General features: G+C 43.5%; 1 non-coding gene across 1 annotated transcript; it reads right to left on the bottom strand.

The window, feature by feature from the left end:
- Nucleotides 1-131,699: 131,699 nt before the first annotated feature.
- On the bottom strand, nucleotides 131,700-131,850 carry LOC147679711 (small nucleolar RNA SNORA31). Its single transcript, XR_015302008.1, has one exon. It is a non-coding gene; the product is annotated as a small nucleolar RNA SNORA31 (small nucleolar RNA).
- Nucleotides 131,851-144,179: the final 12,329 nt, after the last annotated feature.

Here is a 144,179-nt window from a genome sequence, read left to right as displayed (position 1 = left end):
GTACCACTCCTACTACCACCACAACAATGTAATTTCTGTCCTGGATGGATTTCATGGGCAACCGTAATCACCATTTGCCATGCAGCCAGTGCTGTGCCTAGCTCTATTCTCAAACACGAATCACAGGTAAGATAAGCATTTTGGGGAGGTAGAATAATGGGCTAGGACTCGGAGGAGAGGATAGACTGACAGTAGTACTAGTAAATTACTAGTAGGGCAATTGAATTCACTAACTCTGTTAGTGGCACTTTTGTAAATTTTTGGATGTTTTAGATAATTTATGCTGGTAAGTTTGAGGAAAGCAAACGTACAGTAACCCCCGCCCACCACCCCACAAAATAATATGAACGCATACACTATATTGAAGTATGTAAAACAAATAATTATATTTCCCCTAACAAAAATAAACTATTTAAAAGACCCAAACCACCCCCCTCCCTAACGCCAACCAATGTCCATAGTAATGTCCCTCAAAAAGTCCCTCTGAATCCCCAACGCCCAATTCCCACCCCCCCAACAGTCTTTAAAAAAGGGGCAAGGGACAGTCACTTCTGGGGGTGTCCTGTGGACAGGTGGTCCCGCATCTCGTTATGGAGGTCCTGGAGCTGGCGCTTCAGCTTCTCAACGACGTGCTCCAGGTAGGCCACTCTCCGGCAGAGACAGCGCTGATGTGCCATCCAGGCTCCAGGGGGGGCAGCTGCTGTGTTTTTTGCTACTCCACAGCAGCGGCGGGAGGCTGTCGGACCACGGCGCTGTAGGCTGCTGGCTGGTGGACCCAGGGGCACTGGAGGAGGATGCAGCTGTTGCTGCCTCCTCCTCCTGCTCCCGAGCCAGCAACCGCAAATATTCGGCACAAATGGCCTCCAGCTTCTGGGTCCTGGCCCAGACATCCATCTCCTTTCGGGTGAGTTTTTGTGGAGCATATATATGAAGAAAGAAAGAAAAATACTGTAACCAATACTCTTTAACATTAACAAAAAATAATTCAACAGAAAGTTGTCTCACAGTAACACTAGCAACTTGCAAGCACAGTATAACATTTTGGCAAGTATCTTTCCGCTGTCTTTGTAGGCATGTAACATTAGTGGGAGTTTCAGGAATTCTACTAGCATCACTATGGACTCACTACACAGTCAGAGAGTCAGAGAGTACACCAGTCTTCTATTTTTCTCTTGTTTTGCGAAATAAATTACTTGTACATGAACTTGTGGTAGCCGGCATAATGCCAGCTCAGTCAGCTTGCACCCAAGAAAAACGGACACAAGCCATGATGACGCAGTCTCGCATTACTTTAAGCAGTACATGCAGGTGGGGATAGGGAAGCTCTTACTTTTCTATAGGGGTGGCACTGGCCATACTCGGTTACATAAAAGGCTACTGCTCAATGTAATTTATATTTCACATTGCCCCCCCGGGCCTTGACTACTACAAAAGGAAAATGAAGATTATTCAGTACTAAGATAATTATTAACATAGGGAGTGAGTGTGGTACCCATAATTGCAGGAGGAAGGGACTTGACTTGATATAATGTGAACTATTCAATACATACACAATATATGCTGTGCTTGCAAAGTAACCTACTGTACTGTTAGTCAAGAGAGTATTTCTGAACAATCACAACTTCTATTATTTGGATTTCCTCTGCTTTGCTACTCTGGCACGGACGTGCTGTTCAAAGTAACACTCTTCATCCACTGAGCATCTGCTCTACATACACCTCTGCTATCTATGAGGAAGAAGATACCATCCAGGCTTCAAAAGTAAACGTCTATCATTCTTCTTAATGTCTCAACAGGACCAACTTTACTTTTTCTCAACAACCAACTAACACCCTTTTTAATTTATTTGGTAAACCAACATCTTGACTTGCGTTTGAGTTTCACCGAAATGATATATTGCAATGCACACCACACATGCATTTTCTGATTCACCCACACAGGCAGTCATCTTTTCTTTCTCCTCCAACCATCCTTGCTTCAAGCAGCTATGCATCTGATTCCTTCCTATCAGCCACCTCTGCATGCATTTAAAAACATGTATCATTCTACAGTCATAAATGTTACGACTCACTCGTCCTTCCTTACACCCTTCATCTGATCTGACTTGGCTCCACGATAAAAGTTTCACAGCTGAGTTGAAGTCAAATAGAGGGGGCCATTTCTTACTCGAGAACTACCGCCGCTAATGCTATTGCTAAGTCAAGGGTGACTGTCTTCTCTGTGATTGGCAAAACTGTAGTTCTAAATTAGTAACTGTTCTTAACAGTACGGTCGACTTGTACTGATGTACTGTCTACTGTACAGTACATCATACACCCCTTTGCGGACCTACTCTAAAATGTCAATAAGTAAGGAGTATAATAACTTACCACCCTCTGCCGCTGCTGAGCCATCCCCCACAGCAGCTCCTCCTGGTGGCACTTGTGGCGCCGCCGCATCAGCCCCTGGAGTGGATGCCTCCATGCTGCTGGCCCCGGCACTAGTGGTGGTAGGTGCTGCATCCGATGTTGTGACGCCTTCTAAAAACATGTCATATTTTTAGATGCCATACACCACCCCCTATTTCGTCTCGTAATGGAAAAAAATGTTAATAAATAAACAATTTTTAATTATTGGGACTGAAAAAAGTGAAGGTTTTGGGGAAGATGTTAACTTTTTATATGCTTAGCCATAACATGCAACACTTTTTGGCACAACTGATGAATGCTTGCTTTTTAACGTGCACCATTTTTCTAATTACAGACAGAAGATTCCATTGCCCTTCTGCCAACAAGAGCTTTTTAATTTTCACGACCTACTCCTCATCACCACCAGTACTCAAATTAAAACAAGGTGAGGGCTCCCGCGCAAATAATATAATAATTAGGGGCCCGATGTAGGTACCAAATACCGGTCGGAAACGGCCGATTTCGGCCGTTTCTGACCGGTATTTGGCCTACTGAGATGTAGGGGACCTTTTTTTGTCCGATTCAGTATTTTACCGATTCGGTAAAATTACCGAATCGCAAAAATACCGAATCGGTAATTTTACCGATTTTTTAAATTTGGGATGTAGGTGGGACTACTTTCAGTCCCACAGGCCCTTCAGATTCAGTATTTTAACACCCAATCCAATTGGGTGTTAAAATACCGAATCCAGGTGTTCATGCACATGTGTGCATGCACACCTATGCCATGTGACAGACAGACATGCCCTTAGGGCATGTCTGTGTGCCACATGGCTCACATGCCTTTTTTTGGGGTGCTGGAGGGTGTCAAAGTGACACCCCCTGCACCCTTGCACAAATCGGTAATTACCGAATCGGTAATTACCGATTCGGTAATGCCCATTGATTCCTATGGGCTTCAAGGCCCATAGGAAGCAATGGGGGATACCGAATCGGTATTTACAGAATCGGTAAATACCGAATATTACAGATTCGGTATTTACCGAATCTGAAATACCTACATCTCCCCCCCTCTAATTTACCACTTCATAAATACCGATTCGGTATGATTCGGTATTTATGAAGTGGTAAATGTAGATTTACCTACATCGGGCCCTAGATGTGTTAAGTTGAAGTATATTCTAGTGAAGGATGTTTACACTTTAATGTCATCTATCACCACTGCTCGCTGGGAATACTGCGCTATTAAAAATAAAGAAATAGTTTTTTATTTGTTATTTGAAAATAAAACTTTAAAACTAAAAAACACAGTGTGGTTTTTGTTCACAAGTGAGTGAGCGGAAGAGTTTGCAGTTGCACTACTGCACTTTGCAAGCATGCTTCTGTGACTCTGATAGGTCAGGACCCGCTAAACTTCTTTTGTTCTTCTGGGTCGTATAATCATTGGTCAGACACACTAGATAGTCGGTCAGGGGATTGGGGGTTCAACTTCTGTTCTGACTGAGGTATGTGGAAAGTCGAACTGCACCTTTCATCAACAATGTCCTCTTTCTATTGTCCATACTTCTGTATGTGCAGAATAGTCCCAGAAACACTAGAGGTATGGTATGTGCTCCTATCAAATCAAAAAGCCAACTACTAGCTTATTCTTGGTGGACATTGACATTTTGTGGTTGGGAATTGTCAAAGCACTAACATTAAGAAGACTGGAATAGACAGCAAGGGAAACCCAGAGGACTGCACTCAGTGCCTAGAGCTATTGCTTGATCAGAGTTTTGTTTAACACAGTTTGCCGACTGGGCAAGCTTAGCTACCTACACAGACCGACTCATAATAATAGTAAATAGTTGTAGCACAGAGAGTGATAGTAGAGGCAGGATAAGAATGTATAAACAGTCTACAAGAAGATCAAAGACTATTTTGTAAAAAATAGAATTAGGAGACTGTTTCGAATGAATAGGTGCTGTAAAAGTTAGGGAAGTATAATTATTAATATTAACAACAGAACAACTTACTGGGGCCAGCATAAGAGTCCTCTGAGGACCGATTCAGCCCACCTTGTTCCGCCGGGGTCTCTGTCGTCGTCTTGCCCCTGGGAGGTGCTGCTGATGATCATGAAATAAACACAAACATGGATGATTGTTTTTTTGAAATATTTGATTTCTTTGACCACAATCTAAAATTATCACGGGGAAACAAATAACCAACAATTTCACTACATGTACTGACCTATCTGATCTGGTCAACTAGGAGGATAGTACAGTATTGCGGGATTCGCAGACCGTCTACTTGGAAAGTTATGTGAATCACTAAATAAACCAACAACAAAAAGGTTCTACTACGACTGCCAGCACTCAGCAGCACGCTACGTGACAGACACAGTCCTTCATCATGATTGCAGGCCACTAAAAAATGTCCTACTACTAAATAACAAGTCATAATATACTCAACCAATCAATGCACCAGTATCTCTTCTTAGTGGCAGCAGGAGTACAAAGGAAGGACTAGACTTGAGTCTCTAGTCTCTCTAGCATTACGCAGTTCGGTAAAGTACTCGCTCATACATAATCGCTCAGGCCAAATGAGCACAAAACTGAAAACAAGTAAGCATAGTAGCACCGCCAGTGAGCAGGCGAGCACCTGCAATCACAGAAACATTTTAAACATAATTTACCTGCAATGTAATCGGCAGCATTCTTGCTCTTCGGAAAAAACAAATTGCAATATCATAACACAGAGCAGGAGAAAACAAAGTAGTGATTAAATACTAGCTACTACTACTCACCAAGGCCCGGGATCTCGACTCGAAGTAGCTCAAGCAGGTCTTGCTCACGGTCCAGGAGGTCGTACCACTGGTGCGTTGCCTGGTTGTAGATGCGCCGATCCCAGACTCCTGATACTTGGCCCGGCACACCATCTCCCATAGCTGGCAATGCTCCTGGAGCCCGTACCCGGCACTGGGCCTGCTGCCTGCCGCAACTGTCTTGGGGAGGTGGCACTGGACGTAGAAAATGAGTGCGGCCACCTCCACCACGCTGAAGATCTCCCAGGCTACTACTGCCTCCCCCCTTAAGCGCCCGCAAGGGAGCCGGGTACGGGGTGCGGGACCCTTCCCCTTGATATTCTTCCCGACTTCCTTTGCCATGGTCCTGAACAGGAAAGGAAAATAAAATAGGAAAGAAAGAATAGGGAAAAGGTAAATAAAGGAAAAGAGTTTAAAAAAAAGTAGTTTTAAGTAACCAAAAGTAGAAAAAAACAAAATATAGATGTAGAAAAATAAAGAGATAGATAATGGGTAAAAAAAAATTAAAACAAAGTTCAAAGAAACAAAGGATTGCAGAGAATAAAAGAGGATGGAAAAGTAGCACCCGGAAACGGAAATACGCAACAAGAACAAGATGGCTGCGCCTTTGTACGACCGCATAGGTAACTTCGCTGTCGGCGCGCTGAAAAAAAAACCACGAACACGCAAAGCGCCCCGTGAACATGCAAAAATAAAAAAAATCACTAATTCGAGGTTTTTGCGTACGCGAATTCGCTTTCGAACTAATTTGCGTACCGCGAATTCGTAAATTTTTCCCATACTCAGTCAGAGCAACTGTGATAGAGTGAAAAAGTTATTTTCTCCAAGTAAGTTGTGAAGAGTTCCATTTGCAGTCAAGGGTGAAAGGAGCAGAGAGAGCAACTTGGATGGCCATCACTGTAGCACGAAGAGCAGCCTGCATATCGCTGGCTGTCATCGCTGTAGTGCGAAAAGCCAGTCAGGTTATCATGGACAGATGTTGGTGAAGCTTTGTGCTGGTGGTCACCTAAGGATTTTGCTGCTGTAGCACAGAATGCAGATCTTGTGTTGCCAGTTGCTGCTGGCGGTCGCTGTAGCTCAAAGAGCAGGTTTCACCATAGCTGGCAGTCATAATGGGCTGCAGAATCTTCTCATGAAAGTGCCCTATCACGATTGCAAAAAAAACAAACATACATTCAACTCTTTTTTAGGGGAGCTCAGACTGATGGCAGCCATAGGATCGGGACCTGGAGGGCAGCTTTTGGGGATCATGAACTCAGTTCAGCAGTGGCTAGTAGGGCTCAGGCAGGTCCAGTTATAGGTCCAGTCAGATCCAATGCAGCAGGTAAGCTAGGCAGTTGCAGGGATACCACTGCAGCTTGCATGTCCCTATAGTTCACACAGAAGGTTACCCAACAGGCATTTGGAGTCACTCAGGGTAGCCTGGGATGAAGGTAAGAAGGTCTAGTCTTCCTTCTGAGACAGCAAAGAAGTCCTCAGCAGCAGGGAAGTGCTTCATCGGTAATGTACACAAGTTCAGGAGTGGCTGTGGATGGTCAATATTTATACGTGGTTGTGGTAATAATCCAGTATATTTCAAATCAGGAGTTTATTCTTGGAAATGAGCCCATGACCAGGCAGCTTCTGACAGCTCCAAATAATTAGCCACAACTCACTATCTAGAACTAAAGACACCACTCTGGAAGTGGAACGTAAATCAAATACACACAACAGTGGGATTAAATCAAATACACACAACAGTGGGATGTGGAACACAAACAATGCATGAGACCATACATCATAACATAATGAAGAAGCATGGAACATCATCCCCCTTTTCAAAACAAAACAATGAATCATTTTCCTATATGAAATAAAAAATTAATATGCTGGCAAAAATAAAAACCCAAACTTCAGTACAACACTAACCTCACCCCCCCTCCAAAACAAGAAAATTAAATCTAAATAATAGAGGTACAAACAGTTCAATATATAATCATATTGAGCAAGTTGTGCAGGTAATTAATGGATACGGGTGCCAAGGTCGCCTTGATCCTTTTGGATTTATCTACAGCGTTTGACACCGTGAATCATGACATTCTAATCGGAGGGCTCCAAAAAGTAGGTGTCAAGAATACTGCTCTTAACTTGATCAATTCTTATCTGAACAAGAGGTGTCAATATGTTCAGATTGGTGACTCCTGCTCTGAGCGGTTTTCGGTTCTTTGTGGAGTGCCACAGGGCTCAGCATTGAGCCCTACATTGTTCAATCTATATGTTGCCCCCCTAGCGGACATTATCAGGCAGTTTGGCTTTTCTTTAGTTTCCTACGCGGACGACACTCAAATAGTGGTGTCCATCAGAAACAACTCATAGGAAACTGTGGAACGTTTCAGTCAATCTATGTCCCAAATCGACCAGTGGATGACAGCAAACTGTCTAAAGCTCAATGGGAGCAAAACAGAGGTGCTCCTGTTAGGATCTGACACTTCCTTCTGGACACAGAACTGGTGGCCTTCAAATATGGGGTCACTCCTGGCCCCAGTCTGTAAGGTCAGGAACCTGGCTTCATCCTCGTTGATAGACTCACATTTCAACATGAGGTCAACAAGGTTTCCTCCTCGGTCTTTCTGATACTAAAAGCAATTAGAAAAGTGTGTAAATGTATTCCCTGTGAAGCAGTAAAAACCCTGGTAACAGCTATTAGCCCTGGCCAGACTTGATTATTGTAATACTTTGTATATTGGCCTTCAGAAGCAATACATTATCAAACTCCTACTGGTACAGAAATCAGCTGCCAGATTGCTGTTGGGCATTGCCAAATTCCATACTATTACCCATGGCTTAAAGAAACTTCACTGGCTTCCCATAATAAAGTGTCACCTGGCACTACAACCACCATCAGTCTCAGCGGCAGGAAGCCGCCCCCACCCATTGCGCGCCCGGAGGCGCTTTAAAATCGAAGGTGAACATCAGAGGAGCGGGTTGCTTTATAGAACACTGGGAGCACTTTCCCTGCATTATCGGACGCCGTACCTGATTCAGCCCTGCAGCTGGGACATTCCTGCCTGTTTCTTTTTGCCGGTCTCCTCCCGCTGCTGCGTGCCTTCTGTCACCTGGCACTACAACCACCATCAGTCTCAGCGGCAGGAAGCCGCCCCCACCCATTGCGCGCCCGGAGGCGCTTTAAAATCGAAGGTGAACTTCGCGTCGCGGGACGCGAGCGGGACGCCCGGGGCTAAGCCCGGGCAAAGGGCGGGCCCTCTGTGGCCCTCAGGGGACCTAAGGTGACGGGACGGGCCACCCCTCTTACGTGTTCCAAATAAAATTCATTATTCATTCATTATTCATTACCGTCAGGATCCGTGTTTACTTGCTGCCCTCATCGCAGTCGGCTCTGATCCGGGACTGTTTGGGAATTCAAGCAGGAAGGTAACAAGACTTCTTTGGTAACCTTGATTGACTATATTGACTCTAGAGGGGTAAAGATTGTAAGCTATTACCACTAGCATCAAAATGTCGAAGGCAAAAAAAAAAAAAAAAAAAAAAACCTAACGTTCCGGGGAATACCATGGATAATTATTTAGTACAAGTGGTGGAAAAAATTAATCTTGAAAGGAGGGCTTCGTTGGGTCTGAGCTCCCCACTAGCGTTGCCCCAAAATGAGATCTCTGATACAGATTTAATTGCTCTGGGCACCCCGATTATTTCATCTCCAGCCTCCCATGACCTGGACATGGGGCTACCACAAAATGTATCAGCCATAGAGCACTTAGCTACCACTATTGAAACACCAGCTGGAGATTTTGAGCTAGACATAGAACCCCCCCTGCATGAACAAGATCTAGATTTGGAGATAGTAGATTCCTCCCCCCCCCCACCGGATGTTCCTGTTCCAGCTCCAAGAGTAACAAAAGCTATTGCCAAGATCCTGACAAAAAGAGAAGGGCTAAGGTCTAGCAGGAGAAAGCCAGCTACTCCGCCTAACAGGAAAAATGTAGATGGGAATGCGAATAGAGGAGATATGAATCAAGGATGGGATGAAGAGGGTATATTAAAAAAACTCATGGGTATGCTGGATATTAAGTTAAACCAGCTAGTAAAACCCTTAATCTCAAAAATAGATCAGCTAACTGCTAAAATAAATAAATTGGAAGACCATGTAATAGCAACTAACAATAAAATGGGGGAATTGCCAACCATGTTGGTAGAAAAGCTGGCTGAAAAAACTCAATTAGAAGTTCTACCCCAAGGTGAAATAGAGCTACTTCAGAACGAGCAAGCTCGACCCGAGCGTGGCCCACAACAAGCTAACCTTGCTACCATTCCATCAATCGAGCCTGAAGGCAATTGCTTACTGCAGGGCCCCTACATAGAAAACAGCCCTATGGAGCTAATTGTTGAAGCTTCACCCCTTATCCTGGTTCTTGCCAATGTTCCCCCCTTAAATATAGGTCAACAAGAACATCCAGAATCTCTATTAAACAAGGCATTTAACTGGTTAAGTAATAACATGCATATGTGTCCCGGGGGCGACCATAAACTGGCAGAAGATTTATTAACCGCAAGACGGGTAAAATGGATAGGGAGTAGCACTAAGAAATTTTCTGGGGACTGTGTGATCCTGAGTCTTAAAGGCCCTGAAGTCTTACCTGAAATCTTGAATAACCTTTTTCCACCTCAACGCAGAACAGCGGAGTTAATCCCACTAACCCTGGACTTTTTTTATAATAGGAAAGGCCTAGCATCAAACCCGAGCATCCTGAGAACTAAATGGTCAACAGTGACCAGTAGATGTGCGAAGGGGGGCCTAGCCAATGTCTGGGGATTAAACTTAGATAACAGATATACAGCATTGTCTAATCTAAATGAGTGTGACTGACTCGTAATGGATAAAGGACTATTAGTGAAAAATGAGGTACGACATCCTACAAGCCAACTAGACAATCCTATGGTCCAAAATAATAAAAACATGGATCCCGGCCACATGGTCCCCAAAAGTCCAAATAGCAACATATTTATATTAGGGCCAGAGGATCTTATCAACACTAGTCCAGTAGCTGGGGTTAATACAGGACCTGAGCAGGGGGGCCCATCAAGAAGGGTTGTCAGTATAAATACGGAGTTGGCATGTACACTAACTTTTATATCCTGGAACATAGCAGGTATAGCTAGCAAAATAGATAACCCTGATTGGCTTGATTATATAGACATGCACGACATAGTTATGTTACAAGAAACCTGGTCAGTCGACCCAGTTTTTCGAGTGGGGTATTTAAATTTTTTTAAACCTGCACTTAAAGGTGGAAAGGGACGTCCCTCTGGAGGATTGTCGATATGGGTTCGTCAAGCATTGTCCTGTACCATATCACAAAGGCAAATAACATCAAATGATATTCTAGCACTAAATATCAAATGGCCTAATGGACAAGAAACAGCCTTGTATAATATCTATGCCAGGGGGGTTAGTGCAGGTATTCCTTCTGATGTCTTTTCCACTCTAGAACAAGACATTGAAACCCTCTGTTCTAATCCACACATTATAGTGGGTGGTGATTTTAACTCAACCTTTGAGCCCCTAGGTGAAGAGGATGGGAGCCTAACGGAGGAGGAGGATAGTAGATGGGGAATACCACAATTGGAGCTCCCTCCTATAAAAAGGTGGAGTGCCACGGCCATTAGAATTAAGAGCCTCTGCCTTTCTAGAGGCTTGAGAGCTGTGAATGGGAGAACACAATCCGACCAAAAAGGGAACTCCACTTTTGACAATGGTCGTGCCACAAGTAGGATTGATTATCTCTTAATTGATGTAAGAGCATGGCCCCAACTACTAGACATGGAAGTCGTCCTACGATTAGAGAGTGATCACCACCCCCTCTATATGACTTTCCATCCTTATCAAGAGTCTAGAGTACCCACTAATAAAAAGCTGATGGTAACACGAGATCTTGTCTGCTCAAATAATCAAAGACACCTGAAATGGGGAATGTTGTTAAGAGATGAAAGGAACCTAGAAAATATGAAAAGCCAAGTAAGAGAGGAAGTGAGTAACATCATAGTGCAATCTGGGACTCGTAATTTCCAGGAATACATGATGGAGGCTCATAAAAACCTATTCTATAAATTGCAAAGCTTTTTTATTAAAACAGTAGATCATACCCCAGCCAAAAAATCCATAGCCGTTAAAGGCTGGTACGATAAAAGCTGTAGAATGGCAAGGCAAAACTTAAGTCAAAAACTAAAAATAGGAAACCCAACAGCTGTTAAAAGGGCAAGGGATATCTATAGGCAGACACAAAAACAAGCAAAGAGGAGATGGGATGAAGAGGGATGGAGCGAATTAAAACAGGCATGTACTAACAAAGATTCCAAGCGGTTTTGGGCCCTAATTAAATGGAATAGGGGTGGGACAGCAGATCAACCACAAAATCATGTGCCAATAGATGGCTGGAATGATTTTTTTAAACCTCAGTACGCAAGAGCCTCGACATATGCATCCATATCTCCCCCCCAAGCTATATTTTTCAGCGATTATATATTCACTGAAAAGGATGTTAACTTGGCACTAGATTGTGTATCGGGTGGAAAGGCGCCAGGCATGGATGGCATCCCAGCTGACGTCTTTCTATCTGACCGTGCCTCTTGGTGCACATATTTCAAAATGCTGTCAAATGCTATCGCTATGGGTGGAGAAGTCCCAGCCTCATGGAAAGGGGCAGAAATCATCCCTATCTATAAAAAGGGGGACAAAACCCAGGCAAAAAATTATAGACCCATTAGTCTGATTGATACAGCGCAGAAAATAATGGGTCGACTAGTCCAGAATAAACTGCAACAATGGATTGAAGACCAAAATATACTGTCACCTTATCAAGCGGGTTTTCGCCCCTTGACTAGTAGTGTTGACCAAGTCTTTTATTTTCTAGCCGTGTATTGGAGAAATGTCACGTTGCGAAAGGGAACATTGTATGCAGTTTTTGTGGACCTAAAAGCGGCGTTTGACCTGGTGCCGAGAGAGAAATTGTGGGAAACCCTGGATGAGGTGGGAATAAGTCCTGAGCTCCTCACTTTGCTGGTGCGCCTTCACGAAAATAATTATGCGAAAATAAGGTGGGGCAAACAGGGGGAAGTGACATCCCCCTTCCCAGTAGAACGAGGGGTGAGGCAAGGGTGCGTTCTGGCCCCAACGCTTTTTTCAATCTACATAAATGGAATTGTGGAGCATTTAAATAAATCTCCAACTGATGCTCCAACCATGGCAGGTGTACACGTCCCCGTACTTATGTTCGCGGACGATACGCTTTTATTATCACGTACGCCTAGTGGATTGCAGAAAGCGGTTGATGCCTTTGGGGTTTTTTGCGATAGTCGAGGCCTGGAATTAAATACCAGCAAAACTAAATTTATGTGCCTGAACTCCCAAACAGGTTTTAAGGGGACGATAAAATACAAGGGTGAACCACTGGAAAAAGTAGATGCCTTTGCTTATTTAGGAATCACCCTCCAAAATGACATGAAATGGAATTCACACATCAACATGGCATCTTTAAAATTTAGCCAGCTAGCAGGTGCAGTTACAGTCAAACATAATACTTCTTTGACAAGACCTATAAATTGTGCACTTGAAGTTTATAATATGAAAGTAGTAAGTGCATGCCTGTATGGGTCTGAGCTCTGGGGTTTTTCAAATCTAGGTGACCTAGGGCGGGCGGAAAATAGATTCTTACGAGGGCTTGTTAGGGCCCCACAAAGTACACCTATTATCCCACTTAAGATGGATCTAGGTAGGAAAAATATTGAAGACATTGCCCGCCTACGTCCCTTGCTATACTGGAGGCGGTTAATGGTAACCCCAGAGTTAAGTCACTATGCATCTGCTTTTTTTGATGTTGTGAAGTTTGATTGCTTTCATTCCATTGTATGGCTAAATGAACTGCGGAGCACGCTGGTGAAATTGGGTCTGGACCATTTGTGGGGTAATAAGGATGTTGCCCTATTTCCTTCAAAAAAACAACTCAAGGATATTTACTGGGAGTCAGTATATGCAACACTGTACTGCAAAGGTTTGCAATCTTCCCTGACCTTACGCTTTTTGGATACAAAACAAATTCCATCATACGAAAAATACTGGGATGTAGTTGAACGTCCATTGGATAGGAAACTATATTTCCAATTTCGGGTGGGAACTCTCCCAGTGAACGCTTTTACACAAAAATGGTCTCCACTAAAGGACGCTTATTGCAATCATTGTAAAAATGAAATAGAGGACATTGCACACTTGTTTTTCATCTGCCCCCTCTATGTGACCCCGCGCCAAAAGTGGTTAAAACCAACCTGTAGGAATTTGGGTACTCGTTCTTGCTTACAGGCCCTAAGAATTTTAATGTCTGACACCTCAATACCACTGGTAATAGGCGTAGCAAAATTCCTTGCATGGGCGTGGGTAATAAGATCTCGTGCTTCACGGCCTATTGAATAATATGATTTATTAACTGCTGGTATAACCTTCCTTGTCCATTTTTAACATTTCTATATGGAATTTTATAAAACTGTATGTATACATTTTATAGTATTACTAGCTTTTCGATTTTTGCTGTTTAATATGTTTTTTTAATGTAGTATTTTAAGTATTTATTGTATGATGTTTAGGAGGTTGCTTTTATGACTAAAAGTCGAATAAAGCTTTGAAACGAAACGAAAACGCAATACATTATCAAACTCCTACTGGTACAGAAATCAGCTGCCAGATTGCTGTTGGGCATTGCCAAATTCCATACTATTACCCATGGCTTAAAGAAACTTCACTGGCTTCCCATAATAAAGAGGTCAGAATCCACATCCCTCTGTCTCGTTTGCAAGGCTCAGCTGGTAAACGTGAACCAAGGTTTCTGAGACAACACTTTTCTTGGTACCATCCTGCTAGAAACTTACGTTCATCTCAGTGCAAACTTCTTCAGACACCCAAATATAAGAAAACACGTTGGGGAGGAATAACTTTCATTCTGGGTACAGTGAAACAGTGAAATTTACTCCTGATAGAGATTAAGAACAGCCCAACATTACTACTTTCAGGAAATCACTAAAAACCTGGTTATTTGCCAGCTAAATTCCACTTTCATTATCCAGATGCCGGTTGACTATCCGCTGAGCGCCTAGACGCCCCGGGCAATCGTGCGTATATAAATTCTACAATCAAATTAAATCAAAGACATCACATCACTCCCCTCTTGAAGCGACTCCATTGGCTTCTGGTTGCTCAGCGATGTGCCTTTAGGATTGGATGTCTTATTTTTAAGTCACTCAACGGAAAGAGTCCAACATTTGTCTACACCATGATTAATAAATATTCTCCCACATGTAACCTTCGCTAAGCACATAAAAATCTACTTCTCATCCCCCTTTTTAGACTGACGTGTACCGGTGGTGCCAGGTTTTCCACTTTGGCCCCCGCTTTCAGGAATTCCCTCCCCTCTGTAATCCGAATCTGCACCAATCTTCTCGGTTTCACAAAACTTTTTAAAACTTGGCTCTTCCGACAGGCTTTCTAAAACCTCTCTCTGGGACTTGGACTTCAACCGAACTAGCACCATGGAACATCCCGGGTGTATGCGTGCGCTACAAATTGATATTGACATGACATATTGACAGGAATGTTCCAATTCAGTGACTGCACATCCAGACAATTATTCTCATGTTTAGACCCTAGCCAATTGGATACACTGGTATTTCTTGCCCTGAAAACCCTAAATGGAGACACCCCAGTGGTAGAAAGGGGTGTAGTGAGATAGGACCAAACTTTTTGCTTAATGTATTTGTCAACGCATAAACCTCCAGACATGCCGGTTTGTACAGGCGTGGCCGGCACAGGTAATAGCGGTGGGAAGTTTAAATACAATGGGATAGGTAAAATTAAATAACAAAATTAATTAAATCACTTGCCTTGCACTCACAGACTCTGCAATGCGGCAAATGCAAGGTAAGTGGTTTTATTTATTTTATTTTACCTATCCTGTCGTCTGTCAACTTCCGCCCACCCCGCCCCACCCTACCACCCCACCGTTCTTACATGTGCTGGTCCTGCCTGGGTTTGTATACCTTCTTTCAACAATTGGTTGGCCCATCCTCAATTCCATTTGAAGAAGGCCTAGAAAGTGTTACTTGCATGTGGTTAATATGATGCAAAAGTAAAAATGTATGCATTTTTCATAATGGAAAATGGATACCATTATCTGTAAAAATATACTTAGGAGGACCTTCAAAGAAAAACACACTTTACAGCATTTCTTGTAGATGCAGCATCCACAAAAGAGTAGTGTATATAATTGGAGTAATAGTCCACCAGAACTATCAAAAAATTCATCTCACTAGGTAAGATGTTGAAAGGACCTGAAAAATGAAGAGCTACTTTCTCCCAAGGTTTATTAGGAAAAGTTTGTACTCATAAGTTTCTATCCTGCAGTCTACAATGTTTGTCTGAAAAAAGACATTGAGGACAGGCATCGACCATATTGCAAACGTCATTATCTATCCCTGGACACCAATAAAATTGATGTCGCTTTTTTCAAGTAGAAAAAAATGCCACGATGACCACTAGGAGCATTCTTCAAAAGATCCACTCTCAAACTCAGGGGTCCATTAGGATCCGTCCTCCATCCTGTCGGGGGCCGGTACCGTCCACCACAAGGGCGGAGGAACCGTCCCCCAAATTAGGATGTACCCGTCACAGTGGTGGATGCATCCTGCAATTTTAACATTGCGGCGGACGGTGCTTAAAGCACCGGTCGCCGCAATGTGAAAAATGCTTGTTTTGTGTTTCACTTTTTAAATGTAAGGAGTTAGGTCCTGGGACGTGCAGTTGGATGGACCATCATTAAATACTTATTCAAAAAATTACCAGCTGCACATTTCTTTCATATCTCACATTTGAGAACTACAAACCTATATCAATTCGAGTTTGTAAGGTATACTTTGTTCATACTTGTTTTATTTCATTATTTTTTAAACATTTCTGTATTATTTCATCAAAGAAAAAACACTATACATACATATTTACAATTTATACAAGACAACATTTATACTTTAGAACATTTCAACAATATATAGAGAATAGAAACAGACTTGATTTTCGACTTGGGAAAGTGCTTCACTCATATATTTGTCCCTCGGCCAGAGCACTACTGCACCGCCTTTGTCGGCCTGTTAAACCACAATTGTGGAATCTTCTTTATCGATTTGTTTAATGATGACAACATTATTTGTTCAAAGGCGTGTACCTGTTTGGGAATGCCCTGGTTAGGAACAAAGTTAGACCTATTGCGTAAACCCGTTGTTTCATTGTCTATACTAGGTGGTTGATTTGAAAAAAAGACCTTGAGTCTTAATGTTGTCATCATTAAACAAATTGGAAAAAAGTAAAAAATATGTACAACAAAACATTAGTAGCAGACAAAAAGCAGCGCTTGAAAATCTTAAAGAAGATTCCACAATTGTGGTTAAACAGGCCGACAAAGGCGGTGCGGTAGTGCTGTGGCCGAGGGACAAGGAAGAAAAATAACCCTAGAAAAAGAAAATAGAAGGTGCAAGCATGCGCAATAAGAGGACTGCTTGTGGTAGAGACGCTGATTGGCAAGTACGTCCAAGAAAATGCTTAGGCTTCTGTGACACTTAGCTGCTAGCCCCTACATAGAGTGATAAAACTTCACACTTTCATTGTAGGTAGCAGAATAGAAGGACATCCTTCCCTCGTATAAAAGGAAGTGAATCTGTGGACCGATTGCTGCTGGAAAACAGGTACAACCATAATGAGTTAAGCACAGATATGGGAAACTATTAGGAAGAGTAGTCAATTAAAACAATGTCGTTTTTATATACATCCCACAGACAAGTTAAGAACAGAGCCCTGATGAGAACCTGAAAATTGACGTGAGAGGGTTCGAAACGCGTCGGCATATTGAGAAGCAATTGACTTGGAAGTCCTTTAGACTAATTAATTAATGTGTGGTCTTTTTGGAATGATTTGTTGCTTAGAGTATTTCTTACTTTTTTCCTTGCATTAAGTTGTAATGGACAGGAAATGAACTCGGTGTCAAGATAGGGCACTCCACAATAATTGATGTCTGTTGATGAAATTGTTTCTATGTGATGCATTCTATTCTCTATATATTGTTGAAATGTTCTAAAATATATATGTTGTCTTGTATAAATTGTAAATATGTATGTATAGTGTTTTTTATTTGATGAAATAATACAGAAACATTTAAAAAATAATGAAATCTAACAGGTATGAACAAAGTATACCTTACAAACTCGAATTGATATAGGTTTGTAGTTCTCAAATGTGAGATATGAAAGAAATGTGCAGCTGGTAATTTTTTGTATAAGTGTTTTGTGTTTCACAGCACAACATGACAGGCACCGCGCGGTGTCTGCCATGTTGTGCTGTAAAACGCAGGGGGGTACCATAGGTACTCCCATGTCATCCCCCACCCCTCCTTCACCCTGAGGGCCCGCAACGGGCTCCCAAAGCAGGAACCATATGCCTTTTCGTGGTGGCATTGCCGCCATGGAAAGGCATACCTCCCAGGCCACCCTAATATGGCTGGCAGTGTTTGATGGACATCGCCACCATATCAGGCCTTTTCCGTCGCAGTCGCACTGCGACTGCAGCGGTAAAGCGGCGGGCGGTCTTCCCCTCCTCCATGGTCCCCCTCCGCCACGGTCCTCCCCGCCATTGTATTATGGCGGGGGGAACAAAGGTGGCGGACGGGCAAGGATGGCGGACGGATCACCACCCCCTGCATGGTGGTGGCGATTCGTCCGCCATCCTAATGGACCCCCTTGTGGTGGGACAAAACAATCTTTTCTCAATAAAATGCCCTTTTCACTAGAAAGTTCAGGATCTAATGTGCATATGCACGAAGATCAGCTGTAAGACAGCCATCCCTCGGCCAACCTTCACACACTTGCCTCTTCACCCGCTTAAGCACATAGTACATGTCAGCCGCTTTACCCACTCAGATTCAGAAATTGTCACATTAGAGACACTGACCACATCTAGAGGTCCCACCACACATTCTTGCTTAATATCATCTAAGTAATCACAACAGCTTTTTTTAAAGTGACATTCTAAACAGGCAGGCAGCTCTGAAAATTCTACCACCTTTGCACAAACTACTGTAATATAGGAGAATGGAAAACATGTACCAGTCTATGTGTGTGGGATTCCCTCTCTTAACCCCACCTTTAATGCTGAAAAGTTCTGGACCCTAGATCCTAATCACAAAATGACGTGTATGCACTCCTAATATTTTCAATTTGTTTACTATATTTCTGTTCATGATCTAACTCTCTCCCGAGTACATTTTCCCATTCTACTAAGCTTCTTTACCTTCACTGGCTACTGTGCTACATGGCTAACTATTACATCAAGCTTTAGCTTCAAATGTGTCTATTTGCCAGCCACCTGCGTTTGTTCCACGTACCTATATCTTTAGGAAAATGCAATCCTTTGTGATTATCTGCACAGACGGGAAGGGTGGTACATGGTTCATTCTGAACGCAGTATTGTTACTCACCACTGTATTGTCGTGGGCAGTCTTGCATTGCTCGTTCTTCTGGATGATATTAGAGCTCACTTCCATTATACCCCTAATGAATTTCTCATGGCCAAGTGATGCTTTCCTCTCTGTATATTTGTGAGAGAGCTCCTGCTAACGTACCACTCAGCTGCCTCTGCAAGCAAAGATCTGTGATCCGGAGGTCACCCAAATACTAACATAAGTGTGGAAAGCAGTTATTTTGGAGCTGCTCACATCCACGTTGATGGTGTAATGCCTACAAATAAAATTAAAATATTCCCCCAAACCCTCCCATTTAAACAATCAATGACCTTTTATGACTCCTGTATCTGTCCCATCGTTGTGAATGGTTCCCTGAAGCAATTCTCATGTGTTTCAGAAGTTGGCAAACCCACTCAAAATAACTTGGTACATGTATTCATGTGCCTCTCTCGATTGAACGCATTGCTTCGTTTTAAATGTACGAGACTAAACTAAGTATATAATTGATACAAAAGGAACACATATTATCAAGGGGGTTTATCTCCGCTTTTTTGGCTTTAAAAGCCAAGAAAGCGGAGATAAAATTATCTCCCTATTACCAAGCTGTCGCTAACACCAGTTAGCGACAGCTAGTAGGAGATAGCGACCATCTTGGGCCCCACTTTGCATGTCAGTGATATTTATCACTAATGAGATGCAAAGTGGGCGTGCCAAGATGTTAGAGACTGAAAACAGTCGCTAACATCGCTATCTCCTATTACCAACTTTTGGAGATATTCACGCTAAGCAGGAATATCTCCAAAAGCTAACACCTGCCCTGAGCAGTTCTTAGCCATGTTATCCAATGGGAGGTGGATAACATGGCTAAGAGCATTTGCTCGATAATGCATGAATATCGCTGACTTTTCAGCGATATTCATGCATTTCGGCCGTTTTTTATCGCATTTGCGATAAACCTTGTTAATAGCAAGGTTCATCTGCGATAAAAATCGCCGATGTGCGGCGATAATTTTTGTCTCTAAACAAGTTAGAGACAAAAATTATCGCTAGTTGTTGGTAATATGCCCCTTAATCCATCCAATAAATGCATCAGCAAATAATTAAATGGACACAAGACAGAGGGTACAGTTCATTTCAAATAAAAGTGTAGGGTTAAGCAGCAAATGTGACATAGATGCGCTACCACTATTAAATATGTTTCAGATCTCACAGCAACAGCTTCGGTCTGAATGAAAAAGCTGGAAGGGAATAGTTGACGACAAGTGGCCACTCTAACACAATTAAGGAGCACGTCCAAATATTTTATCAGGAGAATAAGGAAAGGAGAAAGGAATTGGAGAACGAGTAGAAATGCTCTTTTATACGGAGGATGATATCAAAACAGGTCTGTACAAACACCTAACTTTTCATGCTGATTATAGAAAGGTATGTATTTCAGTTATTTTTTCGTTCAGTGGCAAAACATCTTATCTGTCCCGCGTTTCACGCAGGAGTTAATAATATCAACATTTCACAAGGTTTTTTTTTTAACGCTGACAGCTTTCTACACACTCTCAGGGGTAAACAGTGAGCACAGCCAAGCTGAGCAACGTGTTAGATTTTATGTTAAAAGGAAATGAGGTCACTTCAATTTTGAGCAATATATTTTGAAGTCAGACCATTTAAATTCTGCTCAGTTAACATGATTTTTATGCATGGCAACCACTTTGGCATTGAAAGCTAAATGAGGTTTTGTTACGTCGACTTCACAAATTGCGCAATAGACTCTTTTATTAATATTTGTTTTATTAAGCACGGGAGCCTGCAATCAGTCTCTATAAAACCCCACCTCTAATTTCCTCTTTAAAGGCAACTTGTGAGTATCTATCTCGTTGCCTGTAAGAAAGAAATGACATAGCAGCTCAGCATTAATATCTTATTACTTTTGGGTTCTGACATCACAATGTTTATTGCCAGAGCCAGCAGCCAGTGAAAATGCAAGTCATAAAGCATATTGAAAGCTGCACTGTGAAAATGCAAATGAAGTGTGTTTTTTCCTTCTTCTTCTCTGCGCTTTTCCAGATAAACAGTGATAAGGAAAAGGAGATATTCATGGCAACATGTTTATTTTTTCCCTACCTTTAGGTAAATATAGGAAAGATCGAATCTCTCTGCATTTTTCTATATGTTCTGACTACAGCGTTTTTTAATCAAATCTGATGTACTAAACTGATTCTAATAATATTTTTTTCAATATCGAACTGCTTTTTAGAGTGTGTAATGTGGCACTAGAAGATTCAAATGTTATTATTCATATTTACCAACATCCTATCCCTTCCCTAAGAAAGGTCACACATCAAGGATTTTAGTTGTTTGGGGGAAGAATTATGGTGTGACCATGTATTATAAGTAATAAAGTACAATCTGCCATACATTATGAGGATCTTGCAAGTAACCACAGAGTTCCATGACCTTATAAAGGCTCCTCAGTGATTTGCATTATTCTTATAATATATGGCAGAGAGAACTTTTATCCCATATATCATGAGTAACACTTTTTAATACAGTTACCAACTCTAAGTGTGAAACTGTTTCAAATTGCTAATAATATTTATTATAATACTACTATTACACTGTGCCTTTTAGCCTATTCTCTCCCTTTGCTGTTCAATCTGTTTTATTAGCTCGCACTTCTGGGTCACTCCTCACAACATTACCTCCGTGGAAAGTCAGTTATTTTTTTTTCTCAATAATTTCTGTATTTAAACTCGTGTTTTACTGCCAATAATGAACAATTATTTACTTATTAATTGATACCTCAATTCTGATTCAGTTACCAGAGAACAATTAATGGCCCTAAATAATCAATATCCAATGCATTACTATCTAGAATCGTATACTCATGCTCCAGAAATTGAGATGAGATATATTAGAGATACAGGACCCACATTTTAGTGACCATTAACTGCACCTTCAATAATGCTAGATAAGCACTCCACTGCATATTTTGGATCATAACATTTATATTTCTATCCTCTCCAAACATGGTTTACGAAAGTTTAATATTACATTGTTGATACTCTGCTGTCACCTTGGATCACGGACATTATATTGAAAACAAAATCATGATACAAAAATATTGTGTTAAAAATATCGATAACAAAATATTGTGTCCCTATAATCATGAATACAAAATATCCCACAAATATTGTTTCAGACTAAAATTGTTACAAAACATAAAAAATATTGTTATCAACATACATAGTTCAAATTAGCAAATCTTAAATATTTTATTATATAAAATAAAAAGTAATGTAAATTAAATAACTAAATAATATTTAATACTATATGAATATATACTTATATCAACACACACATTTATTTATGTATGTGTGTATGGTTTTTTAAAATATTTTTATATAATGAAACACTATTATTAAAAGTATATATTTTATATGATATTAACTATGATGGGTTATTTTGTTCACTTACTACTATAAAATGCATATATATATATATATATATATATATATATATATATATATATATATATATATATATATATATATATATATATATATATATATATATATATATATATATATACATACACACACAAAATATTAACAATGCAATTGCAAAACATGAAATAAATGCCCAAATCTATAAACTTCCCAAAAACACATTTGCTTAAAAACCTTACAAAAATTAAATAAATAAGACATAAGCAAATATAATAAAAATCAATAAAAAATGTAATCGATACATTTAAACAATATTAACAAAAGTATTGAAGTTTGGGAATTATATATTTTATATATATATATATATATATATATATATATATATATATATATATATATATATATATATTCACTGAAAAAACATAGGTTTGACACCAGTTATAGTTAGCTGGAAATTTTACTGACATAAAACCATTGAAATTCCCACGTTATAGTTAGTTGGACTCACTATAACTTGTGCGTGTAATGCACTGCTGATGACATCACATATTACATCACTCATGACATGGTCAGTGACATCACTCATGACATCACTGATGACACAATCCAGTGAATGTGTGTCTTTCTGAAAAATAAATATGTTTTATATATGTATATGTAAAGGTCGATGGAAGAATAAATGTTTAAATAAGTGTCTTAATGGATGTTTTTTAAAAAAAAATTGATTGGTTAACTGGCTTATTAAGTGTATTTTAGTGAATACATATATTAGCGAGTATTGTTTAAATATTTAAATGTTTGTATCAGTGTTTCACTTTGTGTATAAGTTGCTGCATGGGTTGGTGAGTAGCTACATGTGTGTGTATATGGGTTATTAGATTTTTTTTAGTATCCGCATGAGTGTATGTATGGTTTGGTGGGGGTATTACTTAGTACATAGATGCATCAATGACTGACTCACTGTTTGTATGTGTTTGGAAGACGGCATATGTGCAGGACTGTATGGATGGATGAGTGTGTATATGTGTGTGTTAGTAAGTGAATGACTGTCTCACTAGTGTCTTTATCAGTAACTATATATGTTTTAATCTAGCATATGTGAGTATTGATGTATAAAGTGAGTATATGTGAGAGTGAGAGATTGAAATAGGTCTTGTTTAAATAAGTATGTGTTTCTATAAGTGATTGTTTAAGAGAGTAAGTATGTATAAGTTTCCTTAGAAGTAAGGTGGTAGTGTGTGTATAGATGTATATGCAAATAAATGGATGTTCAATAGTTTATTTGCATGTGTGAGTATGTGTGTGAGCAACTTTTGGAAGACTGTCGGTGTGTTACAGGATGTATAGGTGTATCACTACATATGATGAGTGAGTATATGTATGAGTGACTATATAGAACTGTTGGTGAATGAGTGGATGTGTATATAAATGGTGGAATTACTGAATTGGTTGTTGTAACTGGTATGGGTTATTACATCAAAGTAACTATTATTTTGTTGCTTTGGGCCAACTACCAAGTGAACGTAGTATGTTTTCTATGTCCATTCCAAAGAATGCACAGGTGATGTCTATTATTTCTAACACTTGCACTTTAAAAGGGCTGTCCTTTCAAAATAACATTGTCATGTGAACAAGGCTCTGTTGAGCCGAAACGTCTTTGGCAACTCTCTGCAAATAAAGAAATTTCAGCGCCTAATTGGTCCGTGTCTGTGTATCCTTGCCAGCTGGCGAGATTCCAGAAAGCGTTTGGAAGCGGAATGCCTGATATATAGCCTGGTTGACTCCGAACCGGCTTAACACGGGACCCTTCTTACTAAAGGTCGGCGTTCCAATCGGATGGTTTTCTTGGATTTGTCCTGGAAATTTTTGTGACTCCGGAAGGAGTAGAGCACCTGACCCCCACTCACCGGAAGAGACGGATTGAAAGACGGAGAAAGCTGGTCGGAGCGGAGGCTGCTCGGCGTGAGCAACCAGCCGGCTGATTAAAGAACCGGAGAAAACTGCACGACTGACCAAGTAAGCTTCCAAAATCCACTCAGTGGGAGAGAAGTACGGTGACCAGGTTGTTTTTCAACATCGAACATTGTTTGCGACAATTGGTAAACACCTGGCTAATTATTCATTAACTGCAGAGAGATGTCGAGTGACAATGTTCGGGACCGGGAAACTCTGGCAGCTACATTGTTTTCCGACAGCGCCCCCCTCCCGCCAGACATTCGCCGGAGGCCAAACAATGACTCTAGTTGTAGCGGCACTTCGGCTACTAAGGAACTGTTTAAAACACTGGACAAAAAATCTCGCCAAGAGCAAGCAAAATGGTGGGAATCCAAATCGTTGCAAAGGTACATTGAAGTTAACCGTATACCTCGGGGGCTAATAATCCTCACTGCGCCCACATACGAGGATCCTAACCCTGAACTTATGAAGGAGTGGGCGGAGAGCAACCTCGAGGCATCGCGCCGACAAGTGCAAATATTGATTAAATATGCTGACATAGACCGGGCTAGGTTGTTGGCAGAAATAGCAGCCATTTATGAAGAGCTGGAGGCCTTAGGGGAGGAAGAAGAAAGGACTAAACTAACTAAAATGATGAATGATCGCCTCAAGAAAGAGGAAACTAAAATCGTTGACAGAAAGGCCTATAAATTTCAAAGGGACCGCAACGATTACGAATTGGGACAAATATTCACCTTTTCACGGAAATATGATGCTCTCCACAAAGGCCAATCGAAACCTCTACCAAAAGCCAAGAATACACGTCAGCAGCAAGGGAAAAATACACAGAGTGACTCATCCAATATTACTCTAAGCTCCGATCCAGAATCAGAATCGGATTCTGACCGCGGTAAACGGGAACAGGCGGAAGGTGCCCCGAAACATCCCCTGGCCAGGAAATTACTTTTTTATGTCAGGAAAGACTCAAAACGTTAAGATCCCACACACGGAAAGAACAAGAAAACAGCGGGCTAACTTCCGAAGACGCCAGAGGTGGGGGGCGGCAAAGAGGAGGATACCAAAAGAGGAAAAGAGGCGGAAGGGGATGGGGATCTGTCACCCAACAGGAATAGCAAACGCCACTAGTCGAACAATTGTCAATTTTACATCTTTAAAATTGACAACGAAAGAAGAAGAAATCCTCAAATTGGGACTCACTTATGCGGCACCTTGCAATTTTAATTATCCAGCAACAAGATACGATATTTACAAGGCAGTAAGGAAACTCAAACTTCGAAAATTTTACACTTTGAAGGAAAACTCTGGAGATACACAAAACAGTGCACCAACTAGTATTAATAGCAACACCAATGCATCACAAGGCACACGCATTATAACAGAACTGTGGGAAACTGATGGAAAAGGATATGAGAACACAGGTGGCACAAACGTGAATACAAATGAGATTGATCAATGGGGGAACAGAACCTCATTAAACACCCAATATAGACCACCCTCAACCTTCTACCCTCTTCTACCGCGTGATAACCTTGATATTTTCCATGAGAATGTGGTTGCAGATTTAAAAGAACTTCAAATGTGTATGGGCAAAACTAAAAGACAATTTGACAGTCAATCCCAGCAATATACAGCACTCACCAATAGATTGAGAAAGGAAAAAGATCTAGTGGTGAGGAACAGTGATAAAGGTGGGAATGTAGTCCTAATGACCAGAACTGACTATGACAAGGAAGCATACATTCAGTTGAATGACCGAACTTGTTATGAGCGCATCCATACTCGTGTATTGATGACCATCAAAGAGGAATACCATCGTAAACTATCAAAGTGGAGAGCCTCTAAATTAATCACAGAAGCTGAATTTAAATACCTCAGAAATGACAACCCCATCACACCAATACTGTACTTTATACCTAAAGTACATAAGGACCCCCTGCACCCACCGGGTAGACCTATCATCTCTGCCAGAGGCAGTCTCCTGGAACATACTTCTGTGTATATAGATCATTTTTTACAGGGGTATGTGCAACAACTTGGGTCATATGTTCAAGACACAGGGGACTTTTTACTGAAAATCAAGGATGTTGAATGGGCTACTGGGGATTGGCTAATAGCTCTTGATGTGTCATCACTTTACACAAGAATAGCTCACAGGGATGGCTTAAATGCGGTTCAACATTATCTTTCTAGAAGGGGCCCTGAATGCAATGAACATAATGCAATGCTTCTTGAAATGTTAGAATTTTGTTTGGTCAATAATGTTTTCCTGTTCAACCAGCAACTATACCGCCAACTACAGGAAGTAGCTATGGGGGCCAGCTTCTCCCCAAGCTTCGCATGTTTACACATGGGGGCTTGGGAGGAGCTGGTCCTTGGCCTTGAATACCAACATATCATACGTAACAACTTGGTGGCATGGTTTCGGTTCATTGATGACCTGTTGGTTATCTGGAGAGGTAGCCATGATGACGCACTCAGGTTCATCCATGACATCAATGAAAACGAATTAAACCTAAAGTTTACAGCTACCCTTAGTCAGGAGAAGGTAACATTCCTAGACACTGAACTGTATATTAACAATGGACACTTAGAATCCAGAATCTTTCGTAAGGCAACTGCTGGTAATAGCATTCTTCATGCTGCTAGTGCACATCCGGCACATTTGGTTTCCAGCATCCCTTATGGGGAAATGCTACGACTACGATGAGTCTGTAGCAATTCTGTAGATCTAGAGAAGGCCCCGGGAGAAAGCGAGTTGCGCTTTCTTGAGCGAGGATATTTGAGCCAACTAATAGAAAGAGCCAAACAGAAATCCATGGTACTAACTAGGGAAGAACTCCTGGTGAAAAAATCTGATCGACAGACGATGTCCACTAGTGATACACAAAATGTGGGGGAGAAGGGAGCTGGTTGTTTCCGAATAATAACAGGATACAATAAACAACATCGGCAAGTGCGTAGGATCATTGATAGACACTGGCCAATGGTGATGAAGGATAATAATATTGGTAAAGATCTTCCAAAAAGAGTATCCCTCACCTTTAGCAAAGCCCCGTCCTTACGAGATCACATAGTGGTAACAAACCCCGAACCATTTGTTAAATCCTCATGGTGGCAGGAAAACAAAGGCTTTTACAAATGTAAGACCTGCAAGGCCTGCTAACATGGAGTAAATACCAAAACTTACAAGGATGGGTTTTCAGATACGCAACTTCAGATCACCCAGGTCCTTACCTGCAAAACGGAATTTGCAGTTTACATTCTACAGTGCCCCTGCCAGCTTAGATATGTGGGCAGCACCAAACATGCTGTCCAGAAACGCATCCTCCAACATCTGCGTGCAATCACGAATGGTGACAATACCTATCCTGTGGCACACCATTTTAGGCAATGTCACCAGAGCAATAATACCAGCCTAAGATATTGGGTGATTGACGCAGTCATGAACAGTAGAAGAGGAGGGGACAGGGACATGAAACTTAGAAGGCTTGAAACCAAATATATCCTCTTGCTTAATACAAAGACCCCTGCAGGCCTTAATATTACAGAAGATCTTTATACATGCTTGCCTTAAAGTTGCATAAATATAAGACCTTTTATGTCAGAGGTCTCCTCCCTGTGGATGGTACATACAGGAATCACCCGGCTGGATGACCATATGTGTGTGCACCATGGGGAGGCTGCGACCTGACATATATAAGAATAATAACTGATTTAAGCTGCTACTTAAATGGAAATGACATTGATTTTAAATTCACCATTTTGAGCACTTTATACAGATAGGGACTGTGCGGACCCTGATTTCCAATCAGTTCACTGTGATGTATTGTTTTTGGGATTTATTTTATATCGTATCACAAAACATGGACTAGAAATAATGTATTTTGATTATGTTGAAATAGTGAAATTCGCGGTTTGTTGAAATACACAAATGATAGAGAATTGACAGGTTTTTACATTTTGATACTAATTTGATATATGTTTTTATCTGACAATACCAGGCGTATATTTTATTCTGCACTTACTGGTTATGAGAATAAAGTCATGAAAGTGGACTTAGATCTAGGGGTGGAGACAACAGCATATTTTGCACATATTGAGAGTGTACAGTTTGCTTAAATTACCATATTTTGCACATTTTGCGATATTTGCACATGATTAAGCACTGTTAGCAATATTTGTACATTTCTTAACTTGGAATTGCATTTGCACTTTATTACTGGTCTCTTTCTCTTAATCAAAAGTCCAGGCATTCTATTTATTCATGCAATATTTTGAAATGTCAGATAATCATAGTCTTTTTAACACTTTGTATAAAATGTAAATACCGGGAACTTGGTATACTAGATAAAAACAAGTATTTTACTGTGATTTCTTTTTCTAGCAAACCCCGTATTTTTAAAGTTTGTATGATATTATATCAAGTACAGATATTAAGGTATTTTACTGTTATTACATCAAAGTAACTATTATTTTGTTGCTTTGGGCCAACTACCAAGTGAACGTAGTATATTTTCTATGTCCATTCCAAAGAATGCACAGGTTATGTCTATTATTTCTAACACTTGCACTTTAAAAGGGCTGTCCTTTCAAAATAACATTGTCATGTGAACAAGGCTCCGTTGAGCCGAAACGTCTTTGACAACTCTCTGCAAATTAAGAAATTTCAGCGCCTAATCGGTCTGTGTCCGTGTATCCTTGCCGGCTGGCGAGATTCCAGGAAGCGTTTGGAAGCGGAATGCCTGATATATATATATATATATATATATATATATATATATATATATATATATATATATATATATATATACACAAAATATTAACAATGCAATTGCAAAACATGAAATAAATGCCCAAACTATAAACTTCCCAAAAAGACATTTGCTTAAAAACCTTACAAAAATTAAATAAATAAGACATAAGCAAATATAATAAAAAGCAATAAAAAATGTAATCGATATATTTAAACAATATTAACAAAAGTATTGAAGTTTGGGAATTATATATTTTATATATATATATATATATTCACTGAAAAAAACATAAGTTTGACACCAGTTATAGTTAGCTGGAAATTTTACTGACATAAAACCATTGAAATTCCCACGTTATAGTTAGTTGGACTCACTATAACTTGTGCGTGTAATGCACTGCTGATGACATCACATATTACATCACTCATGACATGGTCACTGACATCACTAATGACATCACTGATGACACCATCCTTGTGACAGAGTGACAGACCTCCTTTCATAGTTTATTTGCATGTGTGAGTATGTGTGTGAGCAACTTTTGGAAGACTGTCGGTGTGTTACAGGATGTATAGGTGTATCACTACATATGATGAGTGAGTATATGTATGAGTGACTATATAGAACTGTTGGTAAATGAGTGGATGTGTATATAAATGGTGGAATTACTGAATTGGTTGTTGTAACTGGTATGGGTATCTCCACTTTTTTGAAAATGTTAGTTTCTATTTTTGAATATGTGTTTCAAGGGTTAATTTACAGTGAAAGGAGGTCTGTCACTCTGTCACAAGGATGGTGTCATCAGTGATGTCATGAGTGATGTCACTGACCATGTCATGAGTGAAGTAATATGTGATGTCATCAACAGTGCATTACACGCGCAAGTTATAGTGAGTCCTACTAATTATACCGTGGGAATTTCAATGGTTTTATGTCAGTAAAATTTCCAGCTAACTATAACAGGTGTCAAACCTATGTTTTTTCAGTGAATTTAATAGGTTTTTTAAATGCTAATTCCTAACTATAACTGGTGTGAAACCTGTGGTTTTATGAGTGAATTTCAATGGTTTTTTAATAGCATTTCTCTATAGGTATAAAAAGTAAAAATTTGTATAACAAATTTTATATTGTATAATTATGTAATATTTTTTTATTTTTTTTTCCCCGGAGCGCTCTCGGGGCGCGTACCGGTGAACGCACGGGTAAGCGCAGTGCTTTGGCGCGCCCCGGGGCGCGTATCGGTGAGCGTCCTGTTAGCGCTATTCTCGCATACGAAAACAACATCGTGACATTTCGCGTAACCACATAATGCATCATATGACGCACTGCGTAAGCGCACCTGGGACCACGCAAGCGCATACGATCGAGCAACGTCCTGACGCGCTCATGCTACGTGCCCCCGGGCGCGCTCCGGGGCGCGACTACGGGCGGCCCGGGCACGTAGCGTAAGCGCGTCGGGTCATGTGACCTGAAAATAAAACTTTTTATTGGTTCATTACACTTTTGGTTTCCTAATGATGTAAGGCCAGGTCATGTGACCTAAAAATAACACTTTTCATTGGTTCAGAACAGTTTTCTTTTCCAAATGATGAAAGACCCCACCTTTTTTCCTCATTCTACCTTTGTGCTTTGAGAGAGGTAGACCTGCAGTTATTTCAGAAGAAAATGGATACATTAGCTGCAGCTGCTGGATCTTCTGGACCACCACCACCACCACAAGGACCATCACAACTTCACAGTGGTGGAGATCAAGAAGAGGAGGAGGATGAGGAGGAGGAGGAGAGGAGATTCGTCCGAGAGGACAATATTACCTACAAACCTAAAGAGCACATCATCTGGCAGTTTTTTCAATCCCCAACAACAAAAAAAAAGTAAATGCGCCTAAGGCAACCTACTTAATATGTCATCAGGAGCTGTCAAGGGGGAATCCCAACAAAAAATACTCCTTTGGCAACCACACCATGATCAGACATAAGCAACAGAAGCATCCAAATAACTATGCTAGGGCAGAGGTCAGGGAACTGGCCAAAAACCCTGTCCAATCTTCTGCCAGCACCTCCCAAACTAATGTTTCCACCCCATCAGGACCGGAAGTTAGGGAGATGTGCTCCACCATACAAACAAAGTTTTCCAATTTTAAAATGGTTTGTATTTTTTGTGGACAAACAATATGCTATGGAGAGAAATGCATCACACTTATTAACCGTGCTTGGGATAACCACAAGTGCCCAAGGATACATTAATTTTTTCCGCTTTTTTTTTGCTCCTGTTGAGCCCTTTAGAATTCCCTGTTTTTTGTTTCTCCCCTTAAAAAATACCAAAAAAAAGTTCAGAAAAGTCAAAAAAAGTAAAAAATGTTAAAAAAAAACAATAAAAAAAATATAAAACAACAAAAAGAATAAAAACAACAGTTATTTTTAGAACTACCTCTAATGTATAAAAAAAAAGCAACTTTTTTGGGAAACTCTGTCATGCCGGGGCACGTACCGGTCGCTCTCCCCGCGAAAATCATTTTTTTTTTGTTTTCAGCGCCGGGGCCCTTTTATGTCCCCCACATCAAACCTAGGGGGTCAGGGGGGTCTACCCTGCCCCCTTTTGGTTATTTCCCCCTTTGTTTTTGGCCCCTCTTGTGTCTCTATCCTACCGAGACACAAGATGGCGGCCGCTCCGGACTGTTTCGAATGTTTACAGACACCCGAGAGCCAATCTGCTTTCCGTGCGCAGATCAAGTGGCGCGCCTGGGGCGTGGCCATAGATATATATATTTTTTTGAACCTAAATTACTCAAAATTAACTGGAGCACATATCTTGAGACATAGCAAAGGCACATCGGGCTACCAGTCCCTACAATTTTGCCAAGTTTGGTGGAAATCCATTCAGCCGTTCGGGCTAAAAGTGAGGTCGACCGCCCTATGGAAATTAACATGGGGAAAACACGTTTTGGGACCCCCCTTTTATCTCGGCCCCCGCTTGATAAATCCTCCCCAAACCTTCAGGGAAGGACCGGGGCGCTGCGAGGCAAATTTGAGGAAATTTTCAGGCAGATTCCTCAACCGGCGCCAAAGTTATTCACAATAGAATGTTGAGATTTTGCATTGAAAATAATCCTAACTATAACTACCTGCTGGCATAGTATATAAATATATATATATTTTCGAGCAATTTCAAAAAGACACCGCACTCTTCTCGGATGTTTTCAAGCTCCTTTAATCCATCTTGAGAAAAACTTCCTCTGGTGAGGAAGTTTTTCTCAAGATGGATTAAAGGAGCTTGAAAACATCCGAGAAGAGTGCGGTGTCTTTTTGAAATTGCTCGAAATCACTAACCAGTCTTGTCCTTGACTCGTCACCTGCACCAGCTGATCAGCCGCTCCTCCTCCAGAAAGGGACAAATGCTTTGAAAAATATATATATATATATATATATATATATATATATATATTCAGGAACAGTCCACTCCACTCGGCTAGACAAACGACCAGCACACAATACCATGGATTTGTGAATTTTTAATTCAGGCCCCTACCCCCACAACAGACGCGTTTCGCCAAAAGGCTGCGTCAGTGTTCACCTGTGCGTTACTACACAGCGCCATTGAAAGCCACATTTCGTATTTGCATCATGAACATAAATGATGGTTATCATTATAATAGAAAAATAGCAGCGGCCATCTTTTAGTGTGCAAATTCGCAATTACATTCATTTCATCAACATGGCGTTGTGTTATAATAAAGTGCTCTAGTGCAATTTAAAAACATTTGTGCAACAAGTTACTCTTTTTTATCAAAATGCATGCGTGCTGAGAGTTTTTTTCAAGCATTATTCTAGTTTACAGGCTACAGAATTTACAATAACATATTCTTTGAATATATGTCCATTTTTACATCGTAGCCTGAGCCTTGTCATATACAATTCCGCCTTGAATGAGCAAAAGTATAACCATAGATTATAGGCACTCTATTAAGCCCTGAATGGGCACTCAAGGCTATGTTTGATTGTCGGATACAGTTCAGAGAATGTAGCCGAAGCAAGAACCTGGATGTGGGATGGGGTACTATCAGTTGTTATTCCCTACCCAATTGCATCTACAGGTGTACCCACATTTCTTCATTGTTGTTAAGTCCCCAGGGAACCGTAATCTTTAGCCCGATGATGTATTTGGACTCAAGAGTACGCAGTAATTTCTCTCTATCCCCACCCCTTTCAGTACGTTCCACTTGATCGATACAATAAAAGCTAAGCAGGTCCCTGTTGCTTTTGTGGAATTCTGCGAAGTGTCGTGCCACAGGGTACGACTTGTCTTTGTTCGCAATTGCCCGCATATGTTCGAGAATTCGCATCTTAGTAGGCTTGATTGTGCTGCCTATGTAGCGTTTCCCACACGGGTATAGGAGGCAGTAGATAGTGTACTCAGAATTACAGTTGAGTAATTTTTTGATGTTTTTTTCAGGCTCATTTTCATCGGTTCTACCTGGGTATGTTTTTGTTATTTTGCTATTTTTACAGGCCTTGCAGGCTCGACAGGGAAAAAATCCTTTCGACTTGGAGATTTTTACAGACTTCTTTTTTTCGGACACATAGTGACTATGGACAAGATAGTCTGCCAGAGACTGACTCCGTTTGTAAGTTATTACAGGTCTCTCTGGAAGGACTTTCCTGATTACGTGGTCCGTGTTAAGGATATGCCCGTTTTTTTGGAATATGTGCATTATCCTTCCTGACTTCACGTTAAACGTGGTGATCATTCTGGGAATTTCCTCTTGCTTTGACACCTGTTTCGCTACCAGTAGTTGTTCTCTTGGGATTTTGTTGGATTTCTCTTCCGCACTGTTTAGTACATTATGAGAGTACCCTCTGACCTGGAATCTTCTTTTGGCTTCCTCCTTAGCCTGAACGTACTCCTCCTCATCCGAGCAGTTTCTTTTCAGGCGGAGGAATTCGCCATAAGGGATGCTCCCAATTAGGCATTTGGGGTGCTGACTAGCTGCATGTAAAACAGCGTTTCCCGCCGTAGGTTTTCTATATAGTCGGGTTTGTATTTTCCCCTTATATACATAAACCTCCAGATCTAAGTAGTAGATACTGGTGTCACTGATTGTACTCGTGAATTTGAGGTTCCAGATGTTGTTGTTGAGCGCGGCAATATATTCCTCAGCCGAGGTTCTACTACCGCGCCACACCACAAACAGATCAACTATGTATCTTGTCCATAGAAGAATGTTATCTGTACACTGGTCGTTGGCCTCCCCCCAAGCCTCATGCTTCTCCCACCAGCCAACGAATAAATTTGCGTAGCTGGGAGAGAAGCACGAGCCCATAGATGTTCCTCTAACCTGCCTGTACATCTGTCCTGCGAACAAAAATATATTGTTATACAAACAGAATCTCATCATTTGTATCAACATTTCATTGTGGTCCCGGTATTGGTCATGTTTCTTATCTAGGAACCACTTTGCTGCCGCAATACCATTCTCGTGGGCAATGCAGGCATAGAGGTTTACAACGTCAAGAGTTATCAGTAGGAAACCTGGTTCCCAAGCAATACTGTCAATCAATCGCAGAAAGTCCTGTGTGTCCAATGTATCCATCGATAAATCTGGATGCGTTTTCCAGTAAGCTGCCAATTGCTGAGACGATTGGTCTTCCTGGGGGTCTCTTTGGGTTCTTGTGGACCTTTGGCAAAAAATATATATATATATATATATATATATATATATATATATATATATATATATATATATATATATATATATTCACTGAAAAAACCATAGGTTATAGACCATATATAGTTAGGGATTAGCATTTAAAAAACCTTATTTTATTTGCACAAAACCATTGAAATTCCATATATAGTTAGTTGCACTAACTATATATCGCGGACCCGCAATCCACTGCTAATGATGTCACATATTACATCATTCATGACATGGTCAGTGACATCACTGATGACATCACTGATGACATCTCAAATGACATCACTGATGACATCACTGATGACATCTCAAATGACATCACTGATGACATCACTGATGGCATCACTGATGACAACACCCAGTGACTGTATGTTTCTGTAAAGTTAAAATATGTCTTACATATTGAAGAATGAGTGGATGTATAAGTGTCTGGATGAAGGATTTAGTAGGTGCATGACTGACTGTATGAGAGAATGATTAAATGTGTCTCACTGAGTGTATGGGTTAGTGATTAAAGTGTCTTAATTTGGCAATCATTATTTATGTTGTTCTGTAAACTGCTGCATGTTTAAATCAGTAGCTATATCAGTAACTATATGGGTTATTGAATGGTTGCCCAAGTATTTGTATGGGAGACTGAGTATGTGTGTGGGTGGCTGGGAGGTGTATAACTCTGTGCATAGATGTGTGAGCAGTTGATTCCCTAGGTGTATGGGTTCAAAAGTGCATGTAGAAACAGCTGTATGGACAGTTGACTGTGTGCATGAGTATATTGGTGAGTGAATGGATATCTCAGTGCTACATGTCGAAGTAAGTACATATGTAAAACACACTCCATGTGAGAGTTGACATATATAAATAACTGAACATAAGAGCCAGTGAATGTGTGAGTGGCTGTATGAATCATTGTGAACTTGTATCAAGGATTGTATAAGAGAGTAAATATGTGTTACTATATGTTTGAATAAGTAAGGTGTGTATAACTGTATAGTTGAGGAAATGGAGATGTGATTGATTCTTTGCATGACTGACTAGGTGTGTGAGTAACTCCATGGATGTGTGACAGTCTGTGAGTGCCTGTTTACACTGAGTGTATCTAAGGTTATATTAGAGTCTGAAGATGTATTATCACATAAATGATATCATCAGTGATGTAATCAGTAATGTCAAATGAGATGTCAGTGATGTCATCAGTGATGTTATTTGAGATGTCATCAGTGATGTCATCAGTGATGTCATTTGAGATGTCATCAGTGATGTCATCAGTGATGTCACTGACCATGTCATGAATGATGTAATATGTGACATCATTAGCAGTGGATTGCGGGTCCGCGATATATAGTTAGTGCAACTAACTATATATGGAATTTCAATGGTTTTGTGCAAATAAAATAAGGTTTTTTAAATGCTAATCCCTAACTATATATGGTCTATAACCTATGGTTTTTTCAGTGAATTTTCAAGGTTTTGTAAATGCAAATTCCTAACTATATATGGTCTATAACCTATGGTTTTTTCTGTGAATTTCATTGGTTTTTTAAAAGCTAATATCTATAGCTGTAAAATATATTCTTTATTAAGTGACGTATCACGTAGCCCGTGAGACGCCTCATGATGCATCGCATAACCGTGACGTATCGTCTCTGCAGCGCAAACCAAACCCAAAACGTAAGCGCGCCAGAACACGCTTAAAGATATATATATATTTTTTTAACCTTAATTAGACAAAATCCACACGTGCACATATCACAAACGTTCAAAAAACACACTATGTCGGACTCCCGTTACGCTGCCGGTTAGCTGCCCGGTTAACGTACCAGGAAGCACCTTTACCGCGAAAAATCACATTTTTTTTTTCTTTTGCCCCGCAGGGAACTTTAATAGCCCCCTCATCAATCCTAGGGGTTCAGGAGGGGTCTGCCTTACCCCTTTCATTCATTTACACCTTTTTTTTTCCACCTCTTGTCTCTCGATCCTACCGAGAGACAAGATGGCGGCCGCTCTGGACTGTTTACAATGTTGACAGCCAATCAGCTACTCCTCAGGATTTTTTTTTTTTTTTTTTGGGCCCCGCGTGGTTTTATAATATCCCCCTCATCAATCCTATGGGGTCAGAAGGGGTCTACCTTGCCCTCTTTCCTTCATTTCCCCCTTTGTTTTGGTCTCCTCTTGTCTCTTGATCCTACCGAGAGACAAGATGGCGGCCGCTCCGGACTGTTACAATGTTGACAGCCAATCAGCTACTCCTCAGACTCCCGTTACACTGCCGGTTAGCTTCCCGGTTAGCTGCCCGGTTAGCTGCCCGGTTCGCTTACCAAGACGCGTCTCTACGGCGAAAAAATCGGATTTTTTTTTTTGGGGCCCCGCGTGGCTCTATAATATCCCCCTCATCAATCCTAGGGGGTCAGAAGGAGTCTACCTTGCACCCTTTCCTTCATTTCCCCCTTTGTTTTGGCCTCCTCTTGTCTCTCGATCCTACCGAGAGACAAGATGGCGGCCGCTCCGGACTGTTTAGAATGTTGACAGACACCGGAGGGCCAATCAGCTTCGCATCGCAAAGTTCCGATACGCGAAAAGTTTGCTAACCGGATCGCTGCCCGGAGCGCTGTTACAGATATATATCTTGATTTAAACGTTAATTTCTCAAAATCCACTGAAGCACATATATTGAGACCTAGCAAAGGCACATCGGGCTAACAGTCCCTACAATTTTGCCAAGTTTCGTGGAAATCCATTCAGCCGTTCGGGCTAAAAGTGAGTCCAACCGCCCTATGGAAATTAACATGGGAAAAACGCGTTTTGGGACCCCCCTTTTTTCTCGGCCCCCCCTTGACGAACCCCCCCCAAATTTCCAGGAGCTGCTCAGAAACAAAATGTGCCATTTTTCTGAAAATTTCAGCCGATTCTGTCCACAAACGCCAAAGTTATTAGACATAGAATTTTCAGAAATCCCATAGGGAAAAAATCCTAACTATATATACCTACTGGCGACCGCCAGTAGGTAATATATATATATATATATATATATATATATATATATATATATATATATATATATATATATATATATATATATATATATATATATATATATATATATATATATAACAACTGAGTCTCCCAAAGAACACAATATCCCCCGGGAAACAAATTGAAGCCGCCACTCCAGCCACTCGAGAATTGTGTGAGACAGCTTAATTTATTCTTAAATCCATTGCAGCATATTCACAGCACAAAAAACCAACGCGTTTCGTTAGCTCCCCACTAACTTGATCACGGTTGTTTCAAACACTGTTTGCTGGTTGTGTTTTAAAATGGGAGTACCCACCCACCTCGGTCACATGATAACATCAATGTATTTTGTTTCACAGTTGGATTCTGGGATATGTAGTCCAAGTCTTGAAATAAGTGCAAATTAAAACAAAACTTAACCCATTTCTTTACATTTGGGCCCCCTCTTGCCCTGCTGCTTTTGATTATTCCACAATTATATCTTTACATTTGCTTTTTTTCAACAAAGTTTCATTTGTTGTGTCTTTTTATACATGCATTCAATTTCAGTTAACTATGAAAGAAGGGAATGGTTATGGAATGCACGGAACATTGTCGCTATAACAGTTTTAAGCCATCCAGTGGGCTGACATTACTGAGGGTGCTTTTGGATGTCTATAGTTGTTACATTTTATAGACCCCATATTCCTTTTAATGTTCATCTTTGGATTGACCTATTATGTGGGATTGTGGGACAAGGAAAAATTGTGGAGATTGTATCGAGAAGTTATATGTGTTTTTCATATATGTACATAAAGTTCTTCTAACTGGTTCAGTCCGAAAGGGGTCATCGTTCGAAAGTTCAAAATGTGTCGTGACTCCTTTTGGCGTAATAATTTTTCACGGTGTCCACCTCTGTCCGAAAGTGACATCGTTTCCAATCCCAGGAATTTCAGAAGCCGCCAATTCCCGTTATGGTGTGTCTCCATGTGTTTGGCCACTGCATTTCCTCTATCCTTGTTGACAGTGGCCCTTACATGCTCCAAGATTCGCTTTTTCAGCTCGCAGATTGTACTTCCTATATAACGTAACTGACATGGACATTCAATCATATAGATGGTGTATTGACTTTTGCAGGTGATCAATTGTCTTATTTTCCAGATCTTTTGGTTTGCCATAATTATTTCTTTGGTAGGTTTAGCTATCTTGCAAACTTTGCAGTTATAGAATTTAGTAAATCCAATGGTTTTTAACCATGTTGTTTTTTTCTTCTTGTCGACAAAGTGGCTGTGTATCAATTGATCCTTTAAGTTTTTCGCTCTTCTATATGCCACTACTGGATGATCTCCCATCTTTTGACTTATAGTTGGATCAAGTTTTAGAATTCGCCAATTCTTTTCGAGGATTTTAATTACTTGTCTCGTTTCTTTGTTGTAATCCAATATTAGCCTAATTGGTTCCTCTGTTGTTTTCTCTTTTGTTTGTGGTTTCAGACAGTCTGACCTCGGTTTTTCATTTGCTCTCTCCCAACATTTTTTGATCAGATTTTTCCCATACTTTCTTTTTTGGAATCTTTTCATTGTTCTTGCACTATGTTTCTCCCATTCTGTATTTTCACTACAGATGCGTTTGATTCGAAGAAATTCTCCGTAGGGTATACTCGAGATCAGGGCAGGTTGATGAAAGCTCGTAGCTTCAAGGGTGGCATTTGTGGCCGTCACTTTTCTGTGCAATGTTGTTTCCACTTGGTTGTTTTTTATATATACTTCTGTGTCCAGGAAGGATATTCGTTCCTTGCTTTTCGTGCATGTAAATTTCAAACCTGGTGTACTGTTGTTCAGAAGTTCGAAGTATTGATCAAATTCATTCTCACTTCCGTCCCACACTATAAACAGATCATCAATGAATCTTTTCCATTGTATAATGTGTCGGGTAAATCTGGAGTTTTGTGAGTTCCAGGCTACCTCCTCCTCCCTCCATCCCATAGCTATGCAAGCATAGCTTGGGCTGAATGAGAAACCCATCGCAGCACCGTTACGCTGACGATAAAGTTGTTCACCAAAGAGAAAAATGTTATTTGTTAGCATCAGAGAGATCATTTCACATAACATTTCGTTATGTTCCTTGTAGTGTATGTTTCGCTGTTTCAGGTAGTATTTGCATGCCTGCAAGCCCAGGTTATTGTCAATATTTGTGTACAAAGCGATGACGTCCATCGATATAAGAAGATAATTTTCTTGCCATTTTAGGTTCGACAATGTGCATAAAAAGTCTGTTGTATCCTTGAGGTATGATTTTAGTTCCTCCACAAAGGGCCTCAAGAAATAATCAATGAACCGTTTGCCGATACAATCGGCCTCCCAGGTGGTCTAGTGGGATCTTTGTGTATCTTTGGCAAGAAGTACATTGTGGCCACACGTGGGAAATCTACTGTCAGATATTTCTTTTCTTCGTAATCAATGAGATTTTTTCTTTCCCAGATTGTAAGTTTTTGGTCAATGTCTCTTTTCATGTCATCCATCGGATTTTTTGATAACTGTTCATAATACACGGGTTTGTTAATTGGCTCATCGCTTCTGCCGTGTATAGTTCCTTGTCCCAGATGACCACGTTGCCCCCTTTATCTGCCATTTTTATTTCCAATTCTTGGTCATTGATCAGAATCGCCAGTGCCTTTCGTTCTTGTTGGGTTAAATTGTCTTTGTAACGAGTTTTAGAAATATTGTAGAGTTCATGTATTACTACCTCCTGGAAGATTTCAATTTTGTTGCCTGGGGTGAGCTGTGGGTAACATTTTGACTTAGCCTTCATTTTGCTGATTCCTGCCCCCAATTGTGGTATTGCTGTTTCCAGCGTTATTTCATTTTCTTCCTCCACATCTAAATTTAGGAGTGCTAAATAGCTATCAGCACATTTTACACCTAAATTGGAGGATGGGTTCTGTGAAGTTCTGTCAATTTGAGGTTTGTTTTTTCTCTCGAGGAAGTGTTTTGCCAGCTTGATTTTCCGAATGTATAAATAAAAGTCTATTCTTGTCTGTGCCCGATCCATCTTTTTTGTGGGACAGAAATTGATGCCTCTCTTTAATAAGGCTGTTTCCGCTGGTGATATCTCCCTCTTTGATAAATTGACTACTTGTAGTTCTTCATTCATTTGCCCTTCTTCTGTTTCATGCCCCTCGTCTCTATCCCAATCTGTTGATTTGATGCGCTTTCTCCTCCAGCCTCTTCTGGTTTTTTTTGTTGTTGGTTCCTTTGTCTGGGTTGCCATGATCTTGCTATATATATATATTACGTACTGGCGATAGCCAGTAGGTATAAACAGTTAGCACCTAGTTACCATAGGAAATGCCGAACATTCTATTGGGAATAACTTTGGCGCCGATTGAGGGATCTGCCTGGAATTTTCTTTAAATTTGCCTGGCTGCACCCCGCTCCTTCCCTGAAAGCTTCGGGGGGATTCGTCAAGCGGGGGCCGAGAAAAAAGGGTGTCCCAAAACGTGTTTTCCCCCATGTTAATTTCCATAGGGACATTCTGACAAGGCTACAGCTCGAACAGCTGAACGGAATTACACCAAACTTGGCAAAATGGTAGGGACTGGTATGGAGCAGTGCCTTTTGTATGTCTGGTGTAAATCCCTCCAGTAGTTTATGAGAAAATTGAATGTGAAATTGAGTCCAATGCAATTTTCCATAGGACCTTTAGACACAGCTACAGCCCGAACGGCTGAATGGAATTACTGCAAACTTGGCAAAATGGTAGAGCCTGGTATGCAGAAGTGCCTTTTGTATATTTGGCGAAAATCCCTTCAGTAATTGTTGAGAAAATTGACTTTTTTCAAATTATATATCTATAGGCGGGACATGGTGCGCGCCCGTGCGCTCACCGTCCTTGCACTGTCTTTGCAAGTGCCCGGACCTTAGCGTGCGCAAGCTGCATGCTGATTGGCTGCCAATGTCTGTCAACACTCCAAAACAGAAATTGTTGGCAGCCATCTTGTGCCTCGGTAGACTGAGGCACAGGAAAGCAGAAAAACAAATGTGTAGAGGGGGGGAAAATCGCGGGGTCCGCCGACGGTGCGCGCACCCCGCGATTTAAAAAAAAAAGCAGGCCTAGGGGGTCAGGGTGCTTCTACCCTGCCCCTTTGCGTGTTTTGCACCTTTGTTTCACTGCTTTCTTGTGCCTTGGTTCTACTGTGTCACAAGATGGCTGCCAAGAATGTCTGACATAATATCGACAGACAGAATATCGAAATACAAAAATATCGGAGCAAAAATATCGACATCAAAAATATCGGAATCCTATCTTCATAAAGGTAAGTACAAAAATATCGAAAAAATAATATCTTAGTACAAAAATATCGCAATCAAAAATATCGTTTTTTTAAATGTATTATTAATAATGTAAAAATAATTTTAAAATACATATAATTTTACAAATATTAAATAAAAATATTAAAACAAAATTAAAACTAATACACATACATTTAAAATAAATAAAACACTTAATAATTTAATGTAAATTTTATTTTTAATGTTATTTATTTGATTTAATGTAATATTTTTTTGTTTTTACCCTGTACGCCTGTACCCCAAAAACCCAAAACTGACCCTGAACCCTAAAAATATCCCTGTACCCCAAAAACCCAAAACTGACCCTGAACCCTAAAAATACCCCTTTACCCAAAAACTGAAAACTGACCCTTATCCCTAAAAATACCCCTTTGCCCAAAAACTGAAAACTGACCCTGAACCCTAAAAATACCCCTTTACCTAAAAACTGAAAACTGACCCTGAACCCTAAAAATACCCCTTTACCCAAAAACTGAAAACTGACCCTGAACCCTAAAAATACCCCTTTACCCATGAACTGAAAACTGACCCTGAACCCTAAAAATACCCCTTTACCCAAAAACTGAAAACTGACCCAGAACCCTAAAAATACCCCTTTACTCAAAAACTGAAAACTGACCCTGAACCCTAAAAATACCCCTTTACCCAAAAACTGAAAACTGACCCTGAACCCTAAAAATACCCCTTTACCCAAAAACTGAAAACTGACCCTTATCCCTAAAAATACCCCTTTGCCCAAAAACTGAAAACTGACCCTGAACCCTAAAAATACCCCTTTACCTAAAAACTGAAAACTGACCCTGAACCCTAAAAATACCCCTTTACCCAAAAACTGAAAACTGACCCTGAACCCTAAAAATACCCCTTTACCCATGAACTGAAAACTGACCCTGAACCCTAAAAATACCCCTTTACCCAAAAACTGAAAACTGACCCAGAACCCTAAAAATACCCCTTTACCCAAAAACTGAAAACTGACCCTGAACCCTAAAAATACCCCTTTACCCAAAAACTGAAAACTGACCCTGAACCCTAAAAATACTCCTTTACCCAAAATTAATTAATATTATTTAATTACCAGTTAATTATTAATTAACAATAACAATAAAGTAAATATATTAGCACATTAGCTGTAATTAATTTAATTTAATAATTAATATTATTTTTCCCAATTAATTAATTAAGAATAACAAAAAATTATATATAAAAAAAATACTATAATTAATGTAATTAAATAATTAATATTAATTAATTACCAACTAATTAATAATTATGAATATGTAAAAAATTATATTAAATAATTAACTAGTTAATATAAATTATTTACCAATTCATTATTAATTAAAATATGTACAAACATATATTAATTAATTAATTATTATTAAATTACTTCCCACCCTATTCCCCTATAAACCCATAACCCGCTACAGAACATATTTATCAATTAATCAATGAATTAAAATTAATTAAAAACTATTTCTCAATTAATTAATTAATAATTCCTACTAAGTAATAATTAATTTAACATAATTAAATTACTTCCCACCCTATTCCCCTATAAACCCACAACCCGCTACAGTAGTAAAAGACAATATTTAATTAAATTACATTTAAAATAAATAATAAAATATAATAAATACAATCTAATATACACTAAATTTATTTAAAAATTGATATTAGTAACATCAAAGTTATTTATTTCGATATTATTGACATTGATATTTAAAACTTCGATATTACTGATATCATACTAATATCGATATTAAGACTGTCGATATTACTTACCTTCGATATTTTGTCCCATCGATATTTAAACTTCGATATTTTTGTATATCGATATTTAAAAATCGATATTTTGTCTGTGTACCGGCTGCCAACACTTCCTGGTTTGGAGTGTTGACAGACAGTGGCAGCCAATCAGCATGCCTTTCACAGGAAAGCAGCATGCTCAGTGGCTGTCAACACTTCTAACCAGGAAGTGTTGGCATTCATCTTGTGCTAGGTAGACCGAGGCACAAAAGAAGCAGAAAAACAAATGTGTAGAACGCAAAAAGGGGGCAGGGTAGAAACACCCTGACCCCCTAGGGCTGCTCAGGTGGTCTTAGAAGGATATTTACATATTTAAACGTTATCCGCTAATAGAATTAGCATTTAGAAAACCTTTGAAATTTATTGAAAAAAACTATAGGTTTCACGCCTGACATAGTTAGGAATTAGCATTTAAAAAGTGGTCCCAGAAGTATTTTAACATATTTAAACGTTATCCGCTAATAGAATTAGCATTTTAAAAACCTTGCAAATTCACTTAAAAAAACATAGGTTTCAGGTCATATATAGTTAGGAATTAGCATTTAAAAAACCTTGCAAATTCACTTAAAAAACCATAGGTTTCGGGTTCGGGTCATATATAGTTAGGAGTAAGCATTTAAAAAACCTTTGAAATTCACTGAAAAAACAACCATAGGTTTCAGGCCTTATATAGTTAGGAATTAGCATTTAAAAAACCATTGAAATTGCTCCTATATAGTTAGTTGTACTAACTATATTTCGTGCACCCGCAATCCACTGCTGATGATGTCACATATTACATCATTCATGACATGGTCAGTGACATCACTGATGACATCTCAAATGACATCAATGATGACATCACTGATGACATCATCCACGTGACAATCATATACACCTTTTCGTACACTAGTAAAATCTTTCATCACTCTTTGTAAAATACAGAGTATCATATTTGAATCCATTGACACAGCAATACAAGTATCTAAAGTATCTAACAACCCATTATGTCATTTGAGATGTCATCATGTTATGAGTGATGTAATATGTGACCTCATCAGCAGTGCATTGCGGGTGCGCAAGTTATAGTTAGCTGAACTAAGTATAACAGGGGCATTTCAATGGTTTTGTCTGAGTGAAATGTGCAGCTAACTATAACATGTGTGAAACCTATATTTTTTTGGGTGAATTTGAAAGGTTTTTTAAATGCTAATTCCTAACTATAACTTGGCTAAAACCTATGTTTTTTTCAGTGAATTTCAAAGGTTTTGTAAATGATAATTTTTAAATATATTAATTGTTATATTTTTTTATACTGATTTACTACATTGTTTTAAAGTATTTATTTTTAGATAAGTTATTTTTTTTGATTACATTACATATTTTTATTATAAATTGAATTTTTTTTTTAAAAATATTGAAATTGTAATATTGTTTTATTAATTTTATATTTTTTTAATTTATATATATTTTATATAGCAGGCAATGATATCCTGTGGAAGGAAATTCAAGTTACTGGTAAGTACGGTTAAAATTACTTTTCAGGAACAGTAGTGACCTGAAAGATGCAGCACTGAGGTCTCTCCTGATAACAGGTGAGTAAATCTGAATTCGTAGTGCGGCTGATTTTAGAGAAATTTTTTAATGTTCCAAAACTCCACACTTAGAAAAATTTCCAAGTGAAACCAGTCAGTGTTAGCCTATGGAAGGACATTCAAGTTACTGAAAGTATGGTTAGAATTACTTTTCAGGATCAGTAGTGGGCTGAAAGATGCAGCACTGAGGTCTCTCCTGATAACAGGTGAGTAAATCAAAATTCGTAGTTCGGCTGATTGTAGAGGAATTTTTTAAAGTTCCAAAACTCCACACTTAAAAAAAATTCCAAGAGAAAGCAGTCAATGTTAGCCTATGGAACGAAATTTAAGTTACCGTAAGTATGGTTAGAATTACTTTTCAAGATCAGTAGTGAGCTGAAAGCTGCAGCACTGAGGTCTCTCCTGATAACAGGGGAGTAAATTGGAATTCGTAGTTCAGCTGATTTTAGAGGAATATTTTGCTCAATAGTGAAGGAACGGTGCAGGGCCTGAGGTGATATGTGTGCAAACACGCCCTGTGGTGTGTTTTAGGGTGGGGAATTAATTCCTCTTCAATCCTGAGGTCCCATGTGAGCCCACTAGCCCACCAGGTACCTCCAGCATACAGCAGGGAGCTGTGTTATAGAGAGGTGTTCAGAGGGCACGCCCCCTTTTTAAAACACTCTGCAACGCAGCTCTGTAGTGCCTACTGGAGGTAGCTGTTGGACTAGTTGGTCCTTAGGGGACCTCTGTATTGAAAAGGAATTAATTCCCCAACTTAAAACATGCCACAGGGCATCTTTGCACTCATATCACCTCAAGCCCCACCCCCTCGAAAACACGCTACTGTGCAATGGCACCCAGTAGCGTGTTCTAAGTTGGGGGATTAGGTCCCATTGAATACTGGAGGTCCCTGGGGGCCACTAGCCCACCAGAAACCTCCAGTAGGCACCAGAGTGCTGCGTTGCAGAGAGGTGTAAAAAGAGGCGTGGCCGCATTACACCTCTCTGCAACGCAGTCCCTTGGCACGTTTGCAGAGGGATAATCAATTCCCCTTGCATACTGGGGGTCCATGGGGGCCAACTGCCCACCAGAAACCTCCAGTATGCACCAGGGGGCTTTGTTGCAGAGAGGTGTAATGAGGCCACACCCCTTTTTACACTTCTCTGCAACACAGGCCCCTGGCGCGTTTGCAGAGGGGGAACTAATTCCCCTTGCATACTGGGGTCCCTGGGGGCCCATTAGCCCACCAGGAACCTCCAGTATGGGCCAGGGGGCTGCGTTGCAGAGAGGTGTAATGAGGCCATGCCTCTTTTTACACCTCTCTGCAACGCAGCCCCCTAGCGCATTTTCAGAGGAGAAACTAATTCCCCTTGCATAATGGGGGTCCCTGGGGCCAACTAGCCCACCAGGAACCTCCAGTATGCGCCAGGGGACCTTGTTGCAGAGAGGTGTTCTGAGGCCACGTCCCTTTTTACACCTCTCTGCAAGGCAGCCCCCTGGTGCATACTGGAGGTTCCTGGTGGGCTAGGTGGCCCCCAGGGACCCCCAGTATGCAAGGGGAATTAGTTCCCCCTCTGCAAACGCCCAGAGGGCGCATTTGCAGAGAGGTGCAGGGAGGGGTCATGGCCGCCTCCCGATCCAGTTTTTTTAAATTTACTTTTAAGAAGGGGGCCATGTCAACTACCGCCGTGCCAGGCCCCGTCCACTACCGCCGTGCCGGCCATGTCAACTACCGCCGTGCCAGGCCCGGTCCACTACCGCCGTGCCGGCCATGTCAACTACCGCCGTGCTAGGCCCCGTCCACTATCGCCGTGCCGGCCATGTCAACTACCGCCGTGCCAGGCCCCCGTCCACCACAGCTGAGCAAGGGCACGGCGGTAGTTGACATGGCCGGAACGGCGGTAGTGGACGGGGCCTGGCATGGCGGTAGTTGACATTGCCGGCAGGGCGGTAGTGGACAGGGCCTGGCACGGCGGTAGTTGACATGGCCGGCACGGCGGTAGTGGACGGGGCCTGGCACAGCGGTAGTTGACATGGCCGGAACGGCGGTAGTGGACGGGGCCTGGCACGGCGGTAGTTGACATGGCCGGCACGGCGGTCCTGGGCAGGGCTGGGCCGGCCTGTGTAGGGTGGATGATGCAATGTCACTGTCAGGGGGGTCATGACCTGCCATGTCCATTGGCATCAGCTAATGGATGTGTTGGCCTGCACCTCCCCCACCGAATACGTGCCCCGCCATGTTGGCGCCAGTGATTGACCATTGTTGCAAGTGAAGCATCCGTCCCGGAGCCTAGCACATGCAGTTGCCGGTGTGTGACAGTGACGGACCGTGCACATGCAGCCAATGGGAAGGTGGAACGCGGGCCGCGTATGCCCAGTCGTAAACAGCGGAACCAGTGCACCGCCATGGTGGGGCCAATGATTGTAGATTTTCTGACGATGCACCTTGTTCTATTGTCTGCAGCTGCCTGATGAAAGTTGTGTGCGTGATTGCGTGACTCCACATGTCATGCTCTATCCCATGTGTGTCCATACCATGGCCATCGGTGTGCCACAAATGTGCATCACATGTGCATGTCGACATCGGGTATTTCCCTACACAACTTTGTAGTACCTCACATCTACACAGTAGATCCCGGATGTATCGGCACATTCTGATTCAGTTGTCAGTGAGTGGTATATGTGAGATAATGACTATGGTGGGGGTACACATGTGTTTAGTGCATGTGTGTTGCCTATTGTGTCACCATGCATGTGATGTACGTATGCCCACCATTATTGGTGTTGCCATTGGTGCATGATGAAATGGTGTGTGTGTGTGTATCTTTTCGTTTGTGTGCATGCACTTGCATGTGTGTATGTGATGTGGCGCCTACACTTTTGGGTCATGTCACATGTCTTGTTGGCAGTAATGTTGACCTGAGACAAAGTAGCATTGCACATGTTGAGACACATCATGTTGCTAGTGGCTGCACATTGTTGCTATGTCAATCCATGTTGTAGTGACAATCAGAGATGTCACACATATGACAATTATACACTGCATTTTACGTGTAGGTAGAGTTCGTTGACATGTGAGTGAGTTGCACAGACATGCGTTGTATGTGAATTGACACAGGAGGGCTCCAAATGTCCATCGCCCATACACTGTGCTGGAGGATATGGTTGACGAGGAGGTGATCAGGAAATTCCGGCTGGATCGGCGTCGATTGATGGAGCTTGTGAACCAATTGTCTCCTCACCTGCAGCCGCAAAGAACCTATCCAGGTTCCATTACACGCACGGCAAAGGTGATGGCGGCACTCCACTTTTTTGCTACAGGCACATTTCAGTACACAGTTGGACATGCCGGGGGGATGTCACAGTCCATGTTCAGCATGGTACTTCGGGATGTACTGAGAGCCATGATGCTGTACAAGCATGACTGCATTCATTTCCCACAGGCGGCAGAGTTGGCAGCGGTCAAAGCAGACTTCTATGCATTGGGTCGGATACCACACGTTGTGGGTTCCATTGATGGCACGCATATCGCTATAATTCCACCACGGGCACGTGAGCAGGTGTTTAGGAATCGGAAGCACTTCCATTCCCTCAACGTGCAGGTGTTGTGCCAGGCCGACAACATAATATCACATGTGTGTGCAAGATTTCCAGGCTCTGCACATGACGCCCACATCATGCGGAGCAGCATTGTCCCCCAACTGATGGCAAATCTGCGTCCGGCACAAGCGTGGCTTGTTGGTGAGTATGCTGTGGTGACAGGAGTGATATCTGTGTGGCATGGTGTGCCCACCAATTCTGGTTGTGATGTTTCTGTCTCTCTCTCTCTTCCACCAACATAGGCGACCCGGCTTACCCAAACAGGCCTTGGCTGCTGAGTCCCATAGGCAATCCAACTACAGCGGGAGAAATGCGATACAATGATGCCCATGGAAGGACATGTCGAGTGGTAGAACGTACATTTGGCCTGCTTAAGTCTAGGTTTCGGTGCCTGGATAAGACTGGAGGGGCCCTGCCTTACTCACCAGGCAAAGTATGCAGGATCGTGATTGCCTGCTGCATGCTCCACAACCTGGCTGTGCGCAATAACATTGAACTGCTCTTGGACCCTGATGAACAGCAAGTTCCTCGCCCTCCCGACCCACCCATGTCGACTGATGAGGATAGTGGTGAGGAGGAAGGTGTGGACCAGAGGCGCCAGCTCATTGATCGCTACTTCCCTTGAATGTGAGTGTGCTCCTCTTGTGCTGGTTGAGTATGCCCTGTGTATGTTTGCTGGTGTTGTGTCATTGTGGTGTGCATCATCTATGTGTTGTGCAATGTGATGTATGCATGTGTGTGTGCGTGTGTGTGTTTATTTATTTGGACATGCAAGTCTCCATGATGTGTGTACTCTCATCCAATCATGTTGTGATGAGTGTGGTTTGTGGAATGTTGCACTGCAGTGTGTTGTGATGAATGTGAATCTGTTTCCTGACGTGTCTTTGCGGTTTCTATATTTCCCTAGGTCACTCCCACTGCGGCATGATTCTGTACGACTTGGATCCCTGAACCTGGTAACGTCTGTTTCTGATGCAATCATGTGAATAAACATGGAGGCAACACATCATTGAGTGAGTAAGTGGTATTTATTTACAGATTGTGCATTGGTGTTGGTGCATATTTACAAATGAGTGAAGGGGTGGGGGAGTGTGACTTTAAGGTAATGGCAGATGAAATGTCCGTGCTGACACCACATAGGGCGGTGTCTGCCTAGTGCAGCAGGCCTGTGCCAATGATTGGCTAGGTGGGACAGGATAGTTGGCAGGGTGAATGGCTGGCTCAGGTAGTGTGACAGTCATTGTCGGTTCCTCTTGGAGCGTGTGGAAGGAGCATCCACACAGCTCTCGCCCACTTCCAGCCTCGGACGGCCCCTCCGTCTTTGAGTTGGGACGGAGTCAGCTGGGGGAGCAGGCTGATCTGGTACCACATCCGTCGCCAGGGGCGCAGGTGGCGGTGGCAGTGGCGGTGGCGGTGGTGTTGCTGCCTGTGGGGTTGTTTGAGGGGGTGTGGGGAGGGTGGTGTTGGTGGCTATCCATCCCATCCACATGGTAGTGTTGTGGGACATGATGTCCACTAGTTGGCCAAGCCGCCTCTCAATGGCCCCCAACATTTCGGTGTTCTCAACAGAGTCCTGGTGGGCACGATCTGCCTGTGCCTGGCCACGTTCATAGGTTTCCTGGACCCTGGCTAGGGCTTCCAATTACTGTGCCATGGCATTGGGTGGGTGTCCTTCCTGAGAACGTCTTTGGGCTGTGCTCCTGCCTGCCGGATGTGGCCTTGCCTCTCTGGTTTGCCGCACACTCTCCCTGCGTGGCTGGGATGGCGCAGGCCCGGCGTCGTGCGGTGGGTTAGGCAGGGTGGCAGGGGCAGGAGTGGTGGTACTGGTGGTGGTGGAGGTGGTGGTGTTGGTGGTGCTGGTGGTGGCTGTGCAGGTCACAGTGGCCGGTGTGGCGGGAATAGCAGAGGCCGTAGTAGTCGGTGCTGGTATCACCTGGGAGCCAGATGGCCCTGGCTGCCTGCTTGTGCCCGCACCATCCTCCGCACCGGAGCTGGCTGGGTAATCGTCCCCAGAGAGTCCTGAGTGAGGCGAGTCTGGAGGCCGTGTGGTGGTTCCACCTGTCAGATTACGATCACCTGCAAAACAAAATTGTGAAGATGAGTACTGTGGGCATTACGTGTTATTTTCATTTTGTTGACTATTCAGTCACCACTCGCACTCACCCCACCCACCACCACCGCCATCCCTATGGACATGGGGGCCTGTTGGGAGTTGTAGTGCCGTCCTCTCACACACCCCACCCACCACCACCGCCATCCCTATGGACATGGGGGCCTGGTGGGAGTTGGACTAGTGACCTCTCACACACCCCACCCAGCACCACCGCCATCCCTATGGACATGGGGGCCTGGTGGGAGTTGGACTAGTGCCCTCTCACACACCCCACCCACCACCACCACCATCCCTATGGACATGGGGGCCTGGTGGGAGTTGGACTAGTGACCTCTCACACACCCCACCCACCACCACCGCCATCCCTATGGACATGGGGGCCTGGTGGGAGTTGGACTAGTGACCTCTCACACACCCTACCCACCACCACAGCCATCCCTATGGACTTGGGGGCCTGTTGGGAGTTGTAGTGCCGTCCTCTCACACACCCCACCCACCACCACCTCCATCCCTATAGACATGGGGGCCTGGTGGGAGTTGGACTAGTGAACTCTCACACACCCCACCCACCACCACCGCCATCCCTATGGACATGGGGGCCTGTTGGGAGTTGGACTAGTGACCTCTCACACACCCCAACCACCACCACCGCCATCCCTATGGACATGGGGGCCTGTTGGGAGTTGTAGTGCCGTCCTCTCACACACCCCACCCACCACCACCGCCATCCCTATGGACATGGGGGCCTGTTGGGAGTTGGACTAGTGACCTCTCACATACCCCACCCACCACCACCGCCATCCCTATGGACATGGGGGCCTGGTGGGAGTTGGACTAGTGACCTCTCACACACCCCACCCACCACCACCGCCATCCCCATGGACATGGGGGCCTGTTGGGAGTTGTAGTGCCGTCCTCTCACGCACCCCACCCACCACCACCGCCATCACTATGGACATGGGGGCCTGTTGGGAGTTGTAGTGCCGTCCTCTCACACACCCCACCCACCACCACCGCCATCACTATGGACATGGGGGCCTGTTGGAGTGGGTTTAGACGTTGGTGAGTATGTGGACTGCATGCATGGGTTGGGGTCTGGGAGATGTGTCTTCTGAGTTGTGTGAGGCACACCATGTTGTTGTGCTCGTGGTGCTTAGTTTGTACTTACCAGCCTCTTCTCCATCCTCAATTCCGTCAAGGGTCTCTGGGTGCAGGATGCTCAACACTTTGGCCTCCAAGTCGGTGTAGGGTAAGGGCTCCGGGGGGGTTCCACCATCTGTGTGATTTGCCCGGAGGTAGTTTTTTGCACGGATGGATTTGACTCGAGTTTTGAGGTCATGCCACCGCCTCTGAATCTCCTGCTTGGTCCTCGGCACGGTCCCAGACACATTCACCCTGGTGACTATCCGGTCCCACGTGTTGTTTTTCCTGGCTACGCTGGTCTGCTGCACTAGGGCCCCGAATAAGTGGGGTTCTACACGTATTATTTCATCTACCATAACCTTTAACTCGGTGTCTGTGAATTTGGGGTTCTTTTTTGGTGCCATGGTGTGTGGTGCTCGGGTGTGGGTTTGAGTGAATTGGGAGGTGCAGGTGTGTGGTGTGTAGGAATGGTGTGGTGGGTCTTTGTGTAGTGGGTGTGTTTGGGTGTTGGTTATGTGTAAGATATCGGTGTTTGCTGTATGTTCTGTGGTGTCTCTTGCTAGCAGCTATGCTGTGATGCAGAGGATTTCGGGAGTGGGTGGGAGTTATTTTATAGTCTGTGTCTTGGTCCTGTCTGAATGGTTATTGGCAGTCAGGTGCTAGGTGGGTGTGTTGCCAGGTGTGCATTATGTGGTACTTGGGGGTGGGTCATTGTGTCTTGTGATTGGTTTTGATGTTTCAGGTGGGTGGTCGTTCATTTTCCTGTGTTTGGTATTAACTTCCGTCGCACTGTATGGCATTGGTTTGACGGTAGGGATGTTGTTCGTGTTGGCCTTCCGCTGTGGAGCACGGTTTCTCGTTGCATTGGTACCGCAGCGGACGTGGATCGCGGTGGCTACCGGGGTACTTGCGGAGTTATCCTAATTGTGGACACGGACACTACGCAGGTATCGCGGGAGAAGTGGATGTTCTTGCGGTCATGTGCGTACGCGGCAGTCGGTGTTCTTTCGGTTGGGTCCGCTTGCGGCGGTCTCAGGTGTACTCCGACCGCCGCGGACGGGGTTTGGTGTGCTCCGTCCGCCGCGATCGGTGTTTCATTCATATATTATCCTAATCACTATTGCGGTTTATCCGCGGACCGGTCCGGAGTATCTTGCCACCTTCCTCGGCGGACGGAACACGTTTACGTCCGCGATCCTAATCGACCCCTTAGTGTGTAAAAGATTAAATAATAACAGAAGACATATGATTAATTTCATGCACAACAAACAAACAGCAATTGCTTTCATCAGAGCCAGACAGCCATTGCTGTCCACTGCATGCCATCTTCTCATTATTCATTACCTGTTCCACTTTTTGTCTGCATCTTGTTCTTAAAGTGAAGGCCCACAGAGCAGCCTCTCCTGTCAATTTCAGAAGTAACTGTCAGCAATCAGCATGTAGTCAGTAATTCCAGTCCCACTTGAGGGGATTTGTCTACGAAGCCAAAGTTTCTTGATTCTATGTAATCCAGCCTTCTGCCTTGAGGGATATAGATAGGGGGAGTCTGGAGGAGGAGGATAGAGGAGCATGACTGAGTTGTGAACTTATGAACCTCAGGAATGCAGATAGCGGCACCTTCAAATCAATAATGAAATAAGACGAAGACAGTGCAGCCGATGAATTTGTTGTGATTAGGTGAATAGAGTTTTGTTGTGGTAAAAGTTGCAAAACTAAGAAAGACACACAGGAATAAAAGTGAATAAGGACGGAAAAAAAAGGAAGTCATTTTCGGGCCTCGGTGTCAGGGAAGTAGACCTCGTCCTCAAACTCTGTGAATTGAGACGGAAGTAGGTCAGCTAACAGAGAAGAACTTCCGTCACCTAAGTCGGTGTCCTCTTCTTTCTGCATGCATTCACGTATTTTTGAATCTGGTGGTACGAAGCGCTGATTCATCTTGATCATTGTTAACCTCTCCACATTTTTGGATGAGAGATGGGTCCTTTTTGAAGTTACAATGGCACCAGCAGCACTGAAAACACGTTCAAAAGACACCCTTGCTAGTGGGCAAGACAAATAATTTAGAGCCAGCTTGGTGATCAGTGACCATTGACCCCTTTTCCCATACCAATACATCAATGGGTTCTTATCAATGTAGACCTCTGTTGCATCATCCAGATAGGCCTGCACCATCAACTCAAGGTTATCCTGGGGTGCTGAACTTTGCGTACCATCTGAGGCATTTGCATCAATACTGGAACGAGCAAACCCTTGATGAGTTATCCAATCCGCTTTGGACAATACTATGGCAGGGCCTGTGGCAGGTGAGGATGATGATACGGTTGCTGGTGTCGGTAACAGCTGTGAGGGAAAGGAGAAGTGTGGCTCAGGGGTTAGAGGTGGCAGACCCGGAAGCTGAGATCGGCCCTGGACCAGGGTTCAATTCCCCGCCTCGGCGGGTCTTGGGCTCAAAAATTCCACGGACTCGATAATTTTCGCTCCGGTGCCTTCTCGACTCACGGGTTCACACTCTGCGACTCTGGGCAATAGCTTGCTTAATCTCCACAATGGCCCCTCGCGGCGGGATGCCTGGTTTTCACCTTGTGGAAATCATGCCGGGGTTATCTCACAGGGGAATACCAGGACGGGTTCCCTAAGCAAGCGCTTAGATACCAACCTCGGTCAGTGATTTGCGCTATATAAATACATGTACATTTACATTTATTTACAAAGTGACTGCCTTCCGCCACAGAAGTGGACCTTGACGCCGGATGGGCTGCTAATTCAGTAGTACTTCTACTGGTTCCTTTAGTTTCCTGCAGCTCTTTTTCAAACTGAGTGGCTGACCGAGCTAGCCAATGTTTGTACTTTGAAACATCTTCTTCATTAAAAGGAATGAATGCATTGGTAAAGGTAATATCATGCACGCGCGCTATGCTGCTGTTATTGTAGTCTGCAGCGCTGGTTAATTTTAAAATTACAGCTTTTTGTATTTACTTTTGTTTAAATTGGATTTTACCCTGTTCTTAACTGTTCTTGCAGTGCCCACATACCTGCACTATAATCGGGCCCCCCACCGCGTTTTGAGCGGATTTGTTATCTTTCTACCTTCGTTTTGGCGCTTGGTCACCATCTTGGGGGTGGCTAGTGTCGAGTGTGCCACTTGTTGAGCGCTCTAGCGCTTCTTAGGACCACAAGTGAGCCCTACTTAAGGCGAGCATTTCTTTAGCTCGACCTTGGAAAAGGTAATAGCACGCACGCGCGCTATGCTGCTGTAATTGTAGTCTGCAGCGCTGGTTAATTTTTAAATTACCGCTTTTTGTATTTACTTTTGTTTAAATTGGATTTTACCCTGTTCTTAACTGTTCTTGCAGTGCCCACATACCTGCACTATAATCGGGCCCCCCACCGCGTTTTGAGCGGATTTGTTATCTTTCTACCTTCGTTTTGGCGCTTGGTCGCCATCTTGGGGGTGGCTAGTGTCGAGTGTGCCACTTGTTGAGCGCTCTAGCACTTCTTAGGACCACAGGTGAGCCCTACTTAAGGCGAGCATTTCTTTAGCTCGACCTTGGAAAAGGTAATAGCACGCACGCGCGCTATGCTGCTGTAATTGTAGTCTGCAGCGCTGGTTAATTTTAAAATTACCGCTTTTTGTATTTACTTTTGTTTAAATTGGATTTTACCCTGTTCTTAACTGTTCTTGCAGTGCCCACATACCTGCACTATAATCGGGCCCCCCACCGCGTTTTGAGCGGATTTGTTATCTTTCTACCTTCGTTTTGGCGCTTGGTCGCCATCTTGGGGGTGGCTTATGTGGAGTGTGCCACTTGTTGAGCGCTCTAGCGCTTCTTAGGACCACAGGTGAGCCCTACTTAAGGCGAGCATTTCTTTAGCTCGACCTTGGAAAAGGTAATAGCACGCACGCGCGCTATGCTGCTGTAATTGTAGTCTGCAGCGCTGGTTAATTTTAAAATTACCGCTTTTTGTATTTACTTTTGTTTAAATTGGATTTTACCCTGTTCTTAACTGTTCTTGCAGTGCCCACATACCTGCACTATAATCGGGCCCCCCACCGCGTTTTGAGCGGATTTGTTATCTTTCTACCTTCGTTTTGGCGCTTGGTCGCCATCTTGGGGGTGGCTAGTGTCGAGTGTGCCACTTGTTGAGCACTCTAGCGCTTCTTAGGACCACAGGTGAGCCCTACTTAAGGCGAGCATTTCTTTAGCTCGACCTTGGAAAAGGTAATAGCACGCACGCGCGCTATGCTGCTGTAATTGTAGTCTGCAGCGCTGGTTAATTTTAAAATTACCGCTTTTTGTATTTACTTTTGTTTAAATTGGATTTTACCCTGTTCTTAACTGTTCTTGCAGTGCCCACATACCTGCACTATAATCGGGCCCCCCACCGCGTTTTGAGCGGATTTGTTATCTTTCTACCTTCGTTTTGGCGCTTGGTCGCCATCTTGGGGGTGGCTAGTGTCGAGTGTGCCACTTGTTGAGCGCTCTAGCGCTTCTTAGGACCACAGGTGAGCCCTACTTAATGCTCGCCATACCCGCGCAGCGGTGACGCGCAGCGGTAGCGCCTGACTTGCGCCGGAGTCAAGCCAGAGTCCTGCCCGTCTGCGCCCGTCAGCGTCCCGGAGGCGCACGGGGCGGCGGGACGGGCTCGGCCACCCAGCATGTGTCGTACAGGATCACTCGCGCAGCGTTATACTTCTGGGGAGCTTTGCGCTCTCTCCACTGCTGTCAGTGGCTGCTGCACTGTCTTTCCTGGCCGTCACCGTGGTAAGTCCATCTGCCCCGGTTGCGGCTGGCGCCCCACCCGTGCTCGGCCATGGTCCCCTGGCAATAACATCGCCAGTGTGGGATATCTCTGCATGCTACTAAACACCAGATCGGCGTGCAGACATGCACAAGACATCTTTGAGCTTCTTGACACGGCTAAGCCACTGTGTCTTATGCTTACCGAGACGTGGTGGGGAGAACTTTCGAATCCAGACGTTGCCATGGCAATCCCGCCTGATTATAACATCTTCAGGAAGGACAGAGCTTAGGGAAGGGGTGGTGGAGTGGCACTGGTTGTGAAGAAAGGCACGGCTTGTACTATCTTGCCAGTGGAGGACATTCGTGGCTCGGAGTCCCTTACTTTTTCTATCGCTTTGGCTCCGCATCAATCAGTCAAGGGATTATTGGTCTATAGACCGCCTGGCCCACCCGGAACGTTTTTTGAAGATCTGGACTGGCCCTGAAAGCGGAACACTGCATCGTGGCCGGGGATTTCAACTTTCGGATGGATGATCCATCTGACGCGGCCGCTATTAAAATTTCAGAGGCTATGGCACCGCTGGGATTGCTTCCCTATTTGCAGGGGCCGACGCATGACAAGGGGCACACTCTCGACCAAGTTTTGTCGACATCCCCTCTTGAGGCGCTAGAGATTATCCCGGTACTATGGTCAGACCATTTGCTTGCTAAATTTTCGATCAAAGGCACAGTTAAATCGGCTGTTGCCGCCTCACAGCAGCATGGTCGAACCCATAGGGCTTACCATCGAGTGACCCCTGAGATGCTGGCTCAGGCTGCCCTGGATCATCCCTGCCCCCTCTCTGGCGATCTGTCGAAGGATCTGGAGTCCTTGCAGGCATGGCTTTCAGCCAGGCTTAACGATCTTGCCCCGGAACTCGCCCCCCGTCTTACTCCTAAACGGGTTTCCGCCCCTTGGTTCACCGCAGCACTGTCGGCCAGGAGGCAGCAGTGCAAGTGGCCGAAAGAGCCTGGCGGGTAAAATATGACTCGGAGGCTAAGCTGACTTATAAGAGTGCGGTTAAGGACTATCACCGGGACATTCACCTGGGTAAGAAAGCCTACCTGGCAGGGAGGATAGAAGCTGCCTCCAACTCCTGTAAGGAGATTTTCTCTATAGTTAGAGAATTTATATCTCCATGGTCTAACATCTGTGAGGAGAGGCCCTCTGACTCCTGGGCCTCTGATCTTGCTAGTTTTTTTACGAGCAAGATCCAACTTATACAGGATTCTTTTCCATCGGCTGTACCCGCGGGGCTGATTAATTTTGAGGCCAACCGATCGCCCCCGGCTTCGCCAGGCTTGACGCTGAGCGTGTTTCCACCTATATCTGCGCCCGCCTCTTTAGCACTTATGGGCAACTTGAAATCGGGCTCGCCCTTGGACCCGTGCCCTGCTAAAATTCTGGCGAAATTGGCCGAGGTGATTAATCCGTTGGCTAACCCGCTACTGAATCTCTCGCTGAGCCAGGGAGTGGTTCCGCAGGCTTGGAGGCAGGCAATGGTCATCCCGCTGCTCAAGAAGCCTTGTCTGGATCCAAAGGCCCCAGTCAACTACCGGCCTATCTCTCTGCTGCCGGCTCTCACGAAAATTGTAGAAAAGCACGTGCAGACGGTGCTGTCCAATTTCCTAGAGACGAATGAGATTCTGCATGCCACCCAGTCGGGCTTCCGCCCAAATCTCAGCACGGAGACTGCGCTCCTCGAGGTCTCAGAAACCATTAAAGGGGTTCTTGATACTGGGGGCAAAGCCATGCTGGTGATGCTGGATTTGTCGGCGGCTTTTGACACCATCCCCCATGATGGCCTTCTGACAAGACTTTGTGAGATTGGACTACGGGGGACGGTGCTCAGCTGGTTTTCCTCCTTTCTAGCCGGCCGCCGGCAAACGGTCTGGGCCTCTCCAGATTCCGCCGTGATGCCGCCTCTGGGAGTCGGGGTCCCTCAGGGCTCTATCTTGAGCCCGACCCTCTTTAATATCTTCATGACCCCTTTGGCGGCGTTGGCGGAGTCGTTTGGGGCCCGGATCGTATCCTATGCAGACGACACCCAGCTCCTCTTCTCGTGCAAGAGAGGAGGAGACTTTGATGGGGAGAGTATCCGAGATTGCCTTGGGGCTGTGTTCCAATGGTTTCAACTGAACAGCCTCAAGTGCAATTCCGATAAGTCCGAGGTACTCTTCTTTGGGTATGACACGGAGCCAGACTGGCAGGCTTGGTGGCCAACTAATATGTTCCCCCCTACTTGTTCATCCCAAATGGCTAAGAACTTGGGGGTCAAGATGGACAAGAGGTTGACTATGAAGTCCCAGATCCTGGGGGTGTCGGGCATCTGCTTCGGCCTCCTTAGGATGCTGCGGAGGTTTCTTCCCCTCTTATCGGAGGAGCACAGGAAGCTGACTGTGCAGGCCCTGATAGGCTCTAGGCTAGATTATTCAAACGTTCTGTACCTGGGCCTGCCAGAGTACCTGCTACAGCGGCTCCAAGTTGTGCAGAATGCTGCGGCGAGAGCGATTTTTGGCTTGAACAGACGTGCTAGCGCAGCGGGCTTGCTGCAGACCCTGCATTGGCTCCCAATCCGCAAGCGGATCGCCTTTAAGGCTTTGACCTTGACATACAAGGCCCTCCATGCGACGGGAGCTAAGTACCTCCAAAAGAGACTTGCCTTCTACCATCCGGCTCGTTCTCTGAGGTCTGAATCCCTGTTTTTGGCGACTGTCCCACGAGTGAAGAGAGCGCGCCTGGGAGGTCGCTCCTTTGGACTACTGGCGCCACAGCTGTGGAACTCTCTGCCCCTTATACTTCGGGGAGCCAGCAGCTTACTTGCTTTTAGAAAGGGCCTCAAAACCTGGTTGTTTACCCAGTAGGCCTTTTTACTTGTTGTGTTCTTTCTGTCTGTGATACTTTCTCTTTTAATGTGTTATGTTAGTATACTGCAGCCCTCCTTTTCCAAAAGCGCCGGGGCGCTCTACAAAAGCCATTATAACATAACATAACATAACATAACATTGCTGGACAATGCCTTTTTGTAACGTGGATCCAGAATAGTGGCACAAATGTAATGTTGTTCTGTATGTATTTTTTTAAGCCTTTCATTGTCAAGTAAGCGGGTTAATAAGCTCTCCGTCAACTGATATGAGTCTTGCTTGTCAATTTCATCTTTGAACGTTGAAGACAACGTTGGTGCTCTAGCATGCGCAACAATGAGATAGCTTTGCCCAAAGTACAGTCCTCCCTGCTGACTTCACGCGTGAAGACCTCAAAAGGACGAAGCATGTCTGTCAGGCATCTAACTAGGTTCCATTCCTCCAACTCTAGCCTCATGTCTTTCATAGAAGAACCACGTCCAAAGACATACTCATTGATTACCAAGCACTGCTCAAACAGATGCTCAAGCATGTAGACGGTTGAGTTCCAACGTGTTTCCACCTCCTGGATGAGTCCTTTGACTTGCACTCTACGGGCACATTGCATAATCCTCAGCTGCTTACGAGCCTTAAAAGAATGGCTGAAATGTGTGCAGATTCTTCGACAGGTGGGGAGTAACTTGCTGACTGTGTTTACTTTTTTCAAGAAATCTTGCACTACGATTTTAATACTGTGCGCCAAACACGGCACTCTGAAGTAGTTACCATCATGCATCACCTTAACTATATTACTGCCATTATCCGTGGAAACATAACTAATCATGCACTTTCTTGGATGCAGCCATTGAAAGACCTTACTTTGAAACTCCTTCAAAATGTTTTCTGCGGTATGAGATTTCTCCATGGCAAACATGGCTACTGTTGCATGTTTCCGACTAGCTTGAAAAACTATGTCATTGTGAACACCTGCATATAACTTGTCTCTAACCCCTGCAAAAGAGACTCAGTGTGCAGTGATGCACATGTAATCAAGGGCTTGGCAACTGGTCCACATGTCTGTTGTCAGGTGGATAGTATGAACAGCACTCTTCTGCAAAGCTGCCCTAATCACCTCCAGCACATTTTGATCTAGTGCTGGAACCGCAACTGTGGCAAAATAGGACCAGCTAGGAACCTTCCATTTAGGGGAGACTGTTGCCACAAATTCTTGAAAACTCACCCCTTCCGCGAAAGAAAAAGGGAGAAGGTCCAGCGCCAACATTGCATTATACAGGTGTGCCGTTGGGTGGTAGCGTTCAAATGGCGCCTCCGACCGAAACATGCTTTTAATGGTGGTCTGGACCGTTTCACGTGATGATGATGATGCAGACTTCTTCAGACCAGTTAGGGTCATTGATGTACTACTTTTTGCATTGGTGTCTCTCCCAGACTCCTAGTGTGCCTCATAGATGTTGCTGGGGTAGAGGGTGTGGGCGCTACCACTGCAGTGATGCTGCCAGGGGTACTGTGTCTACCAGAAAAAATGTCGCTTGCTTCTAACTCCCCTCTGCACGATCTGCTCATCGGCATCAGAATCAGATGCAATATCAATGGATATATTTGGATTTGTACTTTTGGCTTTCCTCCTGATGTTACTTAGGTGCGCCTCCCACTGGATGATGTGGTGTTTCTTGAGATGACCTCTCTGGCCGCCGGTACCATAGTTGGTACCAAGCTTACCCCGACTAACTACTGCTTTACAATTCAAACAAATTACTAGGTTTTCCGCCTTTTGGCTAACACTAAAAAAGTCCCAAACTGGGGAGTTGAGATTTCTGGTGGTGGTGGTAGAGGTGCTACTTTCAATGCCAGATGAAGTGGAGGATGGGCGTGGGCGATTTTGACTCTGGTGTGCCCTTAGAGTTACAGCACCACTACTTGATGTAATGGAGGTCGAGCTGGATGGAGGTCCCTGCTGGCCCTTCGGACTAGAAAATATGGCTGCTGTAGTAGGTCGTGTTGGTATAGTAGTTACCTGTGTTGGTGGTGGTACCAAGCCCACGCCACCCACATCCCGCTCAGCAGCAATCCGGGATAGGGTAAAATGTCTGTCTGCTGCAGCGCCGCTGGGGCTGGAGTGACGACTGTGATGACTGGGTCATCGTCAGACTGTTCATCAGCAGCAGAATACACCACTTCTTGTTCTTCGTCATCACCCATAAGTGAAAGCCTTGCAGGAACCTTCCTTTTAGGCTTAGCTACCTTTGTCGCTCATGGCGTGCCTCACTCTCAGACTGCATTGGTGGGTTCCAATCAACATCAACATCATCAGAAGAAAGGGGGCTTGCAGAAGAACTTGTAGTAGCCCTGCTTGACCTTTTTCTTGCTGGGGATCTGGAAGACAATGGATCATCATCGGAAGGAGTGGCTTCCTCGTATGATACCTCCGCTTTAATCTTGATTTCCTGATGTGCCCCTACTTCTGGAGGAACAAGCATTGTGGGCAGTTGTGCCACTCCATGCACCTCTAGTTGTGCCTCTTCATGCACCCCTCCTTGCACGTCTCCATGTGCCTCTCCATGCGCCTGTCCTTGCGCCTCTACTTGCAGCTCTACTTGCGCCTCTACTTGAGCCTCTAGTTGCGCCTCTTCTTGCGCATGTACATGCGCTTGTACTAGTTGCACCTGTGGTTGTCGTTGCGGCTGTGGTTGTTGAACACTCGTCAGATGAGTTACACCCTGCGTTGATTGGATGCTACTTTCTTGCGATTAGCCAACATCACTGGTTGATGGTGATTGAGCAATTAAAGTGGCTGCCTCGGCAGCATTCATGGCCTTGGACCTACTTTGGCGTGGTGGCACTGAGCCCAATGAAATCGGAGGTGCTGCTCCCAGCTTTGCCCCTGGTGGACCCCGCTGCTGCAGGCGTAGTTTTTTTTTCCCCAAAAAAGTGTCAGTCGGCACACCAGTCTCCTTGGTAAGTGGCGCCACTTGCTTCTTCTGTTCCTTCTTACTGGCAGTGGCACAGGCAACTTTCTTGGTAGAGGAGCTACGGCCACCTTTTTTTGGGCCCATCTTCTTCAGATGTCAGAACAGCAGGCCGCAGTTGCACGAGTTGCAGAGTTGTCTGTGGCCAAACGTGACATCACCTGACGTTGCGCTGCACACACCGCAGCGGGACCCCTTCCTGGCACTGATGATGAACGATGAGGCTGATTCGTGGTTCTCTTTGTGCACCTAAAAGCAAACGAAGCCAGAAGAACATCAGTTAAATAAATGTTGCATATGTCGTGCTTCAATTAATAGTTTGAAACTAGGCATTTATTATTATTACAACACACCCAAAAATGGAAAGACCAAAAATAAAAATTGCAAATGTATTTCTAATAAAAAATGGATGTTTACATTAATAGAAGAGAGACCACACAGAGAGAGTTGTTTCATGCACCACTGAGTACCCCAGGGCATAATGGATGAAAGCAAGGCATACTGGGTACAGCAGGCCTATGGCACAAAGCACACTGCCTGGCTTCAAAATGGCCCCTTGACCCCCACCCACATGGCCAGGCCCTGCCTGGACCAGGCCTCAAAATGGCCCCCACCCACATGGCAAGTCCCCAAGAACAAAAATAAAAAAAGGACACAAAAACTCACCCCAATCCAATGCCATCCATGCCATAAATAATGTATAAATTCAAGACACCCCACAGAAAGACTTGGTCCATGCACCACTGACTACACCTGGGCATAATGGATGAAAGCAAGGCATACTGGGTACAGCAGGCCTATGGCACAACGCACACTGCCTGGCTTCAAAATAGCCCCTTGACCTCCACCCACATGGCCAGGCCCTGCCTGGACCAGGCCTCAAAATGGCCCCCACCCACATGGCCAGGCCCCAAGAACACCCCAAAAAAAGCTATAAACACACAAAAATCACCACAAAACAATGCCATCCGTGCCATAAATGATGTATAAATTCAAGACACCCCACAGATAGACTTGTCCATGCACCACTGACTACACCTGGGCATAATGGATGAAAGTAAGGCATAATGGGTACAGCAGGCCTATGGCACAAAGCACACTGCCTGGCTTCAGAATGTCCCCTTGACCCCCACCCACATGGCCAGGCCCTGCCTGGACGAGGCCTCAAAATGGCCCCACCCAAATGGCCAGGCCCCAACACCACAAAAAAGCAAAAAACACACAAAAAGTCACCCCAACCCAATGCCATCCATGCCCTAAATAATGTTTAAATTCAAGACACCCCACAGAAAGACTTGGTCCATGCACCACTGACTACCCCTGGGCCACATAGAACAGTGAGCTAATCAATTCCATAATATAAATGATATTTAAGTTCTACAAAACTCGAAAAAACAGTTCTATCATGCACCCATGAATAACCCTGGGCCTACTGGATACTGTGCCTACCCAGAATATATTTTTTTTAAAGTTGGGAAAAAGTTTAAAAATGGTATTTGCATCAAGTGCAATGCCCTAAACAAACAACACCAACTTACTTGTAAAATCTCAAATCCAAAAGTAATCCAAAAGTGATCCAAACAAAAAGTCCTCAAATCCAAATATCCAGCAGCAGCCACAAAAAGTAATCCTTCCAGCTCCAGATCCAAATGAAAAGTGACCAGGACATGGACAAAGCACTGGAAGGAGCCTGCTGGACAGGAACAGGAAGTTGGAGACTCTGGGCCACTTCCTTCCTCTCCCACCCCCCCCCAAAAATGGACTCCTTGCACAAAAAAGAGCAGCCAAATGACAATATGGGGACTTATTCTGATCCAAATCATCATTTTCAGAAGATTTATGCTGCCTGCGGTACATTTCTTGTGCAGAATTGCAATTTTTGCAAGTTAGGGAAAGCGAGCTGTTCAAATCTCCGGCCGGATGTCACCTGAGCGTAACATCTACGTGTTCGCAATTGTTTACTCGCGCAATGCATAATCGCGGGCCTTTATGACGTAGTCGCGTTCTTAAACTCTTGCAGTGCAAGATGGCGGGCCGCTATGACGTACTTGCGGTCAAAAAGTCTTGTGCGATCACACAGCCGGATCTAAAATGGCGCAGCGCATGCAAACTGGGCGGAAAAACAACTCGGTGAACTCAGAATCATGGTAAGTCAACGCCGCGCGCGCGAGATTGTATTTTTGAAGTGCGACCAAGCAAAAAAATCCGCTAGCTTGCGAATTGCGGATTTTTTTACAATTTCGCACGATTCGCGGACCGCAAAATTGTCAAATATTCGCAAATTCCGTGAGCGTAACGGATTTTCAGCCCATACTTAGTTGGTCTCTTGGAACTGAATGACAGGCACTGCGTTGATTCTTCGGCTGCACCGCAGCAATGCATTGGTTGTTCAACCGCATGGCGAGACTGAAGTGGGAAAACATGCTCTGAAACTCAGTGCATGGATTTTCTGCTCTTCTTGCAGCAGAAGTCACCACCAAAGGCACCGAAATGGAATTGGCACCACTTGGCAGGTCAGAACTCCCAGTAAATGAGTTCAGGGGGTGTAGATGACCTTGAGACTTTTTAAGAGGAGGCAAGCACACACAAGGCCTTGGAGAACCTTGGCAAGCAGGATGATGAAAACAAAGCTGAGTCCTTTCACTCTCTAAGACAGAAACAGCAAGCAGTAGGCCAGCACAACGCATCAACAAGCAGAGTGTCAGTTCCCCTCCTACAGCTTCCAGCTTCTCCATCTCTAAGAGGATCGCCTCTTAGTCCAGAAGTGTTCCAAAATGTGTGGTCACAGGTCTAGTACTTATAGCCCTTTCTGCCTTTGAAGTAGGCAAACTTAATAGGATAGTCTTTGTAGTACACAAGGCCCTGCCTGGCCCTAACCTGGCTCCAGACACTCTACAGGGGGGTGGTGACAGGTTTTTATGAGGACAGGCACAACCCTATTCAGGTGTCAGTGACAAATCCTCAAACCTCTCTAGCTCAGGTAGACCCATCAGCCTGGTTGCACCTTCAGGATATGAAGGGCACATCTCAGTTTGCATCGTGTGACTGTCTAGAGTGAATGCACAAACAGCCCAACTGTCAGTCTAACTGGACTTCAGAGGGGTAAGATTTACTATTCACACCATTCAACCATGAATTTACAATATTCCATATCCAATACATTACCCAGCTTTTTGGAACTTTGTTGGCATTTCTAGGATGTACTTTCATGAATTATAGCAAATATTGTCTTAACTATTTTTTTGTTACCATTCGGGTTCACATTTTAACGGTATTACTTTTTATAACAGATTGAGTAACGATCTGGTACAATAATGTGATATAATATGCATTTGCTTATTTTTACAACTGCTACTGTTCCATGCCAAAATGTCTGCGCTATTTTCACATTGCACATTGGTGTTTTTTATGATCACGTATTTAAGATGGCGTCTAGATCAATCTGGCGAGCGTGAACAAGCTGTAATGATGAAACGCGTTGTTTTTCTACTTGCCAAATAAACTACACTTGCAAGTCAACCTGGGTGTCCGAGCATCATCCTTATCAGGAAGTGTGTTGGAGCGAATATATATATATATATATATATATATATATATATATATATATATATATATATATATATATATATATATATATATATTAAAAAAGAAAAAATATATACAATTTAATAATTATCAATTAAAAAATAATTTCTTACATTATTAGTTCATTAATTTCCCTCCCTATACTCCTACATATCTAGCAGTCCACACCTAAAATGTAACTAAAATAAATAGGTTTAAGGCAATTTACATACGTATAATCAATTATATAATTAATTAACAAGTAATTATTAATTATTCAATCAAAATATTAGTAGGTATCAATTATTATAAGTAATGATTACTTAATTAACTTCCCACACTATACACCTACAAACCTAGAAACTCACACTTAAAATAAAACTAAAATGAATCAATATTACTTAAAGTACATAATTAATATCAATCACTAACTTAAAAATTATTAATTAATAAATCATTAATTATAACAATTCTAACTTCCACCCTATCCCCCTACAAACCCAACAACAAACTATAACACTGTAAATTATTATTAACAATTACATACAAAATCTAAATCTCTTAAAATTGCAAACTATATTTAAATAATAATACATTTATACAAACAATAATCTCATGAAAATTAATATTTAACTAAAAGACAGTTAAATAATTCAAAAACTATATTTTTATGACCATATTATTGAAACAATATTAACTACAATGATATGATTAGCAACTGTATTACTTACCTAAACAAAGACGAATCTTGACAGCGATAGTTCTGAATCACAATACTTTTATATCACAATATATTTTTTTGATATTCTGTCTCCCAATATTAAAAAGCTTCACATTTTGTTCAAACACTGTAAATACACACTACAGCCCAGATGTGGCATTTCCTTCTATAGATCTTCAAATGTACATAGAAGTATAACAGAGGATACTTTGTCATGTAACTTGCCCATCAGTGTTAGTAGCTGCAGTGTGGTGTTTTCACACCTTCTAAGTTCCATATAGTGCAACATCTGAAGTAGGAGTAGGAGGAGATCCAATCCAGCATTGGGGTAATCTTAAGTACCAGTACAAGCAACACATTCTTTATCACCCAGCCCAGTTTATTGTGCCAATTAGAGACCAAATGGAGACTGACATACAGGTGCTGAGCACAAGTACTTCACACAAACAGTGAAACACAGTGCCCACAAGCACACAGGAACACACATACAATTCATCAACACACACACACATTATACACGCAAATGTATGGCGATACTAGTTATGATAAGTCATTGTTACGGCGGGATTTTTGATCTCTTATCAGATCACTATAGATCTAGATACCGACTCAGGTTGACTGAACCTTTGTTACCTGTCATAGAGTAAAAAAAGCAATCCACTACTAGGTTAATCAGTTTAAGACTTTGCACAACTCTGAAGAACCACTTACTACGAATAAGTTTTAAAAGTTTTATTTTAAAGCCAAAGATAACTGGAGATACAAACATCTCAATATAAGGTTCAAAAGATACACTGGCATTAGTACACACATGAATTCTCTAAATGCTCTTAGGCAACAGAAGAATATCACCAAAACTAATTCAAAAATCATCAAGGTTGCAAGAATAGACACAAGTTGTAACTTGTGCGACATTCACAAAAGGGAAGGAAAATCCAAATTAGACTGTCCCTACTCTAGACTAAGTGACTTCCCTACTTAGCAAGATCTTAACCTAAAAAGGTGTCAGCCGTGGTGACTTCCAAAGAAGATCACTCACTTTCCCTTAGTCTTTGTTGTAAATCTGTACATCGCAGTTATGCGCTATCTGCCTATCCATCCGCTCTCTTAGGTTCCTCAGGCCATCTGCTCTACCTCCACCCAGGGGTGCTGTCCCTAATACAAAATCACAATTACAGTAGAAACGCCCCTCAGAGACGCCTCTAACATACACCCCTCACGTGGTGTCGGTTCTGGCTTTTTCCATGCTGATACTCCTCTGGGCTCATTGTTAGCGTTGACCTTGCTTCTCAGGCTCTTCTCCGGCAAGACTGTACCCCCCAGGAAATTCCTGAACCCTCCTCCAGGCCTGTGCCTGTCTCCCAGAACAGCTCTCTATTCATCACTCTCTTGATTGGAACCCCCACGCACCTGCAAACAGACACCCATGAAGTGGGCCCCAAATTCCGGCCTCCAGCTTATCTCACAAGTCGTAAACCTTCGAGCATGGTCCTCGATTTATGCTTAACACGACCTGATTCTAACTAGCACATGCAGATCAAAAGAAACGACCTTATCTCTTCAGGCCTACTAGAATTACATGAAACGGGCCTGTGCACACTATGAACTTTATTTCTCAGCCTAAACAGTATTCTAACTTATTACACACAACTGGTTATAGGGAACACTTCTATAAAACGTATATTTTCAGTTCTATGATCAATAATACTTTGAATTATGACAACAGTAATCCATATCATGTGAAATTGTAAAGGCACGTATTCTTTCTCAGTGAACTGCCATGAGGCCTACACATTTCTACGTTTAGCAGCATTACATTCTCCTCTGCAACAGCCACATAACATGGAATTTAATATCATTCTAACATCTCTAAACACTCCTACATTAGCTTTTCACACTGATATATACACTCTGTATTAATTAAACACTCTTATATTTATGCACTCTATAAATTCGACACTCTTATATGTTCCTTTAACTGGACTGGTGCAACATGCTTGTAAATATGGTGCACCTCTACATTTTACTTGATTTGCGCTCTCTCAGTTCCCCCCTTTGATAACCTTTAGAGGTCATCACCATCACAACACCATCCCTGAGATTATAAATTGAATCAAACAGAACTCGTTGCAGTGCTCCCTCGCTTCATCATCTCTAGAGCCCTCAGAATCCTGTACTGGTTATCCTGCATCGCAGCTAACCTCTGCTCCTGCTCTCTCATGGATCTTTGCAACCTTTTTGATCTATACCATTGATACCGCCGCACCAACCCCCACAATGTGATTACGCAAATCACTATTATGATGATAGGTTTCAGTATGTACCAAATGAAACCCTTCCCTAGGTTGGCAAACCAACCTCCAACTTTACCCATTCCATGACCCACTTTTTCCCACACATTCACCTGTGTTAGATCCTCAATCTCATGATGAATTTCAGTGATGTTCTGTATATATTTTTCAAGAGGTTTTGAATTGTCTGGAATGTAAGTGCAACATTCCTGGACCTTCAAAGCCTTACAGACTCCTCCCTCTTTGGCTAACAGAACGTCTAGAGCAAGTCGTTTCTGGAGAACCATTGCCCTTATCGATTGCATCTCTCCCTCCACCAACATTAGTGATCTAGCAGTACTGGCAGACAACCTATCTACAACTGTTGCCAATCTCCTAATCCTGACGTCATTCAGTATTAACCCTAAAAGAGGGAACATAGCACCAAATACGTCTCCAATTACCTCATCAGTGCTTACATCCCTTCTCCCTCTGGCTTGTTTTCCTCCCTCTATGATTTCTAGATCCTTAGCATGGTATATTTTGGGGAAGACAATTGCTAAATAACATGATCCGTACCAATTATCCGGTAGTTTCACGTATGCATTTCTTCCACAGACAAAATATACATTCGGGATCACCTGCATTCCTTTCAAGAAATCCTTTGTATAGTATTCTATTTGGAAAGCATGTTCACAACTTACTTCTCGGTTCTAGATCACTTTTGGCTTGATCAGTGTCTGAGCCGTATTCACAGCAACTTTCTCCTTCTGTGGCAACTTCAATTTCACTGTCGTCTTGTCTTTCTTCCGCTTGATCTGAAGCACTCCCAGCTTCCTCCGACACCCCCACAGCTTGACTGATCCCCTCTAGTGGTTCACCGTCCACAGCTGGATTTTCATCTGTGAGAGGAGCTGTTTCTTCCAGGGGTGCTGGAACTCTTCGAGTATGGGAGGCGTGAATCCAATTTGGCAGCCCTCCACACTTTACAGCAGTATTCGTTGTCAGAAATATCTGGTAGGGCCCCTTCCAGCGCACGTCTAGGCAGTTCTTCCGGACGTGCTTCTTCACCAGCACCCAGTCACCAGGGCACAGGTCGTGACATAGGTCTCTGGAAGATGGAATTTCAGCAGCCTGCACCTGAAGAGACACAGAATGAATGACATCAGAAAGTCCCTTGCAATAATCCAGGACCAGATCATCTGTGATACTCAACAAAGCTGTAGTTGGAACAGATGGAAGTCTCATTGCCCTCCCCATTAGAACCTCATGTGGGGAGAGGCCTGTTCTCCTGTCTGGTGTGCTACGCATACTCATGAGTACCAAGGGCAGGGCATCAGTCCAGCTTAAGGACGTCGATGAACACACTTTGGCCATTCGGGATTTTATAGTTCCATTTATCTGCTCCACGATCCCCGAAGCCTCTGGTCGATAGCTACAGTGCAACTTCTGATCAATATTTAATGCAGAGCAAAGCATCTTCACAACTTCACTGTTGAAATGTGTCCCTCTGTCTGATTCCAAAGAGGTCGGCACCCCGAAGCGTGGTATTAACTCTCTAAGCAACAACTTTGCTACTGTGAGTGTATCGCACCTGCATGTAGGGTATGCCTCGACCCATCTGGAAAATATGCATACAACCACCAGAACATACCTGAGGCGGTTGCTTTTTGGCATCTCAAAAAAGTCTAATTGCATTCGGTTGAAAGGCCCACCAGACCTCCCAATGTGACTCAATGTAACTGGTGTCCTTTTCCCTCCGTTCAATTGCTGACATGTTACACACCTTTGACACACTGCTTCTGCGGCTACTCTGAACTTTGGGTTATACCAAGTCTGCCTAAATACCCGCAGCATGGCATCTCTTCCTAAATGTACTGGACCATATATCTGTCGTGCCATTGGACTCACTAATTCATTTGGTAATACTGCCCTTCCATCTGCTGAAATCCACAAATCCATTTCACTTTTTACACAACCTGCAGTTTCCCATGTCTTTTTCTCAAAATCTGATGCGTTCTCTTGCATGTCTTTTAAATCATCCCAAGTATCAACTGTTTCTAGCATCATGTTTAACTCTGTCTTTTCCTGAGTCCCACCCACTTCCACTTCCGTGAAAGAGTATCCTTGCTCCGCACAGTAGCGAGCAACCTCATCGGCATAACGATTTCCTTGGGACACAAAATCTGTACCTTTGGTGTGTGCTGCACATTTAACAATGGCAATTGCTGCCGGACCTTGTAACGCTTCTAACAATAGTCGCACGAACTCCCCATTTCGAATAGGCGACCCTGAAGAAGTCATGTAACCTCTCTGAGACCACAATTGCCCAAAGTCATGAACTACATCGAAACCATATTGGCTATCTGTGTAAATGGTGACTCGAATTTTGCTACCTGCTAAACAGGCATGTGTCAATGCAATGATTTCGGCTACCTGAGCGGAGTGTACTCCTTCCAGGCAAGCGGCTTCCACAACTCCAGTAATGGTGCAAACAGCATAAGCTGCTCTCAACTGACCAGTATCGTCTCTTACACATGAGCCATCAACAAAGAAAATGTCATCAGGGTCAGTCAACGGTTCATCCACAATATCTGGTCTTGGCTTGGTGCATAGTTCAGTCACATCAAGGCAATCGTGATCTTCACATTCTTCACCTTCTATATCATTAGGAAGTGGCATCAAAGTGGCAGGATTCAAGGGTCACGTTCTCCGCATCAAGAATAACTTGCTCGTAGCGCGTGAGCCTATTATTGGTCAAGTGCTGTGTCTTGGTCCTGGTCATTACCAGTTCTACAGAATGAGGTACATACACCACTAATTGGTGTCCCATCACAATGCTTTCACACCTTTCAATGCTGACACCCGTTGCAGCAACGGATTTGAGACATCCGGGCAACGCTGCGGCTACTGGGTCTAAAGTAGCCGAAAAATATGCAACTGGTCTTCGGGCATTTCCATGAATTTGTGCTAGGACTGACAAAGCACAACCTTCTCTTTCGCAACAGTAAAGTAAAAATGGTTTTTCGTAATCAGGCATTCCCAAAGCTGGAGCAGGGCACAAGTCCTCTCTCAGCTGTAGGAACAACATCAAACAATCCTTGTCCCATGGTACCGGATCGCTCACCTCCTTGTGCGTCAGTTTTTGTAAGGGTTTTGCTTTCAGGGAAAAGTTAGTTATCCACTGTCGGCAATAACCAACCATTCCTAGGAACATCCTGACCTCTCTTTGTGTCGTAGGCGAATTCATCTTCATGATCGCTTCTATCCTGTCTGGTGACACCTTCCGCTTTCCTTTTTCAATTCGGGGACCCAAGTACTGTACTTCTGTCAGACAGTACTGCAATTTGCTCGGAGACACCTTATGCCCATTTTCAGCTAAATGGTTCAGCAAGGCGATGGTGTCTACCTTACAAGTTTTTTCTGTTCCTGAAGCAACAAGTAGGTCTTCTATGTACTGAACTAGAACCGAGTTCTGTGGTAGTAATAGACTTTCAAGATTTTTCTTCAGTAGCTGGTTGAAAATCGATGGGCTTTCTGTATACCCCTGTGGGATACAACACCATGTTAGGACACGATTTTCCAGCTTAAATGCAAAAAAAAAAATGCAATTTGTATTGAGGCGTTCTTGGATATTCAACATTTGGTTTTATCATGATTTTCACTGGTTCTACTCCTTTAATCAATCCTATCTCTTCTCCAGTGAAATCCCATACTTCAGATGACACAGTATCTCTTAAGTCCCAAGGGAGCTCTTCCACCGTCAGGGTAGGATACAGTTCTATGCATACTCTTGAATTTGCAATTTTAAAGGTGGCATCATCGTCGTTAGTCTGTACCTCTACTCCCTGAGGCGTGCAGTATATTGTGCAATTTAGTTTGCACAATAAGTCTCTCCCTAACAGACACACAGGGCTAGAATCACATACTACAAACTGATGTTCATCGCTGTAGTTTCCTATTCTCACTAGCACTGGTTCCGTCAAAGGGTTAGTCATCCTCCTATTTGCGTCTCCTACCACTTGAATTGTTTCCCCCGACATTGGCAGATCCGGAACCACGGCTGATCTCAAAGTTGATCGAGTAGCTCCGGTATCTACTAAGAATGTCGTAGGACACCACGCCACCTCAGCCTCAACAAACGGTCCTCTTTGGTCCACCTCTAGAACTGCCCCGAGGGTACAGTCCTCCTCTCTACTCACACGCCGTCCAGTTAGTGAATCAACGTAGTAACACTCTTCTCCTCCTACTAAAAGAGGCATTTGTCTATAGGTCTTGCCCCCTGTCGTAATCTTTGGTGGTTGCGGGAACTGAGCTCGAGGAGCCGAAGTCCCCCCTTTGGCCACCTTACCCTTTGGTACTGTCACCACTTGGACTGGAACGGTATGAACTTCCTCCTCCTCTACTTCTAGTTCTCCGTTTTCAGGGTTATAGAGATACTCGTGTTTCCAATGTCCCACCTGGTGACACTGGTGACACTTTGTCGTCTTTTTCAATTTAGCAAAGTCTATTCTAGGTCTCGGATTTTCCTCGTTGTCTCTATTCTGACTATTTGATCTCCTTCCCATCGTCCCTGTTCCCTGTTGCTGCTGTCCACCCTTTCCAGCCGACTGCATCTGAACCATCATCAACTTCTCCTTAAGTTTCTTTGCTTTGGATTCTATTTCATCGCTGCAATACCTTGCGTATCTCAAAATTTCATCCAATGGTTTGTTTTGCCAGCAAATTAAGTGTTGCTGAATCATCAAACAAATATCAGGTCTCAACCCCAAAACGAACTTCGATACAAACTGTCCTATGTCTTTGGGATCAATTCCATCTAATCCACTGTATTGTTTGAACGTTTTCAGCAATCGCTCATAAAATTCATGGACTGTCTCCTTGGGTTCCTGTCTAGTTCGGTCTATTTTCACCCAATCTATATCCTGCGATGGCACCCTCTCTTTCAGCCATGTCATCACCTTTTCATATTTTATCATTACTCTTTCTGACGGACCATTAGTACGAGCATCTCTTTTTGGTTCTGCTGTGGGCCATTCGACACTAACTTTGCATGCTGTCCACAAGTCTCCTGGGACCAAAATGTCGAATAAAGTGTTCAAATCAATCCACAGTACTTTTGAAATCTTGACAAACCTCTCTACCTGTTTGTACCATTCTACAGGATTCTCTCTTAACTTCGGAAATGAGTTGGTAAACGCAGCCAAATCTCCCCTACTCCAGGGCACATGTACATAATTCCCATTCGCTATTTCTCGCAAAGGGAATGCCTCCATCCGCAGTGGCCCTCCCTCCCGGGACATCACAATTGTGCTCCGCCTGACAGTCCCTTTCTTGGACCACCTTTCTTCCCATTTATCCAGATCTCTCCATGCTCTTATTCCTGTGATCAGTTTCCTTATGTGTGTTTTTAATCCAGTTGTCCTCCTCTCATCCAGGTCCTGATCTGAATAATGCAGCCTATGATTACCCTGTAATGCCTTTGTTCTCGACAAGTCTACCATATACTTGTCTGCCAGTTCAGACAGTTTCTCGTGAGTTGCTCTTGCCTTTGGAGTAATATCCTTTGCTATAAACAGCAGCTCATCTTGCTCGTACATGCCAATCCTTTCTAAAGGCAACGCACCATCTATTATCTCGACCAGGTCAGATTTTAAACTGGTCACATCGAGCCTTTTTGCCTTTATCACAGCTCTCAGTGTGCTGTCTCTAGAGAGCCCATTTACGTCTCTCCCATCACAGCTCTGAGTCCTGCGTCTGGGCTCAGGCGTGTTATGGGGAGTCCTCCCATGCTCCTATCTCTCCAGGTCCCATGCAGTTCCATCCTCTCTTGGTGTATGGTGAAACACTTCTCTATTCCCCATAGTCCCACATTTCCCATTCTGCCTGGTTTCTCTAGGTGCAGGGTAAGACACTCCATTATTCCCCATGCTTTCGCAATTTCCCTGCTGTCCATGATCGCTCGACGCATGGCAAGACCCTTCGCGGCTCCCCATGTTCCCGCGATTCCAATGCTGTATGTTATCGCCAGGTGCATGGTGGGTGCACTTAAAGCTATCCCTGTACTCTTGCGTCCTTCGGTCTCCCTCACCGTGAATGAGACGAGACGCCCTTCCACACTCTGTACTTCTACCTTCTTGCTCCTGCCTACTTCCACCGTGGATATGACGGGTAGCTCCTCTACTCTCCTGACTCTTACCGTCCCACTCCTGACCGCTTTCGCTATCCCCGCAGTGAGACAATGTCCCATTGCATCGACTTCCCCATTCAGCTTCCGCTCTTGACCTGTTACTCTGTGTTTCTGTGGCAGCATCCCATTCCCTCAAGTCAGCCCTCAATTCCTTAAAGGATTTTGGCCATGGTCCTCTCAGATCCATCGGTCCTCTCTGACCCCCTGTTCTGTTATGGGATCCACTGCTGAATACAATGGGGTGCTCCATTTTGTCGGTCCTGGCAATTGCCTCCAGGCATTTGTCATGTTGTTCCTTCTTTCCATATCAGCTCTTTCTCTGTCTAGCCGTACCTGTTCCTCCTCTCGCACTTTCTCTGGGTTATAAACCGACACTATAGGACCTATGGTAACGGGCACTTGAAGAGCATCTGGCAATCCATGAGACTCAACACACTCCGTTGCTGGCACCTTCTGAACCACAAACCTTCCGACTACCCTCTGTACAGGACTAGGTTGAGGTGTTTCCTCACCTTTGGTAGGTACCCAATCCGTTATAGGGAGTGGTCTATTCTCCTCTATGCCAGACCTATCTTCCTTGGGAGCTCTATACCTTCCATCTCCCTATTGTACGGTTTCGGTCTATCTATCAACAACCTATTTATTAGGCTATCCTCTGACTCGCTCTCATCATCCTCCTCTGGGGTTCTCTTATCTCCTGTAACCTCTCTCACTGGGTACAACTTATCCACTTCAATAGTCTATACCCCCCATTTCTTGGTTTCCGCATCCCATTTGGCATCTTGTACTGCTCTTACTGATCGTCTCACCCTTTCTTGACGCCTGTTCTGATTCCTGTCGTGCGCCGCCCTAATCCACGCATTAAGGGCCTCAAACTGTGTTGGTCTAGGCAAAGGTCTCAATGAAGACATAACTGCTTTTAGCTGGTGCAACACTTCTAATCTAAACGTTCCGTATTTCGGAAAAGTCAATTCCTCGTTCCCTTCTGTAATCTTACTCCAAGTAGCAAGCCACAGTATAGTATGCAACCCAACATTCGTAGCCATATAATGAGCTGGTGTACCCTCTGGCGGGGCGTCTTCCCCGTAATAAGATTCTCTCCTTTTTCTCTTAAAGATCGCTCTCAAGCATTTAAAACACTTCATGTTCAAAATCTACAATTTTCCCCTATTTCCCTGCGTTCGTTTACTTCCTGATGACAATCCACCAATCCCAGCGCGGCTCTCGCTAACCGGCCTATCCCAGCGCGGCACACCAACCGGCCTATCACAGCGCGGTTCGCGTCAACCGGCCTATCACAGCGCGGCTTCACACCAACCGGCCTATCACAGCGCGGCTTCACACCAACCGGCCTATCACAGCGCGGTTCGCGTCAACCGGCCTATCACAGCGCGGCTCTCTCTGACGTCACTCGTCTCCCCTTCGCAGCAGTTCCCCTCCTCTCTCAGCTCGTCTCCCGGTCATGCATGCGTCCCATTCATACCCTGAAAAATGATTACTTCCGACCAAGCGATCACTTTCCTTGACTGTACGCCCACAGTCTAACTGTAATTGTCACCTTAACTGACGAAATGTCTTTCCGTGAACGTCCAGACAATCGCCTTGACTGATAGGTTACTTATACACAGTAACTTCCGACCTGCGTCCGTTACTCATACACTCACTCTTGCGTTCCCCCTGTCACGGTCCTGCGGGCGATCAATGGTTCCTCATGACCCCCTTTACAATGGTCGACAATTACTCTGGCTGCTCAATACACCCAAACCACTTAAGCTCTTCTCTGAACTTAAGATTTTCACCAGTTTGCGCGCGCTCACAACCCTCCCTCAATCACACTACAGGCATTCAACTCGGCATGACATTACAATACAGATACAACACAAAACACCGCAATCTGACAACGCATGACCCTCATTATACTCACTCTCGTCCGACTTTGCTGCTTTTCTCTCGCACCGTCAGCACTTTCTTCGGCAGGCGATTCTTCTGCTGCTCATCTCTCGATCTCTAGGGGCCTCGGGGTAATCTTAACCTAGTCTAGATCACCTTCCTCTAGAAGGTAACCATCCTACTCTGCTATCAACTGTTACGGCAGGATTTTTGATCTCTTATCAGATCACTATAGATCTAGATCCCGACTCAGGTCCACTGAACCTTTGATACCTGTCATAGAGTAAAAAAAGCAATCCACTACTAGGTTAATCAGTTTGAGACATTGCACAACTCTGAAGAACCACTTACTACGAATAAGTTTTAAAAGTTTTATTTTAAAGCCAAAGATAACTGGAGATACAAACATCTCAATATAAGGTTCAAAAGATACACTGGCATTAGTACAAACATGAATTCTCTAAATGCTCTTAGGCGACAGAAGAATATCACCAAAACTAATTCAAAAATCATCAAGGTTGCAAGAATAGACACAAGTTGTAACTTGTGCGACATTTACAAAAGGGAAGGAAAATCCAAATTAGACTGTCCCTACTCTAGACTAAGTGACATCCCTACTTAGCAAGATCTTAACCTAAAAAGGTGTCAGCCGTGGTGACTTCCAAAGAAGATCACTCATTTTCCCTTAGTCTTTGTTGTAAATCTGTGCATCGCAGTTATGCGCTATCTGCCTACCCATCCGCTCTCTTAGGTTCCTCAGGCCATCTGCTCTACCTCCACCCAGGGGTGCTGTCCCTAATACAAAATCACAATTACAGTAGAAACGCCCCTCAGAGACGCCCCTCATGTACACCCCTCATGTGGTGTCGGTTCTGGCTTTTTCCATGCTGATACTCCTCTGGGCTCATTGTTAGCGTTGACCTTGCTTCTCAGGCTCTTCTCCGGCAAGACGGTACCCCCCAGGAAATTTCTGAACCCTCCTCCAGGCCTGTGCCTGTCTCCCAGAACAGAGCTCTATTCATCACTCTCTTGATTGGAGCCCCCTCGCACCTGCAAACAGACACCCATGAAGTGGGCCCCAAATTCCGGCCTCCAGCTTATCTCACAAGTCGTAAACCTTCGAGCATGGTCCACGATTTATGCTTAACACGACCTGATTCTAACTAGCACATGCAGATCAAAAGAAACGACCTTATCTCTTCAGGCCTACTAGAATTACATGAAACGGGCCTGTGCACACTATGAACTTTATTTCTCAGCCTAAACAGTATTCTAACTTATTACACACAACTGGTTATAGGGAACACTTCTATAAAACGTATATTTTCAGTTCTATGATCAATAATACTTATTATGACAACAGTAATCCATATCATGTGAAATTGTAAAGGCACGTATTCTTTCTCAGTGAACTGCCATGAGACCTACACATTTCTACGTTTAGCAGCATTACATTCTCCTCTGCAACAGCCACATAACATGGAATTTAATATCATTCTAACATCTCTAAACACTCCTACATTAGCTTTTCACACTGATATATACACTCTGTATTAATTAAACACTCTTATATGTATGCACTCTATAAATTTGACACTCTTATATGTTCCTTTAACTGGACTGGTGCAACGTGCTTGTAAATATGGTGCACCTCTACATTTTACTTGATTTGCGCTCTCTCATCATCAAAAAAGAAAAGAGTATATTGACGTCCTCAATGGCGAACTACTTGATATCTTGCCCTGAGCACAGTTTTTCCAGCCATGGGCTTCCTTTTAACAGTCCATGTATCTCTGTAGGGGCCTAATACCATAGCCAATAACACTGGTGCAACTTGTCTGCATACAGCCATGCCCTGACTTGCCCCTTCCCAGTCATAATCCATCCACTTGTTTTGTTCAATCATGAAAAGATAAGCTCATCCATTCATGCATTCATAAATGCACTCACTCATCCATTAATCATCTATGTACTAACTTTGCATACATACTATCACTCACCCATCCAACAAATGATTATTTCTCACATTCACTCGTTTTGTCCATTTACACAATCACACAAACAAAGTTCCCCTTCAACTAAGGAGCGCTTTTACTTCTAAAAATAGGCAGACCTGTTGGCTTTGTCAAAGCGCGCTTGTGGTCGTTCCTCACTTCTTAACCGTTTCGCCGCGGAGCTAATTCCACCACGATGCGGCGGAATTTGAGGCATGCACAGATTGGGCGGGCTCCGACTGTCCGACACACATGCCCAATGTGATGTCAGACGGCTGGGGGTCATCCGACGCATGGGAGAAGTTAAAACAATAATATGAATGCTAACCATAGCAGCGCTCACAATTTGTATACTTCTGGTCTTTGTTTGAATTTCAGTAAGGTCTACTGATCCACTGAAAGTCAAAAACATTATTTCTTGATTTTAAGTCTTATGGCTTAAAAGGTACTTTCAGGCAACAGATGATGGGCAAAACAAACCTTAACACAGATGTTTTATGTAGCACATGACCTCGGGACTCAGGAATGGAGAAATCAAATTATTTCATAACGGGAACATATGGGAGACATATTAAAATAGATTATCCCAGCACATCAACCTTAATTCCTCCCAATTTGTCTGTAGGCATACAAACAACAGCTCTTGAAAGTAAAACACAGTCATTGCAGGTTGATCAACATAATGTTAATAAAGATTTCAGCTGCCACAACCTCGGCAAGCTTTTAAGTGTGTCTGACAAATGAGTGTGCAAAGAAAAAAGCGTGAATGGCAGCCACCTGTTCCGAAGATGGTGAGATAGCATCTTTATTCTCAAACGAAATGAACAAAAATAGATCCCTTTTACCTGATTCTCAAGTGTAAATCATTTCTTATAATGCTACCTATTATATAAATTGCATTGACTCTGAGAAGCTTTGTCTATTTAATGGGATGGCTGTCAACTCATTCAAGGTAATCAAAACACCAAAGCTAATAGTTATACCTTTACAGATTAAAGAAGCAGTGTTGTGGAAGAATGATGGTCCGGTTCCAAGTAGATTAATCAGATTCAGATTCGTTTATTCAGGATAAGATGTTACAAGAGAAGCCCCACCAGGAGCAGCATTGCTGCTGTTCAGCACATCCACTAACTGACTCTCTCACTCACCAACATTCCACTTCCACCTCATGCACCAACATTCCATCAACACAGTCACACTGGCTGAGCAGCAGATATAACAGATCTACTTTCTTTAAATAAACAAAGATAACATTGCTACTACAACATGTACAACTCGCACATGAAAGTAATGAACGAACGGGAGGTACATGTTGACACATTAAAAACACAGATGGTAAAAGACACTGCACACAACTGTGAATAACATATTAAATGTAAAGATGGTAAATGTCACAAGAGAATGCAATATAATACATGGAAGGATGGAGAAAATTCATGTATGAAAAATTACAATAAATAACACAGGAAAAGGATAAACCACACCACGCAATCCACAACTTCTGTAAACACAGAAGCCTCACAACACTCACCTATTCTCCCTTTCCAACAAGCAAAAAAAAAATCACATGCTTTACAGCACCCAACCACAATTACCAAACCCCTGTGCCACTCACATACCAGGCGGCCTGGCTAATACACAAGTGGTAAAAAAGGGAATCAACCACAAGACACAGTAGGGAACCGTGAAAAACCAAGAATGTGTGGGACACCCCCCACACACAAACCATGTGGCATCTAACTGCTGTGAGAAAGTACCATCTTTCTGCATGGTTGCCCCCACTTTTTGCTGAATTGCTGATGTGCTTTGACCGAGTGTGCCCTGGGCTCCTACTAATCAGGTACCTAGGCCCTATGTTCTTCCCCTAAAACTAAATTGAAGCCTAAACCCAATTGGCATCTCTGGCCACATATCAGCCCCTGGTAAATCATACCACAGGTACCCAGGGCACTGTGACCAGAGAAGGCCTCTGACGGTTTCAGCACTTATTGTGCCTCCTTTATAGGTCCTGTACCCTTACATACAAACACTGCCTTTGCAGGCTGTGTGCTTTGGTGCAGGACAAAGTGAAGGGACGACATGGCACACATCTTTGTGTGCCATGCCTACAAACCACTGCCCTGGCATAGATCAGTCACCCCTCTAGCTGGGTGAATTATACCAGTTGTGAGGGTACAGCTGCATGAGCCCCTTACCCCTACAGTGTCTAAGTCTATTCTTAGGCTTTGTATAAGTGCAGTGCTGCCATTAAGAGTATATGGTGCTGGGAGTTTGTCAGTACGAACTCCACAGCACCATAATGGCTACACTGAAAACTGAGAAGTTTGGAATCAAACTTCTCAGCACATTAAACCCACACTGATACCAGTGTGGGATTTAATAAAAAATGCAAGCAGAGGGCCTCTTAGAGATGCCTCCTGAAAACGAACCTACCACTAGTGTCCAGGCTGAGTGGCTTCTTTCAGCTGCCACCACTAGACATGTTTCTGGACCCCTGGGTCAAGAGCCTGCTGCTCTCTGGGTCCTGAAACAATGCACATCCTGGGACGAGTTGCCAAGCCTCCTACCCCAGGATAGGCAGGGTTCACGATGGGAAAGCTTCAAAGGCTTGCCACTTTTGTGAGATTCCCCAGGCCAATTGCTGCTTTTAGCAACTGGTTCTGATCCTACCTTGGGCGGGAGAACCGGCGCGAAAAACATGTGAGGAAGAGAGGTGTACCCACCTCTGGCAACTCCACCCCTCAGGTAGGGGAGGTGAGGTGAAGTAAAACTCTCAGTCCACGCCATCTTGAAGATGGGGGGGACTCAGCCAACCAGGGACAGGCACATGACCCCCTCCCACTGGAGGGTGGCATAATAGGGGTTGTTCCCACCCAGGGAAGGGACCCATTTGTCCCTGCCTTCTACCTACCTGTAACACCCCTAAATCTAGCATTTAGGGGTATCCCTGAACCTTGGTTCCTCAGATCCAGACAACAAACAAGAAGAAAAGAAGAACCGCACCGAATAGCCGTGCAGCAGCTAACAAGAGGAAGGCGCCCACAGACTTGGCCCCAGCCTTACCGGCCTGTCTCCCCTTCGAACCTGCTCCAAATTCAGTGTGTCCCACAGCCAGCAACCTCAAAAACCCCGGAGGACCTCCCTGCCTTCACTTCCAAAGACTGCTTCTACCGTGAACACCGGATTTGTTCAGCTGCAACCACTGGCAGCAGCCGGAGACCGCAAATCTGCCCCACTCTGCACCCGCCATGCACAGCCCGAGCTCGAGTGGGAAAACACCACGAGGAGGTCACCCCAGTGATTCTGAATGAAGATATGGCAACCCTTGACCTGCCTCAATCCTCCAGCCGATGCCTGCAGCCTAAATCCAGAAGGCCCCCCCTAACCGCGACCAGGAGCTGGGAGGAAGATACGACCACAAAAGGCCCCCCGCACCCGATGCCCCACTGCCTTGTGTGCCCAAACCGATGGTGCTTAACCAACCCCTAACTACCCAACTTACCTCTCGAAGTGGTGGTCGCACCCAGAAGACCTTTGTCTCCCTGCCTGCAGTGCTTTTGCAAACCGGAGGTTCACAATTGGAAACCACAGGGCATCTGACCTCGAAACAGCGCCCTTCACCCGGCTGCCCTAGAGCCGCTGTGGGAGCACCTTTGGTGCTAATTTGTTTCCCCATTTGCCCTGAGCTAAAGTCCAGGAGCTTTGCTCCCACAACCCTGTGGCCTGCTTGCCAGCACCCACCAACCGGAGGCCCCCGTCCCCATTGGATGACATTGGGCCGCAACACTATGCACCCAGCCGCCCTAGTGCCACAGAGAGTGTAGCAAGAGTGCATCACTGACCCTTGGGGACCCCTGAGTCTATCCCCAGAACCTCAACTCCCACTACAGAATACTTACCTAAAAAGCGATAACCATATTTTCCTCCATAGGATAACAATGACACTATATCCTGAAAAAGTTTTTGTGTGGAGTTTTGAAACCTAAAGAAATTCCTAACAATTGCACGATTTAACAAAAATGCTTTTCCTCACCTGTTAACAGGAAATGTCCCTGTGCTACATCCAGGTATACATATATATTAGCAACAACAAGGGGCCCCAATTCAGTCAGCAGGGGACCTCGGGGAACATACTTTTTAGAACAACAGTGGTCCCATGCATACAAGAATACAAAAAGCAATAAATATACACGGAATCAAATCTATATTTGGAGCGACATGTCCAGCCGGACAGAGGTCTTTTAAGTTTACTCAATAAACAAGTGATCCATACAGAGAAAATACCTTCCACAGTTTCACCAGTGTGGTACACAAGCCTGTGCCCAACAATTACGGATCAGATACAGAAGGTAGGTCTAGGAACATAAAAGGGCTTTTCAAGGCAAACAAAAGTTTTCTGTTTAAAATCCATTTGTACAGAATTGTCAATAAAGCACCATTGCATTACATAGAAATCAAGTTTTGCATAGGGTGCTAGACAGGTCGACTGCGTTTCGGTTCCCCTATTAAATCATGGGGACCATCATCAGGACATTCAATAATTGCCTTAACGTTATTTAGCCTATAATTGCCAGGACAATGTACTGGTAATAGATCGACAGGGAGAAGTAACCAGTATTCGAAACAGCAACCCAGAATCAGGCGCGATTTTCCGGGTTACAATAACGTAATCCGACGGGGCCAGGGAAGTGCCGGGTTAGTCGGTCTATCTGTCTGTTCCACGATCCCAATCTGGGATCGTGTTGGTTGACTGATGAATCACATCGCCATGAGGAAGACGCCGTTCTCGGAACTGGACAGACCAACAGGCCACTGTGGAGCCATTTGGGACAATTGGAGTGACACTACCTAAGTTAATTTGTACATCCAATCAATCATTGACGTTACACCCACGTCTGTCCAGACCTCTATACCGGCTTTTACTTACCGACTACACCGATACAGCGTTCCTCTTTGACTGTCCTTCCTCACTCACCAAACAATCTTCAGATACCCTTACTGGGTTGGAATTCTCACCAGTTGTGGGGGATTGATTTTTTCGTATCTGTTAGGATCTAGCCCTGAAGAATTGGAGTGTACTGTACTCCGATGAAACACGTGTCGGCTGGCGCATTAAAACAACGAGATCAACAAGCGTCAACTGCTTTTCTCTTCTAATTTCGCAAATTGTCATATTATATGTTTGATGGTTATGTGTGTGCACAGGTTTCCTTCACTTTAAGTAGATGTATGCGTAGCATTACATTTTTTAAGGGTTGTTAGGGTCACCACTTTCCTTGTAGCACCACTCGAATAGGACTTGACCAGTTTATTTTCCAATTATCCAGCGGAGCTCAACCACTCCCTCATACTAAGAACCCTCTTCTTTGGTAGTAAGTACCAGGTGCGAACCAAGACTGCCAGACACTAGGTCCCCTATTGATTTTAAGACACTGCAAGGGATGCTGGACTGGGTGCACAAGGCTACAAATTCACCCTCTGAAGCAGCACGGTTCTCGACCAAATTTTAGTCTGGCCTTTTTTGGGGCCCTCAGAGTAGGTGAGTTGGTGGCAAGGTCCAAGCTGCACAAATCTGGGGTTGCATTGAGTAGACGGGATACAAGCCTATTGGTAGACACCCTCACAATAGCGTTAAGGAGGTCAAAAACGGACCAAGCAGGGGAGGGGAGGATGATTGCACTGTACCCGCTTGAAATGGCCAGGTATTGCCCAGTGCGTCTGTTCGCTGCCTACCTGGCGCTGCGCCCAGCAACTGATGGTTACCTATTGATACATGCAGACGGTACCCCCCTCACTAAGTTCCAAGTACAGAGCATCATGCATGTTTGTTTGGCGTTGTCAGGAAACAAGATAGAAGGTAAATATTTTTGCAACCACTCATTTCGCATAGGAGCAGCTACCACAGCGTTTAGGGCAGGCCTTTCAGCTGAAGGAATCAAGCAAGTGGGGCGTTGGGAGTCCCAGTGTTACAAAAAATACATCCGGCCTTGAAGGCACTGTTTTTGGGGTTGAGGCCTGGGAAAAGAGTTGATGTGGACAAGTGTTGGGACATCAAGGACAAGTTGCGGCATTGTTGCCGGTGGTGTGCAGGGTGGTGTAATAAGTACATTTAATTATTAAGGATGTGCAGTGAGGCAATATTACATTTCATGTGAGCTCATGATGGACATAAAAACAATTTTGCGGCACTGGATGCCAGTGGCTTCCGGTGAAGTGCAATATGTACATTTAATACATAGATTTGAAGTGAGTCAATAAAAGCTTGCAAACTTTCATCTCTTTAATTGCCAGGGACTATGGTCTGGGTGATTGGCCACTCGGGCGTTTGGCCCGGTGGGCCGAGAACAGGAAATGGAGACACGGTTTCACAGCCACGGACATTATCTGGCTAGGATATCTAGGCATGTGTTGGAACTGCTTGCTGAAGAAGCCGCAGCAGAGACTAGGGGGGGGGGATTTCCCCTCCAAATTTGTTGGTGTAACACCTGGGAGGGAATGACCTGGCAGCTGTGGGGAGGAGGGCTCTACTCCAGGAAATGACCATCATCATGTGAAGGTTGAGCAGTCAGCTGGGGACCTGTGAGATGTGGTGGTCTGAGATAACACCCAGGCTAGTTTGGAAGGGGGCACGATCAAGGGACGCCCTGGAGGTCTCACACATTAAGGTCAACAGCGCCATGTGGAAATTCACCGAGCAAAGGGGGTTTGGTGTCATCCGTCATGGTTTACTGCACACTAAGGCCACAGGGTGTTGGGAGGACGATGGGGTACACCTGTCAAAAGTTGGTATTGACCTGTTCTTACTGGATCTGGTTGAGGCTTTAGGGACAGCAGGGTTTAAGTAAGGAAGAATATTTTGGTGGGGGGCTCTGGGGTGACGGTGGCCACACCCAGAGCTGTGGCGGTGTTACAGGGTGATCTAGAGGCTGTAAGGTACATATGGGTACCCTCTGCAGGAGCAACCGGGGATTGCCTGGCAGTCTCCGCCCCCCTATGGGACATGAGCAGAAGGGGTGGGAGGTTGGCCCACTGGTGGGAGGGGTCTTCCCTCTCCCAAAATATGGGAAACACCATTGGGCAGGGCCCCAGTGTAATTGGGCACATAAGGTGGTAGGCGGCGAGGGGCTGGCCGTAAGCCAACCCACCAATATTGGCATCTTTGTAATGCTAATAAACCTGCAGCAATGTTTCTCCACAAAGAAGGTGTCTTGTCTGGTTATTTCTCCATGAGATTGCTGCATGGGTGGATGGTGAATGCTGCCGATATTGGCACTAAGCCTACATGCTTCACTTTAGATATAAGCACTTGTACTGCTGTTTTACTGCAGTACTGCCCTGCTACCAAGCTCCTACTGAAAGACCTTCAAGCTTATTGTCTCAAGACAAACCGAAAATTAGTCTCTCACATATGCTACGTGATGTATAATAAAAGCACCTTGTATTTTGTCAGTGCTTCCTTTACCCCTCCTTTCTCACCTCCTACACTTCAATTGTAGACCCATTCCTATTCTTGCATCTACTCATTCATTACCTTTCACTAGGGAAGAGGAGTTGGCCGAACGGCTAGGGCTGTCGATTTCGAATCTGGGGAACTGGGTTCGAGTCTCGGCATTGATGCTGAACATCCTGTTATTCTGGGCAAATTACTTATTCTCCCTGTGAATAGCAAAAGATGAATGTGTCCTCATGTAATGCAACTGGGTGCTGTGTGCAAAGCGCTCTGATACCTGCTTTGGGTCAAGTTCGTGCTATATAAAACTCACTAAAATAAATAAAAGACTTCTGTTGCTCTTTAACGCCATGAAATACCCTTTGTACCAGTTACTGTTGTGAATTACAATTATAAATATTTGGAAGTGTTAAGATGGCATGCAACTGTGCAACAAATGCTCAGTTCCACACAGTAAGTTACAATGATTTAGGACCAAAGAATAAAAGGAGCACAGGGGTTAATCTCTCTACCATTTAGCCTGCTTTGGAAGAGGGTTTACGACGGGGCAAGAGGGCGGTTGCGTGAGACCGTGGTGCACACTGACCAGTAATGGGAAGAAAACATGCGGATCTAGCTGCTGAAATGTAAAGATACTCAGTGAAACCAAAACAGACTAATGGAGACATTGGAGACATTGGAGAATAGAACTTTTGAGAACTTCAAGCTGCCAATAAGAAGTCAAATGGCAACGTTTGGATCCCTAATCAGCCTTGCAGTGATCCGATACCTCTGTAACATCAGTCACAAACTGCAGAGAAGTAGCTGTAAGACTTACCCTGCTGGTGCTTGTGAGTGGAGTGATGCTCCGGTCATCGGTGGGGGCGGCATGGCACCAAAGAACGCAGCAGCGGCTGCAGCAGCTGCAAAGGCAAGGGCGGCAAGACTGGCGGTTCGACATGCTGCAAAATCCTCAAAGCAGGCGTGCGGGGTCCTGAGCTTCCCCAAGGAGCAGGAGCGGGAGCAGCCAAGAACACACCGGCCAAGACATCGAGACAGGGGGCTGCCTTCACACGAAAAGGAAGTCAGACTGCTCCTTCTGTTGTCAACCTCCTACGCAAGACACCAACGAAAATCCTTCCGGGCCATGGTGGGAGGAGTCAGCTTGCAACGCAACACATACCAGCACCCGAGGAGGGAGTAAGAGAGGGCAGTGTACAGGCGAGCAGCGAGGCAGACGCCCCTAGGATGACTAGGATAACCGGGACTGCTGTCGCTCAAGAAAATACAGTAAGTACTGCATGGATAGTTACTACTGGTGGGGTTGAAGTAAGCAGGAATGGGGCAGGGCTGGTAGAAATACAAAGTGATGTCACCTCTAGGGGTATGCCTGGAAAAACCACTGCCACCACCTGCGTAACTCTCAAAGATACTATCCCTATAGACAATCTGACACAAATTGACCCTTGTAAACCCCCAGAGAACACAAGTCAAACCGAACTCCTCCAGACAGATGTAACGAGCTCATTGGTAACTCAAACCAAAAAAAGGCTAATGAGGGTGACTCTGACAGGGATAAGGACAGGGATAAGGATCCTAGTGATTTCTACTCATTTTTTGATGAACTAGGGTGGTCTGATGATACAGGATCTCCTTTGAGGGACTCGAGTGATGATGAAACGAGTGCCAAAGAGAATAGAACAACCCAAAAAACGGTTTCAAAGCACAGACAGAGCCATCAGGATTCAGCAGAGCTAACCTGGGATTACACACCTTCCAGCCACCTCCTAGTATCAACAGCTCCAATACGCACTCTTGATACAGCTCAGCATTCAGACTCTCCCACAGACCAAAACTCAGCGTCACCCACAATTGAAACTGTACTCCAAGCATAGCGGCACACAGAGAAGAGACGTCTCATGATGGTCGTAAGGCTCAAGCAGAGCTCCGTAAGGTCCAAGGCGTGGTGCGTAAACTATCAAGAAAAGTGGGGTCCTTTAGTGATCGAATGACAGAGATCAAGTCTAGAGTTGTATTGAATGAGTCTGAGACGGCTGCGAATCAGGAACAGATTAACGCACATGAGGCTGAACTATCAGATGTGAGGTGGAAGCTCGAGGACATGGAAAATCGGTTACGTAGGAATAACCTACGCGTGTTAGGTATTCCCGAAGAAATGGAAGGGAATACATGCCGGCTTCTTTGTGATCCAACTTTTTCGTGACTCTCTCCCTGAATTGTCCAGCTGGAACTGGGACTTAGAAGTGCAGCGAGCACACCGTGTCCCCCTTACTCTAAGACATCCACCTAAACCCGGGCAGTACCCGAGGGCTCTTTTAGTGTATTTTGGCAATTTTCTCCTAAGGCTGGCAATCTCGGAAAAAGCTAGGCCAGAGGCAAAAAGAACCAGGGGGCCAATAACATACTTTGTGCGACCAGACTTCTGCCACACAACTGTAGAAAGGAGGTGGCGGCTCCATCTACTCATAAAACCTTTTCAAGACAAGAAGGTGTGGGCGTACCTGAATAAACCGGCTCGGCTGAAAGTAATTAATGGAGGACAAACAAAAGTTTTCACTTCCGAAATCAAAGCAAAAGAATACTTGGATGGTCTTAAATGAGACAAGATGATCCGTTTCTCCGTTTGTTTCTCTTAGCGTAAAATGATGCTTTGTAATAACCAGAAAGTATAATTTTTCTCTTTATTTGAAAAAATTCTTTTTTTTCTTAGTATAAATTAAAAAAAAATGATGATAGAAATAGGAGGCTATAAAGTTTCAAAATGTACACAATCTGCAGGGTGAAAAACTTTAATTAACTTAAAAAACACTGGTCAGGAGTTGCACTTTCATAATAACAGACTCTAATGGAGTCTGCACGCCTCACTTTTGGAAAAAGGGAGGGGGAGGGGAGGGAGAGGTTGGGGGGCTGGGTAAGGGTGGAGAAAATACTAAAAAAAGGCAACCATAATTGTATTAAAAAACGGTAGGTTCGGCATTAAACTCTTTCACATAGTAGAATTAGCGTGTAAAGCAAGTCAAAAAAACAAAACATTATGGATACATTGAAAATATGTTCCTGGAATGTGGCAGGGCTTAATGATAGGGAGAAAAGTGCTCGGCTGTGTGGGGTATTCAGCCAAAATCCATTCGATGTAATATGTCTACAAGAGACCCATATCCCTTGGGCAGAAAGAGGTGTATTGAGGGTCCCTGGATTTAATTTATTGGTAAATACAACTCACACCACGAGAACTAGAGGCGTTGCTATACTAGCTAGACCTTTTCTGGGCCGGCCGTACGTAAAGCAGCCGATTCTATGGGAAGGTGGGTCATGGCTGAGCTTAAGATTGGTATAACAATTTGCTCAATTCACGCCTCTAACCAGGATGACCCCTCTATACTCACGGAACTAGAAATGGAACTAGCCTCCTGGCCCCAAACATTGATATTTTGTGGGGATTTTAACATTTCTTTGACTCAAAATGGGGTAAGACAAAACCAAGATAAATATATACATGCTTGTCGTAAACCAAAAGTATATAGAGCCATCTCTCAGCATAAAGAGAGCTTAGGTTTAGTTGACATATGGGATATTAAAAAACATCCTGACCCCGGATATACTTATTTTTCGCATCCACATAGCAAATATGTTCGGATTGATTACATTTGGGTAACAAGAGACTGCTCTGATAAGGTACTAATCAGCAAGTTCCCAAAGATTATCTCCGACCATAATCTTTTATCTCTTACATTAGATATTGCTAATTTGAATAGACCCCGATCAGTATGGCCTTTCGATAGAAAACTACTTGTCAATAAAGATTACACTGAATATATTAAGATATGGACTCAGGGCTTTTTCGACTGTAAACCGATATAGTACATCCAGGGGCACAGTTTGGGATTGCTTCAAGGCTGCAATTCGGGGTGAGCCAATTAGCTATGTAGCCAAGCGTAGGAAGGACGCAGATAAGGTTAATAAGTTACAGCTTCAAGAGATAGCTAAAATAGAGGGGAAGAATACTACCCTAATAATGCAGGGGGAAGATGGGGGATCAACCTTAAGAGAAATGCTTATTCTCAAAACCGAGATAAATAGTAGGTTTTCCCAGAAGGCGGCTGAGACCTATCAATGAGACCACAATAAGATCTATGAAGAGGGGGAGAAAGTAGGGAAGCAGCTCGCTCTTCGTACCCGCCAGAAACAGTATCTCAATTCAATAACCATTATTGAAGAGGAGGGTCAGGAATATACAACACCTGAGGACATAATAGCTACTTTCAGAAAATACCATCAAAATTTATACCAAAATGAAGATACGCTTGATTCTGAAGCAATTAAAGAGGCCCTGACTAGTTGGCTGACCGAGCCCGAATCAAACATATGCATAGACAATATTACTAGGGAAGATCTTGAAAAGAATATAACTCATATTGAAGTTCAACTGGCCCTATCAGAATTAGCTTCGGGTAAAGCCGCAGGCCCCGACAAATTGCCTCTTGAATTGTACAAAATGTTGGGTAATATTATAACACCTTATCTTTTAGATCTATTTGTGGGGATTCAAGGGAGTGGCATCCCTCCGGATTCATGGAGAGAAACAAATATAGTTATATTTCCAAAAAAAGATAAGCCCCCTAGATTACCCTCTTCATAATGTCCAATCTCATTAATAAACTCGGATTTAAAGCTATATTCCAAGATTCTGGCTAATCGGCTCAGGGGGATCGTCGAACATCTGGTCTCCTCGTGGCAGCATGGCTTTATCCCTGGTAAGTCCACTACGGACCATACCCATCAGGTTATAACGTTATTTTATGTCATGGATGCGGTGGGGGGTCAGATGTCGATGATCCTCTTGGATGCCGAGAAGGTATTATACCAAGTCTCTCTGGAATTTCTATGGGCAGTGTTAGATAAAAATAACTTGGGACCCTGTCTCAGGAAGTCAATTAGGGCAATGTACCACTCTCCTAAGGCTTGGGTACTGGTGATGGGCCAGGAATCTAGGTTATTCGACATACTAAGAGGTACAAGACAGGGATGTCCCTGTGCCCCGATTTTATTTGCCCTATATATAAATCCTCTGATGTTGAAATTACTTGCTAGTGATGCAATTAAACCAATCACGGTTGGCCCCTATGACACCAAGATATTGGCGTACGCCAATGATGTGGCGTTATTAACACCTAATCCTACAGAGGCAATACCAGACATAGAAAAAATCACTCAAGCTTTTGGTCAGATCTCCGGATATTCTCTTAATCGGGGTAAAACAATGGTTATTTGTACCGAGAATATTCTTTTCGAAGATCCTAAAAAGGCAGACAGTGCAGTGTATTTAGGAGTGTGCATATCCCCTAAAATAGGCAAGATTATCGAGCTAAATTATGAGCCCCTTCTTAAAACTATGAAGAAAGACTTAAAAAGGATTGACAGCATACACCTCTCAATTATCGGGAGAGGTAACTTTCTTAAAATGAATATTCTTCCTAGGGTGCTGTATCTGTTTTGTGCCATCCCGTTAATGGTGCAAGATAAGATCATCCAAGCACTTGAGTCTAAAATGAGTAAATCTGTATGGAATTATGGGAAAGTAAGGAGATCTTTGCGCTATCTATCCCTTCCCTTCCTTAGAGGGGGCTTAGGAATCCCTAATACAGCGTTTTATCTGTGGGCTATGCTGCTCTAGCAAATGTCGCCCTTATTTCTTATAAAGACAGCAGAATCAACCATAGAAGACAGTTTCATACCGTCAATCTATGAGTTAGCGATAGGAAATAAGGCTAAAGGCCTCTTATTAAAACAAGTAGAACCATCATATTTTAAAAAGGTTAAGTTCAGGATAATAATAGGCGCTTTGAGAATGTGGAAGAAAACTGTGAGGTATCTTAATATTCCCAAATTCAATAAATATACATCATTATTGTCAGCATTAGCTTCGCAGGATTCAGCTGCAGTAGAATAAAGGACCATCTCCTGATATCACCAAGCACCCTGACATGGGGTTCCCCCCAGGGTCTTCGAGTTATCAAGTGAGGGACACCAGGTAGGGGAGGGGTCAGCAGGGACAAAGGCTCTGAAAAGACATAAACAAAACAATAAGATACACGTACACATAAACTACTCTCATGAATTCTCGCTAAAACACAGATGTCATCAATACCTGATTGTCCTCTGTTTAAGCTTAGAACAAAATGCCATATGACACCCTGAAACACCATCTGATGGGGAAAGCATAATAAGGCATCAGTGCATAGCCAATCATTAACATACACTCAATATCACTGTTATCTCCAGACCCCTACCCTGCTTCTGATTCATCTGAACCTTGCAGAACCACTTGTATCAACAGGAAAATAGTAGATCGTGAAAGCAGCCAGACAAGGTTGAAGGCACCCCAACAGCAGGCTGCTTAACAGTACTTCACAGAATCCAACTCTGGAATACCTGTTCTGTGACCCCCTACCTAGGAAAATGGTATTGTTTAAATAAATGAAGCAAAAGAAAACACTGTTATTTTCACAGCCAAAGCAATGGAAAGTGATTCCGATGAATATCCTTATGCAACGGTAACCTGCGGTTGCGACCACCGCTAAGCTCCGCTCTACAAAATATGAGGAAGGTCCCAAGATACAGACGGTGTTATGCTGCAGCCACAAGCAGTAACCCGCTGTAATGTCCTCGAAACAATTAGACAAAATCAAAGGAAAGCAGACGGCGTTACGCTGCCTTCCTAGCACGCTGTAACCCGCTGCAATGTCATTATCTGATAAAGATCAATCATACACACACACACGGCGTTACGCGGCAGAAGGCTCGCAGTAACCCGCTGTGTTCCTTTGAAGGGATCCGCAAGACGCCAGAACCCACTGATGGCCTCAAACCAACAGAGGAGAGGCGGTGCCTAACGCAGGCACTGTTCCGTGGTACTCACGGAAAATCACCAACTGTCTCAGCATACCGAACCGGCAGGTCCCAAGATACTCCTCCGGTTTCTGCACCTCTTCACCAACCCGGCACGAACACAAACAGAAAGGAATTACGCGCACCAACTCGCGCGTGGAGACAGGTTTTAACACTTCCTGTCATACCCATGGCATCATGGGAAGTGTAGTTCTTTTACTCCTGATGCCACGCAAAGGCTGCTTCCTGATAATTATGGCACTCTCCTTTGATAGAAAGTTCGAGGGTCCCCCTACTGGGAGGGGAACAATCCGGTGCACAACGTATGGACCGTAGTCTTATTCCATAAACAGATTGATCATGAGTCTATATGTATGATTTCATAGTATTTAATCTTCACGTTGTGAATATTATCATATATTCATATTCAAAGTAGCATCAGAAGCCAAAAACGTGTCACTGCACAGTTTTAAATCAACCATTGTAATCCTCAAAAAGATCCCGATGCATTTCGGGCGAGAGCCCTTTGTCAAGGGATAACTCTACAAAGAAAAACAAACATAACCAGAATAAATCTGTTGTCAAAAACTAAATATAAACAATCGAATAGAATCATTCACTTGCCGATACTTAAGTGCCTAAAGGATCGTGACGAAAACTAAAACGGTGTGACAAATGGCAGAAAATCAACCAAGTGATTAAACGATGTCCCATGGTGTACACAAGCAAAAAGCGTGATGAAGAACGGAAAGTGAGGGAAAGCGGTGGGAACACAGAAGTCTTTAAAAGGTGCCAAACCAGAAATGCGTGTGCAAGAGACGCAAGCGTCTAAAGGTGCGTGGAAGAAATCTCCCGAAGGTTACTTACAGAATGAGGTTAACGAGGTGCCTCGCGGCGTGCCTGCGGAACAGTGATACAGTGGGTGTGAGTTCTCGTGAAAGTTAAACCGGTAACGGTAAACACAAACGAGGGGCAAAGAACCTGGAGCTAGTAAACATAAAGGAAAGACCATGATGTGATGTCAGTGTGAGGAAAATAAATCGCCATATTGAAAGAGTCAAAAAAAGACAGTGCACATAAGGTGAGAACGGAAAGATGAATGCTGGATATATGCACAATAACAGTAATGCGGAAAATTTATAAATAACAAAGGAATTCAATGCGGTCATTCAGCCCGTTGGGTGCCATCGTGGAGAGAAAACGGATCCAGAAATTTTCACGCTTGAGTAAAGTGTTCTTGTTGTTGTGGGAAACTGGAACTTGTTCCAAAATCTGGAATTTGAGTTGGGCGACAGTGTGTCTAAATTCAGTAAAGTGAGAAGCTACAGTGGATTTGAGATTGTTAGTGCGGATGTTGCTTTTGTGTTCTAAAATCCGGGTGCGGATTTTTCTTTCGGTATGACCTACATAACATTTGCCGCACGGACACTTCAAGAGGTAAATGACATTGTTAGAGTTGCATGTAGCATTCACTTTGAGTTTGATGGAATGTCCTTTCATAGGGTGACAAATGACATTGCCAGTGATGCAATTGTTGCAATTGGAGCAGTTATAACAGGGTTTCAGTCCTTTATACACCTTCTGTGTGTCATCCTGGCTGGGTTTGCATAAAATTTCTTTTAGGTTTCTTCCTCGTGTGAATGCGAAAATGGGTGGTTGATTGAATAAACCCTTGAAGTCTGGTTCAAGGGTCAGGATGGACCAATGTTTTCGGATGATGGCTTGGAACGATTAGAAGTCTTAGAATATTTTGATACAACTACCAAGCGTTCTGATTGGTCTTTTTTCTTAGGTTGCAACAAGGCAGACCTGCATTTTTTGTCACTTCTTGCCATGGCGAGATCCAATATTGGTGTGGGGTATCCTATTGCTTTCAGCCTTTCAAGAGTGCGTTTCATTTGTATTTTGCATTCATCTTCTTTTGAAACAATACGTTTGATCCGAAGAAGTTGGGCATAGGGTAAGTTGTTCTTAAGACCAGGGCGGTGAAAACTTCTGTAGTGGAGAGTAGAGTTTCTATCTGTGAGTTTACGGTATACAGTAGTGGACCAATCTCCATACGCAAATTCAAGCAATTTAACGCTGTGCGAGCTCCCACTCACTTTGAACTCTCCTTTGATACCAGAACAAGTTAACGATGATATCTCTAGGAGATGAGAAAACTTGGGGGTGTTAACTATAGGGGACTTCTTACATCCTGCTTATGCTAATAGGTTTCAATATCTACAAAATAATTTCTCAGTCCCGAGTACAGATTGTTGGATTGCATAGGAAAATCTACAACTAGAATAGGTACCATTTATGATATCCCAATGGAAAGCCAATAAGATGACATGGGGATTACGGAAGCGGGCTGGGCAAGAAAACTTAATAATCCCAACGTCGACATCGATATGTCATTACGGCTCTTAACTAAGCTTTTTGTTTACCTCCAACTTGAAAGCTCAGTTATATAAAACGATATATAACCTATATTACACACCTGCCAAACTACATTCTTGGGGAAAAAGAGCGAATGCAGAGTGTCCAAGATGTGGAATAAGTCCAGCACATTTGATCCACAAGCTCTATGAATGTGAAAAATTAACACCCTTTAGACGAATGTTAACAGGTTTTTGGCAAGAAGTGTTTGGGCATACAGTAGCGGAATCTTCCACTCTTTATATTCTGGGATATGACAATATTTTAATGCATACTAAGGAAGAGGAAACATGTCTTTTCTTGGGAACTGCGGTATATAGAATAAACCTCGCAGCTCGTTGGAAGAACTCAGACCCCCCCAATTTCCAAATTTGGCTGACTTGGTTTTTAGGCATTTTTAACCAAGAGAAGGCCATTTTTGCATGTAGAGGGCAGAAGGCCAGAGCTCAAGGAATCAAAATTTGGGAGCCTATCGAAATTTGGAATAACAGTGATAGATCTTTATAAGGAGTTAACATTTTGGGGGATAGCCAAGAGTAAAAAGTTGTATTTTATAATTGTATAAAATTTGTCTTTTAAAGATTTTAAAATTATTAGCACTGTTTAAAAAATCTTGTCGGATTGATTATATTTTTGATATCTCCTGTTAAGACGAGTTGCTTATCCATCAAATCTTTTGAAATATTTATATGAAATTGTTATGCTTACCTATGTGATAATCATTTTTATAATATATCTGTCTCTATTGTACAATTTTTAAGTGTTGCCAAATAAAAATATTTAAATAAAAAAAGGAAGAGGGTTTACTATTCAAAGTAAAACACCACGACGAGGGTCGCTTAGACCTAGTTGATGACCCACTCCCGCTCTACATCGGCAGAGGCTTTCCCTCTGCTCCCAGTAGAAGGCCTCCCTCCATATTTAGAGATCGCTGCCAGGCTGTACCCTGAGGGCATCCACAGGTTAGGCACTGCTAAACACAAACTCGCCGCCATGATTTTTTTATCTGCCAAAAGCAGGAGTTTTTTTGGAGAAAAAAAAATCGGAGAGTGTTTGCCCAAAACGTTACGGCCATAGGGCCTGATTCATCAAAGGGTTTTGCCCATTCTGTGTCTATGGGAAAATGTGTTCATGAATATGGCCCTGTAGTTTGCATTCCCTGCCCCAGTCCAACATTCCTCGCATCGCACACCTGAGTAAGGAAAATCAATTATGGTAGTTCTTCCCCAAATAGCGTGGGGTTACTACCGGCCCTGTGACGGGGGTCGGTGTGGCAGAACAGTTGCCAGGGCAAGCATTTCTAATAGCAAAGCCAGCTGATGCTTCGCTTTTGGAAAACTAGCGGTTCAAACCAAATCTTAAAGTATTTTGGGAACTGCAAGATGCCAATTAATGGCAGAGCTCCCACTATGTCAAACTCAGTGAGGTCCTGTGTTTTTATCACATTTTTAAACTTTATCTTTAGGTATTTCCTCTCAGATGAAGACAATCTACACTTTTCACCTTACATAAATGTCCCACTGAACTCCCATGTTCGATACAATAGTTGAACTCATGGGTAGTGCAGTTTCTTCCCACTGATCAAAATATGTTTTAATTCCAGTGAATGGCTTTCTTTACATCTTCTAAGAAAGAAAAGAATATTACAAAAATGGAGCCGTGTCCCTGACCACCACTCTCTTTGAAGTGCTTTGCATTTGACACATTAAAAATTCATCAAAAACCGATGAAGCAGCATTCAATTGAGGCGGTTATGTTTTATTTAAACTACTGTAAAGTAAAATGGAGAAATAAATGCACGATCGATGGACTTTTTAGCCTGTTAAACCTTTTCTTTTTGCTGCTCTGATGCTGCGTTAGAGAGAAGTAAACTGCAATTTTAGCTAGGGAATCAAGCCCTATTTTCTTATCGACAGCATCCGAAGCATGCAATAATGAAGGGAGCAAGAGGAAGAAAGCCCAGCTACAGTCAGGCCATTCTGAGGTCCGGGGAGGCGGGAGCTTCTTCCAGCTTTTGAGGCCTCTAAGTATACTTACTGCATGATCTGTGGAAATTCAGTTTTATCTTTACAAATTGGCTTTTCTAAAATAAAATTGTACATATATATGTGTGTGGTCCGGAATCCCGCACATGGACGGGACTGTTCCTTGCTTATGAATATTAATAGAGATTCCATGAAAAATGGCCCTTGCTTGTGTCAGACCCACGGCTCCTATCTGTGTTGCAGTGTTATGTTATTTTGTTTAATGGTATCTGGATCTCATATAGCGTGCAGCCGCCGTTCATATTTGCTTTTAAAGCCTAAGGATGGTTTGCTATGAAGGGGCCAGGGGAGCCCTCTCACCTCAGAATAGTCCATCTGCTGTGGGAAGGATACAAAATACTACAGACCAGAGACGTGTTGATTTACACAGAGCTTCATATATTGGGCCGTTACGTTTCAGGCTGCTGTGCTTCCCTTTATTCCAGAATGTTTGGCTACTGCAGAACACCTGTCTACTGCTCTGTAGTGTCCTGCTGGACACGTTCTAGTGTTCAGCCTTGTGCTGTACCCACTCTGTACACCCACCTATACGAGGCATCACCAACCACGTGACCCTGCCACTAAAAGAGGCTAGGGCTCCCGTGCTCTGGGCCAGTACAGTACCCTACTCAAAGTGTCAGTGCAGTCATTTATCCAGCATGTGGCCTAGCGCCCACTACGCCACAGGCCCCACCCACATACCCCAGGGGCCTCATTTATGAAAAGTGACGCATCGCTGCGTGAAAACAGCGATGCGTCACTTTTCACTGCGCACTCCTTGCGACACCAATGATGCGTCATATTTAATGTATGACGCATCATGTCGCAAGGACTTACAGATACGTCAGTATTTCTTACGTATCTGTAAGCGCAAAAGTGACGCATTGCTGGAGTGTGTCACAAAAGTGACGCAACTCCAGCAATGCGTCCTTTCACATGGGGAAAGCCCCATGTGAAAGGGCTTGCGTCAATCTTACGCCTGCTGTGAGGCAGGCGCAAGATTTTGACGCAACAGCATCCTAAAAGTGACGCAGTGAAATCTCTTAGATTTCACTGCGTCACTATTACGAGGCTTTTTGCGGGGGAACGCCCCCTCTGCATACATTATACCTGACGCTGGTATAATGTGGCGCAGGGGTTTAAAAAGTGACGCATCTACCTAAATGCGTCACTTTTTAAATATGGCGCAACAAGGCGCATATTTTACGCCGCTGGTGCGTCACAAAAAGTGATGCACCGGCGGCGCAAAACTGACGCAAGGCCTCATAAATAATAAGGGGCCAGGATTCTAGCCCCACTTCTTCCTCTGTCTCTGTCTCTTCCTGCCCCAGCCTCCAGTTTCCTTCCCTGACTAGGTTAAGCCCCAGAGCTTCTCACCATCACTGTAAGCCATTGTGCAGCCTTTCTTTAGTTCACTCATTTGACACTGACACTGATGGACTCTCACACCTTCCAATTGTGATCAGCCTCTCAAGGCGCCATTGCTTCTTTAGGGGCCTCATTGGCACAGCAGCAACCCAACACAATGGGATAGAAGAGCATTAGTCGATGGCACTGGTTCTAATGGGCCCTGCTCTGGCAGTGGTTATAACTATTCGTCTTTTGCCGGCCTCTGCCTGCTCACCATTCTTTCCTTTGAAGGCGAGGATATGCTCAAGACTTCCTTTACATATTATTCTTTTGGTGTTTTCTTTTGGGACAGAGATAGTTTGCACTATGATTTTGTTTGCATCCAGGATTTTCAGGACCCAATCCCGTTCTCATACCCCAGAGACGTGCATCTTGTGTCCATTGGCTCAATGAACAAGGTACTCATGTTGGAATATAGGCTTGTAGAACGTGGTAACTCTTCCTTACAAAAACGTAGGTCAACCATGCCTTCTGGCGTCAGCAACCTCAAATTAGAATGGTGAGCATCATCAGCCCAGCACCAAATGTCAACTAAACTACCAAAGGCATTGATTATATACTTCATTTTTGCATCACTGTATACAATCTCTCAAAAGGGAACACATTAGAGTGTGTAGATGTTTTTGTAATTTGTATAAGGAAAAGTGTGTATGTGTTTACAATTTTTCACTAGCATTGCTCTAAATGTTGTTGTTTCACACTAGTTCTGAGGCAAATAATGTTTATTTACCGTATGCGAGGATCTTCCTTGTACAGAGAAAGCAAGATTATCCTCTCCCCAAATGTGATGCTGTTTGATTGTGCATGAAATGTGCAACGATCTTCGCTACTCGAGATAAAAAGTGCATTTCGTCTGACCAATAAATTAAACAAACATCAGCAAAGCCAATATGCCTGGCTAGTTTGTAAGTGAAACCACTCCTTTACCAATTAGCGAGTTTCTCTGTTTGGTTGTGTGAATGGATAGGTGAAAGGATGGGCGGATGAGAGTGCATAAAAGGATTTGCTGAATGCGTGGATAATTCTTTGGTTAGTCAGCGCTTGGATAGATGGCTGTATGAATATATGAGCGAGAGTATACTCTCTCATCAGAATTAAGATTTTTCCATTGGGTAAATAAAATCCAAAAACAGCTGAAAAAATACTTTTCACAGTACAGCACACATCAAAAAAATGTGCTGTCATGTAGAACATATGCAAGGCTGCAACATATCAGTACATTTACAAGTTTTGGGAGATAGACTGTAAATAACTGATTGGCATATCTCTCTCTGCTCCATCTTAGAGAATCACCTCAACCACAAAGTGTTCTGTGTTCTCTACTTTACAAAGATGCTCCTCTAAGGCATCATAGAGAAGCGAATCAACCCTGGCACTTTGCAGGCGATTTTTAAATTTGTATAAATATGAAAATAAACCCATTATATGAGGCATCAGAAGCCTGCTCTATCAAAGCAATGCCAGTGCTAAATACCTTCACCAACAGTCGTTTGTAATTAGTATTCCATACTGTCTTCAAATTAAAACACAGCACAGATGAAAGCCAGATGTAGCAAAACCTATTGGCTCTTAAAATAGTAATTTATATTTTACTAAAACCCGATCTTTAAAGTGCATAATTAGCAATAAATGTAAAGGACCGGGCACTTAATCCATTAATTGCTGTATAGCTTGCATATCTGAACAAAAACATTGTGGGCCATATTTAACAACATTTCAATCAAAGCAAGCCACCTCGCTTCATGAATGGCAGAGGGCAAGAATGCGCCATATTCAACATAATATTTCGCAGTCCTAATCTCTGCCTGCACTGACTCACAAACTGCTGACCAGCACCAACGCAGGCCCCCTTGCACCACGGTGCAAGGGTATCTGTGATGCAGGTAGAATTGTATTTGTAAAGTAAGGGACACCGTCCTGCACAAAAACAATCCTCTGAGGCTTTTTTCTCTTTCTACTTGTGTTGTAGAATGCAGCACACATAGATAGAGAAATAAACATGGATTAACAAACACATTTTTCCTTGTTAGGTGTAGCATTCTGACACGTTCCCAGGTCTACCAGTCTTGATATATCTGGGAATACCCCAAAATCCATGGGTGGATGCCTCCCTTGGGCATAGTAACACAAGGCAGCAACTTGTGCTGTTATGCATTATTGCAGAGTTACACAGAGCCATGTAATTATGCATCAAGGTGTGAGGTTGTGCATCATGCAAGGCAGCTCGTTTGTCCACAAGCATATGGTATGAAACCAGCAGTGAGACAATATGTGTACATATGGTACTGCGCTGTATTTTTCCCTTCATGCAATGCAGTGCAGGACATTTCAATGTTGTGCTGCTTTATGTGTAAGCGTAATAAATCTGGGCTTTATTAGTTTTTACAAATCGTCTGAAGCCCTCCCTCCCAACGTCTCCACCTAAAACATTAAAAGTAAATAAATAATTAGGCCTTAGGGCAAAGCATGAAGTGAGGTGGTCATTATTTTTTAGTCAATAGATAGCACAATACAAACTGTGACAATAGCTAGGAATGTCCAAAAGTAATATATATTTTCTTCTGTAATTGTTCTGTAAATGTTTCAGATACTATGGGCCTAATTATGAGTTGCTCGTAAATTCCATCCCGTGCGAAAACCCCGTTTACGGACGGGACGAAATTATGAGTTTAGTTTTATTTAAGGCATCCGATAGTTAGAGGGAGGCAATGATGAGTTTGGTTTTATTTAAGGCATCTGATAGTTATCAGTGCATTAAATACCCCAACAGTCACAGAATTTGAGTAGCTCAAACCTGCCAAAATTTAACAGGGGAAAGCCTACAGTATTTACAATATAATGTGGATTTAATATGTGTTAAAAATGAAAATCTGAACGTTATTCCCCATAAACCCATAATGGGTGCTATTTATTGCACCTGATAAATAATGTACCATGTGGTATTGTAATTTATCAGGAGTAATAAATAACGCCTGAACTTGTATTCAGGCCCTCAGATTAACTCCAGTGCTTAATTTGCTAAATCTAAGAAGATTGCCTACAACTTCCGCCACTTATGCAAGACATGTCACCTACTCACAGGTGCCCGACTCCACCACAGGCACCTATTGAAACTCTTACCATTAGTGCGCACATCACGTCATGTAGATATAATGCATGACTTTTGAAAATGCTACCTTTTCTTGGCATTTTTTTTTTTTGGTGTAAGATTTTTATTGACAATTGCCATCAAAACAACATCAGTACATCTTGTCATTCGTATATGTTACATAATAACGCAACGGCTCGTACTGTTACACAGCTATTCAGCTGACAACCTTCCGGTCCGGCAGCGAATATTTGACATGATGCGAAATGCAATAAGGATATAATGATTGAAGAGATAAAATCTTACTTTTTATGTTTTTTTGTTTTAGAAAGTGAACAGAACAAAATCAGATGGCTCATCTTTGATATATAGTCACAAAGTTTAAGATAATGTCAGTGGAAATTGCCGATCCCAATTTCCCAGGTAGATACCCTTCCCTCTCCAAGCACCGAACAAAGTTGAAATCCCTGTCAGATAATTAACGCCCCCTTATCCATCCCCATACTTCCCTCCCGATTCAATCGGCCATTTCCTCCTCATCCTCCGAATCGTCGTCCTCATCCTCTGGCAGTGGTTCACATATATCTCCCCTGTACCTATTCCATGCCTCCCACACCTTGTTCCATTTTTTAGGGTTAGCTCTCATTTTATACGCTGTACGTTCAGTTAACATCAATTTGTCCATTGTCCTGCACCATAATGCTAATGTAGGCACCTCCGGTATCCCCCACCTCTGCGCCGTGTCGCGTTTGGCTACCATTGTCCCGATAGTGACCCATTGCTGTTGCCTGAGATTCAAATCAGTCCCTTCCCAAATATTCAACAGGCACATGCGTGGTTCTGGTGTTAGGAAAGTGTCAAGGGTCTGGGAAATGGTTCGCATGACCTGTTGCCAGTAACTCCTTATGGACGGGCAGTCCCACAATGTATGCAATAGTGTACCTTCCTCCCCACATCCCCTGAGACAGTATGGGGTTTCAGCCCTGTGCATTTTATAAAGAGCGGTCCTTGTGTAGTACACTCTATGTAGTATTTTTAGCTGTATGAGCCTAAACCGGGCCGGGACCCCCGCCTCCCTTGGCGACGCCATTGCAGCATTCCAATCTGTCTCGTCCATAGCTCCCAATTCAGTTTCCCACTTCTCTCTCAAACGTTGTAAGGGGTCCGGGAGGTTGTTTAGCAATTTGAGGTATGTGAGTGAGGTGGCACGTGTTTGCATGAAGTCTGTAAGAAGCCGGTCTTCTAGGGGTGAGGATTCTGGGACAGGGGACCCTGGTTCAAATACTGCCAGCAGTGCGTGCCTTATCTGGATGTACCTATAAGTTTCAGTGGGGCCTAGTGCGTATTGTTGTTGCAGTTGCGAGAAAGGGAGTACCCCTGCAGATGTCCAGAGATCCCCCACCGTTGAAATTCCAATATTGTCCCATTGGGTAAACTCCTTACTGGACCTGAGGCAGCCTAACTTTTTAGTGCCCCAAAGTGAAGTCAGCTTTGTAATGACCCCCTTCCATTTTAACCGCGTGAGCGCCTTGTACCACAAAGTAACTGTGTGCTTGGTTGGGCCGAGCAGTCCCTTAAGGAGACTTGGGTTATATAGCGAGGACAACAGACTATGCGTTCCCAGTTGGGTCCTATCTGCCAGATATGCCGGGTCGTCGTGTGGGGCGTAGATCCACTGATTAATTACTTTGAGCTGGGATGCCCAATAATAAAGTTGCACATTCGGTAATGCTATTCCTCCATCGTACCACCCGCGGTTAAGTTTAACGTGGGCAATCCTCGGTGGCTGGTCACCCCATAACAGATTGGTCACTACTGCGGTCACTTTTCGAAAGTAAGAGGGCGGGATCACATCTGGGGTGTTTTCCAGAACATATAGGAAGCGCGGGAGTGCCATCATTTTAAATAAGGCAGCACGCCCCAGCAGCGTAAGAGGCAGGGCTGTCCAGTGACGGACATCTGCCTTCAGACGAAGGAGTGGGGGCGCCAGATTCCGATCGTAGAATACGTTCGGGTCACCGGAGACATGTATGCCCAGGTATTTAAAGGAGATATCGGTCACCACCAACTGGCACTGTTCAGGAAGGATCGGTACAGGGCCTTTCAGTACGTAAAGGACTGACTTTGTCCAGTTGATTGTATATCCGGAGGTAAATCCATGTTTATCACAAAATGCCAACAATACCGGGACACTCAACTCAGGGTCAGATAGGTAAACCAACATATCGTCAGCATATAGGGATACTCTGTCTTCCCAGGCGTCACCCCACGTTATACCCCTCAGCAGCGGCGTGTTCCTAATAACAATAGCGAGCGGTTCTAATACCAGCGCAAATATTAGAGGGGATAAGGGACAGCCCTGACGTGTCCCACGTGCCAGAGGGATCGCTCGAGAGATGTGGCCATTGGCCGTCACATGGGCAACCGGGTCCGTGTATAGGAATCTAATCCAGGATAAAAATTTCGGACCAAAGCCCATCCGGGCTAGGACTGCGAATAGGTATTGCCACTCTACCATATCGAAAGCCATTCTGGCATCCAGCGACAAAATGGCCGCCGGCCCCTTCAGCAAATGTGCGCGAGCCAATGCTCCATGCACCCGGCGGAGATTTAACGCCGTGCTCCTATGTGGCATGAAGCCTGACTGATCTGGGTGAATCAGGTGTTGTAGGTGCGGGGTCAGACTATTTGCGATCAGTTTCGCCAAAATCTTCGCCTCTGCATTGAGGAGGCTTGCCCGGTTTCGGGATGGCCACTATAGTCGCTAAGCGCTGGTCTAATGGCAGAGTCCCAGTTTCTCGGCAGTCCTCGAACATAGCTAACAGCGGTAAGCACAGGGTATCCGACATTGCTTGAAACCACTTAATCGGTATCCCGTTAGGGCCCAGTGCCTTACCCGTATGTAGCCCACCTATCGCCATACGGAGCTCCTCCACCGTGAGGTCTGCTTCCAATTCAGACACTGCCTCCGGTGATAACGTCTCTACCTCTACCCCTTGGAGCGCTAACACTGCCGCCTCGGCCGTGACCACCGCCCTCGGGGTGTAGACTGCCTGAAAGTGGTTCGCTAAGAGGTCAACGATTGTAGAGGGGCACATGTGACATGTCCCCTCCGGGTCCTGCAATTGTAGAATGTGCCTACTGCCGTCTTTTTTCCTGTCCAGCCAGGCCAACAATTTATTGGCTTTATCGCCTATATCGTAAACCCTATGCGCTGTCGCCTTTATATTTTCTAACGTCCTTCGTCTAAGAAGGTCGTCATGCTGCTGTTGGTAGAGGTGTAGTGAGTGTTGAGTGTCATCCGACGGTAGTGCCATATGGGCCGCATTCGCCTGTTCCAGCTTCAGTTCTAACACCAGTAGTTCCTGTTTCTGCGTGCGTTTATGGTTGGTGATGGCCGCAATCGCCTGTAATACCGTCTTGTATACTTCCCACAGCGTCGTCGGGGAAGACACCGTGCCGGTGTTTTCTTGAAAGTAATGTTTAGTGGTTGTTTTTAGGGTTTTTCGGACCGGAGGAAGTTTGGGATAACCAGGGTAGATGGGATAGACTCGCTTGCGCGCTGTTGCTGTGCATGACATAGTGATGGTCAGGGGGGAATGATCCGATATACCCCAAGGCCTAATCTGCACGTCGTTGATTGTGAGTCTGCCACCCCCCAGTGTAAGGAAATAATCAATACGGGATAGGCAGTCTTGCGTGGCTGAGTAATAAGAGTACTGCCGATCTGCGGGGTGGAGCTGCCGCCATATATCGACCAGTCCCTGTGCCTCCAGAAAGTCCCTGAATCTTGTTGGGCCTGTGGAGTGTGTGCGATTCGGGAATCTATCTTGTTCACTATTAGCCAGTTCATTGAAGTCTCCGCCCACCAGTAGGTCCCCGTCCGGGAGTTCTAGAAGAAATCTGCCCAGGTCCGGAAGTGCCAATGAATGTAGCGCTGGTGGGATATACACAGACACCACATTAATGGGCACGCCTTCCCACTGCCCACACACCGCAGCGAAGCGGCCATGTTTATCCGTTTTGGTAGACTGTTGTATGAACCGAGATGTCTTTTTCACCCAAATACCCATCCCGCAGGACCCTGAAGTGAAATCTGAGTGTGTGACCATGCGGTAACCTCGTCTATCTAAAGCTCTGCTAGCTGCACCCACTAAATGTGTTTCCTGAAGCAGGGCAATGTCGCAGTTCAACCTTCTGATACACTGGAGAACCAGCCCTCTCTTCACTTTATCCCCCAACCCCCGAACATTCCATGACATTATCTGTATCGGCGGCACAGGCCCCATCTCGGGATCAGCTGTTATGTTACTTGGTTGTGGTTGTTCTGCCATTGTGAGACCGTGCACGTAGACCGGGAATCCATGGGGTAGGACAAAACTGTGGTAGATGGGGGTCCCTCCCCCCATGTGCTTCTAATCGCATGTTGGAGCTGTTGTAGTGCTATCAGATCAGTAGTGGTACACCCGGTGTATGAAATTCGGCACAGTGTGACTATGAAAAACGGCAATATGTTCAGTAGAGCCAAACAATACAAACTAACAAGCCGCTGAAACCCCCCCCCGTGCCCCAAACTCCCACCCGCCCTGCTTCCCTGCCACACGGACTCAAAACTGCCCGCCACCCCAATTTAGCAGAGTGCTTAGACCCACCCCGAGAAAAACACACAGTTACTTGCTCGTTGGGGGTGAGGAGTACTCCGGAATTAGCGACCCCTCATACCCTCTGCAGAGGCCCTCGGCCCAGTGTCCATGGCGGTTCCGGCGACAGTCCCAAGCAAGAATGTCCCATACCTGTCGAGTGTTCATATGTCTACCTCCTGGTTTGCGTCAACATTGTCTCTCATCGGCGAGCTTCTGCCACTGTTCATGTCAGCATCTCCGACGTCGTCCCGGTCGTTCGAGTGTTGGCCATTTTCAGTTCGACCAGGGCGGCGAGATTGGGAGGCAGGACGCCAGCCGTCCAGCCAGTCTCGTGCAGTCTCTGGGTTATCGAAAAACCAAGTCCTGTTCTCTGCCACCACCCGGAGCCTGGCCGGAAAGATCATGGAATATTGAATTTCTCGTTTCCTGAGCTCCTTTTTAACGTCCAAAAAAGTTTTCCGCCGCCTGGCCACCTCCACCGTGTAGTCCGGGAAAAACGCCACTGTAGAGTTCAGAATTTTCACAGGCGGTGAGACCCGTGCCGCTTGAAGGATGACGTCCCGGTCACGGAAATTAAACAGTCTCGCCAGGATCGGTCTGGGTGACGCCCCTGGTTTAGGCTGACCGCCCGGGACTCTGTGCGCCCTCTCGACTGAAAAGAAGGCCGACAGCCCTTTAGGTTGAAGGTGCGTTTTAATGAGATCTTCCATGTATAGATCCGTTGCTCTCGTGCCCTCCGATTCTGGAACACCAAGAATACGTACATTGTTCCGTCTGGAGCGTCCTTCTTGGTCGTCCAGTTTGTCCTTTAGGATTTTGTTCTCCGCCATTACCGCCTCCATGGCCGTCTGTAGCTCCGACACATCCTCTACCAGCGACTTCGTGACTAATTCCAGTGAACCTACTTTCTCGGCCATTTTGTGAAGATCCGCCCGGATGAGGGTTATTTCGGTGGAGATGGAGCCCACCGTTGTCTGGACCTGCGTGAGAGCCCTCATGACATCGTCCAGTGTCGCCTTCTTAGTTCCCACATTGTCCACTGTTTTCGCGGACGAGTGTCGTCCATCCGCTGGAGGGGACGCAGTTTTGTCATTAGTGTACCGTTCAATACGCGTCTGAGTCGTACCACCTTTAGTACCCTTCCCTGCCATAGTGTGTTCGTGGTAATTACGCAGGCCTTCGGAGCGAGGGGACCAAACGGATAAGTCGCCGCTACAACGCGGCCCAAAGTCTGATCCAGAGAGAAGCTCCTGTAGAGATGGGGGTGAACGCCCCAATGTTCGTGTCGTAGCAGACGGTCTGCGTCTTCCGGCAGAATACTATTTTCCCGGTATTCCAGATAGTCTTCGGGCACCTCCTTCTACGCACCGTTTTCAGTTATGGCACACGTCTCATCCCAGGACAGAGACCCTGTTCGCTGGTCGTGTCGCGGGGCGCTTCTCCAGTCCCGACCACTTCCGGTCTGTCGCAGCCGGGTAAAACACACTTCCAGTCGGCTTCACTCGCCACTGGGTCCCCCGGAGACAGGCCTATGTTTCGATCGCCTCGGCACTCGATGATAACTCCACCATCCGGCCTCCGATTTTCGTCCGGGTGCTTGCCGCCAGTTCCGCCGGGTCTCGGGCGTTTGGTGCCTCCGTCCGAGGTGTGATTCAGCCACGGATTAGTGTACGGATAGTTGGAGAGGCCGCTTCCTGCCGGAGCTAATCCTCTATGCTGCCGCCATGTTCGGCCGCTAGCCACGCCCCCTTCTTGGCATTTTTTACCTGGAATTATTTGTTTACACTTCAACAACCTATTCCTCCCTTGCTATCTCATAAAAGTAGCAATCTCCATTAAAGATTAGGTGGAGGTTTTTCAAAGTCTTCCTGAGTGAGGTGCTCAGATGTTGGGTAGGAGTTGGTATAAGCATGACCCCCAAACACACTCAAAAAAGGCTTTGGGCCACATGCATCAACAGAAAAACCGGTCGCAAACAGAAACTGCCCCTTAGCGACTTGTATTTTTGAATTTTGGATGCATCATCCCAAATTCAAAAATCGTAATTCAGGGAATCGCAAAAGTTGTGATTAGATAAATTTCAATTGCATTTAAGGAATCGCAAATTGTAATTTCTTAAATGCAATGCATTAAACAAAAAATATTTGCAACTTCGCAAATATGAATCGCAAATTACCGTCAATCTAAAGAGGATGGTAATTAGCGATTTCTTTGAAAAATGCACTTTAGTGCATTTTTCAAAGAAGTCCCATGTTACAAACACACATGCCCTTGGAGCATGTGTGTGCGCAACATGTGGATGAATTGTAATTTCAGGGGTGCAACAGAGTGTCCTTTTGGCACCCTTGCACCCTTGAAATCTCATGCGCAATTTTTGAGTACCTATTGGGTACTCGCAAATTGTGCATGCAACTCCCATTCATTCCTAAGGGCCTTTAGACCTATAGGAATGAATGTAAATCAATTCCTTAATTGAGACTCGCAATTTGCGACTCGCCATTAAGGAATGTGTAGGAATCACAATTATTTTTGTGATTCCTACATGCATAGGCAATGCGATTCTTTTATTGCGATACTTTAAAAATCACAATTATAGAATCGCTATTGTCTATTTTGATGAATGTGCACCAACATGTTTCCATGAGTACAGCTTTCCTTTCCACTGTCTCATGCGAACTCCTGCAGAAGGAACATCTTAATGTCCTCAATATTGTTCCTGTAAATTCTTAACAAAAATGAATTAGTACGCCCAAAGGTCCAGTTGCACTCACCTTGCTGCTCTGAGGGGAAGAGCCAACTTGCCCAAAGACACGCCGTGAGGGAAACACCATCTTCCCTGGTTGTATGCCATGAGGGGAATGGCAGGACTACTTCCCCCAGCAGCCCTGTGCCTGTGAGGCTGCACTCGCGCCCGGAGGCGCGATAAATGCACCGCCGACGTCCCGCACCGCGCAGGAGGTGCGCAGGCGATGCCCAGGCCAAGGGCGGGCTCGTCCATGCCCGTCAGGACCCGGAGTAGGCTGGTCTGGGCCTACTCTCTTTCATCTGCTGACTGAGTCATAAGGTTTTGTTCATTTCATGTTATTAATTGGAGCTGCAACCTTCACATCTTTTAATTACCTATTGCTCTTTGTATGTTATACCTGGGAAATTACATTTTAGGATTAAAATGAGCAAAAGGAAGATACAAAAGGAAAAGCAAGGTGCTGGGCATGTTGGGACCCTGGATGCATTTTTGACGAGGGCTGAATCTATCCTTGCCCATGGAATTAACAGGTAACAGAGCGATGGCTCTCCCTGGACTCTCTTATTGCTCAAAAACGTTCCTCCCTAGGTGGAGGAGCCCTAGAAACTGAGCATCCAATTTCTGGGCAAATTAAATGAAATGAGTGTTTTTATAGAGTGTGTGTCTGCTGTGGCATCTTAGCGCTTCAATCTTGGATAGCATCAAGGCTGTTACAACAGTTTTTCTGAGGAAAATGTGGATGAAAGGTAAAACCCTTCAGAGGATTTATAAGGTGTGAAAACCGGAGGAAGTAACACTGTTGACCTGATCTGATAGTGAGAGATGGTCATCTATGATAATTCCAAGTTTTTTTTACTTTTTTACCGGCTGAGGACAAAGCCCAGCTATATCTGGCCACCAACTAAGATTCCAGAGGGAGGAGTCTCTTCCAAACGTAACCACTTCCGTTTTACCGGTGTTCAACTTCAGGCAGTTGTCTTGTATCTAACTCATGATATGGCTCATGCAGGCATTAAAGCTTACTGCCACAGTATCTGGTTTAGAGGATAAAGAGACGACTATTTGAGTGAGTCAGCCGAACAGATGGCTGTGACACCATGAGATCGTATGAGTTTTGCCAACGGTGTGAGGTACATGTTAAACATGGTTGGGGAAAGTGATGGTCCTTGGGGACCCCACAAGGTAACGCGTAGGGGTGTGATTTGTAATCTATCATCTTTGTGGATTGTTCTCTATCGGTTAAGTACGGCCAAAGAATGTCTGAGGCTTTATCTACGATCCCTATTTTGGCTAATCGCTAAATAAGTATATGGTGGTTGAACGTATCGAAAGCAGCCGACAAGTCCAGTAAAATCAGTATGGCTTCCCCCCCCCCGGTCAAGTTGGACAGGTATGTGCTCTGCGGCGGCAATCAATGCCGATTCGGTGATGTGCCTCGGTCAAAAACCATGTTGCGCAGGGTCGAGTATATTGTTAATCTCTATGAATGTTAGCAGTTCTTCATTTAGGGCTTTTTCCAGAACTTTTGATGGAAATGGTAGGCAAGTAATGGGTCGATAATTGCCCACCTCCGTGGGGTCAAGAGTTGGCTTTTTGAGGATGGGTCTAACCAGGGATTTCTTCCAAGATGCAGGAAAGTATAATAAGTCACAAATATTAATAAAAAGAGGTGTTAGGTAGTTGGCGGTTATGTTTGGGGCCATGTGGAAAACTGTGGCAGGGCAGGGATCAAGAAGGGATCCTGATGTAGTTGACAATATAATTTCTTAACTCTGTCTGATGTTAGGGGGCTAAATTCCGTAAGCAGACTTGCGTATTTGCCCTCACCTTATTAGACTCATCTCACCTCACTCTCTCTTAGTTGTTAGAGAACTCGTCATAGACCTTAACCACTTTATCGTGAAAAAACTCTGCTATTTTATCACAGAACAGCCTTTTAGGACAGAACTGCTTGCTATTTCGGAAATTGGCTAGGTTAGAAGCTGTCTTAAAAAGTTCTTTGGCTTTATTTTTGGAGGCCATGATTTTCTCTGTGAAGAAACAGGATTTTGCAGAGATTATTGCTTCTTTGTACTTTATTAGTGCCTCATTATACTATTTCTTCCCTGTTACAGAGTATTCCTTTCTCCAGTTCCGTTCTTTAGCCCTGAAAAATTTCTTTAGATTTTTTAGCTACCCAGTGTACCAAGGGACGGACGGATAGTGATCTTTTCCCAGTGAGTGTACCCATTTCAGGGGCTAATTTAGTTCCTGCAGAGTCAATCCAGCTGTTGAAATTTAATGTTGCTTGATCAGGGTAGGTGTCGATGAAGGACTATAGGATCGTAAAGCAGCTTCCAGGTCAGGACTATTTATAAGCGTCCAGGGGCATACTGTGCCTATCCTATTTTGGTTCTGGGCCTTAATGGGAGGGCCGTTAATGAATACTTTGAAAAAGACAGCGCTGTGATCTGTCCAGGTCACAGGTAGTGTGTTAGTAAATTTTATTTGTGCGTAGTTGGTGAAGATACCATCCAAAGTATGTTTTCCAATGTGGGCGGGCTCAGTGATAATTTGCTTAAGGTCTAGTCCATTTAGACTGTCTATTAAGATATTTGTGTCTGTACTATCGATGGATTCTAAATGAAAATTGAAGTCCCCCAGAATGGAGAAATTGGAGTGTTCCATACAAGACTCCATGACTGTTAGTAGGGATTCAATAAAAGGGATTCTAGGCCCTGGTGGTCTGTAAACTAATAGTCCACTAAATACCAAATTATTGTAACATTTGGAAGTAAACAGGATAGCTTCTTCCTTTAATTGGGGAATATCTGTGAAGATGGCTTAAATGTGGGCAGGGTGGGAGATGGCCACACATCCACCGCTTTGTCCTTCTCTGTTGATTTTGAACAAGTTGTAGCCAACTGGTATGGCGATATTTAAGTCAGGTTCAGAGGAACTATGAGTCCTTGTCTCAGTAAGGAACATTATGTATGGTTTATATTGTTTGAACAAATCGGTGAGTTCATATTTATGCTTAGAAAGTAAACAAATGTTCAGTAAGACACAGGTTAGGACACGCTTATTGCCTAAACGTGAATCCGAGTGTTTCATATTTCCAGCATTAATAGAATGAAGGTTATGGACTTGGCATCAAGATGAAAGTTGCATGTAGGGCATACTTGGGCCAAGGAGTAACTTGTGGGAAGTAAGGCGTCACGTCTGTTTTTGTCATCTTTATCACGAATGGATAGCAGAGCAGCTCTGGTGTAGGTGATAATTGGATTTTGTCCAGGGGTTCTGGAGCACGGCGCAATCCGGACGCGGACTGGTGCAGACGGGCTTGTCTTTGGTGCCCCTTCCGCATGCCCTTTTGTAGGGATTACCAAGAATGTAGCGCAAACTGTAGGTGAATCAAGCACTACTATAGTCACATTCCGATTATACCTTGTCCTTCTGATGTAACATGTGATCACTTTAAAAATAAATACTAAGGAGCAATTACCGTCTATTCAGGCGGAAACTAATCACACAGATCAAAGGACAAGGAAGAGAAAGGGGGGTGGTCCAATAAAGCAAAAGACACCGAAAGAGTTTGCACAGAGAAATCTAATGGAAATGAGGAACTGAACTCAAGACACTCAAAATCTACTAGAGCTACAAAGCAGAAAGATAATACAATTAACCAACTGGATTTGGAGAGTGACCTTGATTTGCTGAAAAGAATTGAGATTATGCTGACTGTACTTTTAAATCCCATAATGCATAGGTTACCCAAATAGAGGGGAAATTATCTTCTTTGCAGGCAGCCTACTCATTGAATCAAGCATCCTAAAATGTTGCTGGGCTGATAGATGAGGCAAGGCTGATCCCCAGTCAGGGAGGATGCCATCTATGGTGTCTCTTGTGAGACCTGATGTGGCACCTGATAAAACAGGAAGTTGTGATCTTAGACAAGCAATAGCATCATCTACCAACTTATGGGCTTCTGCTTGTTAATCAGCAAATAAGCTGAGAGTAAGTACACATATAAATACTCATCATGCTCCAACCCAAACTACCATAGCAAAAACTGGCACTAACAGGCCTAATGTTGAACCTAAAGGTTCTACTGAGGGCTATAAATACCAACCTTCATGCTAATCCGTCGACTATCCCTTACCTCTTACAGGATGGAGCTATGGCACCTAGTATGGGGAGGGGGGCTTCTCAGTACCAATCAGAAGTTGAGAAATCTAAGGAAAGGTTAGATCTTCCTCCAGCATGTTATAATTCTAGTTAACGTTCCTGAACTAAAGATACAGCAGAATCTACTGAACAGTTAATCCATAAGTCTCAGCATTAGTTGACCAACTGCAAAGGTGTAAACTTTAATGTGCAAAAACATATCATTATGGCCAGGAGGGTTAACTGGGTAGGGAGAGCTCCTAAGACTATCAAAGGGGATTGCATCATACTAAATTTTGATAACCAGCACATAGTGGGTGAGCTTTTATCTATTTTACCAAGTATACCATCATTTTATTCCGAAATGTGTGCCCTTCCACTGGGTTTCTTTTACAAACCTTATTCCTCACCTCACCCTCCACGGTTTGTAGCACCTAACGCTCAGAATCCCTCTTATTGTCTGTCAAATCAGTCTCTCCCTCCCTTAGTTTTACCCTTACCTCTTAGTAATAGATTTTCTGGATTGGAAGGCATGCCAATATGTGATTGACTGGTTGAACAGAGCCCTATGGTCAGTGGTGATGGTGATAGTCTAATGTTAAATGAGACATCTGTGATTACTGCCCCAGCTGAAACTTCGCAAGAACAAATAAGTATGCACATAGACGGCCCAAATCTATCCCTGACACCAATGCAACATGAGAATACTTCAGGGTCTGCTGTGGTAATGTCATGGAACATTGCTGGTTATAATCAAAAATGATCAAATATTTAATGGCTGTCTTTACTAACAATCTAAAGATATAGCATGCTTACAAGAGACTTGGGAACTTGAACCAATACATTTGAATGGGTATAGCTCATTTCAAACTCCTGCTATACCATCACCAGCTGGACGTGCTAAGGGCGTGTTATTGGCCCTACTTTCTAATGTTTTTCCCCTCAAAGTGAAGTCTTTTGTAAACTAATCGTCATACTATCACATTATTATATTAGAGTATCATGGAGATCAGTATTGGCTCCTCATTACCTTTTATTATAATAATTTTGAAGCAATCAAGCAGCTGTGTTATCCCCTTTAGAAAGAGATATTGATTATTTGCAAAATAAATGTACTAAACCCTGTAACACACTCTGGCTTGGGGACTTTAATGCTCACCCTGGTGATAAGATGAATTCCCTGGTATATGGAATCTTGGATGACGATGGAGAGAGTGTACCCCATTTTAGTCACCGGAGTACGGTAATGCCCTAAACAGATTTTTAATGATAAATAATCTTGTATTTTTAAATGTTTCTGAATTTTTATCTGGTCAGTTAGGATATACTTTTTTAAATCGTTCCTTTTCCACTACCCTTGATTATGTCTTGGGTTGTGACCCAACAAGAAGATTATTTTCTCATTTCGAGATCAATTTTTATGCTTTTAGTGACCATGCTGCATTAACTTTCCCTATACCCTCCCTAATGAAAAAAGAGTGTACTTTCAAACGTCATGTAAACCCAGTAATCGCAAGGGAAAATGGAATTGCATTAAAGTGGAAGAAAGTAGATACTGGGAGGTTTTTGGTGAACTTAGTTTCCAGTCGACTTGAGGAGATAATGGTTTGTTTGGATTCTATTGCTAACGATAACATGGTCTCAGCTTTTGAGCTGATTTTATCAGAAGCCAAAAATAACTTAATTTGTGTTATACGCAATGGTCACTGCAAGAAATTTAGTTGGTTTGATGAGGACTGCGATAAATCTCTAAGTAATCTCCACATTGCCTTGAAATCCAAACCTCATAACTTACTTTTGGCTAAGCTATTGTGACAGGCATATAACAAAGCAAGGTTACTAAGGTTAAAATCCCTAAAGGAAGAGTGGTGGGAAAATTTGCAAAATGCTGCTCTGCTAAAATATTTGCAAGCCTTTTGGTCTGTTAATAATGCATCTTTCTTAAGAGATGAACATTCTATTTCTACAGATACCCATGTTGAACAGGAGGAATGTGTTACACATTTTGAAACCGTGTTTGGATCTAATGAGAAGACAATTTCTCATCTTACCTCTGCTACCTTAACTGGGATAGGAAACATGGTTAATTTTACAGTAGAAGAAACTAAGTATGCTTTAAATCAGTGTAAACGTGCAAAGGCACAGGGACCTGACGGTGTCCCAATTCATCTGTTTTTGGAAAATCAGGATCTCCGGGCCTCACTTTTAACAAATGTTTTAATAAAATTGCCCAAACAGGTGCTCCCCCATCATGGAAAACAATAGTAATCATACCTATTTATAAAAAGGGGTATAGGTCAATTCTGAAAAACTGTAGACCTATATCTTTGATAGATTCCACTGCAAAACTAATGGGACATCTGCTTTTAAATAGGCTTGAGGAATGGGGTCTGGGAATTTTTTTTATAATCCTATGTCAATTTGGTTTCAGAAAGGGGAAAGGCACTGTTGATCAGTGCCTGAACCTAGGTTAAATAATAGCAAGATATACTGCAGCAAAAAATGGTCACTTTTATGTTACCTTCATGGGTCTGTCAGCAGCCTTTGACTGTGTGGCACAGTCGAGGCTCTGGCAGATCATGGAGGCAATAGGGATAGATTTACAGATGATTAACATCATCCGTGATCTGTATTCAGGTGCCTCAGCCTGTGTTCGTTATGGAACGGGAGGTTGATGCACTACGCATTTTAAAATTGCCAGAGGGGTGAGACAGGGGTGTGTTTTGGCACCCTTCTTTTTTGCACTATACACTAATAATGTAGTAGATCCACACAAAGATCTGTCATATTAACCCAGCAGCCCATCCAATTAGACCTTCAGTTAGGGTTTCAACAGCAAAAGAGAACATTGCCTATTATAAAGGGATTTTCTTTTTGTCTAGAGTAGTTCAAGGAGTAGTGGTTACCAGGAAACTGAGCGATAAATAATACGTTTTGAATTCAGGTATATCGTCACTTATTTAAGATACATTTCCACCACAGCAGCCTTGAGGGAAGAGGTATTTATGTGTGAGAACTTGCCTTGTTAGGAATTTTCTACCCCATGAAACCTCCAGAAGATCAAGCCACAAAGGGAGTGTGTGCAAACTTCCAAGGTAAGTCATAAAACGAAATCTAGTTTTACCATGATAGGATATCATCTATGAGGCTTATTGGTGCTGATTCGCAGTTGAGTTACAAATGATGCATACAGACAGTAGCTACTTACTTTGTCTTTGATAGGACAAGTAACACAAACACACAGAAACTCTCGTAAACAGAAAGAGAGAGAGAGGCATATAAAAAGAAAACACACAGAGGCACAAACAGATAAAAACACACAGTCTGAAAAAAGGCAAGGCACAGGCCAGCACACCCACAGCACATTCACACAGCTGTACCTCCCTACCCACATGTACATACAACTCGCCCATTTCTAGTTGATAAGTAAAGATTTGTACATGTGTAAACATGTGCACACTCACACACACGCACACACACATTTATATGACTAGTGATACCTAGGTCAGCTGTTCCATAGGAAAATAATTTTTTATGTTGCCAATATGTTCTGCCCAGTTTGACAAATCTCCACAAAACTTTCCAAAAGGGTCCTACTGTTTGACTGGTTTTTGCATTCAACGTTTTTGGGCTAGCTCTGATGGGCTTCCAGCAACATCAGAAAAATTATGCTGGCAGCTATTACTGGACCTTGGGATTTAGTTCCTTGTCCTGAAGTAAAAAAAAAACATAATGGGCAGGGTAGAGATACTCTTCCCCCCGGGTCCCATGGGATCCCCTGAGGCCAAAAGGCAAATAAAATCTGCATTTGTTGCTGCAGTCCTGCGGGACTCCTGTGGGATTGTGGCAAACAAAGCAAAATGTCAGTCGGGCTGCAGTGTTCAGTTATAGGCCCCAGAAAGAAGAGGGGGCCCATGGCACCACTACCAGAGCCGTTGCAGGCCCAGGGGAGCCACGCCTAGGGCTGCATTTTCTGAGCAGAGGGAGCATGCGGCCCCCCTCCATGAACCAATAATAGTCCCTCAGAGCCCAGCCCCAGGGACAAAATGTTTAGAGCAGGGAATGGGACCTTGCAGACCCCCTCCCCATGCCTTCTATCGCCAGGAAGCCCACCCCTGGGACTGGCTCACATGCTGTGCCCCAGGAAGCCCACCCCAGGACACAGCAGTTTACTTGTCCATGTAGGCAGGGAAATCTGCAGGTGCTACCGCCTGGTGGAAGCAATTTTTAAACTTATATGGTCCTTCTTCCATTTAAAAACAAATAAGGGCCCTCTGGATGGGGTACCCAAGGCCCAAAGAGGCTCGGGAAAGAAGGCCTCGCCGACCTTTTAAAATATATACGGCCTTGGGGTCCCCTGGGCTTAATAAGGCTAGGGGAGGGTTGGTCATGTGACCCCCTACCCTTTAAAATACATAGGGCCATGGGGATGGGGACCCCAAAGCCTAATGGGACATGGGGGGAGGGGCCAATCAGACCCCTTCCCTTTAAAAAAAGGCTGTTGGAGATGGGGTCCCCGTAGCCTATTAAGGCTTAGGGAGGGGTAGCCTGTGGCCCCTCTCCTCTTTACAATAGGGACCTAAGGGATTGTGTCCGTAGGGCCAAATAAGGCTCGGGGAGGGGTCCACACTGCCACCTTCCAATTTTACTTGTATTTGGCTCTGGATTGAATCTCTGGAACCCGAAGACGAACCTTATGTTGTGCATGGCCTGGGGTTGGCTGCCTGCTAGGGATTGGCCACACCCTGTGGCCAGCCCCTGCCACACAAGCCCTTTAGTGCGTCGGTTGCCTTTAAGTATGCTGTTAAAATATTACTTTACGTTAAAAAATATAGAAACTCACAGAAAAAAGAAAAAGGTAAAATAACGTAATAGTTAGGTGTGATAAAAGATCTGTTTTGTTTGAAAATAAACCTTAGAAACTCACTGATAAAACCAAAGGTTAAAGTAACGTTATTGTTAGGTGAATATGTTAGTGACAACATTAATGTTTTGAACAGTTGTCACACTAACTAACGCTCATAAAATCCTTAATGCTTCTTCGGTGGGGTTGGTCCCAAACAGAAATCTGGAACCTGCCCTAATTCGGGTTACAGAGAGCCTCTGAATGGCTGCAGACCATAACATCCCTTGTCCTGATATTATTGGACCTATATGCAACCATCAACACTATTCATCATGAATTCTGATCTCCATGCTTATACATTACGCGGTCAAATGCACTCCACTGTCTCAGGTTATATATGTTCTGAAGGACAGAACTCAAACACTAATGTTACATGACTACTTGTCTATTTATCGCCTCTTCTATCTAATGAGCTGTGGTCCCCTAGGGCTCTAATCTCTCTCCTATCTTTATACAATTTACATGTTACCTCTGAAGCAATTAATAAAAAAGCATTGATGTAGTTTTAACCCTAATCAGGTGATTCGCAACAGCATCCTTTTGGTCAATAGCGCTTTCACTTCTCATAAGTCCTTGAGGGAATGTCTGTGTAACATCAAAATTTGGATGGTGCTTTTCATGAACCCAAACCCACTGTCAAATTTTTGGGTATCAAACTGAATTCCAAACTTAAAATGGACTAGCAGGTTTTGGTTGTAATATCAATTCGCTCATTTCATCTTCAGAAATTGAATTTCATTCTCCCACTCCCTTCTGAAGACCGCAGAACGTCAGCGGTTGCCTCGGTCATTGGTTCAAGACTTATCTATTGCAACCATGTTTAAGGATAACTAACAAAATGCTGCATAGACTACAAACTGTTCAAAGCCAGGTTGGCAGATAGATCACTGTAGATTCCCGTTTCCCTGCAACCCTTATTCTTTTCAAATTGTTTTGACTTTCCATAACAATAGGGTTACAATTAAAAAACTATGACTGGTACATAAATGTGTTTTGGGATCCTCAACTGAGTTTCTGAATGCCAGACCACCAATAACATTCCTTCGTGGAGTCTCTGCTAATGTTATTCTTGTTTCCCACTTACAAAATTCTTTAGAAGGTGGAAAATCCTCCTCCACATTGGTCCCTCTGTTCTGTAATAATCTGCCTCTAGAACTTAACTTCACTGCCTGTGACCTTCTTTTTAGGAAAAAGCTTAAAACATATGTGTTTTACACTTAGTATGCCTTCCTCTCCTTGCAGGCCTTCTGCATCACATAACACAACATAATGATAGCCTACATTCTGCTGTGTTATGTTATATAACATAATATAACATTATAGATCCTATTCAGTGTAACTCTTCCAGATGCAACCCAACATTTGTAAAGCACAACCTTTCCTTTGGACAAATAGAAATGAGACTGACTAGGACTCTTTCTGCCACTACACTGTCTCACTAACGGACTGTTGCCTTCTCAGAGAGCAATCAGTTACCAATATTATTTTGATACCTACACTCCTACATGTTATCTCACCTGCAAGCATTTAGTATAAAACTAGTAGAACCCCTACATTTGAAATCATGTTCTTTCACCTTGTGATTACGGTGTTCACCACTCACCTCACTCTGTTATACTAATGTAAGGTTTAGTCCGACTGAATCATGAGAGAGCTCAAGGTAGTGGCGGTGCATCTCTTAGGGCATTGGGATGCTGTCCCACTAAAATGTTTGGCCCGCTGATCTCCCTTTTAATCATGAAAACATTTAAAAAATGTGTACAACATTTGTTTACATGTTTTTTATCTGTACTTGGCTGACAGCGTTCATTGGCAGAACGGGTTCTCTGCCTGAGTTAGGAAGCCAGTCCACGATGATGGGGGCCTGAGGGAGAGGGTGGGGATTAATAATAATATTGACCGCAGACATGGACACCATGCTCAGCACATGGGCACCAATTGCGCATGTTGGGCTGGATGGCTGCCTTTCCCCATCAAGCCCGACACGCGCACTAGAAGCCTCCTCACCTGCTCCATTAGTTAACTGAGAGGACACACAACCGCATCCCCCAGGTCTCCTAATTAGCAGTGAGGTTGCCTTCCCATGCCTATCCTGACGCTGCTTTCCTGATGTGTTGTTAACATGACAGCATGGGAGCAGCGTATGGATTGGCTCAAGAGAGGCGGTAACTAGGCCTATCTGGTGCAGTGTCTGCATGTGAGGCAGCAGAGGGGTGGGAGGCTCCTGTCCATAGAGCCTGACTAATAACTGTATGGCTTTATTGCTAAGATATGCATCGAATGACCTTTTCTGCCCATGCAGCTCAGCCTCTCTCTCGCTCCATTCTTCGTGAGTGCCATGGTGTACTAGACAAGCAAAAGTGAGACAACCAGACCACACCTGCTGTTCTGACCTCAGAGTCGCTTTCGTAGTGCAGCATTTGAATCATTATCATGTGTGGTGATTCTTTTGATCCTCCTTGCTCAGTGCAGGGTCAGAGTGCCCCTTTTGTCTCATTTCCTAGAATAAGAGTCTCTCTCTGGAGTGGGACATAGTAACATCTCTACATGTGTCTGTCTTGGTCAGTTAAGCACACAATTTGGTTTGCCAATATAATGTAGTTGTTCAGCTACCCCCTCCCCGCTGTGTATTGTGTTTCATACGCAGCCTTTGGCGTGTGACGCTTCAGGATCATTTCTGTCACTACCATTTCTAACACCAGGCCCCAAAATATTGTCTCTCCACCTCATAAGCTGGTGAATTGAGAGAAGATTTACATAGTTATACTGTATCCTGTTTTCCTTTTGGTACAAAGTTGCCTTATTAGCAAAGTCATATTCAGCATTCTACGGTGAAAATCCGTAATATGTTGGACACTTTTGAAATTCTTTTTTAGAACTGGCTATGAGGCCTACTAATTTTTTGTGACTTTAGTATGGTACTATTTTTGGAAAAATTCTGGGGAAGGCCTACTGAAGAAGGTAGGGTTACATGTTGTGCACCTTCTGTCGGCAACATTTGGAGTGGATATTAATGCTCTTGTATTTCCTAAGTTCTAAAGCTGCCATGGCACTGTTACTGTGTTAGTTACAGGGCCAAGGAAGCCAGTAACTAGATCTCATTGAGAGTGTGATACCAGGGGCGTAACATGGGACACTACACTCCTCGGGTGTGAGATGGAGGGGCACTTCCAGGGACCCCATTCACCACAAAGCATGTGAGTATCTCTCATTTAGGGAACCTCAGGAGCCCATCACCACTTTCTACTGAGACGGGGTGCTGGGTTTCAGCTTGCACCACACCACTGCTGCGTTGTGCTCAGATACCATGGGACATGTGTTGGATCGCCAGTAATCCAGCCCTCAGCCAGAGATGACTGCTTCCTGGTCCCACCCGGCCTTTCCTGCCAGGGCATCAAACGTCTGTCTCCTAGGAATGAGACCCTCTCCGGAGCCTGGCAGCGGTGACTTGCCCAGGCTCTATCCTTCAGCTCCCACACAGCTCCTTGGAAACTCTCTTTTTCCTGGACAGTTCCAGGCACGACATCCCATTGCCTCTAATAGCACTCTCTCAGAGTTGGAGAAGCGGCCACCACGGCCGTGCACGTGCGTGGTGTAAAACAAGATATATATTATCACGTGCAGGAGAAAACTTTATGTTTACTTTATAATATTATATTTTGATTTCTGTTCTGTGGATGATTGAGCTAGCATGTGGCGCTGCCTGAGTGTTAAAAAGTCAGTAGCACTGGAATAAGTCACGCAGGCGTGGGTCCTTGAATTTCCTTCCTTAGACTATTCACTTTAATTCAAGTACTGGCTTTTGATTATTATGCATCCTTTGGGCTCTGATCTGCTCTGGTGATCACCTCAGCGCAGACCATTAGCAAATGGTTTGCTAATAGATGTTAGCCCCCTCCATGCTGTATCGTTCACACTCGAAACCTTTCAGATTACCAGAACAAAACAATGAACACCATCCCAGGGCCAAGAGACAAGCGGGCAATGGTGTGGATTTCTTTAATGGGGCCCAAAGTTTTTATCCAGAGTGGGACACATTGACATCTCTATATGCATGACACAATTCCTAAAAAAAGAAGTGGGGGGACTGACCAAGTCAGGCAGTATGCAAGTGACATCATGATGCGTGCTATCAAAGCCCATGACGTCACAATGTGTGACATTCCATGTGGCACCAACGGAAGTGACCTCACTGAAAGCGATCCTCTGAAATGTGTATTTTATAACATATGGCAACTGAAAATGCAATACAATATATATTGTTTAAAGTTGTCTCCTGCAAAGCACATCATGTTCCATGGAGATCACAGATTTTTATTTTCTGTTGATAGGTAATTGGATTATTACTATGAACACAGAGATCCTTTTGTTGCTTGCAGGTATTAAATTGTAATCCTTCAAGTAGACCACAGCGAGCTACGAAGTGTATTTGACTCCTACACCTAGCAATCCTGACTGTCTCATGTAACACATCTTGTACATTACACACTTACATGATTTATTTGGAATGGATAATCTGTATTTTGTGTTCAGTTCTCTAACACTCTGCATTGGAATGAGTAGCACTATAAATGAAATAAAATAGTGCTGTTTAAATTGTTATTTGTGTAAATACTGAGACAGACCAACTCATCTGACTTTCTTACAGTGCATGCACTTATATACATCACAGTAAAAAGCATGCATCTCTAAAGTACTGTGAATAGATAACAAGCTGTGTGCTTTTTTCTCGCTGGCGCATTTGCATTTGTGATGTTCCAGGAGGCCTCCACTCCCATACTCGATCAAAAAGAGACCGCATGACCACTTACCTTTTGTCTTTATCGTTGCACAGCTGGAGGTGGGGAAAAAAGCCCCCTCGCTGCCTGTACGTTGCTGCTGGGAATCGAAAGTAGACAACATGCAGGAGCTGATGAACGTGTCCCGGTGTTTCAAAATTACACTGAGACAAGTTCAACTAGATGAAATGTAAGCGAGGCCTACAAGCAGGATGCACTGTTCCTGGAGAATATTAATTATCAACAAATTCAATACACTTAGCATACTATAAATGATGAATAATCTGTGAACTGATCTTCAACTTTACAAGTTTATTTTTCTAAAAAAGTTTCCATAAAGAATGCAATATGTTCCTATACATTGTTGTAATGATTCACTTCAAACACTAAATGCATATATATTATATTGCATTGTATTTCATGTCTGAATACTACATATATTCATATGCCTATACACATAGCTGACTACGGAAGGTAATTCATTGCATATCACAATACAATGGCACCAAAACTTGAGAAGAAGCGTCGCCCAATGCCTTTCGGGAAGCCCTGTTCCCTTCTTCAAGGGCGAATACCTATATCCTGCTTCCTCCAAAGCATATTGCATACGTCCTCACAACTACAGAGTCTGGCGTCAGTTCTATTGGCTCGAAACTGTAACTCAACGAGCGTGTTAGTCGTCAATATCAGTTCTGCCTTCAGTTCTGTTGACTCGGCACAGTAACCAACAGTGCACGATGTGGACAAGTAAAATACTTCGATCAATTCTATTGTCTCAACTCTGTCCGATCATACACGATGTTCACTATTTCTGTGCTGCGGTTAGATAGATATACCTAGCTATTTACCGAACTGGAAAAAAAGGCTTCTGTGACGATCTAACGGTGTTGAAGACTGGGGCTGGCTGCCGGAATCGGCTTTTAGTCAAATTTCCTCGTTTCTATCACACACACAGTCCATTACACTGAGACAAGTTCAACATATTTCTGTGGGTCCATACTTCTTAGCAGGGGGGGCAATGTCCACCCTGTGAAAAGAGTGGGTGGACGCCGTGTACCCACGTGTACCCCCGACTCTTGCCCTGTCTACTTGTGTCTGTCTTGGTCAGTTCTGTACACAATTTGGTTTGCCAATGTAATTAAACTTGCTCAGCTGCCCCCTCTCGAACATGTTCTGTGTTTCACTAGCAGGTTTTGGCACTGGCACGTCAGGAACATTTCTATCACTAACAATCTATTCCTACCACCAGGTGCCCTACTGCCTTTTTATGTTTATTACTTGCTGTGAATTTTCTCAGTTGATTTCATTTGTAAGGGTATACCAATAAATAAAGGAATTTGTGAGGTACTCAGAATTGTTACCTCAAAGTATGTTTGGCAGTTCAGTTCAGTGGTTATACTGAATAAGAAGCTACCTGTGTCATTATCATATGAAATCTCTTTCTTGATATCAGAACTACACTTTCCCAATTGCTATTAATCTGCTTGCTTTCTCAAATTGTTTTGAAAATGCACCATTTGCCCACTTTTTTTTCAAACTTTTCTTCGGGGGTGGGGGGAGAAGCCGTGAATCTCCTGTTTGATGGTTGGGTTTGCTCAGCATGCTGGCTCGCCAAAGAGCCCTCAACCCAACCTTTTACTCCTCACCAAATTCTATTGCCACCAGCCACCGCTAAATTCCCTTTAATGTCCTACAAAGTTTTTCATGACATCACACACACACACACACACGGCCACAGTCAAAATGTAGACATCCATGAATAACAGTAATCTGTAGTAAATTCGAAGCGCACTGCTGCTATGACATGAAACTATTTCTATTGAGTAGGTCTCAAATACAGACATCCTGACTGTGCACCTAAAAGATGCTACTCTTTGGAAAGAAAAATCCGTGCTACTTACTACAATGTCACCTGAAGTGTATCTGTAGATTTGTGCATAGGTAAACCAGGATCAAAGTCAGGGACCTCATCATATGTAAACCCAACAGTCTTCAATTTACATAAATGATTCCCCTTCTGGGTAAGCAGCACAGGCCAGCACATACAAACGAAGGCACTTATAACCCTAGGCTGCCACACATACAATTCACAAGGGCGTACCCACAAGTTCCTACTAGACTACATGCATAGGCATTAAAGCAGAAGCATGTGACCCTCCATATACACCAGAACAGTCAAATAGACCTCACTCCTCAGGCTCCTTCGCTGCAAAGAGACCTCATACCACACAGGACCTGTAATGGCACCTTCCATTCATGCGGCAGGCAACCAAGAACATTGTGACTTGAAACTGCACTGTAGCTCTCAACCCCATTGGGATCAAACGGAAACAGAGGCCGTACTCGGAAGGGAGAAGGCAGGTACCGGACTACCTGCCAGCTCCTGCACAAATCACTGCTCTTCTCAATCGCAACATATGGGAATATACTATAGCCATACCGTTGCCACTGAAGCATCATCTACACTGTTGCTCTAGCAAGGAAAGATTTCGGTCTCCAAAGGAGACACTCGAGGTAAGAGGGGTTGGGTTGGTAATCGGCTCCGTCGGTTAGTAAATGATTCACAGAAATACGGACTGCTATATAAAAAAGCAGTAAGAGATGCTGCCTTCGAGTTGTAACTCCTCATGGGGTTAGAAAATGAAATTGCCAATGAAATAGCCCTTACGAGGGAAAAGAGAACTACCGCATTGAACCTGGACAGACAGAATCAAATGACATCTAACAAACTGATAATGAGAAATTGACCAGCTATGGTCGTTTAAAAACACTATATTGAGGGCCGGGAGGGTTACTATTTGGGCCTAACCCAAATGGCTATGATTGGAAAACACCGGAAGCTCCTTATCCTCCCTTTATTTGATCAAAGCCAAAAAGATAGCAGGCAAAAACAACACTTGATTGGCTTACAATTGCGCTCGAGCAGGACGGGAACGGCTGAGTTTCTTTTATGACGAATGCCAGCATGTCAGGCATCTGTTCAGCTGTTAATTCTGTGACAGATAGTCTTTTCCCTAATAGCCACAATATTTAATGCATCGCAGGGTAAGTGATTGATGGCAGAGAGTCTAATGTGTGGCACCTTGAGTACCAGCCTGGGTGATGGGCCATTTTCTAGACGTTAAGTGGCCTATCTTTTATTTATGCATTTGAATCTCTGTTATGAAATATCAAAAGAGCTCAAGTAGCTTCCGTTCACTCGGTGAATGAAATCAGATACTGAAGCACAGGAAAGACTGACAGCTAAGGCTTGTTCTTGCATTTTCCCCGGTTAAACCTGTCCCTGTAGACTTGGGCATAGATCCACTAAGATTTGGAGTCGGAGTTGCATCACTGCTTTGTCTCAGCCCTCATGCAAAATCAATTTTGGTACTTACTAAGCCCTGCAAACCCCAATTTACATGACTTTGCATAACTTTGTCAAAAAAAAGTAACGCAACACAGCCAAAGCACTGCCTTGCATTACCTTGCATTGGTGGAGCATGAGCGTTCCTGCGCACCCATCGATGTATTCTGGCACAAACCTGCAACCATGGATTTGCGCCAGAATGGTGCGCCTACTCGAGGTTAACAAAACAAGGAGCAATCAGCCAGATTCATCAAGCGAAATGCGCTCGCAAAAGGGCCAGATTCTAATGCCGAGATGCATCAAAGAAAATTGCATTCGCAAACGGTGCGAATCGCTAAATTCGGCCGTTTGCGAATGCAATTCATGTGTTTGGAATGCATCATTTTTTTCATGTTTTTCGCAAATTTAGGAATCGCTATATATTTTGCGATTCTCTAAAAAAATCGCAAAATTTGCGATTCCTTGAAAAATTGCGAAAAAATGCAATGCATCAAAATTAGCAATTAGCGATTTTGTTAAAATTCGCAATTTGGAATTCCTAAAATAAGAAGAACTTGAACCTGGTGCTAATTTCAGTAAGTGGTATAACTGGATCTGTCAATCACCTGTACAGCATATAAGGACCTCCCAGACCTTGACCCAGTCTTTCAAGATGGCTGCACTTTACTTTTTGGCACGCAGGCAGAGGCTGAGAGCAGCTGCAGGTTGGAGGAGAAGGCTCATAGAGGAGAGAATCTTCAGAGTGCGCATAACCTTATTGGGGCAGACTGAGGCTGAGATATATAAGAAATATAGGCTGAATGCCAATTTAATATTGGATTTAATTCAGGAATTGGACCCAATCCTGCAGAGGCAAACACGCAGGACACAAGCCATACCTACCCATGTGCAGGTATTGTGTTCATTGCACCTCCTTGCATCTGGGTCATTTCAGGGTGTAGTGGCCATTGCTGGTGGTGTGTCCCAGAGTTCCCTTTCCAGATTTTTTAATGCCTTTTTAAATGCCATGTTACATAGAATAAGGTTTCATATCCAATTTCCAAGCACACAACAGGATTTAATGAAGACCAAACTGGATTTCTACAACATGGCACAATTTCCTCATGTAATTGGCTGTGTAGATGGTACACATGTCCCCATCTGTCCTCCCTCAGAAAATGAATATATTTATCGCAATAGGAAATGCTTCCATTCTCTTAATATTCAAGCTGTCTGTAATGAAAAAACCATAATTACAGACCTAGTTGCTAGTTACCCAGGAAGTGCCCATGACTCCTTCATATTTAGACACAGTGCCATTCATGCTAGACTGCTAGCTGGTGAATTTGGAGATGGATACCTACTAGGTAAATGTTTCATTCCACTCAACAAACTTATAATTGAACTGCACACATGTATGCTTACATTACATTTCCATTGCTTTCCATTGCAGGAGATAGTGCCTATGCAGTGAGGTCTTACATCTTAACTCCATACCTAAATCCAAGTACAAGAAAAGAGCAGCACTACAACCAGGCGCACATATCAACAAGGAATGTCATAGAGCGGACCTTTGGAGTAATGAAATCACGCTTCAGGATTCTTCATAAAACTGGAGGAGCATTGCAGTACCAACCAGACATTTGTTGTAAAATTGTAGCAGCATGTGCAATGCTACATAATCTAGCAACTGAAAGAGGAATAGAACTTGATGAGGACGATGTGTTACCTCCAAATATAATTCAGCCTCCACAACCACAACCAAGAGCACAAGGACCAGAGGCAGCAGAGGGCAGAAGGAGAAGGGCAGACATCACACAGCATTACTTCTAAATGAGGTAAGAAAAACTCTGAAAAAGTAATTTGTTTGCAAGCAATGTGAAATTTAATTGAAAATGAAAAGAAATAGCTATTTTTTTGGAAATTACACAGTATCAAAAACTTAATTGAGGCCTTTCAAATCAGGCATGTACAAATGAAAAGCAGTGAATTTCAAACAAATTTTAAACATCAACTCCCTGCAAGATGCATTGAAATGTCATTTTTTGTGGCCACGCACTCCTAATGCCTTCCCAGTAGTTTTTCCAGTGTGCATGTTGGCATTTGTGGCATCATTCTGCTTCCTAATACTTCTCCGTGTGCCAGTCAAGCAATGCTCAGATGTGCCACTTTCAGCACGTTTGTTAAACTGCTCCTCCATTGGCATTAGCTTTTCAGGGGATGCCTTGGACTGTGATTTTTCAGATGGCTCTAAGGTAGCCCCCACACCTTTTTGAATGTGTTTAAAAGTTTTCATCAGGAGTACCTGTGTTGACAGGGTTTGCTTGCAGAGGGCACGGGTACAATTTGTAAGGGAAGTCATCTCCCTGTTATGGGCCTGCATGTTGTTCAGGACTTTAACCTGCCTTTTAGCACTGATCTTTTGATGTTTCTGCATCAATGTGCACATTGTCTCCAACGAGTTTGCTATACGGTCAAGCTTCATTGCAGTTGATTCATGGCCAGTTTTCATCACATTGATCATTGTATTCATACTGCTTGCCAAAGTACCCATTTGTTTGCTGATGTGCCCCATTTTGCCTTTTATAATCCGAATGTCTTTCCCTTGCAGACGCTGCACCTTTAAAATTTTGTCCTCTACATGATTGCCAGTGAAGGTACCCTCTCCATCCTGACCACTTTCACGCACAGTAGTTCCACGCATTCTAAACTGCTGCAGTCTCCTTCGCCTACTCATCGTTGAATTAGTGACTGTAGGAGTACTTTGAGGCTGGCTTGGAGTTACATTGACATTCTGCTCTGTTTCTGAATCTGTCTGGAGCAGTTGTCACACTCTCTGTCTTTCACTTGGCTGTGAATTGGCAGTAGAAGTACTGGGAGCATTTTCCATTTGATTTTGAGTTACATCTTGGGTGTGCAAATCCCTTAAGTCCTGCTCAATTAAATCTTGGAGTTGTTCTATGATTTAAAAAAAAACAAAGATATTGTTACTTTTGGTTTGCACTACCCTTGCAATATGTATTAAAGTTTAAAAATGATTTCACTTGATATAATGTAGTCTCATTTTTACTATTTGCTTGAAACAATGTTTTGGTATAATGCAAATGTTATCCTTTGTGTACTATGTCTAAAGAACTACAACTACCACAATGCACTGCTTTGAGTTCATTAACATTACTAGGAGGATGAATGTGACTCTGTCACATCATTTGTTATCCAAGTTATTCAAAAATGTTGAACACACATCAGCACTTTCAAATTAATGGTCTCCATTCACACTTTTTGAACCACATACAATTCACTTACCTTCAGTAGGAGTTGGAATCTCTGATGTATCAATGTTTGTAACTCCAACTACAGCCTCAGTCAAAAGTGTGGCTTCCACCATTTCTTCAAGGGGAGTGTTGGGTGTATCCCTGGGTGTTCCACCTCCAGTAAGCTTAGCAGATTTCATTCTCTTTGCAAGCTTCTCTTTTGCACGGCTGCGCAGGTCATACCACCTTTTTTGGAGATTATTAATATCGCGATGTGCAACTCCAACTGCATTGACTTTTGATTGTATGGCAATCCATAGGTTCCTTTTCACAGCCTCAGGGACCTTAAGAGACAGCTTACCAAAAAGCTGCTCCTGTCTTGCAGTCACCTCCTCAATGAGTATTTCCAATTCTTTATCTGAAAACTTAATTTTTCTTTTTCTAGATGGCCCCTCTTCAACTGCATTCTCATTTTCCATTTTCAAAGACAGAAGAAAGGCTCAGACTGCAGCAGCAACCTCCAGGCAAGGCACACACAGCAAACTGCCAGACCACACCTTCAAACTAGGGAGCAGCTGCGCCTGATTGCTGTACTGGCTTTCAGGCAGTTGAGTGAATGAGATGCATCATGTGTGTAAAATCGCAATTTGCGATATCGCAAATTGCGATTTCGCAATTAAGGAATCGCAAATTTAATGCGATTCGGTAAAAATTGCGATTTTTACCGAATCGCAAAAAAATTGCGAAAAAAATGATGCATAGCCATTTGCGATTCCTTATTTTTCGCAAATAAGGAATCGCAAATTGAAACGTTGATGCATCTGGGCATGAGAATCTGGCCCTTTGCGAGTGCAATTTTTGCATTTGGGATTCATCATCCCAAATGCAAAAATCTCTAATAAAGAATTCGCAAATTTGCGAGGATTAGCATTTAAGGAATCTCTATTAGATATTCCTTAAATGCTATTCATGAAACATTTAAAAATTGCGCATTCGCAATTTAGGAGCGCTATTTACCACAAAGTCAAACTTCGTGGTAAATAGCGAAAACTTAGAAAAATGCATTTAAATGCATTTTTCTAAGTTGCATGTTACACACACACATGTCCTTTGGACATGTGTGTGCACAACATCATTGTAAATTCACATTTCAAGGGTGCTACAGGGTGTCCTTTGGACACCCCTGCACCCTTGAAATCGCATCCTTATTTGCTATTAGCAAATTGCTAATCGCAAATAAGGAATAACTCCCCATTCATTCCTATGGGCCTTTAGGCCCATAGGAATGAAGGGGGAGTTATTCCTTACGCAAATAAGGAATAACTCCCCATTCATTCCTATGGGCCTTTAGGCCCATAGGAATGAATGGGGAGTTATTCCTTATTTGCGATTAGCAATTTGCTAATCGCAAAGAAGGAAGCTGTAGGAATCGCAATTTATTTTGCAATTCCTACATGAATCCCGTTTTGCAAGTCCTTAATAGCGATTCCTTAATATTCGCTATTAAGGACTCGTAAAACGGGACAATGATAAATCTTGCTGCATATCTTTATTTCACCTTGTTACTTCATCCTCGCAGAAGCACTACACCTGCAACAAAGAATACGCCTCCAAGAATTATTTGTGTGAAAAAAAGGTACTTACTGCACAGACACTATTCTGGCTACCATGCAGGTATCCTTGTGTTGAAGCATAATGGAGCCTGTGTTTGCACTAGACAGCTAAAAGAGCGCAAGAGCTGCAAGAGAGCAGGAATGCACCATATCTGAGTAGAGCATGAGCGTTCCTGCGCACCCATCGAATTATTCTGGCACAAACCTGCAACCCTGGATTTGCGCCAGAATGGTGCGCCTATTCGAGGTTAACAAAACAAGGAACAATCAGCCAGATTCATCAAGCGAAATGCGCTCGCAAAAGGACCAGATTCTGAGAATCTGGCCCTTTGCGAGTGCAATTTTTGCATTTGGGATTCATCATCCCAAATGCAAAAATGGCTAATAAAGAATTCGCAAATTTGCGAGGATTAGCATTTAAGGAATCTCTATTAAATATTCCTTAAATGCTATTCATGAAACATTTAAAAATTGCGAATTCGCAATTTAGGAGCGCTATTTACCACAAAGTCAAACTTCGTGGTAAATAGCGAAAACTTAGAAAAATGCATTTAAATGCATTTTTCTAAGTTGCATGTTACACACACACATGTCCTTTGGACATGTGTGTGCACAACATCATTGTAAATTCACATTTCAAGGGTGCTACAGGGTGTCCTTTGGACACCCCTGCACCCTTGAAATCGCATCCTTATTTGCGATTAGCAAATTGCTAATCGCAAATAAGGAATAACTCCCCATTCATTCCTATGGGCCTTTAGGCAAATAAGGAATAACTCCCCATTCATTCCTATGGGCCTTTAGGCCCATAGGAATGAATGGGGAGTTATTCCTTATTTGCGATTAGCAATTTGCTAATCGCAAAGAAGGAAGCTGTAGGAATCGCAATTTATTTTGCAATTCCTACATGAATCCCGTTTTGCAAGTCCTTAATAGCGATTCCTTAATAATCGCTATTAAGGACTCGCAAAACGGGACAATGATGAATCTTGCTGCATATCTTTATTTCACCTTGTTACTTCATCCTCGCAGAACCACTACACCTGCAACAAAGAATACGCCTCCAAGAATTATTTGTGTGAAAAAAAGGTACTTACTGCACAGACACTATTCTGGCTACCATGCAGGTATCCTTGTGTTGAAGCATAATGGAGCCTTTGTTTGCACTAGACAGCTAAAAGAGCGCAAGAGCTGCAAGAGAGCAGGAATGCACCATATCTGAGTAGATCTAGCATATTTCTGCTCTCTCCCTTGGACGCAAACCAGCAGAGCAACTGCACTTGCTGCGTTGTGTCCCAGTTTAGTAAATCCAGACCTAGGTACACCAGTGCGAGTTGCAGATTCGTGAAAGCGTTTCTATGTTTGCAAGATTGGTATGTTCATAATGCAAAGCCATGAAATAAAATAGTAATAATAATATTCTTTATTCCGCATATAAAATATGTCCATAAAAGATACAATTTCATCAACACATCAGTATTAGGCAAAATCATAAAGGAATGTTACCAACACAATAATACAAAAAAAAGAGAAACACATAATAAAAGCAGTGCTCAGAAGCTATAGACAGTCTTAAAACAAGAATCATCCTCTTTCAGGTGCCCCTGGTGAGTCTTAGCTTTAAAGCAGTTCTTAGGAAATTCGAAACACAGAAAAGAGTGGCAATGTCTGGAGACAGTTTTAAAAACATCAGAGATACACGGACCGGCTTAAATCGGCAATCCCTGAGTAGCTCCTTCAGAAATATTCTCCTTGGGTGAGAGTAATATGGACACAAGAGAACAAAGTGAAGGGTATCCTGAGGAGACATAGGGGCAGATGTATCAACATTCCATTTTGCGAGTCCATAATTGCGATTTTTAGCGAATCGCAATTTCGGAATCGCAAAATGGGATGCATTAACAAATTTGCGATAAATGTGCGATTTCTTAAAAATCACAGAATAATTAGCGATTGACATGCGATTCCTTAATTAGCGAATTTCGCAAATTAAGAAATCGCAAAAACGGGATCATGCAATGATGACCTCACAACCAGGAAGTTCCAGTGATTGCTTGCACCTGCTTCCCAGAGCCACACCCAGTGGCAGTTGGAAGAGTGTTGTGAGGCAGAGCAGACCTGTTTGGAGAGCAATGGAGTCACAGAAGGCACAGGAGGAAATGTCAGCTGAAAAGAGAAAAAGGAAGCAAAAGTTTTCTGAAAAGGAGCAAGAAATCCTCATAGAGGAAATGGTTTGTAACCATGAGGATCTTCTTGGAAAGAAAGCACTAAAAGTTCCTGACTCAAGGAAAAGGAAAATCTGGTTGGAGATTCAGGAAAAAGTGAATTCAGTAGGAGTTACCACTCGGTGTATTGATGAAATCAAAAAGAGATGGTACGACATGTGACTAAGATCAAAAGAGAGACTTGCAGATAGAATAAAAGAGGCAAACAAAACAGGTGTTGGAACTTCTTCTGTGGACCAACCAACACCCCATGAGGAATTGATAGAATCAACCCTGCTCATAGAGAGTGTGAGTGGAGTGGCTAGCATTGATAGCTCAGACCCTACAACAACTACACAAGGTAAGATACATACAAATTGTATCAATTAATGTGTGTAATGAATGTGTGTGTGTCCTGTGCTTATACTCATTGTCAGATAAATAGTAGTCCAGTTACACTGTAAGATCAGAAGTGAGCAATGCATCATGGGAGTTGTAGTGCAATAACGATTGTCACACTTATCATCATAGTAGCACATGATATTTTTCCAAGTAGTAATTTTGGATTCTAAAGCAGTGTAGTGCAAGTTTTTGTCTGCAATGAATTCAATTTATTTTGAAGAACCACAAATTCATTTTTCACACTCTACATTCACAGAACATACAAGAGACTCCAGGGCAGAAATTGATTTGGAAAATTCTCCTCCTCATGTCACGTCTGACACAGAACAAGTACTCACTGATGCCCCTGTTCAAAATAGAAACATGCACAGGAAGCGCAGACATGTTGCACCTCTGCAAGCAATGGGAGAAGAAGAAAATTCAGATGGAGGTTCAGTTCCCAATTCAATTCAATTCAATTCAGTGATTTATATCGCGCGCTACATACCCAGAGGGTCTCAAGGCGCTTGGAGAAGGGTGGGGAGTTACTTGTCGAATATCCAGGTTTTAAGTTGTTTTCTGAATGCTAGGTGGTTCTGGGTGAGGCGTAGGTGAGTGGGAAGTGAGTTCCAGGTTTTAGCCGCCAGGTAGGAGAAGGATCTTCCTCCCATGGTGGTTTTGTTGATGCGAGGTACAGCAGCAAGGGCTTGGTGGGAGGAGCGTAGCTGGCGGGAGGGGGTGTAGAAGGAAAGTCGTGTGTTGAGGCATTCGGGTCCAAGTTCGTAAAGTGCTTTGTGTTCGTGGGTTAGAAGGCGAAATGTTATCCTCTTATTGATGGGAAGCCAGTGGAGGTTTTTCAGGTGACCTGAAATGTGATCTTTACGCGGAATGTCTAGAATGAGTCTGGCTGATGCATTCTGGATGCGTTGGAGTTTTTTCTGAAGTTTTGCGGTGGTACCGGCGTATAGGGTGTTTCCGTAGTCCAGGCGGCTTGTAACCAGTGCGTGGGTGACCGTTTTTCTAGTCTCAGTGGGGATCCAGCGAAATGTTTTTTTGAGCATGCAAAGAATATTGAAGCAAGATGATGAAACTGCGTTGACTTGTCTGGTCATCGAAAGTGAGGAATCCAGAATGACGCCCATGTTTCGTGCGTGGTCTGTGGGATGGGTGCTTTTCCAAGGGATTCTGGCCACCACGAGTCGTCCCAGGCGGAGGGGGAGGTACCTAAGATAAGGACTTCTGTTTTGTCGGAATTCGGTTTCAGGCGGCTGTGCTTCATCCATTCGGCTACTTCTCTCATTCCTTTATGTAGGTTGGTTTTGGCGGAGTTAGGGTCTTTGGTGAGTGAGAGGATCAGTTGAGTGTCATCAGCGTAGGAGATGATGTTGAGGTTGTGTTGACGTGCGATGGCCGCGAGGGGGCTCATGTATACGTTGAAGAGGGTGGGGCTAGTGAAGATCCTTGTGGCCCGCCGCAAATGTCTTCAGTGGCTTCTGATTTGACTGGTGGGAGGTGGACTCTCTGAGTTCTTCCGGCAAGGAACGAGGTGATCCAATCAAGTGCTTTTCCTTGAATTCCGATGTTTCTGAGGCGTTGTAACAGGGTGCTATGACAGACTGTGTCGAAGGCTGCGGAGAGGTCGAGGAGGATGAGGGCGACGGTGTCACCATTGTCCAGTAGAGTTCGAATGTCGTCTGTTGCTGCGATGAGTGCGGTCTCAGTGCTGTGTTTGGCTCGGAAACCGGACTGTGAGGAGTCGAGGGATTTGTTGGTTTCGAGGAAGGCGGCGAGCTGGTTGTTGACAGCTTTCTCGATGACTTTGGCCGGGAATGGAAGGAGTGATATGGGGCGGTAGTTTTTGAGTTCGGTCGGGTCAGCTGTGGGTTTTTTCAGAAGGGCGCTGAGTTCGACGTGTTTCCAGCTATCTGGGAAGGTGGCGGAGGTGAGGGAGCAGTTGATGACATCTCGGAGGTGGGGTGCGATGATGGAATCTGCTTTGTTGAAGATGTGGTGAGGGCATGGGTCTGTGGGGGATCCTGAGTGGATGGAGTTCATCAGGCGGATGGTATCATCCGTGGAGATTGGGTTCCAGTCATTAAGGATGTTCAAGGGGGGTGAAGGTGTGGCAGAAGGTTGGGTGGGTTGGTCTCCGGGTTGGTAGTCGAAGCTGTTGTGGATGTCTGCGATTTTGTCGTGGAAGAACGAAGCTAGGGAGTTGCAGAGGTCTTGAGAGGGAGTGATGTCATTGGAGTTGGCAGTGGGGTTGGTGAATTCTTTGATGATGTCGAATAATTCCTTGCTGTTGTGGGAGTTGTTGTCAAGTCGGTGTTTGAAAGCGGCTTTCTTGGCAGTTCGGATCAGTTGGTGGTGTATGCGGGTGGCGTTTTTGAAGGCGTCTCTGGTGCTGGTGTTTGGGTCTTTTTTCCAGGCCTTCTCAAGGGAGCGACATAGTTTCTTGGATTTCTTAAGATCATCGTTGAACCAGGGGGCGTTTTTGCTGCCTAGTTTGATTTGACGTTTTTTCAGGGGTGCTAGGTTGTCGGCGCTGTTGGTTAGCCATTGAGTGAGGTTAATGGCTGCTTGGTTGGCGTTCGATGAGTGGGCAGGGGGGTTTTGAAGAAGCGATGAGGAGATCTGGTCGATGGTGATTTTGTTCCAGTTTCTTCGCAGAGTAGGTTGAGGATGGTTGTGGGTTGTGGTCTTTTTGTAGATGAAGTGAACACAGCTGTGGTCCGTCCAATAGAGAGCTGTGGTGTGACTGAAGGAGATATGTTTGCTGGAGGTGAAGATAGGGTCGAGTGTGTGACATGCGAGGTGAGTGGGGGTATTAACAAGTACAAGTACAATAGTGTCCCCTCAGGACTCACAAGAGCAACCGCAAACACCAAGGAGGGCACGGTCATTCCGTCTGGAGACATATAGGAGCAACAGAGGACCAAGTGAAGGAGGCACTGTTTTTGCTGGCCTTGAGCAGGATATGCTTTACGTACAACGCCTGCAAAACAAGGTACTCAGGTCAATAAATAGGCAGCTTTTGAAATCCAATAAAAATCAAGAAAGCATGGCTGCATCAATTGAGAAACTCTGCCTGACCCTTGTACAAACAGAAAATGCTCGTAACAGGGCTGCACAGGCAGCACATGTCAGGATGAATACTTACACTAAGGCAATCAACAGGCTTTGTTCAGTCGCAAGCAATTTCACCAGGCACAGCATTAAAATGCAGCGCGAATTAAGTGACTGCACACGTGAAATGGCGAAGAGTGTGGACAAAATGACCTCGGTGTTGGAAACTATGCAAACCTCCAACTCTGGTGCAAGCGCTCTCCTACGCTCTGCAGAAAGTGAGGACAACTCCAGTAGGAGCAGTAGAAACCCTACCCCAACAAACCAATTGAGCCAACTCAGAAGTGGAAGGCGTGCTAGTTCAGGACCTGAACAAGAAGCCATGCATTCACAGGAGCAACATGCTTCTAGCCGCCAGCGCAAAACGCAACTTTTGGAATAGTAACCTAATCAGCAGAAATGCATTGTGAAAGCAGTGTTTGTGTTACACGTATGGATATTTTATTTTACAACATTCGAAAGTAATGTTTTACACACAATGCAGTATAGCTTGTCTGTTGTGAATTAAACAACAATTACAAACCTGAGTCTGTAGTTTGTTTTTTCTTACCTAAAAATAATTTCGTGTAATCTCTGTCCTTCTTTGACAGCCAGCCATTGCTCCAACTCCTGCTACTGCCATTCTTGGTGGAGGGATGTCATCATCATCATCAGATGAGTCAGAGTCACTCACTTTAATGTCTGTGCCTTTGCGAATTGCCATGTTATGCAGCATTGCACATGTTGTAACAATTTTACAACATGTTTCAGGATTGTATTGCAAAGCACCTCCTCTTTTGTGTATGCATCTGAAACGACTTTTTAATATTCTAAAAGTACTTTCAATTACCCCACGTGTGGACCGGTGTGCCCTGTTGTAGCGTCTTTCACTTGCATTTGCAGGATTTAAGTATGGTGTTAGGATGAAATCATGCACTGCATAGGCACTATCACCTGCATGTAGGAGAGAAAATAGTAACTGTATATTCCATTGGAAATAAATGGATGGATGGATGGATGTTTGCATGAGTGTTACTCACCTAGCAGGTATCCGTCTCCAAACTGACCAGCACTAAGACGTCTATGAATTGCGCTATGTCTGAAGATAAAGGAGTCATGTGTACTCCCTGGAAACTTTGCTACAATATCATTGATGATGTTTTTGGCATTGCATATGATCTGGATGTTGAGCGGGTGGTAGCTTTTTCTATTCCGGAATACATAGTCTATGGCTGCAGGTGGAGTGATAGCAATGAGTTCCGTCAATGCATCCAATCACATGTGGAAATCGTGCTATTTGATAGAAATCCAACTTTGTTTCCTGTATGGCTTGATGTGTATTAGAGAAATATATATGATGTTGGAGTCTCCTTAGCATTACATCCAGGAACACATGAAAAAAGCGTGATAGGGCACTCTGTGACACTCCACCAACCTCTGCAATTACACTTTGAAAAGAGCCTGAAGCCAAAAGGTGCAGTGAGCACAATACCTGCACATGTGTTGGAATTGATTGTGTCCTGCCTGTAGGATGCTCCAAAAAAGGTTCCAATTCATTAATCAGGTCCAAAATGGTGTAGGGATGTAGTCTGTATTTGTCATAGATCTCCTGAGTCTGCTGGAGATATTCTGAAGATTCTCTCCTGTCTTTGTCTCCTCTGGGAAAGAGCTTGAATGCGAAGCCTCCTGGCAATCAGGTACAGTCCCGTCATTTTGTAATTTAAAAAAATGCATTCTGGGAGCCTTTTTATATATTTTTTCTGTTACCACCTGCTTCTATTTGGTGTTAATTGCGATTTCTTATTTAGCGATTTTTGAAAAATCGCTATTTGTTATATATTGATGCGATTTCTTAACTTGCGATTTGTTATTTGTGAAAATCGCAAATTTAGGAACATGCAAAATAAGGAATCGCAAAATATTCTGAGAAAAACTCTTCTGGCACACTAAGAATTCGCTAAAATTGTGAATTCTTAAAATGCGATGCGATTTGTTTCATAAATGCCAGTTGCACTTTTTTTGTCGCAAACGCTGCGAAATTGCGATTCGCAGCGTTTGCAAAATGCTAACGACTTGATACATCTGCCCCTTACTGTCACAGCTACAGGGCCCTCTTTGATCGTCCTTGGCCATATACCCTGAAGGTACTGCTAGTAGGTGATTAAGAAGGTTCAATCTGAATCGTGTGATTAAAAAACGCATGAGCACTAGATGTAAAAGATAGGTATAGTTCCCTCAACCCTCAGGTCAAATGTGCAAAATGCAAACACCGCAAGAACAGGAATCAAAAACGGAGAGCAAGACGCCGATGCTGCATCAAACGCAAAGCCAAACAAGAAGAAAAAGATGAACAAAAAGTGGCAACGCAGATAACGGCGAGTGATGCTGATTCAAGCACAATAATTAATCTGACAGATACAGAGCTTAGCAATGATGAAACAAGAACTTTGTCACTTCGATTATCGTACAGCCCACAGGTGAATTTTGATTATGCTAACACAAGAATTGATGTATACAAGTTCGTGCGTAAACTTAAACTGCGCAAATACCACACAATGCGAGGGGCCAACATAGAAATTCAAGCGACTGCACAGATACCAACTAGGGACAATCTCAATGAACTATCAACACAGAATGGAATGGTACTTAGTGATTTGAAGGAACTGCATGCTGAAAGCAATACGAGCACGCAAATATCCCAGCATGTGGAACTAGAAACAAGAGAAAGTGTACATACCTCATTCAAGCGCGAATCAACATTTTGCCCTAATATGCCGATAGACAGTTTAGACCTGTTTAATGAAAAGGTCTCAAGGGAATTAAAATCACTCTATTCAAAACAACGCACTCAGGGAGGAAATTTAACAAGCAAAATAATGAATATCACAAACTGGTGAAGAAATTACAAGCGCAAAAAAAATTATTATTCGCCAGTCTGATAAAGGGGGTAACATCGTACTGTGGCCATATGAAATGTATATGGAGGAAGCGCTGAACCAACTGAACAACAGAGATTGCTATAAACGAAGTAACCCACAACAAGTTAACACAGCACGCAATGAATTCTATTGAAAACTTGTAACATGGAAGTCAGCAGGTTTACTTTCTGAGGATGAATTCAAATTTTTGAAAAATGACCACCCGAAAATTCCAGCTATTTATTTTATCCCAAAAGTTCACAAATGCATCACCAAGACTCCTGGTAGGCCCATCATATCGGCCTGTGGTGGTTTTGCTGGAGAACCACGTTAAAAGCCTCCCGTCGTACATAAAGGACACAAGTGACTTTTTGAGAAAACTGAGTGGAGTAAAGTGGGAAGCTGACTATTTATTGATAACTTTGGATGTCACAACATTGTATACCAGTATAAATCACAGCAATGGCATAAGGGCAGTGGAATATTATCTGAACACAAGATCTGAGGTCATGCATCTGCACAACAAAATGTTATCTGCCATGATTTTAACCTATCTTGAAGATAATTTATTTTTATTCAATAACCAGATTTTTAATCAAATCAGTGGTGTAGACATTGGGGTCTGTTTTTCTCCCAGTTAGGCGTGCCTCGATATGGGATATTGGGAGGAACAGATCCTAAGAACAGAATATTTGGAAATTTTAAAAAGTCAGGTTTTATGTTGGTACAGATTTATTGATGACATTTTTTTGATCTGGAGGGGAACAGAAGAAAGTGCTCAAAGATTTGTGAAGAGTATTAACTGTAGCAATTTTAATCTAGGTTTTACAGCACAAATGAGCAGAGAAACTATGAATTTTTAGATGTAGGAGTTTACATCTCAAAAAATATGGTGGAAACAAAGTTACATAGAAAAGTAACGTCTGGAAACACAATTTTACATGCTACAAGTCATCATCTTGCCCATTTGATTAATAGCATTCCCTATGGGGAGATGCTACGTATCCGTAGAGTATGCAGCGATGACAATGAGTGCAGGATAGCCCAACTGAAGAGCAAGAATAGGTTCCTGGACATGGGCTATTCAGGAAAAACATTAGATATTGCCATGAAAAAACTGCTATCCTTGGTCAACCACAAGCGCTCAAAATGCACGACAAACCATCCAACACACATGACGAGCCCTCTACTAGATTTATCTTGACTTATAGCTTACAACACAAAGCCATACAAAAAATCATGATTAAAAATTGGCCTTTGGTAAGAAGTGACTCAGTGTTGAGCGACCATATTACCCGGTCACCATGCATAACTTTTAGGAAGGCTCAGTCGATGAGCAATTCCTTAGTAAAAAGTAGTCAGGAAATATTGGTGGCCAAAACCTGGTTAAGTGCTAAGAATGGCTTTACACGCTGTAAAACATGCAAAGCGTGCAAATATGGGGTTGACAAAACAAATGACATTACACCTTTTAAACCTAATCCAGTACCAATCAACAAGAGTCTCAACTCTAAAACTGAATACGCAGTTTATGTATTGGAGTGCTCATGTAACCAGCAATATGTAGGGATTACTAAGTTGCAGGTACATAAACGAGTGCTCCAGCACTTGGGAGCCATCACTAATATTGATGTGACTTACCCGGTTGCCCCTCATTTTTAAGAGTATCATGATAGTAAATTGGATAATTTGAAATAGTTTGTCATAGATACTATTCTTCCCCTAAAGCGAGGAGGAAACCGGGAAGCATTGCTCCAAAGACTAGAGACACAATATATTTTGGAACTGGACAGTTTGATACCCCAGGGCTTGAATTCGAGTGAAGATTTTTATACATGCCTGTGATTGTATTTATCCTTTAAATGGGATTTTAAATAAGATCTTAAATCCATTATAGCTGCTGCCTCCTTAACAAATTTCTTTTTTTATCTTCCCGTTTTGTTTACACACTTGCACTTTAGTATGCCACGGCTGTGACTATTATAGGGGATCATGAACACTGTTTTTTGGCACATGCACTTTAGGCTATTTAATCATGGAAAAATTGGTAATCATGGCCCACTTGGGCAATATTACACAGAGTCAATGCTTAGTTTACATTTCCTTTTTTGCTATTTTGCACATAATTTAGAACCAGACCAATTATGAAATTGTATATGGTTTGTGCTATAAGCCTTGGTTTTAAAATGTTTTGAAACTTATTACAATTGTTTTGAATGTGTTTACTATACTTTGTGCTTTTTAATATTATAGAATGGCTGATAACATTTATTTATTACCGTCTATTTTATGTAACATATTTTAAGGGATTGCAAACTGACTCATTATTTAAAAAAGATTATGGATGTTTTCTATGTCTATGCCTGATGACGTGAGACACTATGCATATGCACTGTCAACTTTAAATTTGGGAAGTACTCCACATGCGTGTCATGTGATCAAGGGGACTGTGTTGCCCGAAATGCGTCATGGCGGTGGTGCAGGGCTTGTATTTGAAATAAATTAATATTGCACCGAATCTCGGGTCTGCTTTCGTCATTGGAGTGGTGCAGGAGTGACACCAGGTGAAGAAAGCAATATATATATATATATATATATATATATATATATATATATATATATATATATATATATATATATATATATATATATATGTGTGTGTGTGTGTGTGTGTGTATATATATATATATACATATATATATATCTATATATATATATGTCATACAAAAGAGGCGGCACAACCAGGATACTTTTTTAAGTCTGTTTATTAGACTTCACCCCATATATATATATATATATATTTATATTACCTACTGGCGGTCGCCAGTAGGTATATATAGTTAGGATTTTTTCTCTATGGGATTTTTGAAAATTCTATGTCTAATAACTTTGGCGTTTGTGGACGGAATTGGCTGAAATTTTCAGGAAAATGGCACATTTTGTTTCTGAGCAGCCCCTGAAAATTTGGGGGGGGTTTGTCAAGGGGGGCCGAGAAAAAAGGGGGTCCCAAAATGCGTTTTTCCCATGTTCATTTCCATAGGGCGGTTGGCCTCACTTTTAGCTCGAACGGCTGAATGTATTTGCATAAAACTTGGTAAAATTGTAGGGACTGTTAGCCCGATGTGCCTTTGCTAGGTCTCAATATATGTGCTCCAGTGGATTTTGAGAAATTAACGTTTTAAAAAATATATATATCTGTGACAGCGTCCCGGTTAGCGCCCCGGTTCGCGTACCTGACGCGTAACGGAACTTCGCGAAGCGAAGCTGATTGGCTCTCCGGTGTCTGTCAACATTCTAAACAGTCCGGACCGGCCGCCATCTTGTCTCTCGGTAGGATCGAGAGACAAGAGGAGGAGAAAAACGAAGGGGGAATTTAATGAAAGGGGGCAAGGTAGACCCCTCTTGACCCCCTAGGAATGATGTTGGTGTTATTAAAGGGTCCCGTGGGGCAAAAAAAAAAAATTGGATTTTTCGCAGTAGAAGCGCTTCCCGGTACAC

The sequence above is a fragment of the Lissotriton vulgaris genome, chromosome 11 (assembly GCF_964263255.1).
Source record: "Lissotriton vulgaris chromosome 11, aLisVul1.2, whole genome shotgun sequence".
NCBI lineage: Eukaryota > Metazoa > Chordata > Amphibia > Caudata > Salamandridae > Lissotriton > Lissotriton vulgaris.
The sequence above is the reverse complement of the archived record's forward strand: the minus strand, read 5'-3'. Positions and strand labels throughout refer to the sequence as shown.